Here is a 126,513-nt window from a genome sequence, read left to right as displayed (position 1 = left end):
GGAGGACCGTACTTGTTTCAGTCTATATTTCTGTCATATTTGGTTCGCATTATTCAATTTGGGTTGTAGTAACTTGTAATAATGAATAATTAGGGATATAGTAAAATTGGGAAATGGATGTACTTTGTTCTTGCATAAAGGGTAGAAAACATGCTTATAGGATCTATGTTTTCTATTCGCTGTTTTATTTAATATGTCTTATTTGTTATTTCGTGCACTAATAGAAGTCATGTCTCTAGGAATTGCACACACCTTACCTAATTTGTCTAATACTTGTACACTATCTTAAACATGCTATTAATCGCCATACTTGTGTTTAGACAGCATGCCTATAGGATGTATATGCTTTTCTAGCTCTCATGCTTATAGGACTTCAGATGGTTAATCAAATTGCTTTTATTTTTTTTGTGTAGTGTCCATCTAGAGATCATGATTATAGGACACCAATCTCTTAATCAACTGCTCCCGCCATTTTATTACGCTTCCACATAGATAGCATGCCTATAGGACTAAGTATGGTAAAAGTGAACTCAAATACCCTATTAGAAATCTCATCTACTGTTATCCACCTGGAAGGCATACCCATAAAATCAAATGTTGGTAACTCCCAGTTTCTAATAGCCTTCACCGCCCATTACGTAAACAACTTAGAAATCATGTCTATAGGTTTATAATACCTGTAACCTGCAAGCTAGTTAACTTGGAACAACGACATTACATGTGCGACACCTGAAGTCAGTCAGCTAGAAATCCTGCCTATAGGAATTTTACATTGATTGATGAGTAGTTCAAATCACATAGAAACTATGCCTATAGTTATGGAACAATTTAACATACCAAACCTGCTTATATATAACTATCCGCTTAAATAATTTGAACATCGCTAGTATAGCTATAATTGTCTGTCTAATTGACGGCGTACATTCATGTCTATATGAGGAGGTGAATTTGAGCCTTTGGTGTTGATTACGTGCAGTCCTACTTGTTTTGAATGCACAATTAGTTTTATCATTTTGAGCAACCTAGGTAAAGTCTAGAATCATCCAAATAGATGTCCAAAGCCTCCTGGACCATAGGTAAGGGACGGGTAGTGCACGCATAGGGTACAGTTTAGAATTGAATTAGAGCGCCTTTAGGCAAAGACTTCAACATAGTAATTGGGTAGCAGGAGATGATAGTCTATGCCCGCTGAATAATATGAGGAACTCCTTACCTTAAGGGAGTTTCCAAGTATTATTTATATTGCACGGGGTGATCATTTAGGTTGAAAAACTTAGGACCCCCCCTTTTCTTTATCTATTTGTTATTCGCACTTAGTCATATAACATAGATTAATATAGTTGTAACCTTGTAATCATTTGTACCGACTCTCATGTGTTATGATAAGACTTTTCGACTTCTACGTTTTCCTTTGTTTATTCTATCACATGGCCTAATCATATAATCCACATAGTTTAAAGTTTGGCTGGGACCCACAGTTGTGGACCTCAAAGAGTACCTAACACCTTCTCTTCAAGGTAATTTGAGCCCTTACCCGATCTTTGGTGACGCGGACTAGTCAAACAGAATTATTTGCAAATAGGTTCCCTAACGCACCTTAAAAAATGTTAGGTGGCGACTCTTCTCTTTTAACACCTTCTTTGAAAGAGTTGTCACATGTCGAAACCTGCTTTCTCGAGAAAACGGGGCGCGACAGCATTGGCGACTCTGCTGGGGATGAGGCTTAGTCTCTTACCATGACGAACTTGATTTGTGTGGATTACTTTTCTTGTTTGTTTTAAACTGCTATGACATACACATCCATTTTCTTATTCACCTTTATTTGTTTTAAACTACTATGACATGCACATCCCTTTCCTTATTCACCTTTATATGTTTTAAACTGCTATGACATGCACATCCCTTCCCTTATTCTCCTTTATTTTCTATGACATGTATGACATCTCTCCATCTCTTTTATCTTGCCTAAGACTGTTATATTATGACTCTCCCATCCCTATTCCCATTCCTGCTTTATTACGTTCTCGCACGTTTTCATAAGTTAAACTGACTTCTCTCTTTTGTCTTTCTTTCCTCTTCTTTTCATGTTCGCTTTTTCTATGTTATTTACTGTTACGTACCTTTATCATGCAAATACTTGACAATGTGTTATTATTCCTGTATAAAGCATGCAACGCATCATACTCCACTCGTGTCAATTATCAACATAGTGGCACTTGATGAGTGTCCGCACTTTCCTGAAATTACCCTTTTTTAAATCGGAAAGGCTTATTTGCGGCAGACTAGTCGATCAACGGTGCAGTCGACGGTCCCGTGCCTTTCCTTCTCAAGTTGTCCACTTGGGAGTACTAGTCTAGACCCTTCAAGAAATCCTACTCCAATTTTTTAAATGTACATGCATTATGCTAAACCTAGTACATGTTCAAGTGTTATTGATATAACAACCCGCTTAGATAAACCTTGTCCAATGTCTGACGGGATTTCCATAATCCCAAAGGACACAATCATGTTACATGCATTACTTGGAGAAAATATGCCAACATGCTAATCATTATTGTGTAAGTATCCAAATTTAGAGGGGGAGAAGGATTAACTTTATTTGTTTGCAGAAATGAAGCACGAAATCCCCAGGTTCGGTATGGTCCAAAACATCCCGCCTTTGCTACTTGACTGGTGGAAAGATCTCGCGCCATGTGACAAGAAACATGTGAGGAGGGTACTTGGTGACCTGCCGTCTTTGCTGAACATTCAACCAAATAGGGAATTGATCGAGGCCGCCACCATGTTCTGGGATGAGAAACGAGTAATTTTTCGATTTGAAAATATAGAAATGACTCATCTCCTAGAAGATATAGGGGGTTCGCCAAGTTACCATGGGATAGTCCAGGACTGCTAGTACCCGAGAATCGCACTCCCCACGGTTTTCTGAAAATATTGGGTTTTAAGAAGAATGATGAATTTCTCCATCTAAAGAAATCGTACATCCCTTTTGAGTTTCTTTATGAACATTGTGGTCATAGAAAATCATATCATCTTCATCATCATGAACTGGCTATTACTTCTTTGGGATGGGTGCATCGCCGGGTTTATGTTTTCATTGTCTGCTTTCTGGGGTTGTTGATCTTTCCAATGAAAGGAGAAAAGATTCATACTCTCTTAGCCATCGTCGGCAGGAACTTAATGGTGGTATCGAAGGACAAACCTATACTAGCATTCCAATGATCTTAGCTGAGATGTATCGTGCTCTAGATCGGTGCAAGCATGGGTTTGGACACTTTGAGGGTTGCAATCTATTACTACAAGTCTGGCTGCTGGAACATTTTCAGAGGGGTGAGTATCGTCAACAGCTTCTGCGAAGGCCACTAAATGACTACATAGCCAACCATCACCCAAAGAAAATGACGTTTATTCCAGACAAGTTTGCAAAGCCTTGAAATGTTGTAAGTTGGGTGCATTTCTTCAGTAATCTGACAGACGTGCAAGTGTATTGGATGTTTGAATGGTTTCCTAGTAGTGAGTTCATCATCAGATCAAAAGGAACCACTCATTTGGTACTGATCGGGTTGCAAGGCATCTACCCTTACGCTCCTATAAGAGTAATGAGACAAGTTGGAAGAAAACAAGTCATACCTCGGATTTCCAACATGGCCCAGTACAAGGCAGATTTCAAGGAAGATATCATTTCGTTCAAGTTTGAAGCGCAACTGTCACGACCCAAAATCCAACTAGCCGTGATGGTACCTAACCTCACCTGCTAGGTAAGCCAAATAATATCAATCCAATTCAATTAATATTTAACTAACTCTAATACACTCCCCAAGGACTGGTAATACAAATCATGAGCTTTTAAGATTAGAATTTACAAAGCTGGTATGAAATAACTACATCACCTGTTTGAAATGTGCATAAATAGATTTTTATAAATCTAAGGCTACCATGAACAAGAGGCAGCTACGACCGGAACACAGGTACATCTTCAAATTCAGCCCCCGTAGTCACAGCAACATCAACATCCAATATCTGTACGCAAGGTGCAAAAGTGTAGTATGAGTACAACCGACCCCGTGTACTCAATAAATAACAAACCTAACCTTATGTTGAAAGTAGTGTCGAGCTGGAACAAAGGTCAGGGTCCAACACCAATAGCCAACAACAATTCATAACAACATAATAGAAGTAATAAAAGAAGTAGCTCAGAGATAAAATGCTCAGTCCGTTCACAGTTCCAGAAAAATAGTCATGCTTTTCAAATATATCACTGAAAACCCAAATCCTTTACCGAAATAATCAATTTATGAGTAAGTTTGAAAACTGTGATTTTTCAAACCTTTCAACAAATAATTGTTTCATTTTTAAACAACATGAGGAAAATACATCTCTATACCTACATGTCAATATGTAGGAGAAGTCATGAATGACGCAATATCGTACAGCATGAGGAAAAATTATCATGACCCGAAATTTCTCACCGACGGGACCGTGATGGCGCCTAACATTTCACTTGCTAGGTAAGCCAACGTTAGAAAATTGTTAAACCAATTCCTTATTTCCATTTAGTAAATAACAATAATTAACTAAGATGAAATATAATAAGTACGGAATATTATAAAACTGTATTAATTACTACCACCCGGATCTGGAGTCACAATTCACAAGCATTCTAGAATTTACTACAAGTAATAGCTTGAAAGAAATACAACTGTCTGAATGAAAGAAAATAGTAGGATATAAAATATAGATGGGGACTTCAAGGTCTGTGAGCGCTAACAGACCAACCTTGAGTCTCCGGACAGCGGACCAATAGCAAATCTCAATCAACCTGAGCCGGTATCAAAATCTGCACAGAAAGTATAGAGTGCAGCATCAGTACAACCGACCCCATGTACTGGTAAGTGTCGAGCCTAACCTCGGCGAAGTAGTGACGAAGCTAGGACAAGACACCCACATATAACTTGAACAGTATAATCATGCTAGTGGCAACAACAATAAATAAAGCAATAACGCAGAAATAATGGGAAGGGGACATACAGTGGGGGAATACAACATAAAAAGTGAGAATAATGAAAAGACAAAATTAAATAGAAAATCCTTAAACGAATTGAGCAATTAAAACAACAAAGGAAAACTGCACGACCTCACCAAATAAATAAATAGAACGGCACAGCATCACCCTTCGTGCTTTTAAACCTCTCATAATATACACGGCATCACCCTTCGTGCTTTACACTCTTCCTCACAATATGGATAATGTATGCACGGCATTACCCTTCGTGTTTTACACTCCTCCTCACAAATCACAGGATCAATAACAACGGATAGATAGGAGTACCATAAAGAAACCAGTATTTTACCCATAATCAATAGCACAATGTAATCTCAACCTTGAATCAATATTTGAAAGTTACCAAATCTCAGTGAAACCAGATATAAGTCACCCAACATTTCAAATAACCCGCTAAGCATGGATAGTAGAATTTAAGGCTACAAAATAGACAAGAATAGAATTTCACTCGCATGATATGACTCGACAACGATGCATAGATGCTCGTCACCTAACCTATACATCGCATTTAACAACCAAACACGTAGCAAATGAACACATAATACCTATTCCCTCAAGCCAAAGTTAGACACGATACTTACCTCGCTCTGAAGGTCACTTAATTCTCAATCACGACTTTTCCTTTGGAATTCACCTCCAAACCACTCGTATCTATTCAAAAATGACTCAATAATATCAAATATTGCTAAAGGAATCAATTATATTTCATAAATTAAATTTTCCAAATTTTCCTCCAAAAAGTCAAAAAATCGACCCCAGACTCGCTTGGTCAAAATTCGAGGTTCGGACCAAAATTATTTTACCCATTCACCCCCGAACCCGAATATGTAATTAGTTTTGGAATCCGACCTCAAATAAGGGTCTAAATCCTCAAATTTATAAAATCCCTACTTTCTACCTTAATCCCTAATTCTACCATGAAAAATCTAGCTTTTAGGTTGATAATTCATAAAATGTAATGGGTAATTGAAAGAAAATATTTTAGAATCACTTACCAACACTTTGGGGAAGAAACTGACTCTTGAAAATAGCCTCTACCCGTTTGGTTCTTGAAAAATAATGAAGAAATGGCTTAAACCCGTGTTTGGAGTCTGTTTTAAGTCATTGGACAGGCCTTCATCACGTTCACGAGAGGCCTGTCACGATCGCGATGCACAGCGGCCTAAGGCCTTCGCGTTTGCGAGTCTTTCTACGCGTTCGCGTAAGGCACCTCCCCCCAAGCCTTCACGTTCGCGACCCAGTGGACGCGTTCGCGTAGAAGAACATGACCCCCCTCCCCCAGGTCCCTTAAACTATTGCGTTCGCGTGAGACAGATCGCGTTCGCGTAGGGTACCACTCCCAACTCTTCGCGTTCGCGACCAGTCCTTCACGTTCGCGAAGAAGAAAATTCCCCAGCCCCCATTTTACCTTTCGCGTTCGCGACACTACCGTAGCCTATCTGAAACTTACCCGAGCCCTCGGGGCTCCAAACCAAACATGCACATAAGTCTAAAAACATCATACGGACCTGCTCACGCGATCAAATCGCCAAAATAACACCTAGAACTATGAATTTAGCACCAAATCAAATGAAATTCTCAAGATCACTTAAAAATTTCTATTTTCTCAACTGGACGTCTGAATCACGTCAAATCAACTCCGTTTCTCATCAAATTTCAGCGACAAGTCTTAAATATCATAATGAACCTATACCGGACTCCGGAACCAAAATACGGACCCGATACTAACAATGCAAAATATCAATGAATTCTTAAAAACAAATAATTTCCAAACTTTTAATTTTCATCAAAAATTCATAACTCAAGTTAGGGACCTCCGAATTCGATTCCGGGCATACGCCCTGGTCCCATAATTCGATACGGACCTACTGGGACCATTAAAGCATGGATCCGGGCCTGTTTACCAAAAATATTGACCGAAGTCATCTAAAATCAACTTTTAAGGCAAAAATTTTTATTTTCATTAGTTTTCAACATAAAAGTTTTCCGGAAACCTGCCCGGACTACGCACGCAAATTGAGGAGGGTAAAAATGAGATTTTAGGCTTAAGAGCATAGATTTGAGTTCTAATGCATAAGATGACCTTTTGCGTTATCACATTCTCCACCTCTAAAACAACCGTTCGTACTCAAACGGACATATAAAAGTAACTGGGCTTGTGAAAAGGTGGGGATATCTACTCCGCATATCGGACTCGGACTCCAAAGTAGCTGCATCAATATGCTGATCTCTCTACTGCACTCAAACTGAAGGGTAACTCTTTGATCTCAACTAGCGAACTTGCCGGGCTAGAATTGCCACCGGCACCTCCTCGTAAGTCAAATCTTTGTCCAACTGGACACAGCCGAAATCTAACACATGGGACGGATCGCTGTGATACTTTAGAAGCATGGACACATGGAATATCGGATGAACAACTGCTAAAATAGGTGGCAACGCAAGCCTGTAAGCCACCTCTCCCACTCTCTCAAGAATCTCAAAAGGTCCGATATATCTAGGGCTCAACTTGCCCTTCTTTCCGAACCTCATTACACCCTTCATGGGTGATACCCGAAGTAACACTCTCTCTCCGACAATGAATGCAACATCACGAACTCTACGGTCGGCATAACTCTTATGCCTGGACTGAGCTGTGCGAAGTCAATCCTGAATAATCTTGACCTTATCCAAGGCATCCTATACTAAGTCTGTGCTCAACAACCGAGCCTCTCCCGGTTCGAACCACCCAACTGGCAACCGACACCGCCTACCATATAATGCCTCACAGGGAGCCATCTGAATGCTCGACTGGTAGCTGTTGTTGTAGGCGAACTCTGCAAGGGGAAAGAACTGATCCCATGATCCTCCGAAGTTTATAACACAAGCACGGAGCATATCCTCCAAGGTCTGAATAGTACACTAGGACTGCCCGTCCGTCTGAGGATGAAATGTTGTGCTCAACTCAACCTGCGTACACAACTCACGCCGAACTGCCCTCCAAAAGTGCGAGATAAACTGTGCACCTCGATCAGAAATGATAGACACGTACACACCATGAAGACGGACGATCTCATGAATGTAAATCTCTGCCAACCGCTCTGAGGAATAGGTAACTACCACAAGAATGAAATGCACTGACTTAGTGAGCCTGTCCACAATAACCCAAACTGCATCAAACTTCTTCTGAGTCCGTGGGAGTCCAACAACAAAATCCATAGTGATACGCTCCCATTTCCACTCAGGAATATCTAACCTCTGAAGTAAACCACCAGGTCTCTGATGCTCATATTTTACCTGCTGGCAACTTAGGCACCGAGCTACATAGGCAACTATGTCCTTCTTCATTCGCCTCCACCAATAATGCTGCCTCAAATCCTGATACATCTTGGCGGCGCCTGGATGAATAGAATACCGGGAACTATGGGACTCCTCAAGGATCAACTCACGAAGTCCATCCACATTAGGCACATAAATATGACCCTGCATCCTCAAAACTCCATCATCTCCAATAGTAACCTGCTTGGAACCCCCGTGCCGCACTGTGTCTCTAAGGACAAGTAAATGAGGATCGTCATCATGCCGATCTCTGATGCACTCAAACAAAGAAGACCGAGCAACTGTACAAGCTAGAACACGGCTGGGCTCAGAAACATCTAACCTCATGAATTGGTTGGACAAGGCCTGAACATCCAATGCAAGCGGTCTCTCACAAACTGGAATACATACAAGGCTACCCATACTGACTGACTTTTTACTCAAAGCGTCGGCCACCACATTGGCCTTCCCGGGATGATATAATATGGTGATATCATAGTCTTTCAATAGCTCCAGCCACCTCCTCTTCCTCAAATTGAGTTCCTTCTGCTTTGAACAAATACTGCAAGCTCCAATGATCAGTGAATACCTCACATGGCACGCCGTAAAGATAGTGCCTCCAAATCTTCAGCGCGTGAACAATGGCTGCCAGCTCTAGATCATGAACATAGTATTTTTTCTCGTGAACCTTCAACTTCCGTGAAGCATATACAATAACCTTGCCACCCTGCATCAATACCGCACCCAAACCAATACGAGATGCGTCACAATATACTGTATAAAATCCTAAACCTGTGGGTAACACCAATACCGGTGCCGTGGTCAAAGCAGTCTTGAGCTTCTGAAAGCTCGCTTCACACTCGTTTGACCATCTGAATGGGGCACCCTTATGGGTCAAGCTGGTCAATGGGGATGCTATGGATGTAAACCCTTCCACAAATCGACAGTAATAGCCTGCCAGACCCAGAAAACTACAGATCTCTGTAGCTGATGTGGGTCTAGGCTAGTTCTGGACTGCCTCAATCTTCTTTGGATACACCTGAATACCCTCTGCTGATACAACGTGACCCAAGAAAGAAACTAAACTCAACCAAAACTCGCATTTTGAGAACTTAGCATATAACTGGCTATCTTTTAGAGTCCGAAAAATGATCTGAAGGTGCTGCTCATGCTCCTCTCGACTGTGGGAGTAGATCAAGATATCATCAATAAACATAACCATAAAGGAATCCAAGTAGGGTTTGAACACCCGGTTCATCAAATCCATGAATGTTGCTGGGGCATTTGTCAGCCCAAATGACATTATTAGAAACTCATAATGCCTATACCGAGTCCGAAAAGCTGTCTTAGGAACATCTGATGCCCTAATCCTCAACCGATGGTAGCCAGATCTCAAATCAATCTTTGAAAACACCTTTGCACCCTGAAGCTGATCAAATAAATCATCAATCCTCGGCAATGGATATCTGTTCTTGATGGTGACTTTGTTCAACTGCCAATAATCTATACACATCCTTATCGATCCATCTTTCTTCATCACAAACAACACAGGTGCACCCCAGGACAAGACACTAGGTCTAATGAAGCCCTTACCAAGCAAATCTTGCAATTGCTCCTTCAATTCTTTCAACTCTGGCGGGGCCATGCGATATGGCAGAATGGATATAGGCTGAGTGCCCGGAGCCAAATCAATATCCCTGTCGGGTGGCATCCCTGACAGGTCTGCAGGAAACACCTCTGGAAACTCACAAACAACCGGCACCGAATCTATGAAAGGAACCTCCGCACTAGAATCGCGGACATAAGCCAAATAAGCTAGACACCCCTTCTCGATCATATGTCAAGCCTTCACATAAGAGATAACTCTACTGGCAGAATGACCAAGATTTTCTCTCCACTCTAATAGAGGCAACCCCTGCAAGGCTAAAGTCACCGTCTAGGCGTGACAATCTAATATAGCATGATAAGGTGACAGCCAATCCATACCCAATATGACATCAAAATCAACCATGTCAAGAAGTAGAAGATCTATACGAGTCTCAAGACTCCCAATGGTGACCACACACGAACGATAAACACGATCTACAACAATAGCATCTCCCGCTGGTGTGGACACATACACAGGACCACTCAAAGAATCACGGGGCACAACCAAATAGGAAGCAAAATAGGATGACATATAAGAGTAAGTAGATCCCGGATCAAATAGAATTGAAGCATCTCTACTGAAAACTGAAACAGTACCTGTGATACAAGCGTCAGATGACTCAGCCTCAGGCCTGGCTGGGAAAGCATAACACCGGGGCTGGGCCCCACCACCCTGAACTAAGTCCCTGGGATGGCCTTTAACTGGCTGGTCTCCACCTCTAACGGCCTGACCTCCACCTCTAACAGTCTGGCCTCTACCTCTGGCTGCCTGACCCCTGCCTCTGGCTGGCTGAGCAGGTGGTGCAGCAAATGTTGTCAGGACCATGGCACACGAACTCTGATGCTGTGAGCTGCCCGTTGCTCGAGGGAAAAATCTAGCAATGTGCCTCGGATCACCACAAGTATAAATAACTTCGGATGTTGTGACAGCTGACCCTGAAGCTGGCCTTATCGACCTGAATAATCACCCTGATAACTCTGGAGTGGAGGTGCACTAATAGGAGCTGGTGGTGCACTATAGGCTAGCTGGTCGGAATAATGCATCTGAGGGCCACGACCACCTGAGGCATCGTGGGATGCCTGGAGCACTGAATGAAACGGCCTGGGAGGATGGCCTCTACCAAAAGTACTCCTGCCTCTAGGTGAGGCACCGCTGAACTCACCGGAATGACGAGGTCTCTTGTCAGACCCCTGACCTCCCTAAGTAAGAACCAGTTCGACTCATCTGGCAACATTAACAGCCGCCTGAAAAGAAATATCACTCCCAGTCTCCTTAGCCATCTGCAATCTGATAGGCTGAGCAAGTCCATCAATAAACCTCATCACCATCTCTCTCTCTCTCTCTCTCTCTCTCTCTCTCTCTCTCTCTCTCTCTCTCTCTCTCTCTCTTTGTGGGAAGCAGAAGAATAGCATGATGGGCCAAATCCACAAAACGGGTCTCATACTGAGTAACATTCATACTGCCCTGCTGGAGACGCTCAAACTGATGGCGACGCTCCTCTCTCAATGTGATAGGCAGAAACTTCTCTATGAAGAGCTGAGAGAACTAGTACCAAGTAAGAGCGGCGACCCAGCTGGTCTGGTCAACAAGTAATATCTCCACCATTTCTTGGCGGAACCAGTCATTTGAAATGCAGCAAAATCGACCCCATTGGTCTCCACTATACCCATGTTTTGTAGAACCTCATGACAGTTGTCAAGATACTCCTGGGGATCCTCTGAAGTAGCACCACTGAAGTGAACAGGAAAGAGCTTGATAAACCTGTCCATTCTCCATAAAGCCTCAGAAGACATAGTTGGCCCATCTCCGACCTGTGCCGCAATAACCGGCTGAACTAATTCGACTGGCTGAGCTGCTGGAGCCTGATACTGGGGAGCAATCTGCTTCAAAGCAGGAGTGGTGGGAGTCTGGGCATCTCCTCCAACCTGAGAGACTGCTGGTGCCATGGGAAATGCGCCAGTCTGGACCACACTCTCCATAAATCCCACCAAACGGACCAAAGCGTCCTGAAGTACTGGGGTAGCAATGAACCCCTCCGGAACCTGAGCTGGTCCGGCAGGAACAGTCTGGGCTAGAACCTCCTCGTCAAGCTCTATCTGAGGCTCCACTGCTAGGGCTGCTGCCCGGGCTCTAGTCTGAGCCCTGCCCCTACCTCGGCCTCTGGCATGGCCTCGAACTTTGCCCCGCATAGGAGCTGTCACTGGAGGCTCTGGTTGTTTCTCAGCGGAGGAAGCGGTACGTGTTCAATCAGTATTGAGAAAGAAAAATCGCATGACAGAGAAGAATAGAAGTGAAACCTGTTCCTAAACTTCATAGCCTCTGGAAGATAAGCACAGACGTCTCCGTACCGATCCTCCAGACTCTACTAAGCTTGCTCGTTAATCGTGAGACCTAGGCAACCTAGTGCTCTCATACCAACTTATCACGACCCAAAATGTTTTACCGACGGGACCGTGATGGCGCCTAACATTTCACTTGCTAGGCAAGCCAACGTTAGAAAATCGTTAAACCAATTCCTTATTTCCATTCAGTAAATAACAACAATTAACTAAGATGAAATATAATAAGTACGGAATATTATAAAACTGTATTAATTACTACCACCCACATCTGAAGTCACAATTCACGAGTATTCTAGAATTTACTATAAGTAATAGCCTGAAAGAAATACAACTCTCTGAATGAAAGAAAACAGTAGTACATAAAAGATAGACGGGGACTTCAAGGTCTGTGAGTGCCGACAGATCTACCTTGAATCTCCGGACAGTGGACCAATAGCAAATCTCGATTAACCTGAGCCGGTATCAAAATCTGCACAGAAAGTGCAGAGTGCAGCATCAGTACAACCGACCCCATATACTGGTAAGTGTCAAGCCTAACCTCGGCGAAGTAGTGACGAGGCTAGGACAAGACACCCACATATAACATGAACAATATAATCATGCTAGTGGCAACAACAGTAAATAAAGCAATAACACAGAAATAATGGGAAGGGGACATACAGTGGGGGAATACAACATAAAGAGTGAGAATAATGAAAAGACAGTATTAAAAATAAAATCCTTAAATGAATTGAGCAATTAAAACAGCAAAGGAAAACTGCACGACATCACCCTTCGTGCTTTTACTCTCAACCTCACCAAATAAATAAATAGAACAGCACGGCATCACCCTTCGTGCTTTTACTCTCAACCTCACCCAAATAAATAAATAGAACGGCACGGCATCACCCTTCGTGCTTTTACTCTCAGCCTCACCAAATAAATAAATAGAACGGCACGACATCACTTTTCATGCTTTTAAACCTCTCATAATATACACGGCATCACCATTCGTGCTCACTCTTACTCACAATATGGATAATGCATGCACGGCATCACCCTTCGTACTTTACACTCCTCCTCACAAATCACAGGATCAATAACAACGGATAGATAGTAGTACCATAAAGAAACTAGTATTTTACCCATAATAAATAGCACAATGTAATCTCAACCTTGAATCAATATTCGATAGTTACCAAATCTCAGTGAAACCAGATATAAGTCACCCAACATTTTAAATAACCCGCTAAGCATGGATAGTAGAATTTAAGGCTACAAAATAGACAAGAATAGAATTTCACACCATTTTACCTTTTGCCTTCGCGACACTACCTACGCGAACGCGAAGAAGGGCACACCAAAACAGCTGCTGCAGCAAAAATCTCAGATTTTCTAAGTGCAAATCACCCCGTAGCCTATCCGAAACTCACCTAAGCCCTCGGGGCTCCAAACCAAACATGCACATAAGTCTAAAAACATCATACGGACCTGCTCGCGTGATCCAATCGCCAAAATAACACCTAGAACTACGAATTTAGCATCAAATCAAATCAAATTCTCAAGATCACTTTAAAATTTTTATTTTCTCAACTGGACGTCCGAATCACGCCAAATCAACTCCGTTTCTCACCAAATTTCACCGACAAGTCTTAAATATCATAATGAACCTGTACCGGGCTCCGCAACTAAAATACGGACCCGATACTAACAAAGCAAAATATCAATGAATTCTTAAAAATAAATAATTTCCAAACTTTTAATTTTCATCAAAAATTCATAACTCAAGCTAGGGACCTCCGAATTCGATTCCGGGCATACGCCCAGATCCCATAATTCGATACGAACCTATCGGGACCGTCAAAACACAGATCTAGGCCCGTTTACCAAAAATATTGACGGAAGTCAATTAAAAATTAACTTTTAAGGGAAAAATTTTTATTTTCAATAGTTTTCAACATAAAAGATTTCTGGAAACCTGCCCGGACTGCGCACGTAAATCGAGGAGGGTAAAAATGAGATTTTTAAGGCTTAAGAGCGCAGATTCGAGTTCTAAAGCATAAGATGACCTTTTGGGTCATCACAAAAATGCATCTTTATGCATGTATGTCAAGTGTGCATATCAACGCGATGCAACTTAGTAATAAAACCATATGCATACTCTTAGAGTATCATTTCACTCAGTCCTCCCAGTCACTCAGTCCTCACAGTCACTTAGTCCTCACAGTCACTCAATCCTCCCAATAGCTCGGCACTCGCACTCAGTAGGTACCTCCGCTCACTGTGATATGTACAAACTCCGGAGGGGCTCCTTCATCCCAAGCACTCACGTGCTGCACGGATAACTTACGTGCTATAGTATAAATATCTGGATCCGCACGGATAACTCACGTATTGCACGGACAACTCACATGCCATAGTATAAATATTTAGATTCGCAGGACAACTCGTGTGCTTCATGGACAACTCACGTGCTATAGTATACAAATCTGGATCCGCACGGACAACTCACATGCCATAGTATAAATAACCTCACAATCAGGCCCTCGGCCTCATTCAGTCATCAATATCTCCAGTCTCTCGGGCTCACAATGCCATGAACTAGCCCAAAATGATGATATGATGTGCCAATATATATAGCAACAAAGGCTGAGATATGATACGAAATGAATGAACATGATTGAGTATGAAATTATAATTTAAACAAATAATTCAACAACAATACGACCTCTGTGGATCTCAATAATACCGGCATATAGCCTCAGCATGATTTTTAACTCAATTTCTCTAACACATGAAAGTACATGGAAAATGCTAAGATTATTTGACTACACAATTTCACGAAATTAATTACGTCACATTTTCTATGGTGCACATACACACGCCCGTCACCTAGCATGTGTGTCACCTCCAAACTAATCACATAACACGTAATTCGGGATTTCATACCATCAACACTAAGTTTAGAAGTGTTACTTACCTCGAACAAGCCGAGTCCAATATCGAGCAAGCTAAACAATGCTCCAAAAATTCCATTCTGCGCGTATCAACTTCTGAATGGCTCGAATCTAGTCACAATTAATTTGATTCAGTCAACACAAATTATAGGAATTAATTCCGTAGTAAAATACTAATTTTTTCACAAAATCCGAATTTACACTCAAAAATCACCAGTGGGGCCCACATCGCGAAACCCGACAAAAGTTACAAAATATGAACGCCCATTCAACCACGAGTCTAACCATACCAAATTTAACAAATTCTGACAACAACTCGACCTTCAAATCCCCAAATCTCATTTTCAAATTTCTAGGCCCAAATCCTCTAATTACACCTCAAAAACATGTAATCTAGTCGGAACACTCAATGATAATTTAATATTATCGACTAACAATGATCACAAGTGACTTAGCTTAAGTTTTTCCTGTGAATTCTCTCTGAAAATCGCCCCAAAACCGTGGTTGGAATGTCTAGAATGACAAAAAAGTCAGACCCTTCTATTTTTGTAGCCTGCTCAGCGTTTTCGCTTCTGCGGAGTACTTAACCACATATGCGGTCTCGCAGATGCGAGGTCCTCCTTACTTCTGCAGCTTATTTCGCTTCTGCGGACAAGAGTCCCGATTCTACGGCCTCGCATTTGTGAAACCCAAGCCGCTTCTACGATGAGGCCCATCCCCTCTCACTTCTGCTTCTGCTTCTGCGATCAACTCATCGTAGGTACGAGTCCGCTTCTGTGGTCCTGCGTGTGCACCTGCGGGCCCTGCCCCTGCCAAGCCAGTTTTGCTTTTGCGCAACCAAGCTCGCTTCTGCGAGCGCGCACCTGCGAGCCAATATCCGCACGTGCGATTGCATCAGTAGACAATAACAAGTTTCAATTGTTCTAAGTCCGAATTTGATCCGCTAACCATCTGAAACTCACCCGAAGCCCCCGGAATATCTACCAAATACACCAACAAGTCCTAAAACATCATACGAACTTAGTCGAACCTCTAAATCACGTCAAACAACGCTAAAACTACGAATCATATCCCAATTCAAACTTAATGAATTTAAGAATTTTCAACTTCTACATTCGATGCCAGAACCTATCAAATCAAATCTGATTGACCTCAAATTTTGCACACAAGTCATAAATGACATAACTGACATATTTCAATTTTCAGAATTGGATTCCGACCCCAATATCAAAAAGTCAACTCCCCGGTTAAACTTCCAAACTTAAATTTTCATTTTAGCCAATTCAAGCCTAATTTAACTACGGACTTCCAAATAATTTTCCGGACATGCCCCTAAGTCCAAAATCACCATACATAGCTATTGGAATGATCAAAACTCTATTCTGAGGTCGTTTACATATAAGTCAACATCCGGTCAACTATTTCAACTTAAGCTTTAAATCTTGGAACTAAGTGTTCCAATTCATTCTGAAACCTCTCCGATGAGTCACATAATTATAATAGAACACGGGATAAGCAGTAAATGGGGAAATGAGGCTGTAATAGTCAAAACGACTGGCCGGGTCGTTACAGCAACACATGTGGAACCAAAAGATCATTGTGGAAGGAGAAACTATCGAGCCAGACAGGTATCACACCGGTCATATGTACTACTACCTATCATGGTTGGAAGATGACGTAGCTAGGGACGTAAAACTAGGGGTCAATCTAAAGGATAGGATCATAGACGAAGTGGCTGAGGCACAAGTAAATTACAAGAGGCTACGCAAAAGGGTGTTCGAGTCCGAAGCTAAACATCTGGAGAGGTAAACATGGAGGCAATAAAGGAATGGAAGGAGATTTCCACTAAGTTAACGGAAAGACTAGAATTCCTGGAACAAGGAATGATGGAGGTAGAAGAGAAGATGAGAAAAAGACTTTCAGATTGCCAAGGCATGGACGACGATGAAGGAGGAAAGCTGGCAAAAAGGTTACTTACTGTTGGATATGCGCGATCTGGGAAACATGATTGATGGGGTCAAAAGATCCAAGCATGGAGAAGGTCCTTCAGGGACCAAGTAGATTAGAAAATGATGTTCTTTATTGCTTTTTAGCTTAGATTAGGTTTCGATATAATAAGGCTAATTGACATTAGTAAATATATTATTGTCGATTTAGTAAAAGGTTGTTTTGGTTCACTTTCGCATTAGTGAAATAAAGCAAACGTGGGCACCAATTTTCTCCAAGTATATGTGTTACGCTTGGTAGAAGTAGAAGTACTCCGGGGCAGAACGAGTTGGTCTTACGCTTGGAGCAGAAAATTCTGGAACTACAGGGTGAGCTTGAGCAGGTCCAAAATCTGGCAAACCTTTCCCTTACTCTCAATGTTCCCGACATTAACCAGCAAAACACGACTATCCAAAACCAAACACCACCATAAAACACACAAAACCAGAACCCACCACCCATGGCTCCAAATCCTCCACACCAGTATCATAATCTCGTACCTCCCCAGAACCTTAACCTACTACCAGTGCAGATCCCTCAACAACATCACCATCATCCAACTCAATACCCGTAGACCACTATATATCACACCTCCCAAAATGCATCATAACCTACTCCTGATCCACAAAACTCGACCAATGATCACCCATATACCCAAGTTCTTGGGACTCATCAAAGCAATCTGATATATGTAGAAATCTTACCACATACCCCCACAACAAACCCCATACATACCTGAATCGTCTGAGAAGGACCTGCTCATTAGAAATATGGCAGAAGAACTCAAGAAACTCACAGGGGGGTCTAGAGTATTGAAGGTGGGAAAGACGTTGAAGGACTGAATTATGAAGATTTGTGTATTCAGCAAGATGTGGAACTGCCAGAGGGTTACAAACCTACAAAGTTCTAAATGTTTGATGACACTGGTGATCCGAAGGTGCATCTACGAACATATTGCGACAAGCTTCTAGGAGTGGGTAAGAATGAACAAATCCGCATGAAATTGTTCATGTGAATCCTTACAGGAGACGCTTTGTCTTGGTATATCTATAAAAACCCGAAGAAGTGGGCAAATTGGATAAGCATGGCATCAGACTTCATGGATAGATTTAGGTTCAACACGGAGAACGCGCCAGACGTTTTCTATATTTAGAACATCAAGAAGAAGCCGACAGAAACCTTCCGCGAGTATGCTACTCATTGGAGGTCAAAAGACGCAATGGTAAGGCCAATGCTGGAAGAAGAACAAATGAACAAGTTCTTTGTTAGAGCTCAAGATCCGCAGTATTATGAAAGGTTGATAGTCATCGAAAATCACAAGTTCTCATACATCATCAAGTTATGGGAAAGAATAGAAAAAGGAATCAAGAGTGGGATGGTAACTAATTTTGAGGTGCTACAGGCCACGAATAAAGCTTTGCAATCACGAGGTATTTCAAAGAAGAAAGAAGTGGGTGCCGTGATGGTAGCCAGGGCCCTAAGTCTCCCCTCACATACCAAACACCTCATCTACGTATCAATCCTCACCGCCCAAAATACCAATACCATGACGCCACCTACCATACCTATAACACTCAACCTGCATATTACTATTTACCTCCACCCGCTCGCCAAAGCTACCCAAAGCTACATCCAAATTTTGACCGTAGACTTCCTAGACAATACACCCCAATTGCTGAACCCATAGCCCAACTATATGAAAGACTGAAGGCAGCTGGTTACGTCACCCATATTCTTGTTTTTGTTGTAGAAAATCCTTCCCAGATCAACCCTAACAAAACATGTGCTTATCATTCAGGCATGAAGGGTCATACCATTGAGGAATGTTGCACGTTGAAAGACAAAATTTAGATGATGATCAACACTAAGGTTATATAAGCAAAGGAAGTTGTACCGAACGTCCGCAACAACCCTCCCCCAGATCACAGAGGTGAGGGAGTGAACGTGATTGAAACTTATGTAGAGTGGGATCAAGAAGGGTCCATTGGACTCATTCGAGAGGGAGATGCTTCTAAAACATCTCTGGTCACCCTCACGCCAGTTGTGGTACAAACCCAGGCGCCATTTAAAGTTAAGGTAGCTATACCCTTCACTGTAATGGTAGCTCCCACGCCATCTTACGATCCTGATGCCGTCCTGTGAGATTATGTTGCGGAAGTAAGAAGAAAGGGAAAGGCCAAAATGGAAGAAACATGTGCCGCACAAGGTATGACTAGAACTGGCAAAGTTTACACACCTGAGAATCTGGGAGGAACAAGCAAGGAAATCGCACCTAAACTGCATGTTGTTGAGACCGGCACTGACAATCTTTGGAGAAAGATACAAGCAAGAGAATACTCTGTTGACCACCTGAACAAGACCTCTGCTCAGATATACATCTTATCACTATTGCAAAACTTAGACACGCACAAGAATGCTCTGATGAAAGTGTTGAGTGAAGCCAGAATCACTAGTGGAGAGATGGCTAACATGGTCGGACAGGTATTAGAGAGCCATAAAATCACTTTCCAAAAAGATGAGTTACCACCAGAAGGACTAAGTCATAACAAGGTATTGCACAACACAGTGCAATTCGAGGATAAGTTCATTGCCAGGGTCCTGATAGATGGAGATTCGAGTATGAATATATGTCCACTGACCACTCTAAAGAGATTAGGTAAGGGCTTGTACGAGATACGAATGGGGAACATGAATGTAAAGGAGTTCGACGGATCTCAAAGAGCCACTATCGGGGAAATTAACCTTGATCTACAGATGGGTCTGACTTGGTTTGATATTGAGTTCCAAGTGTTAGATATATCTGCTACTTACAACCTATTGTTGGGACGACCGTGGATACATGCAGCTGGGGCAATGGATTCTACTCTGCACCAAGCTGTGAAGTTCGAATGGAGTCATTAGGAGGTGATAATTTATGGGGATAAAAGCAACCCTATCTACACCAACCAAATTGTTCCAGCCATCAAAACAGGAGGAAGTTGGGTGAAAATACATATCACCGCATTGAATGGGTGAACGCAATTGAAAAGGATCGATGGTGGAGCAAGACGATAGAAAGCATATTGTTGTGGACGGGATATGAACTAGGCAAGTGTCTTGGCAAAAAGCTTCAGGGGATCACTAAACATGTACAACCACAGTATCATGGTACGACCTTTGGACTCGGATATGAATACACCGTGCAAGAGCATCAAGATTGGATACCGACATGGCGCGCCCATTATTATTCGCTGGAACAACCCGTACCACATATGTACCAGCCATTCCGTCAAGTTGACATGATGTGGGGAACCGAAGAAGATGAGGTTTTAGCCGGTGTGAGGAAGTTTTTTCTGGATGAGGAAGACATGGATTGCATTGCAATTGTCGAGGAGGGGGGAGGAGGAAGACCTTACCATTCAAACAATGGAGGAGGGAGTTGTTCTCAAGAATTGAACCGTTGCACCATCCCGGATTCGCCGAGTTCCTGGGTAGCCTAGCAAATTAGCATGACTTATTTTCAAATTGTTTTGAGCATTTAAGACATTTTTCAGTATTTTGTTTTGAAATAATTACTCGAGCCATCGAGTCGTACTTGTTGACATTTAAAATTTTCCTTAATGCATTATTACTTTTCATATTTATTATTATCTTTCTACATTCTTTTCAGCATAATTATTATATATCTTGATGAACCTACGACCGTGACATGTAATGAGATGACGCAACATAAGGACAGTGATTCAACGGATCTAGAGTATGATGTAATACCTGAGGAAATTGTCAAATAAGTAAAGAATTTTGAAAACAAACCGAAGTGTAATTTGGAGGAAACCGAGGCTGTTAATTTAGGGGATTCTGAAACAGTCAACGAAACTCGCATAAGCATTCATCTATCACCGATAGAAAAGGGAGGGTATATCAAGTTTCAAAAGGAGTATGAGGACATCTTCGCATGGTCCTACGACGATATGACTGGTTTAAGCATATCCATAGTGGCTCAGAAGCTACCCACCAATCCTATGTGTCCACTGGTAAAGCAGAATCTCAAAAACTTCAAGCCAGATATGAGTTTGAAGATAAAAGAGGAGGTCACAAAGCAAATCAAAGCCAAGGTTCTCCGAGTGGTCGAATACCCGACCTGGTTAGCCAACATTGTGTAGGTTCCAAAGAAAGATGAAAAAGTTAGAGTTTGTGTTGATTACCGAGATCTGAAGAGAGCAAGTCCCAAGGATATTTTCCCGCTACCTAACATACACATACTAATTGACAATTATGCCAAGCATGAACTCTAATCCTTTGTGGATGGCTTCGCAGGATACCATCAGATTTGGATGGATGAAGAGGATGCCGAAAAGACCGCCTTTATCACACCATGGGGGATATATTGTTATAAAATGATGTCATTTGGTTTAAAGAACACTGGGGCCACCTACATGAGGGCCATGACGACTATCTTCTACGACATGATACATAAGGAAATAGAGGTGTACGTAGATGATGTTATCATCAAATCCAAAAGAAGTTCGGATCACATAGCAGACCTGAAGAAATTTTTTGATCAGTTTCAAAAATACAACTTGAAGTTAAACCCTGCAAAATGTGCCTTCGGAGTCCCTGTGGGAAAATTATTAGGTTTCATCGTCAGCCGCCGAGGTATTAAGCTAGAACCGTCAAAAATCAGAGCTATCCAGGATTTGCCACCACCAAAGAATAAGAAAGATATGATGAGTTTTCTAGGGCGCCTCAATTACATAAGCATTTATAGAACACTCAATAGTGATATGTGAGCCAATATTCAAAATGCTGAAGAAAGATGTTGCAACAAGCTGGACTGAAGAATTACAGAAGGCCTTCGACAAGATCAAGGAGTATTTGTCTAAATCACCCGTGTTGGTCCCTCCGGAACCAGGAAGACCTCTATTGCTTTATCTGTCTGTGTTGGATGGGACCTTTGGTTGCGTTCTAGGAAAACATGATGAAACTGGGAGAAAGAAACAGGCGATATATTATCGGAGCGAGAAGTTCACGCCTTACGAAGCCAGGTACTCTTTGTTGAAATGCACCTGTTGTTCTTTGACATGGATAGCCCAGAAGTTGAGACACTATTTCTGTGCGTACACTACAAATCTCATATCAAGGATGGATCCGCTAAAATATATCTTTCAGAAGCCCATGCCTACAGGTAAGTAAGCAAAGTGGCAGATATTGTTGAGTGAGTTTGACATCATCTATATAACTGAGAAGGCAGTCAAAGGGCAAGCATTGGCCGATCATTTGGCCGAAAATCCCATAGGCGGAGAATACGAACCATTGAAGACGTAGTTTCCTGAAAAAGAGGTATCTTTTATGGGAGAGGATATTACCTAGGCATACGACGATTGGAGTATGTTCTTCGACGGAGCAGCAAAACTTCAAGGTAGTAGGCATAGGAGCCATCTTAGTATCATAAATCAGTCAACATTACCCGGTATCCGCAAAACTCAGATTCCCGTGCAACAACAATATGGCAGAATACGAGATTCAGGAGCTTTTAGTAATCAGAGATTCAGATCTATTGGTACACCAGGTTCTAGGAGAATGGGCTACTAAGAATACCAAAATAGTGCCATACTTGCATTGTGTACAAGAGCTAATCAAAAGGTTCACGAAGATAGAATTCAAGCATGTCCCAAGGATTCAGAATGAATTTGTAGACACACTAGCCACCTTGTCTTCCATGATACAACATCCAAACAAGAACTTCATCGATCCTATCTCAATAGGAATTCATAAGCCGCCGGCCTATTGTGCTCATGTTGAAGAAGAATTTGACGGAAATCCGTAGTTCCATGAAGTCAAGGAATACTTAAAAAAGGGAGAATATCTAGAGAATGCTACACACACCAGAAGCGCACGCTCCGAAGATTGGCCAATCATTTTTTTCCAAAGGGGATGAATTCTATATAGAAGAACTCCCGAATTGGGATTACTGCGATGTGTCGATGCCAAGGGGGCATCTAGATTGCTTGAAGAAATATATGCCAGAACCTGCGGACCCCACATGAACGGCCTCGTTTTGGCCAAAAATATATTAAGAGCGGGATATTTTTGGATGACTATGGAAACAACTGCATCAAATATATTCAAAATCATCACCAATGCCAGATACATGCTGATATGATATGAGTACCGCCCAACGAACTCAATGCAACGAGTTCACCCTGGCCTTTCTCTGCTTGGGTCATGGATGTCATCGGACCAATCGAACCCGCTGCTTCAAACGAACATAGATTCATTTTGGTGGCTATAGACTACTTCACAAAATGGTTGGAAGTTGCGTCCTATAAGGCTGTGACTAAGAAGGTCGTAGCGGATTTCATCCGGGATCGCATCGTCTGTCGATTTGGAGTACCTGAATCAATCATCACTGACAATGCCGCTAATCTCAACAGTGATCTGATGAAATCCATGTGTGAAATATTCAAGATCAAGCATCAAAATTCCAAAGCATACCGCCCGCAAATTAATGGAGCCGTAGCAGCCGCCAATATGAACATCAAGAAAATATTGAGGAAAATGGTGGACAACTACAAACAATGGCATGAAAAGCTACCATTTGCTTTACTCGGGTATCGAACCACAATTCGTACATCAACTGGGGCAACTCCCTATTTACTGGTTTACGGTACTGAAGTCGTTAGTCCCGCCAAAGTAGAGATCCCTTCCTTAAGAATCATACAAGAAGCCGAGCTCAGCGATGCAGAATGGGTATGGAACCGGTATGAACAACTAGCTCTCATTGATGGTAAGAGAATGAACGCAGTGTGCCACAGCCAACTCTACTAGAACAGAATGGCAAGAGCTTTCAACAAGAAGGTTAGGTCAAGGTAATTCAAACCGGGGCAATTGGTACTTAAACGAATCTTCCCACATCAGGATAAAGCAAAAGGGAAATTCTCAACCAACTGGCAAGGCCCTTACATGGTTCATCGAGTACTGATAGGAGGAGCACTTCTACTTGCAGAGATGGATGGAGAGATATGGACAAAACCTATCAATTAAGACGCAGTCAAGAGATATTATGTTTAAGATTATGTTTGCAATTTCTATTTGGTGTAACCCAAACTACGCTTGACCTCATTCCCGCTTAAGAGGGGATACGTAGGCAGCCTTGTGGGTTCGGTCACATCATAATAAAATCTTCATTCCCCCTACGGTCAGAAATTGGGGCAAGACTTTGAGTTGTCAGATCTCATTGTGTCAAGGATCACCAAGAAGAGAACTACCAGAAGTAGGCATTAAATTGGGGCAGAATTTTGAGGAGGGTCCTCAAAATTCCAAGTTAAGGAGGTTGCAATGTCTCAAAACGTGTCGCAGTCTCCGATTCAAAAATTATTTGCATCATCACACACTTTGAACAAACTGCATTCTTGTATAAACAATTTATCATAAATGCATATTTTACAAAAATTCCATTTTCTGTAGTAGCCAGACGTTACCCAGGATGACTCAAACAGGACCTCGAGACGGGAACAAAAGCAAAGCAAGGAATCGAGAGAACGAACCAAGCTTTCCCCCCTCCAAACTCATAATTTTCCTTTGGATGCAGACATAATGTATATAACAGGAACATCCGCAAATATATACACACAACAAGATCACTCTCTTCACACCGACAAAGGTCGCCAAACGCAAACGCATCAAGCTAAGAAATACTTCACCCTCTTGCATTCAATCATTGCTTTTCTCGCATAGGGCTAAGAACTGCCCTTATCATCGCATAAGGCTAAACACTGCCTTTCTTGCATGATGCTGAGCACTGCCTCCATAATGCATAAGGCTAAACATTGCCTTTCTTGCACGAGACTAAAGCACTGTCTCCATTCCTTGCATGAGACTAAGCATTGTCTCTACTCCTTGCATAGGGCTAAACAGTGCCATCACCTTGCATGAGACTAAGCATTGTCTCCACCCTTTGCATGAGGCTGAGCACTGCCTCCGTACTGCATAAGGCTAAACACTGCCTTTCTTGCATGAAACTAAACACTGTCTCTGCTTTTTGCATGAGACAAAGCATTGTCTTCATTATTACATAAGGATAAGCACTGCCTTTTATTGCATGAGATGAAGCATTGTCTCCATTACTGCATAAGGCTAAGCATCGCTTTCCCTCGCATGAGACTAAACTTTGTCTCCGCTACACTGTATAAGACTAAGCATTGTCTTCCTTCTTCCCATCGGGCTAAGCACTGCCCTCATCTCACACAAGACTAAGCCTTGTCTTGTCTCATTCTCGCATATGACTAAGAATTACCTATTCCCTATATCAAATGATCAATATTTCCACATACTTGCATTTCATGGGCTGAAACGCCGCCACATTGTCTGAAGGCATCATAGTCCAAAGGCACCATCCTCATAGCCTGAAGACACTATGCCATGGTTTGAGGATCTCTCAAAATTTGTACATTATTCTTCAAAGGTGTCGTAGTCCAAAGGCAACATCCTCATGTCTCGAGGACATCATGTCATGGCCTGATAATCCCTTATCAAACGCTTCATGGCCCAGGACATCATAGTCTAAGGGCATCATCCTCATCGTCCAAAGACAACTCTTATAGTTCGAAGGGAATTTGCATCATGTTTAAATTTTTGCAATAACCCATATATATTCGCATGCATCGTGTTTTAAGTTTTGCAGGTAACTTGGAAGGTAACCGTTCCACAAACAGAAGCAATTCTCGCTCCAGTTTCCATTCACAACGTTCACACCCTTCGATCACCCGAAACGTAACCGATAATCAGCAGTTGATTACTCTTCGTTCTATGACCGTACAAATATCTGCCTTATACATCCATAACATTTAATTTGCATTTATAACCCCACCTGAAATCATCTGTTACTCACAATACTATCGCATCCAAAAGATCCTTTTCGAAACATGCGATCACTCGTACAACAACTCCATCGAATTCGTTCGCCGTTGGATCCAGAACTACACACGGCCTGATTCCCGTAACACCAGGGATATGTAGGCAAATCAAGAACCAGGGTTCGGCCCCCATTTTTTTTTAAAACACATCATCCCCTACTCATTTCGAACAAAATTGGTCATCATTTTCTTTTTCCCACAACCCTTTCATCATTCCCGGGTAAAGAGGGACAACTGTTGATATCCAATTTCACCCTCATGTTTTAATAAAAATCATATATGCTTTTAAAATATCATTCCTGCATCATCACCAATTTATAGTGGTCATATAAGAATTTTTTATAATTTTCCATAATTTTTAATGCTTTAAAATTGATTTTTTCCTGCATTTAGATTACTTAAATATGTATTAATTACCCCTTCAAATAATATTATGAGGACTCAATCATCCAAATTCATTATTTGCATCCACATATATATTTCATTATATTTTACTTTATTTTTCATATAAATATATTTGTATTTTTAAGTTATTTACATAATTTTGCAATAATAGCCTATATGTTATGCATAATTACATTTGTTTTTACATTATTTGTGCCAAATAGTATTTTTACGTTTTTATAATGTTAAGCTATTATTTTCAAATACTTTACTGCAAAAATAATATTTTACTATGTGATAATTACTTTTTATAAATTATTTTTGATAAAATTTTGTGTATTTAAATTATGGCCCTGCTTTAAAATAATTTCAGACCAAAAATAGGCCCAAAAAACATTTGGACTGCTTCATTTTGCCTTCAGCAGCCCAACCAAACTACCCTTTTTATACCCGGTCGGTACCCGTTTTATGATCCGCCCCATCTCTCTTTTAATCTTGGTCGTTGATCTCAAATGATCAACGGTCCATAAACAATCCCTCTCTTTAATTAACCAAGCTCACCCCAAACCCTAATCTCATTCACACACTACCAGCCGCCTCTATACTCTCTCGAACCTTCTTCTCTCTTCTGCAAATCCTAGCCGCCCCCACTCAAATCCCAGTCCCAATCCAATAATCACATGGAAATATTCCATGATTCCTTTCCTTTCCTTTCTTGCACACACGGAGACGCTTATCATCTCTTAAACGTTACAAGTATTTGGTACTCGATTATTTATGAAAACTGAGTCATTGGTGTTCGTTCAACTTTGATTCTCTATTATCTTCATATTTCTGACCTGATACACTCACTACCAGGCCCTATGGGTCCGATTCAGTGAGATTTTTACTATTTTTTGTTCTTCGTTTCAAATTAGGGTTTGCTTGATTCCTCTTAAATTGATTCTAATCGATTATGCATTCTATTCTTTCTTTTTTTATGTTTAATTAATTGTTTTTCCTTGTTTGTGTATTTAATTTTGCTACTGTATAAAGACCTCCCCTAATTCCCTTGGGGATTGGTCACTGAAATTTACCACTATTACTCTCTTATTCTCCCATTCTATATTATTCTGAACTTTGGCTCTTGAGAGGCTGAAAGCCAAGGCCACCGAAATTCGACTAGTTGATCATTTCTTAGTGCGAGCACTGTTCAGGGTTCATCTGAAACCCTTGGTAACTCTGACGCACTAAGATTATTTTGGGTTCCGCTGCTTTCTATTGACATTTGAAGTATCGCTGAGACTGTTCTACCTGTTTATTTGTTTGTCAATTGATAGCTGGTAAGTTTTTTGACCTTAGCAGTTCATCCTTTTTTGTTTGTGTTCATATTCAGTATATTTATGCTACTAAGACTTTTGTGAATCAATATGTTCCTATGCCATCTATGTTTGCAACCTTATTGGCTCTAAAGTTATTTTGTGACTCTGAACTTTTTTCCCGCATTTAAACTTGTCTACAATTCCCAGCTCTGACATTTGTTTATTACATGTGTTCAGTATGAATGATTTTTGACTCTCTTAAGCATGTGTACCATAATGTGTGTGTTTGAGTGCTTATTACCTACTACTCTCCCTGTGTTTATCCCCTACTGTGTTCTGCATCCTTATGATAGACCAATTCTTGTGTCTTAATGTATATGATGCTCTACTGCGACCAATTCTTAACTATGATGTCAGCCAATTGTGAGACTTACTGTGTGTTCCATGCTTAGTTCAATCCTGTATTGTTTAAATATACTCATAGGTGAAAGGCAAATATCCAGCCTTTACATGACAATCTAGTTCTTAATGTGTCTTTGCCTATTGAGAATTCTGGCTCTACTAAACATGTTTAGCCTGCTAGGTTATGCTGATCTTTATTGTCAATCTAGAGTTCGATTTCCTGCCTTGTCCTGGATTGTTATGTCAACCAAACTCATGCTCAGGGAGTAATTTAGTCCATGTTTAACTTGTTACTCTTCAGGTCCTGCTGTTTATGAGGACATGTTATTATGCATTTGTAATTCTATTATGTGTTTACTGACTTGATCAATCCTGCATTCCTTAGTACCAGTCAAGACCTTAGGAATAAATCTTACAACTGGCCTTCTTCCACTACACATGGCCAAATAGTATTACAATTAATGCTTGTTTCTCCTACTGTTGAAGTTTGATATTGTCTCTTATACTGTGATTAATATTCAGCATGATAACTTTCTCTTGTTAAGTAATTGCTCGATCATGAACCTGTGTTGTTTTCAGTAGACCTTCATGTTAAAACTTTCGTGTGAATGATATGCTCTATTTAACTCTATTAGATTTTCATGTGCCTAAAGTTCTTTAGGCTAATTCCGAATCATTTTACTTTTGAAACTCTTTGGAATAATGAACCTTTAGCTTTGTTTCTAAGAATACAAGCATGAACCTGCCTTGTAGACTTGTCAGTATTTCATGTGATCTTGCATATGTGCTTTGGCTAGAATTGTTGTTAGTTACATCTTTAGGAGTTAAGTGTGAAAAGTTATTTAAATTAATCCTGCGAGTGGTCTATCATCTGCATGGTTAGGTTTGGCATCCATTTGGCTAAGTAAGTTATTCATTAGGCCTGGTGTTGGGCCATATGTGTTGTTAGACCTGGGTACTGGATTTAGGAAGATTCTACTGTCCTTATGAGTCTGAGATTTGGGTCTGTTGGTTGGTAAGGCTGCTGAAGGCCCAGAAATTCACTGGGTTATTTTATAGTGGGCATGCACTGTTTGATGGAGGCTCGCACTTGTTTCAGTCTGTATTTCTGTCATATTTGGTTCGCATTATTCCATTTGGACTGTAATAACTTGTAATAATGAATAATTAGGGATATAGTAAAATTGGGGAATGGATGTGCTTTGTTCTTGCATAAAGGGTAGAAAACATGCCTATAGGGTCTGTGTGTTCTATTCGTTGTTTTATTTAACATGTCTTATTTGTTATTTCGTGCGCTAATAGAAGTCATGTGTCTAGGAATTGCACACACCTCACCTAATTTGTCTAATACTTGTACACTATCTTAAACATGCTATTAATCGCCATACTTGTGTTTAGACAGCATGCCTATAGGATGTATATGCTTTTCTAGCTCTCATGCCTATAGGACTTCAGATGGTTAATCAAATTGCTTTTATTTATTTTTTGTACTATTGATCTAGATATCATGATTATAGGACATTAATCTCTTAATCAATTGCTCCTGCCATTTTATTACGCTTCCACATAGATAAGATGCCTATAAGAATAAGTATGGTAAAAGTGAACTCAAATATCCTATTAGAAATCTTGTCTACTGTTATCTGCGTGGAAGGCATACCCATAAAATCAAATGCTGGTAACTCCCAGTTTCTAATAGCCTTCACCGCCCATTGCGTAAATAACTTAGAAATAATGTCTATAGGTTTGTAATACCTATAACCTGCAAGCTAGTTAACTTGGAACAGCGGCACTGCCTGTGCGACACCTGAAGTCAGTCAGCTAGAAATTCGGCCTATTGGAATTTTACATTGATTACTAAGTAGTTCAAATCACATAGAAACTATACATATAGGTCTGGAACAATTTAACATACCAAACCTGCTTATCTATAGATGTCTGTTTAAATAATTTGAACATCGCTAGTATAGGTATAATTGTCTGCCTAATTGACGGTGTGCATTCGTGTCTATATGAGGAGGTAAATTTGAGCCTTTGGTGTTGATTACGTGTAGTCCTGCTTGTTTTGAATGTGCGATTAGTTTTATCATTTTGAGCAACCTAGGTAAAGTCTAGAATCATCCAAATAGAGGTCCAAAACCTCCTGAACAACAGGTATGGGACGGGTAGTGCACGTATATGGTACGGTTTAGAATTGAATTAGAGCGCCTTTAGGTAACGACTTCAACATAGTAATTGGGTAGCAAGAGATGATAGTCTATGCCTACTGAATAATATGAGCAACTCCTTACCTTAAGGGAGTTGCGAAGTATTATTTATGTTGTACGGGGTGATCCCTTAGGCTGAAAAACTTTGGACCTCCCCCTCCTCCCCCCCTTTTCTTTATCTACTTGTTATTCGCACTTAGTCATATAACATAGATTAATGTAGTTGTAACTTTGTAATCATTTGTACCGACTCTCATGTGTTATGATAAGACTCTTCTAGTTCTACGTTTTCCTTTGTTTATTCTATCACCTAGCCTAATCATATAATCCGCATAGTTTAAAGTTCGGTCGCGACCCACAATTGTGGACCTCGAAGAGTGCCTAACACCTTCTCTTCGAGGTAATTAGAGCCCTTACCCGATCTTTAATAACGCGGACTAGTCAAACAGAATTATTTGCAAATAGGTGCCCTAACGCACCTTAAAAATCGTTAGGTGGCGACTCTTCTCTTTTAACACTTTCCTTTAAAAGAGTTGTCACATGTCGAAACCCGCTTTCGTGAGAAAACGGGGCGCGACATAATATATATAAAATATTTTCTCTAATTCATTAAATAAGCTTATACTCCTAATCTTGATATAATTATTATGATCAATATGATTTGTTTATTATTTTGATTTATCGAAAGGTACAACTCTATTCAGAGTTAGTGTATGCCTAATAGATTGGACAATAACGAATAGCATTTGTGAAATAATAATTAGTTGACAGAATCCATGACTCGATTTTAAGTTTGATGATACCCCTTTATGTAAGCTTATAAGTTTTTATGTGAAAACCTGGCCAGTAGATTTGGTATCCGTCACATGAAATAGTTTAAGCGGAATTATAAAAGATTAAATTAAATTATCAATAATTTAATTTAATTAATTAATATTTGTGATCTTAACATGGGGAGTTAAAATAAGTGTTAGTGAATTTTTAAAATTCATATTGAAGAGTTCAATTGCAGTTTTTAGTAGAATAAACTGCAATTAATTATAGTAAGAATTTATTCATGTAAATTTTTGAATTAATGCAATAATTGGTAGCCTCTTATTGTTTTTGTGATCCCTGTTATACCTAGTAAAAACCTGGACTGACTTGGGTAAAAAGTGACTTGGGAAAAAAGTCATCCTTGAGAGTTAGAGTGGGATTCTACTTGCACAAGCAGAATCCTACACGTTTTTGGAGCCTACTTTTGGCTGAAAAACGAGTCTACATAAGGAAGACGTTTTTCACCCAATAACTTACATTTAAGAGTTGTATTGTTATGGCCCACCCAAAAGCAATTTCGTCCAAAGTCTTACTAGGACCATAGCAAAAGACTGCAGTCCTGAATTCTTGCTCTGAGGAGGACTTGTGCATCGTTTTCAAGAGGCTAGCATTTCTAATCTCGTAATTATATCATTGTCTAGATTACATGTTTGCGATGCCTGATTTGTATGCTTGCTTCCGCTGCTCATGTTCTAATACAAAGTATCTCTCGTATAAATTATGGTGTTGCACATAAGTCAAGATTATTCTGATTACACTTCTTTTAATAAGAATAGTTCATGCGTGTTAGTATGATCCTCAATATAGGTTCGGAATTGGAGAAATCATCATCGTAGTCAATCCAATTAGGATGCCCTCAGTATGTCACGTTGGTTTTGCTACGAACGCCTGGCCAGTTTTCGGACTGATAATTAAAAAATCACCAGTGTTTGTAAAGTCATTGAAAAATAGCTATTGTTTTGCTGAAACCCGAAAAATTCCAGCATAATATGCTGGATTATGGAGCTCCTGCGTATAAACTTCCAGCACGGAAAATTCTAGCATATTATGGAGCTCCTCCATTTAACATTCTCGCATATTATGTTGGAATTCCAGCACATTATGAAATTCCAGCATATTATACTGGAATCTAATATGTAAAAATTCGAACTCCAGCATATTATGCTTGATTTTTTTCAAAATTTTAAGGTGTTTTTGTTCAAATTATATTTTTACATGAAAAAGTGGTTAAATTTCTATTACTTTTAAAACTGTAACTATTTTTAATTATCAGTCGTAAATCTGACTATTTCTGATTTTTTTTCTTTATAACTCACATACACCAATCTATAAATATTAGTGTTCGCTCTTCAATGTGAGTGATTAATAACGCACATAAGTATGATATATTGGGCTATGCTGCCATTGCTTCTTATTAGAATCTATTGAGCATCTTTAGTAATAATAATATATCAACCATTCAATCACTATTGCCTCAATATTTTAAAGACAGAGGCAATACATCTTCAGAGAAGCCAACGATGTGGTTAATATTTTACTTAAATATGACTATACTAATAATGTTATTACTATCTTGCTACGTTTCATTTTTCTACCTTTGTTTGTACATCACTATTATGTTAATGAACTTTCAAACCAGGTACTGAAGAAAATAATCACTTTTTATAACTACTAGTACGTTAATATGCATAAGATATATCTACTAGTTAATATACATTGAAAGGAAGTGTTGACGTAACTAGTAAAGTTATTGTCATACGATTAGGAGGTTACGGGTTCGAACCGTGGAAATAGCATCTTGCAAAAATGCATGCTAAGACTATGTACAATAGACACTTGTGGTCCGATCTTTCCCCAAATTCAGCGCATAGCAAAAAGTTAGTACACCGGGCTGCTATTTACTAGTTAATATACATATATCTTCTTCAGAAAAAGAGAAAAAAAAAAGAGAGGGAGAGGTTACCCTTAGAAATTAGTAAATAAAATCAGTATATAGCAAGGGACAAATAGACAAGACTAGAATAGAATGTAAATAGGATGGGGAACATGATAAGGATAAAATAGGACTCTTCCTATATAATCTCTTAGCTAGGGCTTTAGCAACTTCTTTTCCTATCTTCTCTTTGAGTTTGCCTCCTTTCAGTTTTTTTAACCTCAAGAATCTTGTGCCTTTTTTTCTTATCACTTTCTATTTTTATTTGGAAGAAATGAATGACTCTCATAGTGACAGGTAGGGATGACAAACGGGCAGGTCGGATCAGATATGGGCTGGTTGAAAACAGGTAATGAAAAATGGATAAATTATTTGATATGACCCATATTTTAATACGGATAAAAATGTGTTAACATGTGGATAATATGGATATCCATATTACCCATGAATTCTTGAATATGATCACTTTTGGTAGAATTCCTAATCTCTCAAACTTGAAGAACCCCCAGTTTGAAGCTTTACAAATATAAAAATTAAATTCATTACTTATCCATTGGTTATCCATTTTCTACGGATAATATGATTCTTATTTATATTTGACCCGTTTTTAAAAAGTTCATTATTCAACCTATTTTTTAATGAATAATATGAGTTGATAACTATTTTCTTTTAACCATTTTGTCACCACTTGTGACAGGACACAATATCTAATTTTGTGTTTAAGAAAAATTTTATGTTACCATTTTTCCTTTTTAAGTCTATTTGAAAAAGGATGACCACAATTTTATATTTTAAAAATTCCCTTACTTTTTTACTTTACTCTAGTGATATACTTTATTTATAGTAATAGAAACGTTATGATATATTTAAGACGCACCTGAATTCTAAATTAAAGATATATATACTTCTGCTAGGCTAAAGTTTGTGATTTTTTTTAAGATCCCGTAGAACCAGAAGAATTACAGCGAACTCAAAATAAATGAAAGAGATCCACAACTTAAACAAGGTACAAGTAATCTTTCCTATCCCTTTCTATTTAAAATTTTTTGAAAGTGAAAAAGTAAAAAGCATTTGTTACATAGAATGAAACGAGAGAGTTTAGTCAAAGGTGGAGCCAGAATTTTAACTTTGAGGGTTTTGAATTTTAGAACGATGACTTCAACTACTAATTACTGGGTTCTAAATTTAATATTTGTACATATTTAATAAATCTTTCAATACAAATACATTATTTGAAAAAAAATTATTGGGTTAGGCCGAACTCATACTTAGGCTCCTAGCTCCGCCCCGAGTATAACATAAAAATCTTTCTTGTTTATGATCAACTTAGATGTCTCAATAATGTGGTTGTAATCATGTTTAATAACCATATTATTCTTGACCTATTCTATTTATATTCGTTTTAAAAAATTAAAAGTGGCTCGTACGATGTGTCGCTTCCCTATTCGGTGTCTCTCCACCTCCAACAGCCAATCAAAAGTTGCATAGTTTTATATGTTTCTTTTTATAACATTATTCTGTCTTAGTCTTGGTATAGCTTAATTATATATGCCTAACAATTGGTCTTTCTTTTTCAACTTGGTTGTCTCCTTTTCATGAGCATATGCAATTATATATATCTCCATTATTCATTATAAAATAATATTGGAAAGTTTTGCTCTTAACTTTCTAGCCGCTTGAATCATGATAAAAACAAAAGTTCTATATTTTTTTAATGTCTTTATTTATTTTATTAGCAAATAAAATAATGAATTAAGGATCTCGTCTAAATTGGAATGTCTCTTAAGATTGTGCATGTAGGGTTCTTTTCAGAAGATATATTAGACAGAATCAAACATGAATCTCTTGAAAAAAGTAAAAGAAGGGTAAATAGGAAAATTGCAATGATGTTATCTATTAAAATAAAAGGTAAAGCCATCCTGCATAGACGTAGGGTTCTGAGAAGGGCCGTACCTCAAAGTAGGGTTGTTCAAAATCGAACCGAAACCGTTAACCGAACCAAATCAATAGTTTATTGGCTTATTGGTATCGAATTATCGGGGTAATGGATGGTGAACGGATTGAGATTTTATAATTAACGGCGCAACGGTTTGGGGGCGGATTACTCAATTTTCTTATCGGGTAAACCGTTAACCCGTTAAGAATTTTTATATTTACACTTTTATCCCTATGTATATAAAGTACTATTGAAACCCTAAATGGCTAAATCCCTAATTTCTATTTTTTAATTCTCAATTGTCTGCAGCCACCAGAGGCAGAAAAGCCGTCAGTCTCGTTTCTCTCTTAAACTGAAAACTGAGAAGTAGAAAAATCAAAATCTCAATGATTAATACGTGTATGTCTGTATTAGTAGTCTTGATGGTATTAAAATTTGGTTAATACGTGTATGACAGCATGAGTAGTCTTGAAGACTCTTCAATTAAAAAATACCGTTTGGTTAGATCTTAGATGATATTAAAAAAAAATTGGTATTGATTTGAAAATATTTGGTATTGATTGAATGATTGTTCAAAAAAATTCTATTTGGTTTAGTCGATAAGCCGTCCGATAACCGCCCGATAATTGTTAATCTGATACCAATCCGCCCGTTGTCTTATTGGATGGCTAGGAATTACTACATTTATAATCCGATAACCATTAAGGCGAACCGTTAAGCGTAATTATCCGTCTGATAAGCACCCCTGCCCCAAAGAGCGTGACGTAGACGGCCTAACCTAATGCAAGCATTAGTGACTGTTTCCACGGCTCAAACCCGTAATCTATAGATCACGAGAAGACAACTTTACCGTTGCTCCAAAATTCCTTCAATGATGTCGTCTATAAGAAAACTATAAATCAATCTTATTTCTCAGGAAAATTAGGTGTAAACTAGTGAATACATAGTATTTTGCTATTTGTATATAGTAATGCAATCAAATCAAAACCCAAAAGTCTATATTCATTCAAGAAATCAAGATGAATCAACTAAGGCTTTTATATAGACAGCTTGCATATATTAATTCTTTAAAGAAAGTATCGCAAATTAATTTTATTTGACGAGATATGAGATTGTAAATTATGGTGCTGAAAATCGGAAAATAATGTCCTCGACATTATTCCAGTTAAAGTATGAACGCAATTTAAATGATTGGCATAGACAAAAATGCCCAAATTAGGCAAAGTAGTTAACCAAAAGTAGTATCTTCTATACTATTTAAGTATGATCTTAACCTAAGCCAATTGCTAAATATGTGCCTCTTGAGCTAAGCTTATCCACAATTTTTGACATTCTATATTACAATTCATATGGTGAGTCTGGTACCTAATCCAATATATATATATATATATATATATATATATATATATATATATATATATATATATATATATATATATATATATATATATATATATATATATATATATATATATAATTTATTGGTCCGAATAATTTAAATACATGCATGCTAGACCCACAAGAGGGTCAAGAACTCCCTATCAAGGAATCCTAATTATGCTTGGTGTTATGCCATATGTAAATGCTTTTTTTTCAACTTCAATTTTAAGTATTTTTTAAAAAAATTCTAGCAAATATTATCTAAACCCTAATAAAACTCTTAAACCATTAAACTATCAAGGGAAAGGGGCCAAATTTCCCTTAAAGCAACTTCCTTCCTTTATACTTTTTATATTATTGATTTTAGGGTACGAGCGTTGCGCGTATACCCCATACTAAGAAATATAAATTTTAAGAAAATCACATAAATAATAAATATGCTTGAGTTACAAAATAAAAATAAAATAAAAATATAAGTTCATGAAACTTATGAATATTGATGTTTAATCGTAATCTTTATTTTGTGTTGTGGCGTCCAGTTTATTTTCTCTAAGTCGTAATATCACGATTATTATATATATGTAACCAAAATTAAATTCATTTTGGAGTTCAAAGACTAAATTTTGAGAGAAGATTTACATCATGGGAGACATTTTAAGAATAACTCCATGCATTTCTTCATGTTATGACCTGGTATTGCTTCTTTTTTTTAAAATATAAATATTTTCACAAATGAAAATAATACTTTTACGTATATGTTTTGAACAAGTAGTTATTCAAATTCACCTACGCACTTTTGTTAAGCCTTAGAGCGGTTTCCTTTAGAAAGTTCGAGCTCAACAGTTTATAGCGATAACGTTAAATCTTTAAAAATAATTTTGTGTGATTTTTATGGCACTAAATGTTGAGCATCTTTTCACCGATTTTCAATATCTTTGGTTGTAGCTAGCTGGCATTTCATATTAAATTACTACTATTATGTATATTTTTCTTAATTATGATTCGATAACATTAATTATTTCTTTAAGATAGGATTAGTATCACAAAATTTATCAAAGTGTGTAGAGAAAATTACTTGAGAATATTATACATTAATTTAATCCAATAATGGCTAAAAGTCATGAAGAAACAATGAATTTTCAAGAGTTAATTTACAAAACAATAAAAAAAATAATCACAACTTAAATGAGATAGAAAACTTGAATATATGCATACAGAAAAGAAAGTGTGTTACAGGAGGAGAAATAATTAATATGGAGGGCATAAGACTTGGTCTTCTTCAAATGCTCTTTGCTACTTGAAAAGTAATTCAGTACTTTTTGTTTCAGTGTTTGCTTAATCTTTACTCTCATTTTTTTTTTATTTCTCAGACCAGTTTATGAAGATTTAGCAGCGCAACTGTCAGCTTTTATCCAACTTTATGAAAGAAAAAAAAAATTAACCAACTAAAAAATATATTTTAATTTACTAATTTGCCATTTAAAAATCTTTTCATAAGAATATCAACTCAGATTATTAAATCTTGATAAATAGTAGATTGAATTGAATATTTAGTTTTTCTTTACTACGCATGCATGAACTAAATTAATTAAAGAGTTATAATTATTTCACATTATTCAAATAATAAGTAAATAATTTATATAAATAAATATTAGACACATGATCGCTAAACATAAGAAAATAATAAATTACCTCAATATACTTTCTTGTGTCAGCTTCAAAGGTTCCAAAAAATTTTAAGACCTAGATTCCGCAACCTAAAATTGGAAGGATGAAAGCACAAGGGTAAAACGATACCAAAAAATATAAAAAGAGATTAAAAACAAAAGTAAAATCACTAATAAGCAAACAAAAATATCAAACTATTTGTATGGCTATGTAAAAAGAATCCGAGACAAGACTCTTTCCCAGAAAATTGACTCTTAAAGCAATAATGAAGTCATTAAACAAGAGGCGTCGCCAGGATATAAAGTTTATGTGTTCTGAATTAGTCATCAAATTCATAACTCGTTTAGTTATTGGTTCAAGATTAAATAGTTATATATATCTAATAATTTTTTAATACAAATACAAGGTCTAAACAAAAACTATTAGGTTCATCCGAACCCAAAACTCATATTGTAGCTCTGCCCTGCATTAAACATAATTAAAATCTAAATTAAAGACAAATATGCCATAGTTTCCGTCTAATAAAACTTGTGCCGCGAGAGACAAAATTTCGTTGAATAAACAAATTCTTAATTGACTTCAAAGTCGTCTAAGAATGTTTGTGCCACGATAGACAAAAATTCTAATGAATAAACATCTTAATTGACGTCGTACATATAGTTTGGTAACATACTTTAAATAAGAAAAGAATTTTGATATAGTAAAATCTTAATACATTTTAAAGTCCTCAATTTTAGGACTTTTTACCTATTTCAGATAAGGAAAGATGTAGTAATTATATTTTTAATTGTTTGCAATGTCCTAAATATTAGAAAAAAATTATTAAATGACTATTTTGTTTAGTGAGAACTTTATTTTTAAAGGGTAAAAAAAGCGAACGATATTTCACTAAAGATTTTCGTGTTTTTAATATAATATATAGATATAGATAATAACTCTTATTGTTAGGAAACAATGTTGACTCCTAACGAAGCTCCAACTCGAAGAATTTGGGCATGTGTAGTCGTCCACTTATTTCATGTTGGCATTACATTTAAAGTAAGGACAATTACAAAGGCAATTTGATAACAATAAATGTATGAATAGACTAAAAAGAAATGAACGTCAAAATTAAACAATTCGAATAGATACATGAGCGTTTTTCTTAGGCCGAGAGTTTATCAGAAGTAACTCTTCTACTTTTACAAGGTAGAAATAAGATCTACATAGATATTACCCTCGTCAGTTTTCGCTCATGGGCACTATACCGTGTATGTTGTGGTTGAATAAGCACATGAGCAAACTTGGAACTGTTCCCATCGGCCAATAATATGTGCACACGAGAAATGCTTTCAATGCAAAAGGACATTTTTCAATGAAAAAAGCTGCAGATAAATTCTTATCAGTGACTTTAAATCCAAAAAAGAAACAATGGGACAATGGTTGGCCCAAGTCAGTTGCAGAAAATCATGTTGGTTTTAATAAGTGCTGGGATCTAGGACTTAATAGACAATCTATTTTGCTAGTAGTAGTAGTAGTTATTGCTTTTTTTTCTTCTAGACCAACCTTTTAGCTTTTGCAGATCCTTTTTGATTGTCACAAATGAATGTTTTTGCTTGGTGAGTCATTGGTGACTAATGACAAAGATCAGAAAATTCACTATTTGATTCATTAACTTTTCACTATGGTTTAAAATAAACAATTCCCAACATCATGATAATTAGTGATCTTTTCTTTCAGCCAGAAACATAATAATAACCTCATTCAATTCAAGATTTTGTTCTCTATGTTAATGAGTCTCTTTAAACCAACAAATTACTACATTACTTGGTTTCGATTATACCTACACTAACATACCCAGTATAATCTCACAAGTGGGGTTTGGGAAGAGTTGCGTGTATGCAGACCTTAGGGTTGCGTGTATGGAGATCTTACTTCTACCTTGTGAATGTAGAAAAATTATTTCTGATAGAACATCGACCCAAGAAAAGCAAGATTTAATATTGTTGGATTTTCGATTAAAGATACCAAACTATAAAGCCATAGGAGTGAAAGGCCAATCAAGATATAATGTAGTTGGGTTTTCGCAAAGTTTATTTCAGTAGAGCGTATGAAATCAATATTCCGATGTAGAACACTCAATGGATTGCAGTGGCCTCCATTTGCCTTGTTAATTAGGTTTCATGAATGGGAAATGGAAGAGGCACTTTTTGAATTGCACCTCTTCATCTCACCCTTTCATTGTCTATAAATTTAGAAATTTAGCCTCATTTTTCAAAGCAGAAAAATCTGAAAACTTCTCCCTTTTTTCCTACATTATTGCATTATTTTTTTTAAATAAACATAAGGGTCAAGTGTGATTTGCTCTGTTTGTTGAATTCGCTGAAGTTCTGTGATTTGTAGTGCCGCTATCACAGAATAGTTATTCCGTTCTATCCTGGGAGGAATTAATCCAAAACCTTGGGCAACAGTGAGGGAATTAAATTCCTTAAGGACACACAAGCAACTTATGGGCTCGAAATTATTTTCTATTTTGTTCATTGAATTAACGTTTCTTTGTTTCTCCGATTTTCTGATTTTGAACACAGATTACTGACATGCCTTACCAACCTCAAATTTTTTGAATACATGCTTAAATCGTTTGTATGGATAGAGACATTCAATAAAATTGGAACGATTAATCTCAAAAGATTAGCCCCTAATATTGCTATAACCAAACCAAATGATAGATATGCCTTTATATCATAATCTTCTTTTGTTCTGAAACATGATATAAGTAGGCTCATAATTTCAAGATTCATAAGTTGTTTCAGCTTCTTATAACATTATTTATTAGATTATAAATCAATGGGATTGTTGTGATGAACTTATATCTTATTTCAAATATTTGTCTTCTTACAGTTCGAACAATTGGAAAATTAATCTCAAACGGTACAATAAAATGTCTAGCAAGTAGCAACATAAAGATATTTTAAAGCTTTTTTCCCTTGGCTATGATTGCCATTCTAATGTCCTCTCTCTTTTTCTTTTTGTAGGGTATATACATAGTAGGGGCATTAATCTTGTATTTTATTCTTGTTTATTCAGACTTGCAGCTTAGTGTAATTCTTGCCCCCTATAAACTTTTCTGTATTAACAAGCTATTTTTCTCACCGAGGGTTTGAGCCGTGAAAGTAGTCAGGTTTGAACCGTGAAAGCAGCAACTAATATTTGTATTAGGGTAGGTTATCGACATCACACTCTTTGGGATGCGTCCGTTCCCTTGATCCTGCGTGAACACAGAATGCCTTGTGCACCGGACTACTTTTTTTTAGATTCTCGAGGGTCAAATGGTTGCACGATTTGAAATTCAATAAATAATGAACCCGCCTCTCTGTACCCTTCTCCACTTAAGTGCTATAGCTTTTGTTTGCAAGAAACCTCATATGTTACGCTCTTACCACTAAACTAGAGCGGAGAACCTTTGTGACAAGCATGATAAATTTGAGGTTTTGAAATGGAACTTTTGACAAAGAGTATATAAAGTTCTTCCTATGACTGCCTAACTTGGTTCAAGTGTGATCTTTTCTCTTTCCAAAATCACTTAATTCAGACAAGCACTTTGAAAAAGGGCATGTCACCAAAAGTACACAAATTTATGTACACACGAATAGTCACTCTTTTGGTAAGAGTCACAATACATAAAATTATTGCGTATGGTCACTCTTTTGGTGAGAAGAGTTTTACCCCTTAAAATGAAAATTTTTAGGCGAATTTAGATTAGTTGGACTCCAATATAAATACCAGACACCGATACTTTCTCTAATATTTTTTTTGATCGTTACTAAGACTATCGATTTTTTTGATGATCTTATCGAGAAGCCAAAATATCCTTACTTTTGTATAAATGTAAAACTTGTTCACAAATACGTCCAACCAAACAAAGATTACTTCGAAATGATACATATCATAATATATGTAATAATTAATGTACAACAACAACAACCCAGTAAAAATTTTATAAATGGGGTATGGAGAGAGTAGAGTATACGCAGACCTTACCCCTACCTCGGACGGATAGTGAAGTTGTTTTCGAAAGACCCTCGGCAAATATGTAATAATTAATGTGTCTTTACAAATATGAACATTATTTAAAACATATATGTACAGTTCTTAGTACATTAGTTGATCGAAGAGGCACTAAACATACATAATTATTGGTTTTCCAGAAGCCAAAGAATGGAGATTACTGGTGTAGATACAGAAGAAACAAAAGGAAATGGGGTAATAATTTCCAGAATAGTACTTTGTTTGGCAAAAGAAACAAGAATAACACCGCAAAGATTATTTTATGTAAAAGAATATGCTATTCTTGTCCCAATGCTGGGATCCAAGACCTCAAAATCCATTCAGTTGATAAGTCAGTTTTTCTTTTAGTGTTTATCCCATTCAAAATTGTCATAGGACAGTAGTTTAATTTTTATGCATCGAAAAAAAAAATAGTAACATAGTGCATATAGCATCTTGTATTCACGCAAGGTCGGGGGAAGGACCGAACCCGAAGAGGCGGTGATGTTGCCCGTTGCACAAAATATCCCGCGTTCACGCAAGTCGGAGAAAGGACCGCACCCGAAGGGGGGTGATATAGTCTGGTGCACAAAGAATCTTGTGTTCATGCAAGTCGGGGGAGGGACTGCACCCGAAAGGGGGGTGATGTAGCCCGGTGCACAAAGCATCAATGCGTTCACGCAAGTCGGGGGAAGGACCGCACTCGAAGGGGGTGATGTAGCCCGATGCTTAAAGCATCACGCGTTACGCGAGGTTGTGTGAAGGACCGCACCCAAAGAGGTGTGATGTAGGCAAAGGGGAAATCTTCATGCTAAATCTGCGATGGATTGTGCGGCCCGCGAAAGCATTATGCGGTTGCATATTGGACCGCAAAATGACCCTCCAAAATTGGCCATTTCTCTGTTGCATTCTGCGGCCGATCTGCGGTCGCACCACCCTGAGCTGACTGCGCAGGTGGTGAAGTGACTGGTACAGAAATCGTAGCCTGACCCCTCTGCTAAACTGGACCTCCCATGAAATGGGGACATACAGTACAAGGGGAAATTTCCCGAGGAACCGCCTGCCATTCTCATTCACAGTATTTTATCTTGTACTCTAACAAAGCAGGAAGGAAACAAGAAAAGAAAAATAAATCAGAAACCCTAAAAAGGAGTAAACTAGTTTATCAAGTGGTGCTTCATATTCTCTTTATTATTATTTTTCTCGCTCGATATCGATATTTGCCTCGGTCCTGACTGATAAAAATTAAGGGTTCACCAAATTATATAGAGAATCAGCTTCTCTATTAGTTCTCACAAAACACATACAATAGTTAATAATTAACACAATAGAGTTTTTTACTGAATAAGTGTAATTAACTAGTCATTAGTCATTTGATGTGTTAAGTAACTTACTTCAGTAATAATATATAACATTATGGGCGTGTTTGGTACGAAGGAAAATATTTTTCGGAAAATGTTTTCTTTTTTTTCCCAGGTTTGGTTGACTTAAACGTTTTGAAAAACATTTTCATTATGAACACATTTTCCTCCAATTGAAGGAAAATATTTTCCTTATCAAGAGAAAGAAAAACATTTTCAAAAACTCTTTCTCAACCTTTCTCACCTTCACCCACCCACCCTACACCCTCACACCTAACCCCACTCCCTCTCTCCAAAAAGGCTTTTTTTCAAATTTCAGTTTTTTTTTTCGTCACCACCAACCCTACACCCTCCCACACAAAAAAAATTATAATTTCAAAATTCTGTTTTTTCGTTTTTCTGCACCCCGCCCCACCACCCACCCCGCACAAAAAAAAGATTTTTTTTTACTTTTTTTTGTAATTTAAAAAGTTTTTTTTTTTTTTTTAAATTTCAGTTTTTTTTTCCGTCACCACCCACCATATACAAAAAAGAAATTTACTTTTTTTTGTAATTTTAAATTTCTGTTTTTTCGTTTTTCTGCACCCCCCTCCCCCCCACGCCCCCTCTCCCCTCCCCGGGAAAAAATATATTTTTTTATATATTTTCAGATTTAGTTTTTTCATCTTTCGGTTTACAGGTTCGAAATTTTACAAGTTCCAAAGTTATGAGTTCAGAGGTTTATGTGTTTGGTAGTTTACGGATTTAGAAATTATAAAGTTAAGAGTTCGAAATTTCGCAATTTTAAAAGTTTAGTGGTTCGAAATTTTATGAAATTTATGGGTTCGAACGGTTGTTGGTTCGAAAGTTTATGATTTTATCTTTATTGTATCTAAATTATTTATGAATACTCTTGAGAAGTTATTTTCCTTAATTTGCGTATCAAACACCGGAAAATAAATAAAATTACTACTTATTTTTCAAAAAAAAAAATTCTTGAAAAATATTTTCCACGAAAAACATTTTCCGTTATACCAAACACACTCTATAACATGACCATTTTCACAAGGTCCTCTATAGAATAAGTGGAAAAAAGAACATAGGGGATTAGAGAAATAAAATTGACCAGCAAAAAGTTGCCAAATTCGGCCCTTTTGTTTCTTTCTTTTTTGTTTTTTTCATTGGATATGATTCTTTTTGTTCTTTAATTTTTGAGTCTAATCCATTTTATATTACGGAAAGGCAGTTGTTGGACAAGTTTTTTCTTTTTTTTCCTGGAAAAATACCTTAAAACCCCCCTAAATTTGGCATGTATTATTGGTTACATTTTTGAACTATCTGTGATCTTAATTACCCCTATACTTGGTTATTCGATAGTTGTTACCCCCTGGACGATCTCATCCTTGAAAAGTGGCATGCACTCGCCTGCCACGTAGATTTTCCTGTCCATGTGGTATTTTTTGAAAAATAAAATATATTTTATACGTTTTTAAGTGTGTTACTTTTTTAGATAATCTTTTTCTAATAATATTTCTAATAAAACTTGGCTAGAACTATATTATTTAGGCTATTTTTTTTATTTGGATAAAATAATAAAGTTTTAGTTATTGTTTCTTGAATTTGACCTGAAAATAAAGATTTATACAGTTGAAATAAATAGTCAAGGCATCTAAAAAGATATAAAAAATACAAAGTTTGATTTTTATTATTTTGGCTATAATTTTTTATATAGCTCTAAATTATGGAGCTCTAAAATATATTTTTTACACATATTACTGGAAAAAGTAGAAATACACAGTTGAATTAAATAGTCATTGCATCAAAAAAAGAAATAAAAAGAGTGTACAATTGCAAGTTTATTATTTTGGCTATACCTTTTTATTTGGTAAAAAATAATATAGTTGTAGCCATTTTTTTTTACTGATTTGACTCGAAAATAAAAATACACATTTAAAATAAATAGACATTATATCTAAAGAAAAAAATAACAGAAAATACACAACTAGTACTCCATTATTTTTGCTAAAAAATTTTTATTTGGCTAAAATGATGGAGTTTCAACCAAAGTTTTACAAATTTGGCCAAAAAAAAGAAGAAATATGCAGCTGGAACAAATAGACATTATATCTATAGAATAAATTAAAAAGAATAAAAGTTAGAGTAAAGTACACATTATATGTTAAGATGAAGCAAGAAGAAATACATAGTTGTAAAAATTAAATCATTAAATATGACTATATGACAATTAAAAGTTAAAAAAAAAACTACTTGGGCGTTTATTTTTCAATTTTTCTTCACTTCCACGCGCTTAAAAGAGAGTGCACCGACACTCTTCGCCACATTAGCATCCAGGGAAGTAATTGCTCTCAAAAGGCCAAGTTCAGGGGGGTAATTAAGACCACAAATAGTTTAGGGGTGTAACTAATAATTTGTGTCAAGTTTAGGGTGATTTTAGGTATTCAGCTTTTTTTTTTTAATAATCGAGAAATATCATAGGCCAGTGGAGCGCAATTCGAGAACGATAGATTACTAGTTCACTGTTCGAAACTCGATGAATAATGAATTCTCTCATATATATTTTTTCACTTAAATACCAAAGTTTTGCCTACGACATAATTTTTTTTTTTTAAAAAGGGAGTGCCTCACCCAACTGACAATAGTTGTATGAGAACTCTTTTAATCTCATATATTTGTGGACCCATATCTTACACATTTGGGTTCACAAAATTCTAGGACCACAAAATTATGACACGAATAAAAAAATCTCGCACAACTAACGTTTGTTGCGTGAGGCACCTCACGCAAAATTGGACAAGCAGTCAATTCAAGCAAATGTATCTCACCGCAGAAATATTCAAAGATAAGTAAAGATAACCGATTCAAACAATTTTTTAGCTGAAAGTTTCTTTTTTCTTTTCACGTGTCATTTATCCAAATATTCCATCACAAGTCTGTTAAAAGAAGGTGAAAATCATGTATAGTACCCTTTTTCCTAAGTGACAAGCTCAGGACCACCACTAAATCTGATTCCTTTTTCTTTCTCTTGGCCATACTTATAAGACCTAACAGCAAGTAACTTAGTAGGGGCCTCCCTTCTTCAAACCCTCTATATCAAGAACTCAAATCCATCCAACAGATACCTGACATTATCAGTAGATCCCATGCAAAAGTTGAACGATTTTAACTTCTATGCACTGACGAGTAAAATATTTTTCTGACAATCATGTTATCTAAAAGATAGGGCAACCTAGTGCACTAAGCTCCCGCTACGCGCAGGGTCCAGAGAAGGGCCGGACCACAAGGTCTATTGTACGCAGCCTTACCCAGCATTTTTTGCAAAAGGTTGTTTATACGGCTCGAACCCGTGACTTCCTGATCATATGGCATCAACTTTACCGATTACGTGATGGTCCCCTTCTAGGTTACCTAAAAGATAACCACAGGAAACCATCCTTAAAAAAGTGAGATTAGCATGCCTATAAAATAAAGCAGTTACCCTTAACAACCTACTAAAACACACGGATCGTGTAATAATTCTTTACACCGTCAGTTTATATAAGTCAAATCCGAGTTGGAAAGCCATCTTGTAGACAGACAGGAAAACAAACATGCATTCACTCCCACGTGAAGTGAATATCCTCAATGGCTAAAGCCTCTTACTCATTGTGGAAGATAAACTTGTGTGGCCCTAGTAAACTTAAAGAGCCACTACAAAAGAGAGGACAACCTAGTGCACTAAACTCCGGTAATATGCAAGGTCCGAGGAAGAGTCGGACCACAAGGATCTATTGTACGCAGTTTTACCCTGCATTTCTACAAGAGTTTGTTTTCACGGTTCGAACCCGTGAACTCATGGTCACATGTCAGCAACTTTACCAGTTACGCAAGGCTCCTCTTCCCACTGCAACAAATCTTGGTGCAACCATTATGACTTTCAAATTAGGATGCACTGCATAGGATGTAAAATTTAGCACAAATCACCCAACCATGAAAAAGAAAAATGGTGTCATTGTTTCACCAAATGTGAACAGGTTGAATAAGTTGGTACAGTAGAACTCCAAAATTCTGCATATAAAATTTGCTCAAAATAGCAATCAGACATGTTAAAAATGTTATATGTGGCAGTTGAACAGGGGAAGTACAAAGTGACAGGTGAAATTTTCCACTTCAAACTCTTAACTGTTGATACAAAAAAATCAAGATTATATTTTCCATAAAAATCCACTTTCAAGTTATATAGTCCTCACATGCAGTCCAATAAACCACTTAGCGTCTATTGAAAGTGACACCTCCAATTCTCCCCCTTATATATTCTCTCTTGACCAACCTTAATTTTCTTGAGGCCATTCTACACCCCCTATTTTCACTCAAACAAAAGGCAAATATTCAAGAAATAACCAACTTTTAATTTCCTCTACACATTTAAGAAGGATGAAGTCACCACCAACTCATGTCTTCTTTAAACATAAAAGTATGCTTCTTAGGTTGCTTATATTCATACTAGGCATTTGCTCAATAAACAGAACTAACCTTTGTTGTGACCAACCTTTTGCCACCCCAATATCTTCTTCTTCTTCTACCCCTTCAAGTTTTTCAGTGATTCAATCATCATTGAAACAGTTAAATATTGAAGGGTATTTTAGTTTCAAGAATTTCGATCACGCGGCCAAAGACTTTGGCAACAGATATCACTTCTTGCCATCGGCAGTTCTGTATCCAAAATCAGTTTCTGATATATCATCTACCATAAAACATGTTTTTGACATGGGTGTTACTACAGACCTAACTGTTGCTGCTAGAGGTCATGGTCATTCTCTAGAAGGCCAAGCTCAAGCTTACCAAGGAGTAGTGATCAATATGGAATCGCTTCGAGCGCCAGCAATGCGTTTCCACACAGGGAATCAAGAACTGCCTTTTGTTGATGTCTCTGCAGGAGAACTTTGGATAAACATCCTGCATGAAAGTCTTAAACTTGGATTAACACCAAAATCTTGGACTGATTATCTTCACCTCACCGTTGGAGGGACTTTGTCGAATGCCGGAATCAGTGGTCAAGCATTCAAACATGGACCACAGATCAATAATGTTTACCAACTTGAGGTTGTCACTGGTATGTTCATGCACAACAATCTTATTATTCCCCAGTTTCCATAGTATCAAGCATTCATTAGAAAGTAGTCGTGCGGGGAGAGTTTAATCTTCCCATTTTATTTTGAGTTTAAGTTCTATACAGTGATGATAGTACAAAAAAGCGAAATTAGCAACCTGAAAAAATTAGGCAAGTTACATGTTACAATAGGTTAAAATATACATATAGTGTAAACATTCTTTACACTAGTGTATTTAAGTCAAATGATGCCTCTATTATATTCCAACTGAGTACCAAATCAACACCTAGAAGTCAGACTAATCAGTTAAAGTGTTTACATTGTGGACTTGGACTCAAGAAAGTCTACAGCGGAAGGCAATTTTGTTACAACAAGTCATCAACTTTTTTTCTTTTGATTAATCTAACTTTTGGATAATCAACTATAACTATTGGAAAATTTCACATCCCTCCATTTTGTAAGTTGGATCGCCACATATTATATTGCTTTGAGGTTATTAATAATACATTCTTGCATAGGTAAAGGAGAGGTGATTACTTGTTCAGAGGAGAAGAATGCTGACCTGTTCTATGGTGTATTAGGAGGACTAGGCCAGTTTGGTATCATCACAAGGGCTAGAATTGCTCTTGAACCAGCACCTAAAAAGGTAATTTTTCCAACTCCAAATATCAAATAAGTTAACATTAATTAGAATAAAGAGTAACCCGGTGCACTAAGCTCCCGCTATGCGCGGGGTCCGGGGAAGGGAGTATCTATTATACGCAGTGCCAGAGGCTATTTCCACGACTCGAACTCATGACCTCTTGGTCACATGGCAACAACTTTGCAAGTTACGCCAAAGCTCCGTTCACATTAATTAGAATAAGATTTTAAAAAAATAAAAAGAAAACAAGTCCAGTAATTTCTATTAAAGTTCAATTATTTACAGGTAAAGTGGATCAGAGTGCTGTATTCAGATTTCTCCACATTTTCCTATGATCAAGAACACTTGATATCATCCGAGAACTCTTTTGACTATATAGAAGGATTTGTCATTATCAATAGAACAGGATTGTTAAACAACTGGAGGTCTACTTTCAATCCTAAAGATCCACTTCTAGCCAAAGAGTTCAGTTCTGAGGGAAAAGTTCTGTACTGCCTAGAAGTTGCCAAATACTTCAATCCAGAAGAGACAACCAAAACTGATCAGGTAAGATATTTTTAAAGTCATTTTAAGCTTCTAGCTTTTGACAAAAAGGCAGGCCAGTGCACTAAGCTCCCGCTATGCGTGGGATCTGGGAAAGGACCGGACCACAAGGGTACGTAGTGTTACCTTACATTTCTGCAAGAGGTTGTTTCCACGGCTCGAACCCGTGACCTCTTGGTCATATGGTAGCTTCTAGCTTTTGACAACTTTGCAAAAATGTTCACCTAAACATGTCCATATCTTGACTCTTGTTTTTCTTAACATTACAGAATGTTGATGTTCTTTTATCAAAGTTGAATTATATCCAATCGACGCTGTTCCAATCAGAAGTATCCTACGTGGATTTCCTCAACAGAGTTCACGTATCCGAGATGAAACTTCAAGAGAAGGGGTTATGGGATATTCCTCATCCATGGCTAAACCTTCTAATTCCAAAGAGCAAGATTCATGACTTTGCACGAGAAGTTTTTGGGAAGATACTTACCGACACTAGCCACGGTCCTATACTCATCTACCCAGTCAACAAATCAAAGTACTGAAATCATCATCACTCAACTAATCTTCTTATTAAGGATATATGCATTTTCCTAACATGATCTATGATCATTTTGTGTTGCAGGTGGAGAAAAGGAACATCAGTAGTTACACCTGAAGAAGATGTTATGTATCTAATAGCATTTCTATCTTCTGCCATGCCATCTTCAACAGGAAAGGACGGCGTAGAATATATTCTAAATAAGAATAAGAAGATACTAAACTTTTGCAGAAAAGCACATATTGGAATGAAACAGTATTTGCCACACTACACAACGCAGGAAGACTGGAAAGGTCACTTTGGTCCCCAGTGGGAAACATTTAAAAGGAGGAAATCTACATATGACCCTTTGGCTATCCTAGCTCCTGGCCAGAGAATTTTTAGAAGAGCATCAGGCGTTCAACAACAATGACTTCTTCCGAAAAATAAATAGCTATATAGAGTTCTTTTACATAGATCTATGGCTATAATGCTCCTCCATAGTGTACACATGTAACAATGTTGAAGCATTGTAGCATTCTTTTCGGAACGAACTATCTTTGTACATGAATACTTGAAACTAGCAATGAATCTAATGTTTGTGCCTAGCAGAACTCATTAAAGATTCAGTAAGATTCGACCCACGATTGAAATTTTCATTTCACAAAAGAACTTTTAATATGGAATTTCTACTATGTTTCCTAGTACCATCTCAAACACAACAAGATACGTCAAATAGAGAAGTGCACAAAGGAGCAATAACAGATTGACAACTAAGCATATTAACGAAAATGTCCATCGTGATTGATCATTAATTTCATACACTAGGATAGAACTTATTGCTTGAACAAACTGTAAGACAAATTCAATGCATGTTCAGTCGAGAGCTGAGAGTCTAAGAGTGCTAGTAAAACTGGAAAACACCTCAGAAGTCCACCTTAAGTTGTAGTGTGGATAGATTTACTTCTTTGCAGGTTCTGTCCAGCCAAGGCCCGGTCGCTTAATGCTTTCACGTGGTCCTTCATAGTCCCAAGCATCACGAATAGAAGCCTCAAAGTCAGTGGTATCGGTTGCGATAGGAAGAACACTATTTAAATCGTCTCTTGCTCCTAGACCTCCGGCTCTTATAACATCATCCATAGTGATATCTGCCTCCATATTTACTTCGCCTTGAGAATTCACATGTCGTGGAGCTACATCGCCTGCGACATTCCTACCACCTTGACCTTGATTCCCTTCAGATGTCACTTCCCCTGAAGCCTTATGCAGTTTTTGATTGGATTCACTGCTTTCATTCTTAATGCTATAATCTTTCTTAATTGCTGCAGTTAAAGATCCATCATTTCAGGGCAAGACATCATGCGCATTTGCAACATTTGGAATTGATTAAGATCATAGGCAATCTATTATCATCTAATTAGACGATTGCAAAGTTTCGGAACGCCTCATACATTGTGTTAACAAGAAAAATCATGAAAAGATGATATACAGAAAAAAGTGTACACTTTCCTCAGAAACTATGCTAAAGCTTCTCTTTCCACAAAAAGAATGATCCAAGTTTTTATTTCTCCTTTCTTTTTCCAGAAAAGGTAAAAATTACTGAATTTAGGATGAACTAAGTTCTTGATACCTTCAAGGTTGGCATTTAGAAATGTTGTTAAGCCCAATATCTGGTACTTATTCTTTACTTATTGCATCTCCTTCTGAATTTCTGTCCATTGACCTTTCATCTTCAATCAAGAAAATATTGCCGTCTTCAGGCGCATGACAAATCAAGGATGTAAATTGTGATTACCAGTTTTCTTATTTGGTTAAAGAGATCCAGTCAACAAAGAATTGGAGTTCACAAGTGTTTGAGCGAAGTTTATCAAATTTACCAAGCTTTAAATCTTCCTAAGGAAAGCTCGCTCGGACAGTTTGTTGGGACAATACTTTCCAGAACTTAAAGTGAGTAACGAATTGTCCAATAACTTTATGGTTATATACTGACATAGAGATAACAATTCCAACAGCACACCGAGCAAGAGCCCTCTTCACTGTCACAGTGTTGTGCCTCAACTCTGTTTTTCCTGAGTCCTGACTAAGGAAAAAAACTTAACTAAAAAAGAGAGTGAGACACGAGTATCTTATTTCTCTTTGGAGAGAAGAAAGTAAATCAAAAACTGTTTCTTTCCGTTCTGCAGGACATTATTTACTCTTGCTGAAGTGAACATTTTGCCAGTTTCTGAACCAAGTGGATACACCGTTTCCTGCTTAATAAATAAGCAAAGGACGTTTCATAATCTTATGGATAATCATCCCAATGCCGACATGTTTTGCAAGTGCCATTTACCCTTTATATTATGATGATGGACTTCATTCTCAGAATATGTGAAGTACGTGCAAAATTTTATCGAAATCCCTTCCTCTGCTTTGATTATGTCACCTGCTCTAGAAGACTGCTACACTTAACTTTGAGTAAGATCCTACGTCTTAAATTTGTCGCGCTCCATAAAAAGTAATATCTATATACGCTTTAAGGAATGTTCAAGTTGGTTTTACGATTTTGCCTATGCAATTTTTTGGGCTCTGATGCTATGTTACTCCTTTCCACCACATTATTATGTACTTTAACTATTTTTCTGATGAACATTATGTCTTTGAATGATTTGATTATCTTTTTCCAATGATATACCTTTCACGAAAACCATTAGTTCAACAACCTCTTGCAGAAACCAAAAGACGGATACGATTCTCTGATCTGTTTTGAAACTTAAAATAGCACAAACCTATGCATAAAACTAATTTCTTTCAGCAAAACAGATATATTGTTAGGAGACAAGGCATGCACGGTAACAAGTTGAAATACCTTGAGAAGTTCCAAGATTATTGTGGTCCATTCTGCCTTAAATTAACACAGAAGATAAGATTTCCGCTAGCAAATATCTTCACCAGTTCACAACCGCTCGAGAAAACCTTCAACAACCCTGTTACAGCAAAAGCATCTATTACAATCAAAGGACAAGAAACTATGACAAACTGTACTAAACAGCCCAAGAAATGAGGAAGAGAAGAGGCAATATAATTCTCAATATTTTCCAGATCAAGACTGAAGTTGGAAAACCAAATGATTGTTGTTACTAAATTCCATTACTCACGCTTTTTATTGTCTTCACTCTCAAAAAAGACAAACAGAAGACGTAACGTGGAACCAAAAGTCTAAAATCTACTGATTACCAATTCCAGTCATTTTTTAAACAAGTCACCAAGAGTAACACATATAACTACAGAATCAAACACTACATCAAGAAACCATGTTGTATGAATCTTTCAAGATAAGTTCAACCGCTCCAAAACACTAACGATCTCTCAATCCCACCCTCCCTCCGCCCAAAAAGTAAAGCATAAACTACTAGGCAAGTCTTCAACATACAACAAACAATTACGCCTTAATACCAAATAAGTTGAGACCTGCTATATGAATCCTCACTGATCATGTTCCACATTTAACTTCATCAATCCAATATTATAAAAATAAAATAAAAAAGTACTAGTATAAGTTTTCTATATTTCATACTGACATTCGAATCTCCAATAGGGCTAAAAGACCCCCTACTACTACACCACACTACACTTGGCTCTACACATTTACAGAGCTAACCCCTGTCCAGGTGCCTGGCAGAGCGAAAGCATAGGACCTAAAGTAGACGTATTAACATGGCTAAAATATATTCCCAACTAGGCAAGTCTTCAACATAAGCTAGCAATTTAGAAAGAATTAATCCAATCTCTCATATAGCAAGACTGTGAAAACATAGCTAGAACCATCACAAGAAAACAAGTTATACATCGAGCAATGCTCACAAAATAATCAACAACAACAACAAACCTAGTGTAATCTCATAAATAAGGGTACGGGGAATATAGTGTGCACGCAACCTTATCCCACCCTTGTTGGAGTAAGGAGGTTGTTTCCGGTAGACTCTCGGCTCCAAGCAAACATGCAAATACAACAACAGTATAAAGAAGAAATACAGTAGTATAAAAGTCAGGAAAACAGTAACAACAGCGAGGAAGCAGAACAACCAACACAAGCAATCAACAAACAGTAAAAAGAAACAAATTTAAGAAGAAAAACCATTCTTGGCTATGTTAATGCACCTATTGATTTTTATAAAACAATTTAACTGTATGTTTCAAAAAGATTGAAAGGGATTAAAAGACTAACCAAGATGAAGCATAAGCAAAAGGGTGTCTCCAAATTCCAATATCAACTATTCTGCTATTCTGTGGCACTATGTTATGGAATTCTTGAGCACTGTTTTTTTTTTTTAATTATTATGCTAGAGTTGAGTTATTGAGTTGACAGTACAAAAAAATACGTGTCCTAGAGGAATAGAGGACACGTAAATTTGTCTTTATGTAATGCACTGCTAACTTTATGAATTGGATTCTGTTTGCCCCAAAGGCCAATCTTGATTTGTGCACATTGTATTGGTCCAAGTGTTAAGTGATTTATCATATCCCAACCGTTTTTTTTTCGTTTATAACTTTTTGCTCTTTTTATAAATTTTATATCAGTAAAAATAAACAACTATTTTTATAAAATGTTAATCTATGATAAACTTAAATAAAGAAATAAAATCAGTGAGTATTTATATAATTGATCCCAATTTACGGAGCCAGAGAATAGCTTATGGTTTTGGTCGAATGCGGTAGCTTTGGTTCAAACTCTGTATAATTTTATTAAATATATATAAATTATTAATTTAGAACCGTAACTTAAAACTATTAGAATCTCGAACACATAAGTTTTCTAATTTGACGTTCTCCTTATTGTTTTTTGTTTTAACCGAAGTGGAGATTTCTTTTATAAAATGGAGAATATAAGTTAAGAAATCAAGTTAATATTTCTTGCTTTTGTAAGAATAACTGTTTTGCTATTTGCTTGGTGTAGAAATTGAAAAACTTATCATATCCATTAAAGCTATTTATATTAGTCGTGTAGAAACACTTATTAAAGCTATGTTGTTATTGTTGTTGTTGTTGTGTAGCAATCTCGCGAATAAAAATGACCAAATATCATTTTTAGAAAAGCATATATTCAAGCATTAACATTTTGTGTTTTTAGAAAAATTTGATATTTATATTAGATTACTAGATGAACTAATTAAATCTTTCGAACGAAAGACTGAAAATCTGATTTTCGAAATGATGACAATCGACTTATTTCTGTCTTACAACTTAACAATCAAAGCCGTAAATGGGTATTCAAATAAAGGGGAGCACCTTACTATCATGAAAATACAATTGTTAAAAATTTGAAGAAAATAAACTTTCAAATGACTACCAAAATGTTGTTGCTTAACGTAGAAATGACTCTAGATATCCGTTTATAATAAGCTAGTTAAATTATATCTAGGTTTTAAACAATACTTAAAGGATTGACCAGTTTTAGCAAACTTTAGATTAAACTGTTCAAGTTAGGCTTTGACAAAGTTCAACTTCAAACTCGAGTGTCTAAACATGAAAACTATGATAATTTCAGCATTAAATTCGCACATTTTGTTTGGATTGTTGTATATGTCATTTCATAATGTATCGTATTATATTATATTGCATTGTATTGTATTATTTGATGAATACAACGTTTGGATAAATTGTATCGTTTGTTATCGTTTCATGATGTTATGTACCAAAAACACGAAGAATAAATTTGCAATATTAGTAAGAAAAAACATGATACATAGTAAAATTATTATATATAAAAGTAAGGTAAAGGATAAAATATGATTATTTAATAATGAGGAAGGGCAAGATAAGAGAAAAAAAGTCATCACACCAAATATGTGGTTCTATAAAGTGACTTTTTTGTCGTTACATAACGATGGTTTTAGCGATATAATAAATTTTAAGTAACAATCTGTGATGACCCAAGGGGTCATCTTGTATTTTAGGACTTTATTCCACGCTCGTTAGCCTTTAAAATCTTATATTTATCCTACTCGATTTACGTGCACAGTCCGAGCGTAATTCCGGAAAGCCTTTATGTGAAAATATAGGAGAAATAATAATTGTTGGAATTTAAAAGTGATTTTTAGTTGACTTTGGTCAACATTTTGTGTAAACGGACCCGGCCCCGTGTTCCGACAGTCCGGTGGGCCCGTAATAAAATATGGGATCTGGGCGTATGCCCGAAATCGAATTTCGAGGTCCATAGCCCGAGAAATGAATTTCTGACTAAAATTGAATTTGAGAAAATTACTGGTTTTAAAGTATATGCTTAATGCTTGATTTTGATGGTATCGGGCCCGTATTTTGGTTCCAGAGCCCGGTACAGGTCCGCTATAATATCTGAACTATGTCTGTGAAATTTGGTGAGAAACGGAGTTTAAATGACGTGATTTGGATCTTCGATTGAGAAAATACTAACTTTAAGTGTTCTTGAGAATTTCATTGATTTTGATGCTAAATCCGTAGTTTTAGGTGTTATTTTGGCGATTTGATCGCACGAACAAGTCTGTATGATTTTGTTAGACTTGTGCGCATGCTTGATTTGGAGCCTCGAGGGTTCGGGTGAGTTTCGGATAGGCTACGGGGTGATTTGCACTTAGAAAATCTGAGATTTTATTGCAGCAACTGTTCTGGTGTGCCATTTTTTCGCGTTCGTGTAGGTAGTGTCACGAACGTGAAAGGTAAAATGGGGGCAGGGGAATTTTCTTCTTCACAAACGCGAAGGACTGGTCGCAAACGCGAAGCATTGGGGGTGGTGCACTTCGCGAACGCGATCAGTCTCACGCGAACGCGATAGTTTAAGGGACCTGGGGAGGGGGGTCATGTTCTTCTACGCAAACGCGTCCATTGGGTCGCGAACGCGAAGGCTTGAGGGGAGCTGCCTTACGCGAACGCGTAGAAAGACTCGCAAACGCGAAGGCCTTAGGTCACTGTGCATCGCGATCGCGACAGGCCTCTCGCGAACGCGGTGAAAACCTCTCCAGTGTTTTAAAACAGACTTCAAAAACGAGATTTGTTCAAAATTTCACATTTTCTTTGCTTGAACTCAACCTTGGGCAATTTTTGAAGTGAGAATTCAACACCAAATCATAGGTTCATATTATTAAACTCATTCCTTTCAATTTCCATCAACACCCACTAGATTTCTAGGCCTAAATCTTGTTCTTTAAGGGTAGAAATTAGGAATTTTAGGAGAATTAGAGATTTTGTAAATTTGGGAATTTAGACCTCGATTTGGGGTCGGATTCCTGAACTAATGACATATTCGGTCTCGAGGGTGAATGGGTAAACGGAGTTTGGTCCGAACCTCGAGTTTGGACCAAGCGGCCCCAGGGGTGGTTTTTTTTTTTGAGAAAATTTTGGAAATCTGTAATTATTCATTAAAGTTGATTCCTTTAGCGATAATTGATGGTATTAAGCTATTTGTGACTAGATACGAGTGAGTTGGAGGTGAATTCTAAGGGGAAAATGGTACTTGAGCAATGAGTGGCCTGCGAATCGAGGTAAGTGTCGTGTCTAACTTTGGCTTCAGGGAATAGGTATTATGTTTTTATTTGCTACGTGTTTGGTTGTTAAATACGATGTATAGGTGAGGTGACGAGCATCTATGTGTCGTTGTCGAGTCATAACTTGCGAGTAAAATTACATTCTTGTCTGTTTTGTACCCTTAAATTCTACTATCCATGCTTAGCGGGTTATTTGAAATGTGGGGTGACTTATATCTATTTTCACTGAGATTTGGTAACTTTCGAATATTGATTCAAAGTTGAGGTTACATTGTGCTATTGATTATGGGCAAAATACTGGTTTCTTTGTGATACTCATATCTATCAGTTGTTATTGATTCTGTGATTTGTGAGGATGAGTGTAAAGCACGAAGGGTGATGCCGTGCATGTATTATTTATATTGCGAGGAAGAGTGTAAAGCACAAAGGGTGATGCCGTGTCGTGATATGTGAGTGTTAATGCACGAAAGGGTGATGTAGTGCCATGATTTGTGAGTGATAAAGTACGAAGGGTGATGCCGTGTATATTATGAGAGGTTTAATGCACGAGGGGTGATGCAGTGCCGTTCTATTTATTTATTTGGTGAGGTTGAGAGTAAAAGCACGAAGGGTGATGCCGTGTAGTTTTCCTTTGCTGTTTTATTTGCTCAATTCGTTTAAGGATTTTCGGTTTAATTATGTCTTTTCATTATTCTCACTCTTTATATTGTATTCCCTCACTATATGTCCCCTTTCCCGTTATTTTTGCATTATTTTTTTATTTACTGTTGTTGTCACTGGCATGATTATACTGTTCAGATTATATGTGGGTGTGTTATCCTAACCTCGTCACTACTTCACCGAGGTTAGGCTCGACACTTACCAGTACATGGGATCGGTTGTACTGATGCTGCACTCTGTACTTTACGTGCAGATTTTGGTACCGGCTCAGGTTGATCGAGTTTTTGCTATTGGTCCGCTGTCCGGAGACTCAAGGTAGATCTGTCGGCGTTCATAGACCTTGAAGTCCCCGTCTATCTTTTATGTCCTACTGTTTTCTTTCATTCAGACAGTTGTATTTCTTTCAAACTATTACTTGTAATAAATTATAGAATGCTCGTGAATTGTGACTCCAGATCCGTGTGGTAGTAATTAATACAATTTTATAATATTATGCACTTAATATATTTCATCTTAGTTAAATCGTGACATAATTAAAATAAATATTGTATTTAAAATCACAAACTTTAAATTTTGTAATAATTTATATTATTTCTTAAATAGGATCCTAAAAACGGCCTCCAATCCACCAACAATTTCAAACTCCAACCTAAACCCCCATACCCCGCTCTCTCTCTCTCTCTCTCTCTACAAAAACCCAGAACACTCACAACAGTCTCTTTCAACTCTCTCAAAGATTTCCCTTTTCTTCATTACCAAGCAAAAACTATTCCTGGAATTCATCCAAAAAAAATCAAAAAACCATAAATCCCCAAATTCGCGATATTCATTCGCACCTCAAAACCCTTCATCATCGTTGGATTATGTCGTCGGCCGCCGCCGATTTTCATTCTCCGATCAGTTCCTCCGTTCAATCATTTAACTCTAACGTTAATCCTAATAGCTCTAAGTTCGATGCAGGTTTTGATTGCAAACCGGGTTCGGGTCGATCAAGGCGAAAGCCGAGGCTCGTGAAGATGAGGAAACAATCGGGTACTCAAAATGTGGACCCGAAGGATTTGAAGTTTAATCGGGTTAACCCGGTTAACAATGCGAGTTTTGTATTTGGTGCTACTAGTAAGTGTGATTCTACTTTGAATACGAATTTGGATAATTTTAGTGCTGTTTATAGTGCTAATAATAGTGGTTTTGCTTCAAACTCGGGAGAAGAAATTGGCAATGAGGGTTTTGTGTTTGGTGCTGGTAAGAATTATTATTCGAATTTGGAGAATTTGGGCTTTGTTTTTGGAGCTAATAATAATATGAGTAGCTTGAAATTTAACTTCAGGAGCAAGAACGTGGATCAAATAAATAAGAATAACTTGGGGTCTAATTCGAATGTGTTGAATGAGGCACCTGCTTGTTGTGAGAGCGATAGTAATATAAAGTCGAGTTTGGAATTTGGGCAGAGGAAGTCTAGTGGCAATGTAGGGAAACCGGAAGTTGATCAGGTCAAGGTCAAGAATCTTGATAATGTCAGTTCTAGTTTTATTGTTAACGAATTTGAGTCGGCTACTGACTCAAAGCTCGAGCAAAGCGAGTCTCATAAAAGTGAGCAATCGGGTAGTTTCCACTTTGGGAAATTTGCTAATGGAAGTACATTGCAATCGGATAAATTGAAAGCTAACTTTGTGTTTGGTGCTACTAGACCTAACTTTGACTTGGGGAATGGAGCGTGTAATAAAGATGGAGCAGACAGGGGGGCAGAATCTCAGGGTCCAAAATCCACTGGCACTTTTGCTTTTGGCAATGGCATCGAAGGAAAAAACAAAGTGAGTGAAAATACAAAGCTTGCTGAAGACGTGGAGGATTTTAATAGTGAGAAAACCCAAAATCACAATGGTTTTTGGAGTGCTCAAAAAAGTAACTTGGGTGCTGATGGGAAGCTCAAGTTTGCTTCAAGTAGTAGGAATGTTGTGGACACTGATTTACCAAAAGCCCCCATATTTAAACTCTCTGATGAGATGAATTCATTGAACATTGGCCATTCAGCACAGGTTAATGGTGCTGAGAAGACCAATAACATGAATGAAAAGTCACGTGTCGACATCCAGAATGTATTTGTGTTCGGACTTAACCAAAAAACATCAAATGTTTCAACTGAAAGCACCGCGCGTAATCCTTGTGATCAGCCCAAAGATTTGAATTTGAAAGATCATGGTAGTAGCTGTGGTGTTGATAAAGCTGATACAACTGATGGCGAACCAAATGCTAAGAAAGCTTGTGCACCCGAAATTGGTGAAAGTTTTGCTAGTTCATTAAAGGAAATCAAGGACAAAAGGATGCCTGGAGAAACGGTGCATACAAATGCTAAATTTGGTCTTTCCAGTGAGCAAGTAAATTCATTTTGCTTCTCAGCAGGAACCTCTGGGAAGGAAAATCAGCCAATAAATTTTAACACTACGACCGGTACCTTGAATGAATTACTGCAGAATAGTCTAAATAGTGACATGGAGAGGGATAAGATCCCCTTTCCATTATTTACACCAGAGGTTTTTGGTTCCCAGCACAAAGTTGACACCACGGAAGCACCTCCTGGCCATCAAGATGAGAAGAAGGAAGAGTTCAGCTTTCCAAGCACACCATTTATACCTGGGACGCCCGTTTCTGATTTTAGTGCATCTAATTCTAATATATCGTTTTCTTTTACTGCTAATTTATTTTCCGGAGTAAATGATAAGTTGGGTTGTGGAACAAGTAGCAGATTGAGGGACAAAAAAGTGAAAAAGAAGAAGTCATTGAGGCAACGAACCTTGGCACAGCAGTTGGCTGGGCAGACTGATTCGTCTAACGAAGGCAGTTCTAAGCACAATAATGAGTCTCCTGGATGTTGTTCACCTATGGATTTTTCACCATATCAGGATACAAATTCTTCAACATCTGCTGAGGATGTGGTTGCTGTCAAAGAAGCACCTGTTTTCAACGAGTCTGAGAAGAAATGTGGAGATGGAAATGAGAAATTTTCTGGGTCTGATTCTGGAAAAGACTCTGATACTCGGAGAGATTCTAGTTCCTATACTTCACCCTTGGCACAAGATGGGTTATCATCCATAAGGCACCAGTATAGGAAGAAATACAAGTTGAAAGTTGATAGTGGTTCAAACAACTTAAATCATAGGAAAGTTGAGTTTTCGTCTGATGCAGTTCAACATTCTTCCTCTGGTCGCAATTGTTCAGTAGACATCCAAAGCAGAGTTAAATCTCATGTGCGGAGCAAAGGGATTCATGTGTCCAAAGCTGATGAAGATCATGGGAAGTTGGGCCTCACTGATACTGATCGGGAATCCTGTGAACAGTGGCGGATCAGGTGCTAATATCTCTGAGGCTCTCAATTGTGAATTGCTATGCATTGACAAGATTTCCTTTGAGCTTTTGCTTTTCACATTTGCTGCAGTAATTTCATCATTCTGGTTGCGTGCTGGCTTTTTCTCGAAGTATCAGATTCTGGCATTAAATAATATGAAATTGTTCTTCATACTTACAAAGATTTTATCTGTGACAGGGGAAACCAAGCTTATAAGGCTGGAAATCTTTTGCAAGCTGAGGATTTCTACACTAAGGGTATCAAATCAGTATCTGCTACAGAAATTCCAGCCTCTTGCCTGGAGCCTCTTGTGTTGTGCTACAGCAACCGAGCTGCCACGCGAATGTCACTTAGAAGGATGAGGGAAGCCATCAGTGATTGTTCATCTGCAGCTGCTTTAGATTCTAACTTTCTTAAAGTAAAACTAAGAGCAGCAAAGTAAGGGCTCTACATCTCGCAACTGATGTCTCTTAGTTCTTGATAACTCTAAGTATTTGAAGAATCTTCGCTATCTAATACTGATAGGAACGTCTTGTAAAATATGGTCATAGTCTTCTAGCTAGACAATTTTACTGTGCGATAACAACAAGTTAGACCACTCTAATTATCTATTGAATCTCTGTATACTAATTTTATGATAAATTATTTTTTGAGTGAAATTATGTGAGAAAGCTGGAATTTTGGTATATGTAGAAAATCTGGAATATGCTCTTTAGTGAGTCCTTGATCAGACATCATTTTCCCTTTGAGAATAATAAATAGTTCTCTTGTATTTGAACTAAAACTGGATGTGTTCTTCCAAATGGGGCAAAGAGATAAGTGGTGAAGAGGTCCAACTATATCCGATGTCTCATAATTCTTGATTTAAAGTTTAAGTATTTGAAGTGAATGATGCGTGTTCTTTTATAAGACCGTTATCTTTTTTTTCTTGTTGAGTGAATTATTTGTTCACGAACTTATATATTTTGACTATCTCTGGATGCCAGTTGTTATCTGGTTCTTGGTGAGGTTGAAGAAGCAATGCAGTATTACAACAATTGCTTGGAATCAAGAATTAATTTGTGCCTGGATAGGAGAATAACAATTGATGCAGCAGATGGCTTGCAAAAGGCACAGGTGACCAATTTTTGCTTTTCCCATGGAGTTGATGCTCTAACCATTTCAAATCCTTAATTATTTCTTTGTATGCGAACTCTTCTGAGTGTTAGTAATTCAAAGTAATGTGAACCAGTACTTCACTATGTGGCCTGAACTTGGCATGACTTCTTGTCATATGCAACTCTACTTTTTCACGTATGAAACACTTCTTAATCAACATGCTAGTCAAACTAGGTTAATCAAATTTGAGTGCAGAATGTATGCAGTATTGCCAATTAATTGATTTAGAATAGTAAGAATAGTCGAGGTGCGCGGCTGCGCGCAAGCTGACACCACAATTATAAAAAAAAAAAGGAAGAAAATAATAATAGTAAGATCTCTGCTTAGGACCTTTGTCCAAAATGCTTGTGGTTCAGTAAGAGATGCTAAAATAATAAGATCGGCAGCTGTTGATGATGAGTTCTATTGGGGCTGTGAAGCATGTGGTGGGTCTATAGATGTAGTTTCAGACATTCAACATTGTTGACAAGGAACTTGATTTCCTTCCTTTGTTTGACAAGAGTGGGTTGCTCTAGTGGTGAGCACCCTCCACTTCCAATCAAGAGGTTGTGAGTTCGAGGCAACCCAAGAGCAAGATGGGGAGTTCTTGGAGGGAGGGGAGCTGAGAGTCTATCGGAAACAGTCTCTCTACTTCAGGGTAGGGGTAAGGTCTGCGTACATACTACCTTCCCCAGACCCCACTAGTGGGATTATACTGGGTTGTTGTTATTGTTGTTGTTTGTAAGATGTCTCTAAGCAGAGGCGGTGCCAGGATTTGAAGGTTAGTGGTTCGGGGTTCTAATACTTTTAAGTTATTGGGTTCTAAATTAATAATTAGTACGTATTTAATGAATTTCATAAGATAAATATAAAGTGTGGACCAAAGCTACTGGGTTCGGCCGAACTGATGGCTAGCTCCGCCCCTGTCTCTAAGCTACACTGATCATTCTATACAAATTTCTGCACAGTATTGTATTTCTTGGCACAAAGTCTGCTAGTGTCACCAGCATTAGCTAGTTGATTAATAAAGCTCTGCCATTAAAATTAGCCAAGACACTAATAATATTCTTTTTTGAGGTGCCCTTCTGAGTGAAGGTAGTAAAGAGATTTTTGATGAGTACACGGCCCTGATTTCATGACACTGAAAGAAATATTACAGTGTGACAGTCATCCAATTTTGATGAACTTTACTAGTTTTTGCTAAATACTTTCGAGCATATTTGTTGGGCAAAATTATCAAGAGGGAAATGCGGAAGTCATGAAGAAATGTTAGGAATAGCTTCTTTTTTTTCCGTTAATCCTCTTTAGGTAAATCTGCTAAATGAAAATTGGCCCTACTTTATAATAACTTCTGGTTCCTTTGGAATTTTCCTACTTTATTTTTTGTTTTATAATTGTGTGAATCAACTGTCCTACTTCTGGTTCTACCGTTTCCATGCGTGAAATCAGAGCATATCTTACATGGTATCCTGGTTTATAAGCTGCACTGGATTTTGATATAATGATATGGTTTGGTGACCGTCATAGTTGCCGTATCAGGATATAACATGTATTGGGATGGCTGGGTGGATCGGATAAAAAAGAAGCATGATCAATTTAAAATACAGAAAATAAATCTGTGATAGTAGAAAACAAAAACACTTCAAAGAATAATGAAAATATATTTAAAGCCTTTGACATAGATTTATCATCCATCTTCAAGATCAATATCAACATCATTACCATGAACCAACCTGGATTTGATGCTACCCCTGTAAGTTCAGGATCGATGAACCTTGCATGTCCTACGAGAATTCTAAGATATATATTGGAACTGTAAGATACGGTTGTCTCTCACACACTGAATAAACAGTGTCATAACATATGTATTGTCAGGGCCTTGGGTTGGAGTTGCATGGTTAGGATATGTATTTTATATTGTTAAATTTGACAACTTCTCCTTCTCCTCAAGGAAGGAAAAGTAAAGAACAATTTGCAAAGCTGATAACCCTGGATTGGGTTCTGACCTCCGTGATAAAAGGAATCCGGAACTAAAATATTGTAAAGTTTGACTCAAGAGACAAAAATAGGTAGAAAAAAGTGTTGAGGACCATATTATGTATAATGCATCTAAAACATGCGCTATACCTTAACGGTCAGTTACCCCGTTAAGATATAGCGCATGTAATATATATGCTATACTCAGTATTTGCAGCCATAATAATTGACTGCACAGCGCATCAATTATATGCGCTATGTATAAACATACCCCCAACCCCACCTTCTTAATGATATACTTGTATCGAGACTAAACTTAAGGGTTGTTTTTGGTTGAACACTGGAACTATCATTTTGTTTTTTGATCTCTAATGCAGTAATATAGTCGAATTGAGTGGCTTGGAAACCTTTTTGTATTGGGCAATTAAAAATGATGACTTTCCCAAAGAACAAATGATGACCTTCTTTCTAAAAAGCAGAGTATTAGCCTAACTTTTTATACTATCGACAAGTATGTCCCCTAGAAGATAAAGTAGACTATGGCATTGAAAACTACATACCTACCTCGATCAATTTACACTTAAATATTTATACTAATTCCTAATACAGATTCTGCCAGAGAGTAAAATAAGTCAAAAATTCACAAATACATGAATATACAAAAATTCACAGAGTTACATGGGTAATTTCCAAGTTAAATTTTTAATTATACTGAAAAGATAACTCATAGACCACATTTTATGTGATTTTCTTGAAATAAAGAACATACCAGAGGATTGGGAGGAGTATGCATAGCGCATATAATTGATGCGCTATGCAGTCAATTATTATGGCTGCAAATACTGAGTATAGCGCATATATTACATGCGTTATATTTTAACGGGGTAATTGGCCGTTAAGGTATAGCACATGTTTTAGATGCATTATACATAATATGGTCCTCAACACTTTTTTTCACCTATTTTTGTCTCTTGAGTCAAAATTTACAATATTTTGGTTCCGGACTCCGATAAAAGTGGCACCGTGAACAAACGAGAAAGGAATGTGCTAAATGGGATTACTGCAATTTATTTGTTTCTTTCTTTCTTTACAATCTTATTTTTATGAACTTCTGGTTTGGTTATTTATTGGTGGCAGAAAGTATCTGAACATATGCATCGGTGTGCTGAATTTTTGCAACAAAGAACTTCAGATGCAGCAAAAAATGCACTTGGAACTATCGATGAGGCCTTGTCTATCAGCTGCTATTCAGAAAAATTACTTGAAATGAAAGGAGAGGCTTTTTGCATGGTTTGTGCTATTATAGATTTCAAATATCTTTTCTTTTTTAACTAGGTAACTTTTGAATCATTCAAACTTATAGCTACTTGGTTCTGAATTATGTGTGTCATTACTTTAATAATCTACAGCTGCAGATGTATAATGAAGTGATTGATCTTTGCGAGAATACTCTTGATATTGCTGAAAAGAATTTTACCTCTGACTTTGCAAACTTGAATGATTTCAATTGCAAAAGCTCCTCTATGAAGTTTTGGAGATGGCGCCTCATGTCCATGTCGTACTTCCATCTTGGAAAGTTTGAGGTGGCTCTTAACTTAATTGAGAAACAAGAGGAAGTGGTTTCTGTTGGGAAAAGGTAAATTCGAACTTCTAGAAGCACTTTCAACTCTCTTCCTCTTCTTGATTTCAGGGATGATATTGAGAAATTTTGCTCCTCTTTTCTGTAGATCTGGAAACATGACCCAGGAATCTTCATCTGCTCTAGCAGCCACTATCCGTGAACTTTTGCGTTGCAAGGTATGCTGATAGTAACCAGAAGTAGATAATAGAAGAAATAGAACAAAGAAGTTAATATTATTGGCAATAGTTTTGTGCAAGAATCTTAAACACAATTACACCAATAAAGTTGTCCGTAAGGAGAGGACAAGGCTCCAAATAAATTACTTTTATTTCTGATAGAACATGCCTAAATAACTAGTACTAATTACATATTTATAGAACCACATAATAAGATAAGATCAGACAACTAAAAACTAGGAATATACTAAACTGCTGGAGCAGTTCCAGGCAGGGTTGACAGTTTCATCAGATGTGCATTTCAAAAACTGCAGCAGTTGTACTTCATCAAGACTATTCAATTCTTTATCCTTTTGCTGATACTTTCTTCTAGAATATGTCTTTCGAATTGGGACTCTATCATATGCCACCTGTTATTTATGTATCTCTCGGGTATTGGGTTGACCAAAATTACTGATCATTATTTCTTCGTCAGTGTATTGTTAGAATTTAACTGGTTCTTACAGTTTGATTCTGTGTGTCAACTAATTGCTTTTCTGAAGAAGTTTATTATTTTCCTCTCCATATACAGAAAGCAGGAAATGAGGCATTTAAATCTGGAAAGTATACGGAAGCAATAGACCATTATAGTGCCGCTATAACCAGCGGCGTTGAGTCGCGTCCTTTTACAGCTATCTGTTTCTGCAATAGAGCTGCTGCTCACCAAGCTCTTGGTCAGATTGTTGATGCCATTGCAGATTGCAGTGTTGCCATTGCTCTTGATAAGAACTACACAAAGGTTTGTTTGCGCAAAGGTGTCTCCACTATTTAAACGCTGATCAACAATAAGGACGATTTATTGTGTCTCCACTATTTAAACACTGATCAACATTAACCGCACAAGAATTTTCCAAAATTTTAGTGTTTTTTCAGCTTATGTTAACATGCCCCTGTCCCTTTGTGGAAAATAACTTTGAAAGGTAAAAATAGTAGTAATACTTGCCAAAGTTGCAGTATCAGTTTAGATTGCATGTCCGCTCAGTTGTAGTTATCATGGATGCTCTACTCTTGATTCAGACACAAATTTAGTGTTGATATTTTATAGGAGGGCTGCTGCTCGAGAGACTAACATAGTTATGCTGTCCATACTGCCACAGTTGTATTAGTTATTTATCCCCGAAATTGGAGTTTTACTAATCTGATTGGTCTTCTGAATTTGGCAGGCAGTTTCAAGGAGGGCTACCTTACATGAAATGATTAGAGACTATGAGCATGCTGTAAATGATCTTGAGAGGCTCATATCCCTTCAGGAGACTCAATCACAAGAAAGGACTCGACAATCTGAGACGCTAGATAAGTCGAATGGAAGCAGTGCTAAAGAAACAAAGCGAACTCGTCGACAGCTTTCGTCAATTCAGGAGAAAACTAAAAGAGGGACTCCATTAGATCTTTATCTTATCTTGTAGGTTCAAATCTCCTAATTACTGTTGAATATCTTCATAAATATGATTTGGTCCACCAAAACACTTTCCAAGTAAATGAATTGGAGGCAGTTCGTAAAAGTGCCGAGGCTTGCCATTCTTTACTTGGTTATTGAATATTTCATCATTTCCAAGTCGAATGTCCTTGTTTCTTCACTGTCCTTGTATTACGTAACACTTCTACTAGAATCATATATTATCCCCTGTTTCTTATACTTGAAATCCTTTAATGTAACTACTTCCTTATTGTTTTTATTTCACCTTTTGAGGTCAAATTTTAGTCAAAATTTTAAGTGTAATCTTGCATTATTCATTACTCTCTCCGCCTCAATTTATGTGGCACCCTTTGACTAGGCACAGAGTTTTAGAAAGAAAGAAGACTTTTGAAACTTGTGGCCTAAAACAAGCCTTGGATATTTGTGTGGCTATAAATTATATTTAAGGGTAAAAGGGTAATTTAAAGTTAAATTATTTCTACCTATAGAAAAGTGACATTCTTTTTGGGACAAGCTAAAAAGGAAAGAATGTCACATAAATTGGGACATAGGGAGTATAATATTTGTGTCTCCACTATATTTTGAATCAAATCCCATAGAGTGGTGTCTGGAAGAAGGAAACATTGTGATAAACATTGACGGGATGATCCTAAAGATGCTATTTCATGAAGGAGCGGGCCTTTGTGACATAGAGAAAATAGATACTACCATCTTTGTATATAGTCTGTGAGAATGCTTGTTCTGCTTTATGTGGTTGGTACAGTACTTCTCTGATATAAAGTGTGCATTAACTTCTTCCATTTGATGTTGTATACTTCACAGTTTTTGAATAAGTTTCCTCTGTTAAAAACTATCACAAGTTGAGAAACCTAGTTCTACATTGACATCTACGAGATTCAAATAGTCAATGTTCTGACTTGAAGATCATCTTGCATCTGCTAGATGATACTCCGGTGTTGTAGTTAGCTGGATCTAGTGTATACCTCTTGTAACCTTTGATCCCTGAACATCTGCGAAATATTCTCTGCATTTTAGATGTTAGTGATCTTGAATTTATCTCTGGCAGGGGAATCAAGTCATCTGATACGGAATCTGACATCAAGAAGGCATATAGGAAAGCAGCCCTCAGACATCATCCTGACAAGGTCCAAGTCTTAAGCTTTTCGAAGTTTAGAGGTTGAGTTAATAGTTGCTAGTGTACTCATTTTCTATTGTTTATGTAGGCGGGTCAAATTTTGGCAAGGAATGATGCTGTGGATGATGGAGGGTTGTGGAAAGAGATCTCTGAGACTGTCCGCACGGATGCTGATAGGCTATTCAAATTGATTGGGGAGGCATATGCTGTTCTCTCAGATTCCGACAAGGTACAGTAGCACGATTAAATTTTCGTTTGTTATGTTTAACAATGATCATATGCTTCTCTGGTGCTCTGTGATTGTAATAGTTTTCTAAAGCTATATCTCATTGAGGCAAATCTGATACCTACATCCGCACCCTTATCGGATACCGCACCTTACTCCCATGTAATGTCGTTTTGAAAATAAATTCCTAGAATAGTACGGTATGATTTTGTTACTTACTAAAAAACAATAGTATGATTTTATTAAGTATGTTGAAAACATTTGTTGCAGAACCAACTAGGAAAAGACCTAATATAGCTCATATTCGTCATTCATCATTCAGAAGAAATATCGTACTACTGTTTTGGTTCAATTTAGAGATGATTGATTATGAAGTATTCTGGACATCATTCTTGGGAAAGCTCTATCTCATTAATATACAATTCCCGTTCCCTTCATTGCCAATGTGGTGTCATTCTTTTATGTGCAAGATTCCATTTTGGTCATTGTGACTTGTCTGATAGCCTGTTTGGCCAAACTTTTTTTTTTTGGCCAAAAATTGAAGTGTTTGGCCAAGCTTTTAGATGGAAAAAAGTGCTTTTGAGGAGAAGCAGAAGCAGTTTTTGAGAGAAGCAGAAAAAAGTAGCTTCTCTCCAAAAGCACTTTTCTGAGAAGCACTTTTGAGAAAAATACACTTAGAAGCAGTTTTCAAAAGCTTGGCCAAACACTAATTACTGTTCAAAAGCGCTTTTCAAATTAATTAGCCAAACACAAACTGCTTCTCACCAAAAGCACTTTTTTGAAAAGTACTTTTGAGAAAAACACTTCTCAAAATAAGCTGATTTAAAAGCGTGGCCAAACAGGCTATGATACTCCCTCCTCTCTTTTGTATGACCTATTCTTGTGCAGTTCAGGAGTTGGAAAAAAAGAACATTTGAATGAATTATACTATGATGAGAATGTTTGAATAATATTTTAATGAATTTGGTAAATATATATTAAAGTAATGGTTGAAGATGTGGAAAAGGAATAAAAATGTCACTTTAGCAGTATTATATAATAAACATTTGTTTTTTCTTGACTTTGCCATGTAAGGAAGGATATCATATTTTGGGGTCAAACGAAAAGGGAAAGTAGGTCAGATAAATTGGGAGAAAGGGTGTATTTTTTTGTTATGTGGGTAAGTAAATTTTGTATTATTTCCATGTTGCAGCGATCAAAGCATGACTTAGAAGAGGAAATGAGGGATGTTCAGAGGGACAGTACGAGAAGCAGTGATTCTTGCAGACCATCTGATTCTTACTCTTCTCCATTTGAGAGGACCAACTGGTCTAGGAGACAGTCTAACTTTTACAGTTCTCCATTTGGAAGAAGCAGTAGCAAGCGCTATGGACAGGAGTATTGGAGAACCTATGGAGAATCACATCCACGATGGTAAAAGATATGTATGCGTATGGTGCTTCTACATATCTCTAGAACTAGAGATGGTGCCTGCAGCCCTGTACAAAGATGAAGCTTTGATTAGTTCGTCTCCTGCTTGTCCAGTGGAGCTGTAAGAGCTGTATATTTATGAGTTTACTTGCGACCAAGACATGTCATTGAAGAAGTTGCTTGTGCAGTCACACATGCAATGTTGCAAGGCACATTGCAGGATGTTCAGTGACTGGTCGAGGAAGATGGAAATGCCTATTTCCTTGAACCCGTAATTTGATATAGTGGAAGCACTCGAGTTTGAGTAGATTCGTTGTGATAGAGGCCTGCAGGTATCTGTGACACGATGTATTAATAATCCTCAAATGGCAATTCAACCGCCATTTCAACTGGTTGATATTGAGAATAAAGTTCAGACCAACTTTGTAGAGCAGCTGCAAAATGTTCAGCCAAAAGAGAGAATTTTAGCGTAAATTTCAGTCACATGCATGCAGCAATTATCTCTCATGTATATTTTTATGTAATTATGCTGCTCATTCTGGTCGATGATTATTTTAGAAAATCGAATGATAGCCTTCTTTTTGTTTTAATCTTTTGGTTGCCTAAGGTCTTAAAGTTATCTTTTACAGGAGTTACTGCTGTCTGATTCTAATCCCTTATGGGAAATGGCAAACAAATTTTGGTTTAACAGTGTTTTATCTGGTTTAACTGTTGGTCCATCTATTCCTGGAATTCTTTCGCTCTATCTTACCAAGTTGCTTTTTCTCAATAAATTGGAAAGAAGATCAATCTAAAGCAGAGAGAACTCGGATGCAATCATTTTTGCAAAATGCAAATGTAGTGTTGGACCAGGGAAATGTAGTCCTCTTTCGGATTGGTAAGTTGTATTTTTTTAATGTGATTTATGTTGGCTAATGACACCTCATTCGTTATATATAATTTTTCCCACCATAATTTTAGCTTTTCTTTTGTAACTCTCGATAAAGAACATAGAATGATTTCTTTTTCAAATAAATAAATAAATAAAAGTAGGTTTCTTCTATAGAGAGGAATGAGTTACCCTTCAATGTAAATTCAATTGATAAAGGACTATTGAGTACACATATGCATTAGCGAATTTCTACATGTATCCATGAAATTGACAATCATTAATTATATTAGAGATTATCATCAGAGGAGAAGCCTTTTTGTTTTCACAAGTCATTCTCTATCGGAGAATTTTAAATGAAAAGTTAGTTTTCTAAAAAGAAAATTTATATGTAACTAACAAGGAAGTCCAAAACGAAAATCGAGAACAAGAAAAACTGGAGCGAATAGAAGAACTGCGACTTATAAATCGCAATGATCAAGGCAACTTATATGTAGCACTTATCAACTTATAAACCGCAATGGTAAATGCAACTATGCACACCAGACTTATAGATCACAATTGGTATACCACATGAAATAAAATGTAATCGTCGAATGCGACTTATAAAAGCGCATTTGAATACTAACTTATAAACGCAATTAGAGAATGCGACTTATAATCGTAATTTACGAATGCGGTTAGCGTTTTATACATAATGTTTTTCAATTGCGATTTATAATCGCAATTGCCAAGTGCGACATCCGCTGGCAATTGCCTTTATACTCATCAATCCCTTGTTAAGTTATAAGAAGGGCAAAAGAGGAAGTGCCATTAGAACCAGAAGACCAAATTACTAGAACCAATACTCAAAATTTTCTCCAATGGAAAATAAGAACACATGCACAGTATAAACTAAAACTAAATATATTCATAAGCCGGTTTAATTTGGTCTTTTCTTGTTTAATACCACTAAGTGAAACCATATACATATTGATTTGATATCTTGCTTACATTTGATTTTTCGATTTTTCTGAACTCCCCTATGTTTGATTTTCCATGAATTTTTGGTGGCTTTCATTTACCAAATCGTAGTCAAAATCTATTATTTAATTGAGCACGACGTAATATGCTAGTCGCTATCCTTAAAAAAACAAGTGAAATTTCTTGCCTAAATCCAAGTAAATGCACAAGTTAAAAATGCCAGAGTATGGAAAAAATATCCCCTATTTTTTATTGTTCATGAGGTTTTGCCTAGACAGAATTCGAACCTTTAACGCTTGCGGATTTACATATTGTCTTGTTGCGTTCTTATCACTGAACCAAAGCTCTGGTGGCAAATGGAAAAACAGTATATATCAAAATAACAAATCATAAAATTGATATTACAAAACGCTGTTTTTACTATCAAGCACTGCATAAGGCTGGCTATTACAAGAGACTGATATCTCAATCCAACCAACTAAAGATATATTACAAACTCAACAATCAGAAGCATATAGTCTCAAAAACCAGATAAAAATAACAAGTACGAGAGGAAACTAAAGGTCATATTAATAACAAACTGACCATTGCAAAGTGAAATTTACACATCTCTAAGCAATGAGGAAAGGCAAAACAGTTAGCATGAAGGAATCATAAGTGAATGTCGCTGAGCCAGAATATGTAGTATCCTTCTCCTTGAATTTCTCTGTCAATCCCTGCATATATACAGGACTTTGTTAGAACCGAGTTACTAAATACTCCTTCCATTTTACTTTATGACACTGTTTGATTGGACATAAAGTTTAAGAAAGAAATGCAGACTTTTGAAACTTAAAACAATAATATACCCAGTGTAATCCCACAAGTGGGGTCTGCGTAGGGTAGTGTGTACGCATACCTTACCCCTACATTGTGAAGGTAGAGAAGTTGTTTCTGATAGACTTTTGAAACTTATGGTCTTAAATATGTTATGACAGTTCAGTGTTTATAAAAGCATGTTCTTAAAGGTAAAATGAAAAGTTTAACGTCAAATTGTTTCCAAATATGAAAATGCGTCATTCATTTTGGAATAGACTAAAAAGGAAAGAATGTCACATAAAATGAAACAGAATGAGTATTATTGTAAAGACACGGCTCAAAGAATGTATTCGATGCCAAAGAAATGTAGCTAACCTTAACAGTGAGGCAGCACCTAAATCAAGCCCATGAAACAAAAGGAGGGACAAAAAAATTAGCAAAACATATAGAAAGCCAGAAAAATTAGATGTTAGAAAAGTGATGAAACCATTTGCATTATTGGGGAAACATACTCAATGAAGTTATCATATTCAATGGCTTTATTCTTTCCACCAGTTTTGTCAAACTTGGAAACCAGCAACTCCAGAACAGGACCATATACAGCATATCCCAAGCTATGTAAGGCCTCTCTTAATTCAGATGAATCAATTTTTCCACTCCTATCTCTGTCAAATCTCTCAAAAATTGCCTACATGCATATAAACGCGTTGAATTTGAAGGAAAAAGAGAGAGAAAGAAATACACAAAGGTGATTATGAGATATTCTACTTCAACTTACCCTCCAGTTTTGAAGACTATAGAAGACTGCAGTGAATTCTTTGGGACCTGTTTCCATACAAAAAGGTCTGATCATCAATAATAATGAAATTGAATACATTATCCAGTCTTACTAATCTTTCAAAAGAATGGCACATGTTGAAACTTGGTCAGCCAGAACAGAATGATACCTCTTGATTAACACTTAAATATTGGAAACTTTTTCTTTTTTGATAAATCTCAAGTACTGGAGACCTTGGAACATAATTATGGGAATTCTGAAACTCCTTCATTGAAGTTATAGAAATTAAGTAATCTGCTTGCTTAAAATTTTCCTACTAAGATTTTATATATATATATATATATATATATATATATATGTGTGTGTGTGTGTGTGTGCACGGACAGTTTTAAAAAAATTTCACACTATTAAGTCAAGATAACTATGGAACTAATACAACAACAATAACTATGTCTCAATCCAAATAAGGTCAGCGACATGAATCTGCACTGATTATGTTTCTCCATTTAACTACATTTCAGGCCGAAAACAAATAATCTAAAAAATTAGGCAAACAATCTGCTACAATAGGCCTTAATTACATTAATAATGTAATACCTTTTTACAATGTCAACGAGTTAAATCCGACCATGATATATGTGCAAGGTGTAAAGGAACTTTGTTTCGAAGGAAAGCCTTGGAGCAATGGTAAAATTGTCTCCGTGTTGACCTATAGGTTACGGGTTCGAGCCGCCACTAATGCTTATTAGGATAGGCTGTCTACATCAATATCCTTTGGGATGGGCCCTTCCCCGACCCTACGTGAATGCGAGATGCTTTGTGCGTTGGGTTGCTTTTTAAAAAAAAGTAACTTTGCTTAATTACAAGTTCACAATAGCATGTGAAATGATTACTGGTTTTCACTAGACATTCTTGGCACCAACTGACACCAAATCTAGGCCAAGTAAAGAAGAGAGCTTTTTATTTAATGGTTGATTTATTATTATCATAATTATATTACATCAGAAAGATATACAGGTATTTATCATTAAAAAGCATGGTTTAACTATGGAAGAAATGTCACTATAGTAAGCAGAAAGCAGTTGAATTCAAGACATTCAGATGGCCAAACAAGGATTGTGGATTAGCAAACAAAGTCTTCTTTTTCAATTCTATAAAATTATACACGCGTTTACATGATCCCACCAATGGCCAGGCTAAGTACTTATAGAAAAAACTAATTTATTATTAAATATGATAATCTTACTACCAATGCTTATCCCAAAGACACGTTCTTTAACTAGTCCATTCCAAAATCAATAAAAACAGAAGATAGTAATATTAAAATAAACACTTTAAAGTTAACAAAAAACTTCAGCAAAGCATTGTACATCCTGCAAGTTCAATTGTACACTAATATAACATTTTCAGCACACAAAAAAATACAACAAAAAAACAAACAATAAACTAGTAAAATACTCTCCTTGTCCCAATTGGTACAAGAAAAATTATTAATTTGATTTATTTTAACAAGATTATTGAGATAACAGATAAATTTTACTAAAATATACACTTCTTCCGACTCAAGAAAAAAGTTAAATTATTTTTAAATATAAAAGTTTAGATTTTTTCAGCACAACTAAAAAATAAAGTAGTATATCACATTGACTAAAGTTCACTTAGAATGTGTAAGGTGAATATAACTTACACTGATCCTCTAAAATATTTAGATTGTCACTGCATAAAACTTTCAAACTCATTTGAAAAAGCCACTAGCAAAGAAGAAAAAATGTACCAATTTTCCTGAGATTGGTATTTGTGAAGAGGTACATAAGAAGATGAACAGTTCTCAATCCAAAGCTCTGATTATACGAAGACAACGCCTTTTGCAGCTCCTTATCATCAATAAACCCACTACCATCCTGATCAGCCATTTGGAAACATGATATCACATTCGGGTCGGTTCCGGGCGGGAAAATAGATGGCGTTAGCGACGCAAACGGGTCGTTTGACCCGTAAGGACCGACCGAGTGTGGTGGTGGAGCTGGGTAACCGCTGTAAGGGGCGGAGGACGGTGGAGTATTATTTTTTGGAGGTTTATTTGGGTCGCCGTAGGGAGAGTGGCCTTGTGGTGGAGCACCGTAGGGTGGAGCTGAAGATGGCGGTGTACCGCCGTATGTAGCGGAGGAGTACGGCTGAGACGGTGGTGGTTGTTGGCCATAACCGTAGCCGGAGGGGTTGTGAGGATAACCGGACATTTTTTGATCAAATTTGTGAAGCGAATATTTTTGGAAAAAAATGGCGGAGTTCGATTTATATACTCGAGAAATAGAGAATATAGGCCCTAAAATTGGATATTATTACTAAATTACCATTACAATATTTGTTCTGAGTCTTTGTTAAAAAGGGACGAGGGGTATGTTGTAAATTTCTGCAACCTGAGTGGTATAAATATAACACTTTAATTAAATGAAGTACGGATCATATCGTGGGGTTACGCGGTTGATTACGCGCCAACTTGATGAAACGGACACATGCAAAGATGTACTACTCAAGTCAACTTTAACATTTGAGTTTTTTTTAAAAGTATTTTATATATCATATTCAACAACAACAATTGAGTCGATTTTCACAAGCGTGATGGGAGATAAATAGGATATACATAGTCACATAGAGACTATTTTCGATAAAACTTCCGCTTAAAGAAAAGATGAATTAATATTATTCAAATACTCCGTTATAAATATCCTTAAATATTAAGGACGTTATATTTTTAACATTTACAATGTACATACAAAGTTAAGGACATGATATCCTAAAGTTTAGCAACGGAAGGTGCAAATACAAGACACTTTGTCATTAATATTTACACAGCATTCATGAAGTTAAGGACACCATGTCATTAATATTTACACAACACTCATAAAGTTAAGTACATTATGTCCTTAACATTTATACTGCACACATGAAGTTAAGGACGCCATGTCCTTAACATTTACATTGCACATATGAAATTAAGGACATGTTGTCCTAAAGTGTAACAACGGAAAGTGCAAATACATGACACTTTATCCTTAATATTTACACAGCATTCATGAAGTTAAGGACACCATGTCCTTAACATATATGCAGCATCCATGTCTAGTACATGGGTATTTTCATTTCGGTGGGTAAAAATTATTAAACACTGGCTAAAAAGTAAATACATTTTAAACAGTGTGTAACAAGTAAAGACATCTCTAATTAGTGGCTAACTGTGCACTTTCCTCTCTTTCGGTTAACACTGTGCCGCTATCTTCCTCTTCTTCATCTTTTTCCGAAGCAAAATCCTCTCTTCGGAGTCACAATGGCAAGGGTGGCTCCATAAAAATAGTGGCCTAAAATCAAATTTTAATAAGATGTCTTATACTTTTTTATTAGTACATATACATACATATATGTAAAAAAAAAAAAAAAAAAAAAACTTGCCATCTTTTTCATACTTGTTGTTTATAGTATATATTCTTAAATGACATAAAGCCTTTAGCTTCACATAGTAATATTATTATTTATATTAAAAAGAGTAATTTAAATAGATGAGATGTTAGACATGTATTTGCAATATGGTTACCTTTTGATATTGTTGTAAAAAATATATTTTCTAATATGAAGATTTAAGTAGTTTAATTCAGAGTTTTAAATTTTTTTTACTGTTAAAGAGTAGACATCTTTCTTTCCTTTTTACATTTTTTTGTACTATTTTATTTTTTCTACAAATATTAATATTGTCTAATTTAAAATAAAACTATAAATCCGTTATTAAAATTTCTGGGGACTTAAATCGAGGCTTTAATAGTCTCCTAATAGAGCCATTTGCTCTCAATCAAAATTTACAGAGTTTCAATTAAGATAAGACAACAATGGCAAGAACATTAAAGGCGGTGAGTGCGTCATTTAGTTACCAAGCATGAATGAAACTAGTTGAATAGTACGTTCATGGTGGGGAGTAGTCTGTAAATAATTGTTAATCATCAATAAGGGGCGACTCAACAGAGGTGGCCTAAAACCAATATATATATATATATTAAAAAGACATGTAAAATCAATATAATATTGAGTCACAAAAAAAAAAACTACATGACTATGATCTAGTGGTAAGAGCGCAACTCATGATGTATGGGTTAGGCGCACATCATATGGTATTAAATTCTCTCCTTTAAGTAAAAATGGTAAAAGGGTGAGCCCATTATCCATTATATTTTGAACCTTGTGACATTTGTCTTGTGAAATTCTTAGTTAAAAAAGACGAGACACAAAATAACCTGTTTCATGGTGTGTGGATCAATCAAATGTGACAAAAAAGAATAGTTAATCTAGAGAATTTGAGTTAAAATTAGAAAGTAAAATCATGTGAAACATGAAAAAGACTATACTACATAAAGAAAGAAATATACAATCGATGAAAAGGTAAATATATTATTTAATTTAGCGAGATTTTTTTTTATCCTATTAACTCACTCAATTCTACCTCTATCAAATTTTAAAAATTATTAAAATTTTAAAATCTTTTATTAGATATTATATAAATATAAATTATAAAGTATATACTATATTACTCCATCCCTTTCAATTTATATAAACCTATTTCCTTTTTAGTCCGTGCCAAAAAAATGATCCCTTTCTATATTTGAAAATAATTTATATTTATATAATGATTTATAGCTACACAAAATAAATGTGTATTATTTTATACCACAAGTTCAAAAGTTTTTTTTTTATATTTTTAAAATTCGTGCTCAATTAAATAAATTCACATAAATTGAAAGGGAGGGAGTATATAATAATATAAGTAGTGCTTCATGTTTGTGGGGCCTTAAATAAATGTTTGGCCCTTTCCTTGCCTTAAATAAATATAGTAGGCCTAAGGCAAGTGAAGCTTACCCTAGAGCCGCCCTTGCACAATGGGGAAGAAGAGAAAACACACTGAAACAGAGGCTTTGGCCAACGGAAACAAAGAAGAAACTGCAATAGAAAGGCCAAAGAGAACTCTTTTAGGTTTTAAAGATGGTTCAACTGAAGAAGAAAATAAAGAAACTTCAGTGGTTACTTTTAGAAATAAAGAGAAAGTCTTGGTCACTTGTTCTCGTCGTATTAGCTTCAGGTTTGTATTCCTTTTTGCTCTTTAGTCAAAAGGGGTTGTAGTAAATGATAAAAAGATTGATTTTTTTGTTTGTTTTGGTGATTGGGGTTGTTGTAAATGGTAAAAAAATTGATTTTTTGTTTGTTTTGGTGATTGGGTTGTTGTAAATGATAAAAAGATTGATTCTTTTTTGGTTGTATTGATTTGGATATTTTCAGGTATAGACATTTAATGTTGAATTTGGTGTCACTTTTGCCACACTGTAAGAAAGATAACAAAGTGGAGTCTAAAGATGCTAAAGGTGCAACCTTGAATGAGCTTGTTGAGTTGAAGAGCTGTTCCTCTTGTTTGTTCTTTGAGGTAATTTTTGTTGTTGTTGTTTATGTTGTTTCAGTTGTCTTGTGAAAATTTGTATCTTGTTAGTTGCTTTGGTGATAATTGGGCTTGATAAAAAGAATGAGGGTTTGAAGTATTAGTATCAAATTATCTAGTATTAGTATCTAATTTTCCTAGAAGTTACTTATTCAACGCTGCATAAAAACTATTTTTCTGATTTGATCTCGAGTATAACTATTTAATCGGTGCCTTCTACCCCCCCAAGACATAAAAAATATTATAAGTTACAATATCTATCATTTAAATTAGTTGCTCGATTTCAATGAACTATTTAAAACCCTGTTATATATGGATGTGAAACAAAGTTTGATGAACATTGATAACCTAGAAATCCCCTGTGAATATATATGCCCTTGCCAAAGGAGAGCTATTTTTATTTTCAAAGTATATGAATAAACATCCAGGTACTTCATAGGAAAACTACCATTTTTTATCCTCTTAGCTACAAATAGACTGAACACGGTAGTAGGAGTGACATCTCTCAAAAATCGACTTGAAGGTGGTCATACTTATCTTACAATATAAGTGTACTACCTGCGATATCGAAAACCATGAGAGATAAAGCAGAACCGCTCAGACTTTGCATCACGATGTCGCAACATCTTTCGATGACAAATCACTTGGGGACACGAAGAAAATGAACACACATGTTTTTACTTGTCTGTCCATCCTTTAGTCAAATCCTGATATCTCTTGTTTAGAGGAAGATATACTGGGTAAGATAGACTGTGGGCTATTCCAGGTCAAGCTTACCAACTATCTACATCTGTTGGATTAGTCATATTTATCCTGTAGATGTCTATCGTTCTAGACGTCCCTAGACAAAATTAAAGTTGTAACAATAAAATGCATGGGCATTCAAAGATGGACACCCATGTGTCCGAGGAGCATTTTAAGCTCATTACCAGTTGGACATTAATTGTAAAAGATTATAATCTTCCACTGGAAACCGAATGTTCCCTTTCCTGTTTGCCTTCTCTACCCTCGTGAGATCATCCCCAAATTGCACCAAATCAGCCATGCCATGGCTCAGATTGATGGTCAAATCCCCAGCTTCTTAGTGGCCTTATCTTTTGGAATATATAACCTGGGGAAGAATAAAATCAAGCAAGTACATTTTCCCAGGTAGGAGGAGTACAGCCTCTGGAAATTAGCTCATGACTGATAGTGGAGGCTGTTTGAGTTGTTGCAGAAATAAGCAAACAGAGACTTGAGGACTATTTGTTCTAGAGGATATACTTTATATGAGGTTTCTGAAGTTCCCCTTTAACTTTTTTGGCTTGCTTACAGTGAGCCGAAATTCTGTTGAATAACATATTCGGTTTTTGTGTATTTGAAAGATACGGTTTCATCATTTCTGTGTTTCAATCATTATGCTATGTTTGCTTCTTATATATTTATATGCTTTTATTTTATTACTTTCAGTGCCGGAAGGGAAAAGATCTCTATCTATGGATGGCGAAATGCCCCAATGGTCCATCTGTGAAGTTCTTAGTCAATGCAGGTATTGAAATAGATGGTTTCATCAATCATGTTCATTTGTAATTGGAATGCGATTGCAATTGTATGTCAACTGAACATAAAACTTGTCCTCTCACTCCTCCTTATCAGAGAAAAAAACGTTTCCTCTCACTCCTGGTTTTCTCTTGAATGAGGAAAGGTCCAAATTATTCTACTTTTTTCATTTTGCTTTTGAAGTGCACACAATGGAAGAATTAAAGCTTACTGGAAATCACTTGAAGGGTTCACGTCCTATTCTGACTTTCTCTAGCAATTTCAATAAAGAACCTCACTGGAAGCTTTTGAAAGAAATGTTCATGCAGGTAATCTGACTTCTTTCAGACATTGATCTTTGTAGTACTTCTTAGCTAAAATAGTGCAGTCCATTGTTTCATACAACATTTTCGCCTTTTTGCCTGTTATGTTTTAGCTAAACTTTTAAGCAATTCTATACTGGAAGGAGTTTGAAGCAAAAACCTGTTTACTTGATGATAGTTGTTTGGTCTGTTGAAGATGCTATTTTTGTTGATACATTTTGGCTTTGTGGTCCTATACAAGCACTTCTTCTGTTTTCTGGTCCTTCTTTTACTTCGTTGAAGTTTGTTGCCTGCAGTGACTCTTCAATGGGTTTTTCTGCTATTCAAAGTAATTGGTGGTTAAAGCATTTTCTTGAAAATTCAAACTTTTGAACGTGATTTCATTAGAGGTTGAAGGTTCAAATACAATTGGTTATTTGTTTGAGTTGCGTTTCATTGTCCAGATATTTTATGTAAATCCTCTTAAAGTTGTTAGCTCTGTAGTGACATGATTTCTTGATTTACTGTGATGACATTCTTATGCGCTTTTCTCTTCTGTTTCATCAGATTTTTGGAACCCCAAAGGATCACCGGAAATCTAAACCTTTCTATGATCATGTATTTGTGTTCTCAATTCTAGATGACCACATATGGTTCCGTAATTACCAGGTTTGTTGCTATTCGTACCACGGTAAAATGTGTTTCTAGTGGAGTGTTGTGAATGTTGCTCTTTTTTGAAGAAATTTGTTATTTGTGTGGCTTATCCTTGCCCGTAGCAAAGTGTGCTTCAAGTAGTTTATTTTGGTCCCCTGGAGGGAAATTTCTTAGGGCTGCCCATAGGTTGTGCAAGGCCTCATTCTTCCGAGTTTCGACCTAGTGCAAAAACTGTGCACATGTTCCTCTCTTTCACCAAAATCATGTAGTATAAGTAACCTCAAAGTAAAAAACAGAGGAAAATTCAATGACATATTTTGTAGTCCAAAGGAAATACTCGGTCAGTATTCGGGGTTGAGATCATCTAATATTACTAGTCTTGAAATCCATGGATGGGTAAGTTTTCTGCCATTTGATGCATACTACCACTTCACATGTGTGCTGTGGAAGTGGGAGTCCATGGTCTCCCCTCGAATCAAATGCTGAATTATCGGATTTAATCTATTTCTTTAGCTGTATTGGCGAAAAAGATGTCTAATATCATTCACCTCAAAGAGTTCTGTTGTTTCTTTTTTGATTTGTAGTAGAAAGGGTTTATATCTATACCAAGTATTCTAACCCTTTTTCACATCATTCCTTGACGTTCTGGAGCAGATATCATGTCCTCATACTGGAACACAGAAAATCGACCGTGGAGACCTGGAAAAGATGACACTTGTTGAGGTTTGTAATCAAACTATCACTAGCCCAAATGATAAGAAACAGTCATGTCTGATATTGAAGTTTTGTGCCTTGTGTGTAGGTTGGCCCAAGGTTTTGCTTGAACCCGATTAAAATATTTGCTGGTAGCTTTGGTGGCCCTACGCTTTATGAGAACCCATTTTACGTTGCACCAAATCAGGTAAGATTCATCCCTTGCTCCTCGTTCTCTTGCTCGCCCAGCTGCTGTGTATGTTATGAGCAAAGAGCACATGGTTGATTTGTTCGTTTTGTATTGTGGAGAACTGACTTCTTTAGTACAGTTACTAATGTTTTTATCTCTTCACGTTGCTCCAGATCCGATCACTAGAGAAAAAACAGAAGGCTGGCAAATATGCAAAGAAAGTCAAAGCGAAGACCAGGAGAAAAATGCATCAGTTGTCTAATCCGCTGGAGGTGGATGAATTTGCAGATATGTGGAAGGAGTGATAAATCGTTGACGTACACGTGGGGACTCCAGGAGTTTGAATGCCAATGTGCCCCGTGAATTTTGTATTGCTAGAAATGTCATCCCTTTTGAACATTTAAAGTATACTATCTCCTGATTTCCAGCCTAGTTAGATTGAATGCTATGCAAAATTGTTGTAATGGCAGTGTAGGAGTGCCCCTTCTTTTATGATGCAAAGAGGGGCTATATGTCTTTGCTGCTATATATCAAGTATCTGGTATTGTACTGTTTCACAGTGTTTTAGCCTAGTGTTAAGTGATGTATGAGTTAGTCGCATGTCGGAGATTTGAACCTTGCTACGGACAAAAGCCTGATATTTAAGTGGAGATACTCGAGATCCATCCCCCAAAAAGTAAGAGGAAAAAAAGAAGAGTTTATGTTATATGCACCAGTCTGTACGAAACCTTTACATGGTTAGTGCATGTATAAGTTAAATCCATGAAAGAAAAAATAGCTTTAGCTTCCAATTTCCATATTTAGCAAGCTACTACAGGTTGATTGTTTAACTCATTTATCTTTAGTTATATATCTCTTCTATGCTATGATGGGGTCTTGAACATTTTTGAATAAAACTAGTTCTCTTCTAAAGTTTAAATAAAATAAAATGTAGAAATAGCTCATTTATCTACAGTTATCTCTTTTTTGATTTGTTTGGTAAATTTTGCTTTAACATATTTGCTTTGATTGATAATGTAGCACTTTTTATACCTTTTCCCTATTACATGTCGTTACTTTAATTTTATAGCAATTTCTATTTATATATATATATATATATATATATATATTGTTTAAACAAAATGGTACTTAATGTCGAAGTTTCTATTGCTTGATTTATCAAGCTAACTTCAAACTTAAAATATACACATTTGTTTGATATACTATATAAGTTGTCGCATGAAATAATTCTTTAATTGTATGCACTAATTTGCTTTTGAAAATCTTGTGTTTAAACTTACACTAAAGTGTTTTTTGATTAAAATTTTAATAAATGAAAGTATTTTTAATATTTTATAAATAACCGCTATTTAACATTAAACACACTCATATGAGACATACTATATACGAAACAGAAACATATCTCCATTATTTGACAGATTTCTCATGCTTTTTACTAAGGTTTTACTAGTAAAATTTAAAATTCTATGATAATGAAGGTACAATATCTCCATGGTTAGATACCTCCATCATTGGACCATATATAAACTATAAAGAGCTAGAACTTTTACACCTTTAGTTAATTTGACAACCTAATGTTTAATAATTTGTGTAATAAAATCTCTTTTTTTTCTTCTTCAAATGATGTCATTTGGGGCATGTAACTCTTATGGTTAATGAATCTATGTTTACCATCAACGGTTTGTAATAGGATATATAAGATTTCTTTACCCCTTAATCAGACGTCTCGGGTTTAAGCTCGACCCTTATAAATTAAAAAATCCTTATAGGGTACTTTCTTATTTAATTTAATTGTCCTTAGGCAGGTCGAACTCATATTAGTTAGAGCCTAAAGCGATGCCGAAAGGTGAAAAATGAAGAGTGAAAACTGAACACCTTCACAGGTTGTGGTGTATAAGATTTCTTCGTTTTTAATCAGAGGTCTCGGGGTTTAAACTCGAGCTTTATAAATTGAAAAAATCTTTATAGGGTGCTTCCCTATTTAATGGTTCTTAAACTTAACACCGTGACCTCTGATTAATATTATTAGCTTATTATTATTAATGATTAAAAAGAAAAAAAATTATTATTAGCTTAATATTATTAATGATTTAATTATTAGAAAAGAAAAGCTCCTTCCCTCCATCACAACAAACACTGAGACAGAGAAAGAAAGAGCTTGAAAATTAAAAGAGAGGTCACTATAGCGCACGTTAACCAAAGTTAACCCTCGATGGCGCACGTTAGTATATACCATCACCTCCTCTTCTCTCTTCTTTCTCGTTACACCCATCACCTTTCTCCTTATCCCTCTTTTTCTCCTTTAGGGTTAGGGTTCTCTCTTCTCTTATTCTCTTTAACTATTATTATTACAATTACAAATTCCTCTCTTCAAATTTTCCTTTTTCCGCTATTTTTATTTATTGTACACCAAATGCTTGTCCCCACTGTTGTTTTTTCAGCTCAAACAACATAATTCATGGACCCAAAGAGGCGATATTCCTACTCCAATCTCTTCAATCTTGAGGTACCTTTTATGGGTTTTGCTCTACTCTCAGAAGGGTGTCTTGTGATACTAAAATCTCGGTAGTTTGTGTTAGGATAATTTTGTGGTAAATTGGGGATTTGATGGTTAATTCTTCGAGAAAGTTATGTTTTTGCCTTTTTATAGTGATTCTTTTTTTGATATAATATGAAGTGGGTTTTGTTCTGTTCTCAAAAGGGTGTCTTGTGATATTAAAATCTTCATAGTTAATGTTAGCATAATTTTGTTACAAATTAGGGATTTGATGGTTAAATTTGCTAGAAATTTTGTTTTGTTGCATGTTTGTAGGTCTCTTTTGGGTTTTGCTCTACTCTTAAAAGGGTGTCTTGTGATGTTAAAATCTTGGTAGTTAGTTTTAGGATAATTTTGTAACAAAACTAGGGATTTGATTGTTAATATTTCACTAAAATTTAGTTTTTTGCATGTTTGGAGTGGTTTCTGATTTAATATGAACTGGTTTTTTGTTGGAATTTCATTTGGGTGTGTGGAGCTTGTGAATTTATATGGGTTTTGTTCTATGCTCAAAATGGTGTCTTGCTAAAATCCTGGTAATTAGTGTTGCTGCTAGGACAGTTTTGTTACCAATGGTGTCTTGAGGTATCTTTTGTGGGTTTTGCTCTACTCTTAAAAGGGTTTCTTGTGATGTTAAAATCTTGATAGTTAGTGTTGGGATAATTTTGTTGTAAAATTAGGGATTTGATGGTTATTTCTCATGAAAGTTTATTGTTTTGCTTGTTTGTAGTGCTTTTTGAGGTATCCTTTGTGGGTTTTGCTCTACTCTCAAAAGGGTGTCTTGTGATATAAAAATCTTAATTTTTAGTGTTAGGATAACTTTTTTTTACAAATTAGGGATTTGAGTGTTAAAACTTCTAGAAAGTTTATATTTTTGGCTAGTTTGTAGCGCTTTTGAGGTATCTTTTATGGGCTTTGCTATATTCTCAAAAAGGTGTCTTGTGATATTAAAGTCTTGGTAGTTTGTGTTGGGATAATTTTGGTAAGGTTTAGTTTTTTCTTTTGCATGTTTGTAGTGATTTATGATTTATACGAGGTTTTGTTCTATTTTCAAAATGGTGTCTTGTGATATTAAAATCTTGCTAGTTAGTGTTAGGATAATTTTGTAACAAATTAGGGAACGGTTAAGTCTTGAATATATATATATATTTTTTTTTTTGCATGTTTGTAGTGATTTTTTATTTAATACGTTGTTCTATTCTGAAAAGGGTGTCTTCTGATGTGAAAATCTTGGTACTTAGTGTTACCATTGTTTTGTTACAAATTAAGGATTTGATGGTTAATTCTTCATGAAAGTTTAGTTTTTTGCTTGTTTGTTGTGATTTTTAATTTAATATGAACTGGGTTTCTCTTGGAATTTCAGTTGGGTTCTCAAAATGGTGTCTTGCTTAATAAAATCCTGGTAATTAGTACTGGGTTGTTGTTGTAGTATTACTGTTGGGACATTTTGTGGGGGGATTTCTGTTGGTGTATTCTTCGAGAACGTCTATTTATATTTGCTTGTTTCTAGAGATTTTTGATTTATTTGAGCTGGTTTTTTCTTGGAATTTCAATTGGGTGTGCGGAACTTCTTAAGTTAGTTGAATTGTGGATCTTATTTTACTCCCTTTAACTTTTTTTTTTTTGGGATAGTCTTTGATTAACTTCCAGCTGCCCCAACTGGATGATGATTTTGATCATCATGGGAATAGTAGTCAGGATGAGAGCAGAGGTAGCCCAGGTAGACATTCTTTCTTGACATTGTTTTTTTTTCTTTTTAAATTGAATTCTTTATTATATGGGTCGATGGGCATGACCAATTAGGACTAAAATTTGTGTACTTATAAAAAAAAGTATGACCGATTAGGACTAAATTTGTGACTGATAACACATTCTTTTCACTAAAAATCATTATTACTAATATTGGTCCAAAAGAAAGAAAATCCTTGAGTTAGCAAATGCACATTCTTTATCCTATTACAATGCAAATTTGACTTTTAGGCAATGAAAAGTTAAGCTAATGCAGTGTTGTAATAATCAGCCGCATCTTATGTTGGTTGATAGGTGGAGCACACGGGAACCGGAGTAATGGTACAATGTCTGGTAGGGAGTTGAAGAAAAAGAGGCAGACTTCATATAGTAGTGACGAAGACGGGGATGGGGACAGAGGTTATAGTACCCATATTTCAGAGGAAAGGTATAGAGCAATGCTGGGAGAACACATTCAAAAGTATAAGAGGAGGCTTGGTAATTCCTCAGCAAGCCCTGCAGCTACTCGTAATGGGATGCCTGCGATGAGAAGTGGTGGAGGATCAAGAGACCAGAAATCAACAAATGATCATAGAGGAGGAGCACACAGACTTGACTCTGCATCAGATTGTTTTAACAATAGCACTCAGAAGTTAGGGAACCATATTCAGTCTGATTTTCCAGGACCATATGCTGGTGATAGGTTTGTCTCTCTGCTTTCACTTAATCATTTGAAATGAATGTAAAGATGTTTACCCAAGTTGTTTTGTACTTTAAGCCCCCAAAAGGTAAAGTGTGTCACCTAATGTTTGGAATTTTTGCAGATCTATTTATGAACCTGCTTTCTTGGATCTCGGGGAGGACATCACATACAGGATCCCTCCACCCTATGAAAAGCTGGCAACATTATTGAATTTGCCAACCATGTCAGATATTCAAGTTAATGAAATTTACCTCAAGGGTACACTTGATTTGGAGACTTTGGCTGCAATGATGGCTTCTGATAAGAGACTTGGGCCCAAACGTCAAGCAGGAATGAGTGATCCCAAGCCCCAATTTGAATCTCTTCAGGCACGACTGCGAGCCCAGCCTGCTAATAGTGCCGGTCAGAAATTCAGTCTGCAAGTCAGCGAAGCTGCATTAGAGGCATCTTCTATCCCTGAGGGGGCTGCAGGAGGTATACGGCGTTCTATATTGTCAGAGGGTGGTGTCTTACAGGTTTATTATGTGAAAGTGTTAGAGAAAGGAGACACCTACGAGGTCAGTAATTCTCCTTAGCATTGCAGTTCAGTTTATGTTTATCTCATAGCTATATGGGCATCAGTCATGTTGCTTACATATGAGTGGTCATTTGGAGCTGCAGATTATTGAACGTAGTCTACCCAAAAAGCCAAAACTGAAGAAAGATCCTTCTGTGATTGAGAAGGAAGAGATGGATAAGATTGGAAAATATTGGATAAACCTTGTCAGAAAAGAAATCCCAAAACATCATAAGACATTCATCAATTTCCACAGGAAGCAATTGACTGATGCCAAGAGGTTTTCAGAAACTTGTCAGAGAGAGGTAAGCACGGCCTTGATCTTGTTAGAACAAATTTGTGTGCGATTCTGCAAATTTCCATGCTAGTTGTCTTTTGGACGTTCTTACTTGAGTGGTGGGTTCCCTTTTTCAGGTAAAAATGAAAGTTAGCAGATCACTTAAGGTGATGAGAGGTGCTGCAATTCGTACAAGGAAACTTGCTAGGGACATGCTCGTGTTTTGGAAGAGAGTTGACAAGGAGATGGTACTTAAATTCTACCTTTTTGACATTATTTCATAGTGAACTTTTTGCTATTATGGTATGTATAAGAAGTTGCTATTCGAGAGCAACCTGAGCAGCCGGAGAGGAGGGAGGGGGGAAAGTCAGCCATGGTTAACTGCATTCTTTTTTCAAGTATGGTTAACTGCATCCTTAATTAGCCAAGATGCAGCTCTCTGTTTTGATGGTTTTAAGACTATTACCACATTGTATGTTCATCTTAGCCTGTACTATCCTGAAGAAGATAATGAAAGCTGACAAAGATATATTCACCTATTCTGGCTCCCTAGTTCTGTCCCTATTTTATATCATAACGGCATGTTAGATTGATGATATTGTTGCCGTAAGAGTTTCTTTTCAGCCAATATTTTTTTGGGTTATTTGTTGGTTTACCTACTAAAGCTTGCAATGGAGTATTGATACACTTATTAGAAAAGGAAATGTACATTTATAAGGATTACGGACTCATAAAGATGCATGTCCTTCGTTGTGTTTCCTCCAGAAGATTGAATATGCTAAAAGAACATACTTCTTCACGAGTTTCTGCTGTTGACTGTTTGACTAGAGGGCTTCCTAAGATGTAAAATTTTTAATGTTGCAGGCAGAAGTAAGGAAAAGGGAGGAAAAAGAAGCTGCAGAAGCTTTGAAGCGCGAACAGGAGCTTCGTGAAGCAAAGAGACAACAACAGAGGCTCAACTTTCTGCTATCTCAAACTGAACTTTACAGCCATTTCATGCAAAATAAATCAACTTTATCCTCTGAGGCTGTGACTTTAGGTGATGAAATGACAAATGACCAAGAAATGTTGTTAAGTTCGGGTGAAGCTAGACCTGGAGAGGAAGAGGATCCTGAAGAGGCTGAGCTGAGAAAAGAGGCTTTGAAAGCTGCACAGGATGCAGTTTCAAAGCAGAAAATGATGACAAGTGCATTTGATAGTGAATGTCTGAAGCTGCGGCAAGCTGCTGAAATTGAACCCTCCCAGCAAGATGCCGCAGCCGCTAACATAGACTTATTGCATCCGTGAGTTTTTGAGCTCCTCTGAGATATCGTCTTTGTTCTTTTGCTGAGAGATTGTAGTGGCACCAATTTTGTTGCTCCACTCTCTGACGGTACTGACTCGCTGTGTTTCGGTGTACCTTTAGGTCAACCATGCCTGTGGCATCAACAGTACAGACGCCAGAAATATTCAAGGGTACTCTTAAAGAGTATCAGTTGAAAGGCCTCCAGTGGCTTGTAAATTGTTACGAGCAGGTAGGTTGTCATTTTCCTGAATGTTGATCTTTTTGCTCAACCTCTATGGAGATTTTGTTTGGCTGGCTTATAACATTCAACTTTATCTGTCAGGGTTTAAATGGTATTCTTGCTGATGAGATGGGTCTTGGCAAAACAATCCAGGCCATGGCCTTCTTGGCTCATTTGGCAGAAGTAAGCGATCTCGTTGCTGATGTTTTATTTATGAACTGTCTTGTACTAAATTATCAAAACAAAAATCTTTCTGGCAGAGAAGTCCAGTAACTTGGCTTCATTGATCTCTACAGGACAAGAATATATGGGGTCCCTTTTTAGTTGTTGCTCCGGCATCAGTCTTGAACAACTGGGCTGATGAAATTGGTCGTTTCTGCCCTGATCTGAAAACTCTTCCATATTGGGGAGGGTTACAAGAGCGAATGGTACTTCGGAAGAATATTAACCCAAAACGTCTATATCGGCGGTAATTTCATTTGGCTTTGGTTATTACTATACATAAGACAAGAGTAGTGGAATTGCCTACACTTTTGCTTCTTTCTTGTCTCTATCATTGATCTTGAATTTGCTATTCTGTTTTTAGATGAAGTGATATCATTAATGGCATCAAGTAGATGCAAGTAGTACAAACGATAGTAAATTCAAAAGTGAGTTTGTTAGCTCCATTACAATGTGCCCTATACTAAAGATAAGGAGCTAACAAAGTCCAAAAACTTATCAGTGGAGTTTATAGGAAAGAGATTACTCCAGCTATATAGAAATAAAAGACAATTAGCCTTGAGAGTGTGATTAGGAGTTGATATTCCATCAAAATATCTTCGATTCCTTTTCGTCCAGATACACCAAAAAATACAGGCAGGAATCATTTTCCAGATCTTCCTGATGGACCTACCAACTTTCCATGAACTCCAGCATATGAAGGCATCCTTAATCCTCTCAGGCAACTGAGTCCAAAAGCTGAAAAGAACATGTTCCAGATATCATGTAATGGGAAATGACTGTTGGTTTCTATGTTCTGATGTCCTTAATCAAACATGCTTCGTAGAGTGCTATCCAGCTGAAACAAATCACTTTAGGGGGTAATTTCGTTTTCCAGATTATTTTCCATGACCAATTATCCACCATCTCATTCTGGGCACAAAGAGTTGAATATCCTGCTTTAACAGGGTATAGACAATCTGCTTTATCACCCCATCTTAGTCTGTCTGAAATCTGCTCATTGGCTGTGCATTTCCCCCATCTTTCAAGTAAGTTGCAGAGTTCTTCAAGCTCCCATTCCTGTAGGTTCCTTCTGAGTTGTGGGTTCCGTGCATTGTCTGCTCTATTTTGTGAGATGGTGGAGTCTGGATTACTGGAGATCAGGATAATCAGTTTGCAAAGCTGAATTCCCCAGCCACTTGTCTTTCCAAAATTTTATATTTGTCACTAACCAGGAACTGCAGTTCTGGTAAAATTCATCCCACCATTTGGTTATGTTCTTCCATTAGCCTACACCATGTGGAGCTCTACAGGTTTTGGTGCACCAATGGCTCTGCACACCATGCTTTGCAGCCACCACATCCTTCCAGATTTAAGAGTAGCACGTGGCTCTTCTGCTCCACAAAAAATGAGGGTATCATCTGCATAAAATCAGGTGTGAGATTGTAATAGCATTCCCTTGACCAGTGCCTACGTCAGTATCTTTTATCTATTGCAGGTCCCTTGCTTTTTCAAGCATTATGCTCAACCCTTCCATAGCCAAAATAAAGAGAAAGGGGGAGAGGGGGTCTCCTTGCCTCATACCTTTCTGTGGGGAAATAAACCCAACTGGGCTGGAGTTGACCAAGACTGAGTATTTCACAGTACTAATACAAAATTTTATCCATTTGATCCATCTATCACCAAATCCCATCTTCTTTAGCATTGTGATGAGGAATTGCCAGTTGAGTTGATCAAAGGCCTTCTCTATGTTCAACTTACGAGTTGATCAAAGGCCTTCTCTATGTTCAACTTACATAGGATGCCTGATTCCCCTCTCTTCCGTTTCCATTCAAGAACTTCGTCGGCAATTAAGGCTGCATCTGTGATTTGTCTGTCTTTGATGAAGGCATTTTGATGTCCAGAAATAAGTTTCCCAATCACTTTTTTCTATCTTTCAGCCAGTAACTTTGCAGCTATTTTATCAACACTTCCAATTAGGCTGATTGATCTATAATCCTTGAGCTGAATTTGCTGTTCTTTTCTTGTTCATTGAAATTCATTCTTGGTAAGGCACTTTTATTTTGATTATGAATATGGGAAAAGGTCCGAATTTGCCCCTATACTATGGTATATAGTTTATGTTTGTCCCCCGTTATACTTTTCGTCCAGATCCACCCCTACCGTTAACAAAATTTGCACAATTGCCCTTTGCCCTAACGTCCCTCCACCGTGGCATCTGACTCCTCTAATATTTTGTCCATATCAGCAGCCAAGTAAGCAGGTTCCACTAATTAACCCACCCTTTTTTTAATTAAAAAATTCTGATCTTCTTCTCCCTCTCTTAACTCACAGACCCACACACTCCAAAACCTCCAAAAGATCGTTCTCATCTTCTTCTCCCTCTATTAAATTTTCTCATCTGAAATGTTCTCATCTTCTTCTCCTTCTATTAAAATACTCTCAATCTTCTTTCGCTCTCTCTTAACTCCAAACCACTAGATCTTTGCAAAATTTGAATTATATATCTTCATCTCTATACCAAGAAACATGTACCTCTATACAAAAACACATCTCACAGAAATGTACATATTACCACCACTGATTTTTCGGTGAAATCGCCCTCTTCTGGCCAGAATGACCAACGCCAAAAGATTTGTCAAGTGTTGCAGCCCCCTCTTATCAAAGTATCTAACAACTTTGAATGTCCCAATTGGCAGAATCAAGTTTTGAAGAATAGGAGTAGTGTTCCGCGCCACCACCAATTGTTAACTCCAATTGTCAGGATAAAATTCAATCCCCCAAGCTCAAATTAACCATTCTCAAGCCACAAATCAGTCCAAATAGAACTCAAAATATGATCCATTGCATCACTCTCAATTGTGTTATTATAAAGCAATTTTTCAGTTGTTCTAACTTCGATTTCTTGCTAATCGGGCCAGCTAAAGTTATGTGATTTGAGGTTTTACAAATGGGGTCTTGGATAACTTGAGGTTTCATGAGATTGAAGAAATTTACTGAGAGTTTGAGAATCAGGGGATTGAGAAAGAATTTGGTTCGTTCATGAAAGTTCCAAAATGTGGTGAAAAGAAAAGAGAGGCATGAAGGAGCATATACAGTTGCCGGAGTTGGACTTTTCCGGCACGGCCATTTTCGGATCTGGCTATAACTAGAAAAAAAATGAAAAGGAAAGAATGATAATCAACAATGAAGAGTGGTCGTTGGTGTTATCCTTTAGCATTTGTAGTTTGCCGGTGGGGTTTACGGTGGTCATTGACGACGGTCACTGGTATAGAAAAATAGAGAGATAGTCAAGAAAAAATTATTCCGCATTTATTGTAGTATGAGCAACTATTATGGATCTAGGGTGGGTTAATAAGGGGGATATGCTGACTTGGCAGCTGACATGTCAGCTGCCGCGGTGTAGATCCATGTCAGCTGCCGCGGTGTAGATCTGTTAGGGTTAGGGGCAAATATTTTAAGTTCACTAACGGTAGGGGCTAGAATGGACAAATAGTATAACGGGTGGCAGAAGTAAACAATATAGTACAGTAGAGGGGCAATTTTAGACCTTTTCCCTATGAATATTGATGAGGCAAATATTGCTTCATAAAACTGATCTGCTTGAAGTATCAAAGTCAATCATAGGTTAGATGATGGTTTTTAGCTTGGGCACCTAGGAATTTAGCAATATGACAAGTATAGCAAAGAAAGGTTGGGAAGGTTTGGTGAGGGTAGGGAGGTGGAGGGTATCAAATAAATGTCAAGAAGTTAAATCCGAGTTAATTAAAATTTTTAATCGAAGTTAGTCCAAATAATGAGCAACTGCTCAACACGTGGAGGCTTGAGATCCTGATTTTGTGAAAATCCAATGGAATTTTTGGTGAACCAAGCTTATCTGGGTATTGAATTACTCAATGCAGTTGGTAATGAAGTTAATAATTATATCTTAATTTATAAAAAGCATTTCTTATGCATTGGAACTCATTGAGGTTTTTAGCATTTTGTTCCTCTTCTTGGTTATTTATCCATGCACTGAATTTTGTATTTCATTTCCTTCTCAATAAAAAGATATTGTAATTCGTCCCTTGTAAGTTTAGTGATGGAACCAAACTTTGATTTCAGGGATGCTGGATTCCATATTCTCATTACCAGTTATCAACTGCTAGTCTCTGATGAGAAATACTTCAGACGCGTCAAATGGCAATACATGGTACTGGATGAAGCTCAGGCAATCAAAAGCGCAAACAGGTCTGTCGTCCAGCCTTGAAAACCTTGTCCTACTGTTTGGTTTAACCACATTAATAAGTGTTATCATTTACTGGAATGTGGTGGAAGCTAAAGCGTCTAAGCAATCCCTTGTTGAGTACCAGGACCCTTGCTTTCTAGTTGCTAGCAAACTTATTCAAAGTATTATTCACGTTGTAAAGCTCACTAGCTACTGGGAACAACAACATTTCACTTTGATTTCCTTGTTAAGCCAAAACATGCTGAACTCTACCTTCAATTATCTGAAAAACTTCTGGTCTTGAGCTTAGAGCTGGTTTGCTAAAACTTGCACTATAAACCATTCTTTTTATAGTATATGGAGTCTTTGTGGTAATGCTTCATGCTTAAGAAAATCATATACAACAGCTTCACGTTTTCTCTTTCGCTCATATGATTCAGTGTCCGTATTAGGTGACTGCACAGGTTATAAGTTGTTCAACTTTTAATAAGATCTGAGTTCAATGTGTAATCATTACCATGCAAAAAAATATCAAAAAATAACTATACCTTTAACTAACCAAAATTACAAGCTCGGAAGCAGATATGCACATGCTATGGAACTACTGTCATTAGACCATAGTAATATTTTTTGGATCAGTTTAGGTTCTTTTTGTCTTGTCTTTTTGTTTTATAGTTTTAGAAATCTTACTGCTTGGAATTGACTTAATGAGTTTCAATTGCTTTCCATGCCTGTGGATATACAAACGTTTTGTTTTTCCATCTATAATATTGGAGCATAGATACAAGAGCTGTTTTCAGGTACTCTTTTATTGATTAGCCGTGTCAAATAAGCATTAATAAGAATCAACAGGGGATGCAAATGATGACAAGAACCTCAAATATGATTTAACTTTCATTTCTCAAATGCCACAATTTAAAACACGGGCACATTTATTTATTCATGTAAGTCTGCACATCCGCAGCATAGGCTCTTGGTGATGGACGTTGGTATTATGTTAAAGAGGAGGAAAAGGTCTACTCGAGGAAGACCGAGAATCAGGTGGGGAGCCTTAACTAAGGATAAAGCCCAAGCGTTGAAGGGGCGGTTGTCGGCTATGGGAGCTTGGAGGAGCAGTGGTGACGCGAGCACTATGTGGTCAACGACAACAGACTGTATTAGGGAGGCTGCGAGAGAGGTGTTAGGTGTCTCGACGGGCGTCTCTGGTGGGCACAAAGGAGACTGGTGGTGGAATGAAGTGGTCCAAGGTAAAGTGGAAGCAAAGAAGGCGGCGTACCTGAAGTTAGTGGGGAGCATGGGTGAGGAGGAGAGGCGAGTGTGCATGGATAGGTATAAGGCAGCTAGGAAGGAGGCTAAGCTGGTGGTCACAGAGGCTAAGACTGCGGCTTATGGTCGTATGTACGAGGAATTGGGGAAAAAAGGTGGGGAGAAGAAGTTATTCCGGCTGGCCAAGTTGAGAGAGAGGAAGGCTCGGGATTTGGACCAAGTGAGATGCATCAAGGACGAAGATGGTAGAGTGTTGATGGAAGATGCCCAGATTAAGAGGAGATGGCAGACTTACTTTCATAAACTTCTGAATGAAGAAGGGGATCGGGATATTGTGCTAGGCGAATTGGAGCATTCCGAGAGTCACCGTGACTTTGGGTACTGCAGGCGTATCGAGGTTGAGGAGGTCGTGGGAGCTATGCGTAAGATGAGTAGGGGCAGAGCGACCAGGCCAGATGAGATTTCGGTGGAATTTTGGAAGATTGTGGGGAGAGCAGGTTTGGAGTGGTTGACTAGGTTGTTTAATATTATTTTTAAGGGGAAAAGGATGCCGGATGAGTGGAGGTGGAGTACGGTGGTTCCATTGTATAAGAACAAAGGTGATATCCAGAGTTGTAACAATTATAGCGGTATCAAATTACTGAGTCATACCATGAAAGTGTGGGAGAGGGTGGTTGAAGCGAGGGTGAGGATGACAATGTCTGTATCCGACAACCAGTTCGGGTTCATGCCGGGTCGTTCGACTACAGAAGCTATACACCTTGTTAGAAGGTTGGTGGAACTATACAGAGAGAGGAAGAAGGATATGCACATGGTGTTTATTGACCTAGAGAAAGCGTATGACAAGGTTCCTAGAGAAATTCTCTGGAGATGCCTGGAGGCAAAAGGTGTGTCGGTTCCCTACATTATGGCGATTAACGACATGTATGATGGGGCTAAGACTCGGGTTAGGACAGTAGGAGGTGACTCTGAGCATTTTCCGGTTGTAATGGGGTTACACCAAGGTTCTGTGCTCAGTTCGTTCTTATTCTCCCTGGTGATGGACGCGTTAACAAACCATATTCAAGGGGATGTGCCATGGTGCATGCTATTCGCCGATGACATAGTTCCGATTGATGAGTCGCGAGCCGGTGTTAACGAGGGGCTGGAGGTTTGGAGACAAGCTCTTGAGTCTAAGGGTTTCAAGCTGAGCAGGACGAAGACGGAATACTTGGAGTGTAAGTTCAGCGCTGAGCCAGGGTAAGTGGGCGTGGATGTGAGGCTTGATTCGCAGGTCATCCCGAGTAGAGGCAGCTTCAAGTACCTTGGTTCGGTTATCCAGGGGGAGGGGAGATCGACGAGGATGTGACACACCGTATTGGGGTAGGATGGATGAAGTGGAGGTTAGCATCTGGAGTCCTGTGTGACAAGAGAGTGCCACCGATACTCAAAGGTAAGTTTTATAAAGCGGTGGTTAGACCGGCCATGATGTATGGGGCTAAGTGTTGGCCCGTTAAGAACTCACATATCCAGAAGATGAAAGTAGCAGAAATGAGGATGTTGCGGTGGATGTGCGGGCACACTAGGATAGATAAGATTAGGAATGATGATATTCGGGAGAAGGTGCATGTGGCTCCCATCGATGACAAGATGCGGGAAGCGAGGCTTAGATGGTTCAGACATGTTCAGAGGAGAAGCCCAGATGCTCCGGTGACAGAGGTGTGAGCAACTGGTTACGGAGGGCACGAGAAGAGGTAGAAGGCGACCTAAAAAGTATTGGAAGAGGTGATCAGGCAGGATATGTCGAGGCTCCAGATTTCCGAGGACATGACACTTGATAGGAAGATGTGGAGGTCGAGTATTAGGGTTGTAGGTTAGGAGGTAGTTGAGTCGTGCCTTACTTCGTAACATGGTAGGACTAGCCATGTAGGGTTTTTGTCTAAGATAACTAGTGGGAATGTTGTGGCTTACTAGTTCGCTTTTCAGTGCAGGTCCTATTTACTAGCTATCGTTTTTGCTTTATATCTTTCTTCTAGATTTCATGGTGTTCCTATTTTTCTTATGACTGTTGTGGTGATACTAATATTGTCTCTTCTTACTTTGCATCTTTCTTCTGGATTCCATGGTGTTCCTATTTATCCTATGATTGTTGTTGTGATACTAATATTGTCTCCCTTTTTGCCCTTTTGCCTTTTTATTTTTTTGAGCCGAGGTTCTTTCGGAAACAGCCTCTCTATTCCTTCGGGGTAGGGGTAAGGTCTGCGTACACACTACCCTCCCAAGACCCCATTAGTGGGATTTTACTGGGTTGTTGTTGTTGTTGTTGTTAAGTCTGCACATCCATGTATCTTGTTTTACCTGTTGAATAATCTGAATAAGGCAACAAGTTGTTAATCATAACTTCTCACTCTCATTCTATCTTGTTGTGCTCTGGTTGGCAGTATAAGATGGAAGACATTGTTGAGTTTCAATTGTCGAAACCGTTTGCTTCTGACTGGTACTCCCGTTCAAAATAACATGGCTGAGCTCTGGGCGCTCCTCCACTTTATTATGCCTACTTTATTTGATAGCCACGAACAATTCAACGAATGGTTTTCAAAAGGGTATGTATGTTTCAGTGTAAGGTGTTTCTTGCTTTAATGTATCAGTTGTCCATCCTGGTGATAATTCGTTGTGCTTTCTGATCAGAATTGAGAACCACGCAGAGCATGGTGGGACGTTGAACGAGCACCAGCTCAGCCGACTGGTGAGGGATCTTTGCTTTGTAGTTGTTTATGACAATCCAATATCCTAAGATACAGCTGCCTTATGACCTACAACAATTCAATTTCTTTCTGAGGAATATTTCCTATCATTTTGACTTAACTAAAAATAGACATGTAGTACACATTGTCATTGTTTATATTTTAGTTTGTCAAGAACACTCCATGAACTCTTTTATAAGTTTCTTCTATTTGCATATTCTCATCTTGTATATTTCTGGTGTCAGGAACACTCACTCTAGTATTTAGTTAGAAACATCCTTGTTATGTGGTTATTGTTGCTATTCATGGATGTCAATCTTATCTGGAATTTTTTGGATGGTAATTCATCAAATCCTGTAATAATATCTCCATCTTTATTCTCTCTGTTAGTCTGAATATTATTAGTATATCATCTTAGGTAAAGTCTAATATCTCCTTAGGTAACTAGACTTTCCATTTTGATGGATTTCTCTTTTCTGAATCTTCTGAACAGCATGCCATTTTAAAACCCTTCATGCTCCGACGGGTTAAAAAGGATGTGGTTTCTGAGTTGACTGGGAAAACTGAAATCACAGTGCACTGTAAGTTGAGTTCTCGTCAGCAGGCATTTTATCGAGCAATAAGAGACAAGATATCCCTTGCTGAGTTGTTTGATAGCAGCCGTGGGCATCTCAATGAGAAGAAAATTCTAAACCTGATGAATATTGTTATCCAGCTAAGGAAGGTGATTGATCTCTTTCTTTACTGCTCTTTCGTGTTGCATCACCTGATAATTTTATGGGGGACCTTCCATACTAGTTTTATTTTTTCCATAGTTTTTTTTCACCAAGTGCTTTTATTTCTCTTGTTGGAAAATGCCAGGTGTGCAACCATCCAGAGCTGTTTGAGAGAAATGAAGGAACTTCTTACTTCTATTTTGGAGAGGTTCCAAACTCACTTCTACCTCCTCCCTTCGGGGAACTGGAGGATGTATTCTATTCTGGCGGTCGAAGTGCTGTTACATACCAGGTACTCCTTAGATCTCTTTATGCTTCTTGTTTGGTATTATTATTGTTTATAATGTACACAGAAAACTGCCTGATTCAATGCAGTCATTTAATGGCATAGTGCATAGACAGCCCCTTGAACTTGTCAAAAATTTTGATTAGACACCTCAAGTGTGACCCTATTGAACACTTAACCTATGTGCAAAATGTACCTATCGAACACAATACTAACAGTCTCCAGGCACGTGAAACTCAAACGTAGATGACATGGAAATTAAACAAATAAGACGATGACAAGTGGAATTGAGACCAAATAATAATCCAAAAAAGGGGAACTATCCTAGCTGGATTGTTTACCCCAATAAAAAACCTTTCAGATTGCTACAACCTCCCCCCTGTCCTTCATCCACCATCATGCCGACACTACGGTTCCTACTTCACCATCGGTCTACCACCTGGAACCTCACTCCGGCGGTATCAACATGTTGAGAGAGCTGCTTGGAACACAATATTTTCTGCAGATAATTTGATAAGACATATCAGCTGGTGTTTTTTATGTGAAGGAGTGGTGAAGATGGTTAATCATTACTCATTTCACTATAACGTAGCAACACAGCTATGGACTTTTTGAGATTCTCTTTGGTGCTAACAATACAATGTCTAGGACTGTTGTTTAACTCTTCAATGCTGGAAGTAGAAGGGCAGAGGTTAAAATGTAATCCCATAGGCTGTTATGCGGACAATGTGGAGAGAACCAAATCGAAGGCCATGTGATGGAATACGAAATTACTTGATCAGATTTATGCTATTGTGCTTTTTGTACACTTCTGGATTACACTAGAGATAATGCATAGGTGGCTGGTTGGATTATGTAGATTGGAGCGTCAGTCTACAGCTCTATTTACCTCTTTTCTACTCCCTATTCGCTTACTGTCAATAAAAATTACTTATCTACAGAAAATAGAAGATTATGTAGAAACTATCATAAAAGAACGCGAAGAACAAGTTATTGTTTACTCTGGAGCTCAATTTTACTAGAACATGTCAAGTAAATCCAATTTTATGAATTGAATCAACTAGAGCCAGTTCAGCAAGATGATTCTTGCTGATATTCCTGAATATATGCATGTGGAAACTGTGAAATGTTGGCTAAGTAGGACTTCTTAATACTCAGGAAATTTTATGCGTATTGAACTTACTCTTCTCATAAATCCCTTTCAGATTCCAAAGTTGGTATACCGGGAAGCTCTCAGATCGAGCATGCTTCACTCAACTCTGGCCCAAGGTGTAAGAAAAGAATTATTTGATAAGTACTTTAACATATATTCTCCGGAGAATATTCACCGCTCGATCCTGCAAGAAGTACACAAGTCAGATGTTGGCTATATACGGAGCGGAACATTTGGTTTTACTCGGTTGATTGATATGTCACCTATGGAGGTTTCATTTTCGGCAACTGGTTCTTTTTTGGAAAAATTGTTATTCTCAATTGTGAGAAGCAAGCGACAGTTTTCAGATGAAATTTTGGACTTGCTGATGGAGTCTAAGGATGATGATCTCTATTTTAGGCACCTTGGGCGGGACAAAGTAAGAGCGGTGACGCGAATGTTATTGCTTCCATCTAAGACAGGAACAGATTTATTAAGAACAAGACTTGCCACAGGTCCTGGTGATGCACCATTTGAAGCTTTGGTCATGGAACATCAGGATAGGCTTTTATCTAATGTTAATCTCTTACATTCCATATACTCCTTCATTCCTAGAACAAGAGCACCCCCTGTAAGTGGTAGTACATTGTTGCTCTTACTTTGTGCTCTCCATGCATAAGCAAATGGTTACTAACTACCAGATTTATTTTGTAGATAAATGCTCATTGCTCGGATAGAAATTTTGCTTACAAAATGCTCGAGGAACTACACCATCCATGGATTAAGAGGTTGTTGGTTGGGTTTGCACGCACATCGGAATATAATGGTCCTAGGAAGCCAGGTGTCACACACCATTTAATACAAGAGATAGACTCTGAATTACCTGTCTCACAACCTGCTCTTCAGCTTACATACAAAATATTTGGATCATGTCCACCCGTGCAACCATTTGACCCTGCAAAGATGCTAACAGTATGTTATCTTTTCCATTGATGTATTCCTTCTCTTTTCCTTTCCTCTTTAATACATCTATGTGCCTTTAAGCACATACAATATCTAAATGTCCTATGTAATTACAGGACTCAGGGAAGCTTCAAACACTTGACATATTATTAAAGCGCTTGCGGGCAGGGAATCACCGTGTTCTTCTCTTTGCACAAATGACAAAAATGTTGGATATTATAGAGGTATTTGAATCTTTCTGCTGCTCCTTGGTGGTTTAGATTTGTCTTTTTGTAATGCTATGATGCTAGTAGCAGTGGCAGTTTCTCTGCCTATGCAACTGTATGTTTGTATTTGGTTTTAGCTTTGGAGAGTTGAAAAGAGACCGAGGGAAAGCAAGTTTACTGGTAGTCTCAGCCATGCTTTGGTTCACTAACCATAGCTGGTGTAAATGCAAAATGCAGCTTGCGTGTAAAACTTTTGTGAAGCTATCAAATTGATCGAGGGTCTTTCGGAAACAGCCTCTCTACTCCTTCGGGGTAGGGGTAAGGTCTGCGTACACACTACCCTCCCCAGACCCCATTAGTGGGATTTTACTGGGTTGTTGTTGTTGTTGTTATCAAATTGATCGAAAATAACCATGTGTTGCTAAATTAAGCACTGCTATAATGTTTGTCATGTAGTACCTTTTCCCGTGTTTTGGTTATAGTACAGGTTCTCTTCCCCCATCAATGCGTGGGAGAGGTTTGTAGCTCATCTTGGAATAACTGTTTGATAACAGATACTTACCCGCCTATGCATAAACAATGAGTTCTGAGTGTCGCTTTCTTTTGACGTCCTAACTCCTACCAAGCTTAGGTTAGATTGAATCATGGAGTAGTTTCTTGAGCATACTATGTGAAGCTAAGCATACAACAATAATAACAACATTACCAACTATGCTTTATGCTTCATAGTTCTTACTGTATGAAGCTAAGCCTTAAAGAAGAAGTTATACGAAGCTGTTGTTGAGACTCTTGTATTGGTTTCTCTATTTGCTTCATTCATCTTATAATGGACTCAGTTTTGCGAAGACCAGAGTATGTTTTCTACTGCAACATAACCCCCATGACTAGGAAAGTTTTCATTTGTAATGGATCTAAAATTGCAAGGATAAAGAAACTCTTCACTTGTGAGATTGCTAATATTTTCACTTGTTTTGCAGGACTACATGCACTACAGGAAATATAAGTACTTGAGGCTTGATGGATCTTCCACTATAATGGATAGACGAGACATGGTCAAAGATTTCCAGCATCGGTATGTTTTGAATTCGAAGGAACTTATAATCCGTTTTTTTATATTTTACTGACTAATGTTGATTTCCTCGTAGGAGCGACATTTTTGTGTTCTTGCTGAGTACAAGAGCAGGGGGCCTTGGTATCAACTTGACTGCTGCTGACACTGTCATCTTCTATGAGAGTGACTGGAATCCAACTTTAGATTTACAGGCGATGGATAGAGCTCATAGGCTGGGTCAAACTAAGGATGTAGGTTTTCCACTTCTACATTTTCTTTTTTTGACCATGAAGCTCTACTTCTAAAGATAACGATATCTTGTCATCTTTTCCTGGTCGTTGCTGCTTTTAGAAGAGATCGTAAAGGATGATTAAGAACTTGCTTGCATCTAAGATAATCCAGTTTAGCTAATCAGTTAGTTTATGCAGAAAAGTTCCGGTAGTGGATGCACCGGCATTTCTTTTATCAGACGTTAAAATGAGCAATAAAAAAGTTCCACCTATCATTATCTTCAGAGGTCACTTTCGTGCCAATAGTGTTTCTCTTAAACCTTTTCCATGAATTCGTTATTCCTTCTTTTTCTCTGATTGTTGTATCACATTCTTCTGGTGAAAACGACACTAATATTTGCAAATGGCCCCTCTCGTCTTGTGATCATTTTTCCCTATGTAAAGAGGTGTTATTTCACTTGCAGGTTACTGTTTATCGCTTAATCTGTAAAGAGACGGTTGAAGAGAAAATTCTCCAGAGAGCCAGTCAGAAGAACACCGTGCAACAGCTTGTCATGACAGGAGGACATGTTCAGGGTGACCTTTTGGCTCCAGAAGATGTCGTCTCTTTGCTGATTGATGATAAACAATTGGAGCAGAAACTGAAGGAAATTCCTCTTCAGGTGGGAATTAAGAATAGCGCTCGGAATCTCCTAATGATAATTAGTTCTCCTACTTCCCTTCCTCCCCTCCCCCCCTTTTCAGCTTATTTCTTGTTTCTAGTTGAGCAATATGGTGTTGGATCATTAGCAGGCTAAAGAAAGACAAAAGAGGAAAGGTGGCACCAAAGGCATACGAATTGGTGCGGATGGTGATGCATCATTAGAAGATCTTACAAACGGTGAGTCTGTTGGGAATGTGGATGACACTCTTGATCCGGGGAAAGCAAAATCAAGTAGTAAAAAGGTGACTACTTCTCAGATGCAAATATTGTTTCTGATATTGACTTTTTCACGAACTTAGGTTTATAGTAGCTGCATATACTTGGCTTAAGTTATACTTGTATACACTCATTTCAAAATAATTGCCTTAGCTTCTTCTTGTTGCACAATGAACAAGCTCAACTGTATAGTAAAATTTTCAATTTGTCGTGATTCATAATCTTATATGTGCAGAGGAAAGGTTCCACCGACAAGCAAACCCCAAAATCGAGGCCTCAAAAGAATCCAAAAAATCTTGAATCATTATCACCAAACTCACTGATGGAAGATGATATAGATGTCTCCCCACAAAACATTGACATGCAACAACGGCCAAAAAGGCTGAAGAGGCCAACTAAGAGCGTCAACGAGAACCTTGAACCAGCATTTACTGCCAGCCCTCCTATGAACCGAGAGGGGAACCATAACTATTCTTTGTCGGATATCAGCACCAGTGGTGGGAGAGGAGGAGCTGAGGAAGAAGCATTAAGACATAATAATCTGTTAGCTGGCTGATAGTATGACAAATGCATTATTATGTCTTCTTTTTGTTGAGCTACTGAGTCTTTTCTTCCCTGAGGGATTCAAGTGCAGGCTTGGACAAGCAAAAACCCGTTCTGCTGGAAAAACGCAGTAGCAGAATGAGGAGGAAGTGCAGAATTGTATATTGGTTGTACAGAATATTCATAGGACTCCGAGCACGAGACTTCTTGGCTACTATACTTGAAGCATGGTGATGTACAGTAGGCACTCATTTGTACTTTTTTGTTAAATAGTAAAAGTTAATGTAATCAGCCAATAGTTGGCAAAATTTTCTCCTGGAGGAGATATTTTTGTTGACAATGTAATCACAAGAAATGATCTTATAGAGCCATTAAAAGATGTTCATAGGGTTATAGTTGTAACCATTAGTCCGTTTGCTTCTTTAAGATGACATTGATCATCTGTTGCATACTCATGCTTCTCATATGCGCTGTGGTCATTATCATCACATTACTCCAATTACTTAACATTAAAAGCCAATGCTTTAACAATTTGTAACTCGAGCTACAAACGGTTGTTCCAGCTTGCTTTGAACTCCTTGAAGTAGGACGCTCATTTTTATCGTGCAAATTTTTTCTTTTTGTGTCAACATCCAGTGTTCGGACCTGGATCATTCACGAAATTACCCAGTAACAATATAGATTGAGCATTCAATCTATTTCTTCTCTGCCACTTTCATCACGATTCTTGATTTTCATAAACAGATCAGATTTACCATTAATAAACTGGTTTCGTGGTGTAGTTGGTTGAAAAACCCATCCTCAAGAACAAAGATTATTGAATCAACATTGCGATCGTCGGATTACTTTTATTATAAACTCTTTAATTATCTTTTTTTGGAGAATATCAAGAAACAAAGATTATTTCTGGTAATACTTGGTTCCCAAGTGGTTCGCCTCTCTCGCCGGTTTCTGACGTCATCACCGTCTTCCGGTCACCGGATTTCCTTGAAATTGCTGGGAGGTTTAGAAGGTTTTATAATTTGTTTAATCTGAAATTAAGGGTGCTTGTTTAACATCACAAAATCAAAAAAGACTGCCATTTTCTTCATCATCTTGAAGAGGACAAGAATCACTCTACGATTGGATAACACCACTCCTTGCTGGCTTGCTGCAATCTAGGTTCTATTGTTCCTCTCTTGTATTGATATTTTAATAGTTTGATATTTTAGCGTAACTGTATCCCCTTGCCTGCCTATTTTGTTCTTGAATCTTTAGTTGGTGACTTAGTATTTGCCATAACATTATCAATTTAATTGTATTAGTGATAGCTTTGACTACTTGTTTATATTGTTATCTACTTCTTTACATCTTTATTTTGAATCTTTATTTCATATATCCTTGGGACCTTTAGTTTTAGATTATAGCCCCCTTTAGTTCTTGTATTGTATTTCTTCACCTATTTTTCTATCATTTAGCTGTAGATTATAATTCCTTTAGCCCCATTGTTTTATTTCTTCACCTGTTTGTCTAACCTTTAGTTGTAGATTATAGTTTCCTTTAGTTCCTTTATTTTATTTCTTCACATGTTTTGCGACCTTTAGTGGTAGATTATTTTTCAGTAATTCATTTTATTTTTGTCGCTTGTTTTCGGGATAATGCTTGCATAGTGACTTGTAGATTATAGTGGCTTTGGTGAACGACGGTAGGGTAAAGTCTTGTCCTTGGGGGTGCCAGCCCGGGGGAGGGGGTGCAGGGTAAGGGGATAAGAGGGCTAAGGGAGATACTAGGCTGAGAGTGGGGTCTTGGAACATAGGAGCTTTGACTAGAAAATCTATAGAGTTAGTGAAGATTCTTGAGAAAAGGAAGATTAATATAGCTTGTGTACAAGAGACTAGGTGGGTAGGAGATAAGGCGCGAGATGTGGGCAGTTTCAAACTTTGGTATTCTGGAAAGGTGGGGGGCAGGAACGGGGTAGGTATCTTGGTTGATAAGGACCTCCGTGAACTAGTGGTGAAGGTTAGGAGGGTGAATGACAGGCTGGTGACTATTAAGCTAGTTGTTGGAGGTTTTACTTTGAACATAATCAGTGCGTACGCACCCAAGCAGGCTTGGATGAGGAAGTCAAGAGGCGTTTCTGGGAGGATTTGGATGAGATGGTACATGGTATCCCGCATACCGAGAAGATTTTCATAGGAGGAGATTTCAACGACCACATTGGAGCGACGTCTTGGGGGGTATGATGATATGCATGGTGGTTTTGGTTTTGGAGATAGAAACGGAGGAGGACCATCTTTGCTGGACTTTGCTAGAGCATTTGATTTGGTGATAGCAAACTCGAGTTTCCCGAAGAAGAGGGAGCACTTGGTCACCTTCCGGAGTTCGGTAGCCGAGACTCAGATTGATTATTTACTCTGCAGAAAGTCCGATAGAGGTCTTTGCACGGACTGCAAGGTCATCCCGAGTGAGAACCTCTCAACCCTTCATAGGCTCCTGGTCATGGACCTCGAGATCACGATGAAGAGGAGGAAGATGGCGATGTATAGCCAACATAAGATCAAGTGGGAGCCTTGACAGAAGCTAAAGCGCAAGAGTTGGGGGTCAAGTTGGTGACCATGAGGGCTTGGAGGAGTAATGGGGACATAAGCGCTATGTGGATCACGACTGCGCAGTGCATTAGGAAAGTCGCGAGAGAGGTATTAGGGGTTTCAAAGGGGTACTCTGGTAGTCACAAGGGAGACTGGTGGTGGAATGGAGAGCTGCAAGGAAAAGTGAAAACCAAGAAAGCAACGTATCTGAAGCTAGTGAAAAGTATAGAAGAGGAGGAGAAGAGGGCGAGCATTATAAGTTGGCTAAGAAAGAGGCAAAGTTAGCAGTTACGACGGCCAAGACTGCAGCTTTTAGTCATTTGTATGAGGAACTCGAGGGCTGAGGTGGGGATAAGAGGTTGTTCAGGTTAGCCAAGGCGCGAGAAAGGAAGGCGCGAGACTTGGACCAAGTGAAGTGCATTGAGGACGAAGAAGGTAGAGTTTTATTGGACGAGGGGCTTATATGTCGGAGATGACAGACTTACTTCCATAGTCTCTTGAAAGAGGAAGGGGGAATGAGTATTGTCCTGGGTGATATAGAACTCTCCGGGAGTCGTTGTGACTTTGGATATTGTAGGCAGATTAGAGTTGATGAAGTTGAGGGGGCTATGCGTAAGATGAGTAGGGGCAAAGCAACCAGGCCAGATGAAATATCAGTGGAGTTTTGGAAGAGTGCGGGCCAGGCAGGCTTGGTGGAGCACGATGGTTCCTGTATACAAGAACAGGGGTGATATCCAAAATTGCAATAATTATCGGGGTATCAAGCTGTTTAGCCATACTATGAAAGTCTAGGAGAGAGTGCTAGAGCTAAGGGTGAGGAGGAGTGTGTCTATTTCTGAGAACCAGTTTGGGTTTATGTCGGGGCGTTCGACTATAGAAGCCATCCACCTTGTTAGGAGATTGATGGAGTAGTATATGGAGAGAAAGGACTTGCATATGGTATTCATCGATTTGGAAAAGGCGTACGATAAAGTTTCGAGGAAGGTTTATGGAGATGTTTGGAGGCTATAGGTGTACTTGTTGCCTACGTTAGGTTGATTAAGGACATATATGATAGAGTAAAGACCCGAGTGAGGACGGTGGTGGGGACTCGGACTATTTTTCGGTGATGATGGGGTTGCATCAGGGGTCGACACTCAGCCCTTTTTTGTTTGCTCTAGTGATGGATGTACTGACACGCCACATCTAAGGGGAGGTGTCGTGGTACATGCTATTTGCAGATGATATTGTATTGATTGACGAGACACGAGACGGTGTGAACGCACAATTAGAGTTATGGAGACAGACCCTGGAATCTAAAGGTTTCAAGTTGCGCAGAACCAAGAAAGAATACTTGGAGTGTAAGTTCAGTGGCGAGACTCAAGGAGGGGAAGGGGAGGTGACGCTGGACTCACAGATCATCCCTATGAGAGGGAGTTTTAAGTACCTTGGGTCTATTATTCAGGGGGATGGGGAGATTGATGAAGATGTCACACATCGTATTGGGGCGGGATGGATGAAATGGAGACTCGCTTTCGGTGTTTTGTATGACAAGAAGGTGCCTCCGAAACTTAAGGGTAAGTTCTACATAGTGGTAGTCAGACCAACGATGTTGTATGGGGTTGAGTGTTGGCCAGTCAAGATCGTTCATGTCCAGAAGATGAAGGTAGCAAAGATGAGGATGTTGAGATGGATGTGCGGGCACACCAGGTTAGATAGAATCAGAAATGAGATTATTCGCGACAAGGTAGGTGTGACCCCTATTGAGGACAAGATGCGGGAAGCGCGACTTATGTGGTTTGGTCATGTGAGGAGGAGCACAGACGCCCCGATAAGGAGGTGTGAGAGGTTGACATTGGAGGGCCTACAGAGAGGTAGAGGTAGGTCAAAGAAGAGGTGGGAAGAGGTGATTAGGCAAGACATGGGGCAACTTCAGCTGATCGAGGACATGACCCTTGATAAGAAGGTATGGAGGTCGAGGATTAGAGTAGTAGAGTAGGTAGTCTAGAGTGTTCATAACAGTAGTATTGGCACGCAGTCTCGCTTTCTGTTGGTAGTACGTTTTTATGACTAACCGTTGTTTTCTTTCATTGTCGATCACCTTACTATCTGGTTATTTTTATTCTGCTTTTATATGGCTTCTTAGTACTGTCCCTTCTTTGTCTATATTTTCATTAATGTGGTGCTTATGCTTTCCTAAGCCGAGAGTCTATTGAAAACAGCCTCTCTATCCTCACAAGGTAGGGGTAAGGACTGCGTACACACTACCCTCCTCAAACACCACAGTGTGGGATATTACTGGGTATGTTGTTATATCCGTGTTCGGACCTCACTACCCGGCTAATTTGAGTTTGCACCATGGAAGCCTACTATAGGGGGTTTCCAAAATATGATTTCAGTCCCGTGACTCACATTCGAGATTTCTAGTTAAAAGAAAGCTTTTACCATTTCATAACACCATTTAGTGGTGTTAGTAAATGCTTACTCCTAAAGTCCATGTTAGATTGAAGTGATTCAAAATGTTATACAATTTTGGTTGTAATAATTGCTAGAAAAAAATGTATCCATATTTTGACAAGCTGAACATAAAATTTCGCAGCAACATCTTAACATAAAACTAAGGAAAATTGAATCATAATAGACAGTAAGATCGAAAAAGATCTTATTCATACTCATTAGGTTGTTGTCGCTTTTGCTAAAACTCTGAGCAGTTTCTTGAAACACACACTTCAGATGGACTTTATGACTGAATCTTCAGGAGAGTGGATGTTCTTGGACCACACCAATGTTTTAAAGCTTTAAGAGGAAGCTTATTGTCATGTTTCATTGATCTTGATGATGGATTTGCACTATTTGCTAAACTTGATAGACTTATACTACATCCTTAACTCTACTACATCATCCCACTGATGAGTCATAGCAAATGAAAAAACTGTAAAAGAGTAACAGGAAAGACAGACATAGAATGTGATAGGAGATTCACACTTTTATTTGATAGTACAACTCTCATTAATACCTCAACATACTTCCTACCACACGAGCTTGCTTAAGTCGTCCCTCATTACATTTCCAGAAAATCTTCAACAGAGGTAGAAGCTAACCAAATCAAAGATTAAGGGCCTGGGCATGATGACGAATGTGATCATCAATGAAAGTGGCAATGAAATAGTAAGAGTGATCATAACCAGGTTGCAGCCGCACCAGCAAAGGAACGCCAACCTTTCTGCACACCTCCTCAAATTTATGTGGGAGCAATTGATCTTTTAAGAATTTGTCATCCTCTCCCTACAATATAAAACAATCAGAAGTTCAAATAAATTGTGAAGTATGTTAGGTCATATCTTCATAGGAAATATAGGACGTTCAACGAGCTATCTAGGAATCATTCTATTCTACATTTGCAAGCAGAGGGTAGATTATAACACATCAAATGGTGTCTTTTTATTTCCCCTTCAGCAGTTCAAAATACAATGCTTTTCTTGGTGGAAGCAGCTAAAGTTGAAGTTTGATAGCACACACAGTTCCTCGTCATAAGTTCCCAACAATCAATTCTAATTCAATATATACGAAATTGTGAAACTATACTTTTCTCCAATTTCCTCCACAAAGCAAATAGCTAAATATGTGTGGCAGAATGAATTAGTTATATCACCTCCAGACTTAGTAGTTCCATCTCTTATAGTCATTGGGATTTTAAGGACCAAAAAGTGTTGGTGTGATAGGTGTCAGGATGTATCTCCTTAGCCTAAGCAGCTTTGGTGAGAGGACACCGTTAGAAACCTGAAAAGACATAACTTCGAAATTGTCCTCTTAACTGTATCATATTATCACTAGCTGATAAATTTCACACTGGTCAAATGAGCATCCACTTTTATCCAACACCATCAAGCTTCATCTATGGCCAAATCTAAGCTCTCAAATTGTCACTATCTTAGCTGTTTTTATAATAACAAGGACGAGCTACCAAGGGCTCTGTTTCTTCCAGTTTAAAGGCAACGATCCGATTAAAGCAAGAGAAGGAGCAGCTACATAGACGTGGGAGACCTGCCTTTTTCAATAGACTTGTAAAGGTGGAAGACTTCTACGCAACAGAATTGAGCAAGATGCTATTCTCAGTTGTACTCATTAAAGCCTATGACCAACTGAAGCTCATGTCTAATAATTTTGTAAATAGAAGATAGAGAGACATTTTAACAACAAACTACTCAAAGGCTCAATTCGAGAAAATCATCCGTTATATTAGAGATTTAGCCGTACCTGATCAATAAGAATGGTAGCAGAGACATTGTTAAACTTTGATATAAGGCAGGTAGCATCATATTCCTGCATATTCATAATTTAACATCCCAATAAGAAGAAGACACATCAAGAATGTCTAGTTTTATGCAGAAAAACTTGAAGACCGTACCTCCCAATCAGCTTTATTTTCACCCAAGTAGTTTGTGAAAGCCTTCAGGCCCCAGGGGCAGTTAATAGGATTTGCAATAGGAGCAAAGGCAGATACTGACTGGAAAGAAAACAAGCAAAATGATGTGTGTGAATGCCGCATGAATTCATATGGAAATTAAAGGTCTTAAGGAGCTTTAAAACAGATGATAACACATCAATGTTCAAAATTTCAAACATTTGGATTCAGAACCAAATAAAATCAGTCAGTTGCTGGCTAAAATTCAGTTCATGTGTAGAGACATAAATTCCACAGAGAACTACCTTATATTTATCCAGGTTTTTCAGGTAGACTGTCAGTGCTCCATGCCCACCCATAGAGTGACCGAAGATAGATGCGCGTGATGTATCAAGTTCTGGAAAGTTTTCAAGAAGAAGTGCCGGCAATTCTTTGACCACATAGTCATACATCCTCCAGTTCTTCCATTTCTCTTGTGTAGCATTTAGATAGAAACCAGCACCTATTCCAAAAAATAAATTTGAACTTTCTCATACATTGCCAATTCAGCTTATGAAAACTCAGACAAAGCATCTCAGCTAAGAGTTATCATAAACTTAGATGGCACTGCAAATAACCCATTCCTTCTGAAAAAGTAATTCAAGTGTAAGAGAAATTAAGGGATAGTATGGTTGATCATATTTCCTGAATGGAGCATAACAGAAGTTTAAAAGGAAATGTGAGGCACTTTTTCTCTGAAGAACTTAGAATCCTTTATTCCCAGTGTTACACATATCTTTAGTAAGTTAAGCTTCTTCTGGCTGCAAATGTCCAGTTCATATCGGGAAAAAAAGGACATCAGGAAAGACAGCCATTCTTGTTAGTTTCTAGTAGTATGTCTTTTTTTTTTTTTTTTTTTTTTTTGCTTTTTTTTTCCTTGAACTTTGGGAATGAGGGGGAAAGATACAGGATATGGAAGCATATAAATCATATTGGTGGGAGTTCTAATGTATGCGAGCGAATCAAATTGTCCATATAACTATCCCCATCACTGATTCATCAATGGAAAACATGTAGAGCAGACATGAAGAAACATATCATAAGGTAAGCCTTGAAACTCCCACATGGTCCGTGTGGTCGTCAGATGTCAAACTCTTTATAAGTATACTCCCTGTCAATCATTTATATATATCGATAAGGACACATATTTTTCACATACCTACACCGAAGTCCCAGCTGTCTGACTCTCCTTCCACATTCAGGCTTCCTGTAATAATAACAGGCAATACCCAGTTACATTTATAGCCCATATGTACAAAAGTAAAAAATAAGAATAGCTTGATTAAAAAACATTACCATCACATAAGCAGGCTAAGTTTCAGTTACACATACACATGCATATATGAGAGCTTTTAGCCTCATCACTTAACTCAAGATTTGCCTAGTTAAGGTTTAAATTGCAACAGGACTACATCCACTGCTCTGAGATTACATTACATAGTCTGCTGCTCAGGACAGTAAAACTCCGGCACATATGACTACATGGTGTATACTCAACAATCTATCCCTTGGGCCCCACCATCTAAACCAGGACGGTATAATCCCATTCCTCACAGATGTAATTTCTTAACTAGCAGAAAACGTAGGTCTCAAAGATCCAAATTTACATTACACCAATAGATTTTATCTGACTAAACATACTAAAACACAAGATAAAACGGTTTCCTCAATAGGATATGATTCCCTGTTGACCTGTTCATCTAACAGCTTAGATGCAACAAGCAACAAATCTGGTCAAAGCACTACATCATTCTTAGGCATAAGCTCAGAACATCCATACAACAACAACAACAACCCAGTATAATCCCACTAGTGGGGTCTGGGGAGGGTAGTGTGTACGCAGACCTTACCCCTACCCTGGGGTAGAGAGGCTGTTTCCGATAGACCCTCGGCTCCCTCCTTCCAAGAACTCCCCACCTTGCTCTTGGGGTGACTCGAACTCATAATCTCTTGGTTGGAAGTGGAGGGTGCTCACCACTAGAGCAACCCACTCTTGTCGCTCAGAACATCCATACTTAGACAAATATTTGTTCAACAATATCCAAGATTCTTTTTTTTAAAAGAAATATGGGGAAGAGAAATAAACGCTTCTTTATGTCGTAAAACCCCAAGTCCTCCTAGTTTATGTGGAAGTTTAACTACAATGTTTTACGATAATCAAAAGTGAAAAGCCCAAAAAAAAAGGCAGCCCAATGGGAATTAAGCAAAGAACGGGAGATGGAGCACACACTTCTTCTAGGTCAAGTGCAGCTTATTGATGCTCCACTATGAACTTTAACATAACAAAAGTCAATTTTAATAGCAGAATAAAGGCATTACATTTAATAGACGTAATGCTTCTGTTTTCTTTGAGTATTTATTTATAGTCAAATTCTGTATTACCTTGAAAAGCTTCAAGACATGTAATAACCAGGTAACAACTTTAAATTTGTACTCATTGACGATGACAAATAAAAGTATAGCATCTTCTAAAAGATACTAGTGTTAGAAAATGAATGACCTCTATCATATAGTGATTTACACGGAGTCTTAAGTAGTTTTGAGTCAAAAGCATGTACAACATAAAATTGACAGCCAAAGCCTCTTCCAATCTAAATGAGTTCTTTACATATTTCTCAGATCAAATAAGGAAGTTATGCAAAAACTGATATGGCTAGAATAAACTTGAAATACTCGCAACATCTCTAATGAATGGACATTCACCATACAGGCACAAAGGATTTACAGTCAACATCATGAAAGAAGCTCACTTGGAGATGTATCAGGAACAATCAGCGCAACACCCTCACTTGAAGCAGCACGTTGAGCACCAGATTTAGCTATAAAGTTCTCGTCCGTGCAAGTTAAGCCAGAGAGCCAGTAAAGCACCTAAAAATTGGTGCAGCCATACAGCATCAGTAAACATAGCTAACCAGTAAGATTACACTCATAACCAACATAAAACAGGTCCATCAATGAAACAAAATCAATGTGGCATCAGTTAACATAGCACCACATAAAATAATTGTAAATACACTCCTACCAGTTAACAAATGGAGAAAAACAAACATCAGACTGATTCAATTGAATGGATCAAGAACACATGTCAGTCATATAAATCATTTTATAATCATTCCTTTCTATTTAAGCCCATTTGGCCCATTTCAGTCCAATTCTGAGCTAAATAACACACTAGCAAAAACCTTACTCCCTATGTCCCAATTTATGCAACACACTTTCCTTCTTAGTCTATCCCAAAAGGAATGACACATTTCCATATTGAGAAACAATTTAACTTCAAAATTCACATTTTACAATTAATAAGATGATTTATAACAACACAACTGTCTATAGCTTTTTTACACTACAAGTTTCAAAAATCTTTCTTTTTTTCTTAAACTCCATATCCTGTAAAAAAAACCGTCACAAAACTTTGGACGAAGCACAAAAAACAAGAAAAAAGAACACACTAACAAAAGAATTCACTTGATAAGGTAACAAGAAGAGATCAATCAAAGACATTGACTTGAGCAACAAAGCAACAAAAAGACTAAGAATATAAAATTAAGAGCAATGAATTTTTGCAAGTAAAACCCATAAATCCTAGCTGATAATTAATCAATGGGTAGTTAAAAGATGATTCTATTCAGCAAGAGTTATCCTAGAGGTCAGTCACATAAATCATTTACTATCATACTGTTCAATCCAGGCACATTTGGCCCATCTTACTCCAATATTGAGCTAAAAAAATGAAACTTTGCAGCTAAAACCCATAAATCCAACAGGGTTGTTAATAAATGGGTAGTTTATAGATAATTTTAAAATGGGTTATTGAAAAAGGTGGAAAACTTACAGGGAGCTTGTGAGAAGGGGAAGTTGAAGGAGGGAAAAAGATGTGGAAATTCATAAAACAACCAAGTGTTGGGCTGAAGTGTTTGTATCTCTTGTTGTAACCTCCAAACATCTTGGAACTGCTGATTTCCGTAGGCTTAGTTTCCATTTTTACGGTTTGAGGATACTCAAATCACTGAAGATGTTTGTTGAAGACGAGCAAAACAAGTACGGAACGTGTTACTATTATCATAGAAGAATTCTCTAGGGTTGTACTATATTAATTAATAATAATAATTGAGACACACAGTCGTTATCTTTTTTTCAAAAAACAAAAAAATTAAATTTGCGTCGTTTGAAAAATTTGAAGGGAAATAAATAAGAATGTTATAATAAAAATCAAATTATGGTGGAGGTATGTTTCTTCCATGATCACGTTGATGTCTACTCTTCCTCCATTATCTTTATCTCAAATAATTAATAACATATTTTTCTTCACTTTTCATGCATATATAAAGACCTTGTAATAGATACGAAAATAAACACAATTGAAAAAGGAAATCTCTTCGTTCTCTCTATCTCTATTTTTTATTCATATTTTACTAAATTATTTTTATTTCATAACACGTTATCAACACGAAATCTCTAACCTCAAGGTTAAATTCTACTTCTGGTAAGGTATATCTCGATGATCTATTTGTCAAAATTATCAAGCCTAACAATCCTTTTAGATTTTGATATCAGATATACATATGAGTATATTCCGCCGAATGAAAGTTGGTTCCTTTATTTTTGTTTTGTTGTGATATTTCATCGTAATATAAACTTGAGCATCTTGTTCATGAATATAGTATTGTTAAATTTTCATGAACTAAATAATAGGTGGCATGCGGTAGACTAAATAATCTACAAAATTAAAATTATACTTTATTATGTATGCTTATGGTTTTACCTTATAATACGATTTTAGTATGCTTAGTATAGTGATTATATATTAGTTTACTATCAAATATAATATAATAATAATAATAATACTCGTAACTATTTAATTTAATAAGATAAAATATTAGTACAAGAGGCATGCACTACACCAAATTTTTCATTGATGATAGTTGTTATCAAATTAACATGTTGAATCATTTCTATATGGAAAGTATATAGTAGTAGATAGAGATTTGTCCACTATTTTTTTTTATTCCCTGATTGACTTAAAGGTTCTGCTTTATCTCTTTGTTTTTCTAGAGAGCATAATACTTAGTTTTCACAAAAATGCATAGTAACTAGTAACACTATTATTCTATTTGATACATCATTTTTCTTAATGTCCTGGTCATATCACTTTCATCTTATAGTAGGCTTATTGCAGCAAAGACCACATATGAATTTTCAATATTATTTTGTATTTTCATATATCTGTTTGACATAAAAAACTTAGCTGATTTGAGTAAACAAAGGTTTATTGTTGAGAATTATATCCAAATGACATCATGAAGAGTTTAACTCAAGAGGTAAGCACTTCCTTCGTATTTGAAATTGTTTTTGTCTTTTGCTATTAATGATATCAATTTCAATGAGTTCAAGTCGCAATGCACCAGAAGGGTAAGACATTGGGATCAAGTCCTGATGTTCCATGATGATAAGAGTTGGGTTTGAGTCTCAGTTTATTATGGCCTAACATGTCTTTATATTGGTAAGACATTAGGTTTGAGTCTCACTGTACCATATTGATGATATAATGATGACTAAAGAAAAATAATATATTTTTCATGAAAAAGCATGAAGATTGTCCCACTTGATTTGCTCCATTCTTGAAGTGAATTTGGTAGCGGCACATAATAAGTCTAAATGAAAATAAGTGGTTGAACAATAAATGTGGGCGTTCCAAAGATCAAAAGAATAATAATCATCACTATGATTATAAAAGGAGAATAATAAGGGTTCTCAAAATAGTACTTCAAAATGTGAAGGCAATGTTTACCATCAAATTGGTATATAAAATAATAAAGCACGCCGCTGATTATGATCCATTCGTTGAAGAGAATGTGACTTGTGATAAGCATTGAGAATGCAGACTCATTCTTAAAGGTGAATGTGACAATATGTGATAAAAGTAATGAATAAAGACATGCAATGCATGATTGGATGAATATCACACAACTCACCTCCAAGGGAGGTTTGAGTGAAATAAAGAGAATAAATATTATTGTATGGTTACATGAATATGTCATTGGTCGCGTACATGTGGTACGCCAAAAAATATTTTGTCATGCCTTATAAAAAATTATTAAAGGCAAAATTAAAGCAAGAAATGATTTTGCTTATGATAATTTTGACCATGACAATTTAGTGGGCATTTGGACATAAGAATTGTAAAATTCTAAAATAGGAGAAAAACAAATTTCAAGTGAAAATGGTATTTGAAATTTAGAGTTGTGTTTGGACATGAATATAATTTTGGGTTGTTTTTGAAGTTTTGTGAATGATTTGAGTGAAAATTTTGAAAAACAGTTTTTTGGAGTTTTTCAAATTTTCGAAAATTTCCAAAATGTATCTTCAAGTGAAAAATAAAAATTTTATGAACAAACGCTGATTTAAAAAAAAAGTAATTTTTTTTGGAAAAAAGGAAAATATTTCTTATGTCCAAGCGGGCTCTTATTATGATATAATTCTCTCAGTGAAAGAGACATTTACCATATGAATGGTGTGACAAAAGATCTTGTAATACAAAAGTTGTTAAGAGCTCCGGAAAAATTAATTTGTTACTACCCGGATGAATAAAATTATTCACAACATTGATATTGTAAAGTCTCAAAAGAAACTTTTTGAATTTTTAATGTATAAGTCAACGTGGTTGGCATATTGCGACTAAAAATGAAAAGAATATTGAATATCTTCATATTTCTATAATCATAACGGGTTAATATGAAAGGTTACCCGATTTTCTTTCTATTTGTTCTACACAAATATAAGCATGATAATGGAATCATATGTCACAAGTAAACTAGAGGTTTTCTGAAATAAATATTAGTTAGCATGACCGGCTGACCATCCCGGTTCAATTATGATGCGAAAAATTAATTGAGAATTACATTGACATATATTGAAGAAATAAAAGATTCTTCAAGAATTCTCTTGTGCTGCTTATTCTCATGACATACCAGTTAAGGTTGGGATTGAATCCCTTGATTTCTCGAACGAATAAAAGGTGATAAATATATGGGCTCAGTCACCTGCCATGTGGGCCGTTTACTATTATATGATTTTAATAGATGCATCTATTCTATGACCACATGTGCATTTGTTATCAACTTGCAGTTTGACTTTTGCAAGATTGATTCCTCAAATTATTAGAGCACAGTTTTAGAATATAAATTATGATGATTTATCTTGATAATGATGGTTTAAATCCAAGTTGGTTTAGCAGAAATTGTATGCCTCTAATTATAGCTAAACCATTGGTTATGAGAATAAAACTGGCAAAATAAAATTTGGTATGTGATATATTATTTAATATACAGCAACACGTGTCCGCATCTAGCCAAGTTATGATAAGTTTTCCCTATCACAATCGGTTCAGGGCCGAGAACAAAATAATTTCTATCTATAAATATGAATGTGCTATATGATTTAATTGTTCCACCACAATGCAGAAAGATGGATGCCCAAATAAGGCTAGGGATATGTGTTGGTGATCCCAACAATAGGGGGAGAAAATGGGCAGATGAAAAAGTAATACATGTAATGAATTATTATGAGTACATTTAGATCCTCGTACGAGAAAATGTGAATTTGAAGTTCAAGTGATAATTCATTTGCAAAATATTGCCAGGCGTATTTGCTGACCTAAAGCTAAATGTCATATTCCAGCTGCTAATGCTCTAAATAAAATAAAGCTCATAATGAATAGAGTCTATGGCATGCATGAAGCATAATAGACTAATCGGTTCCAAAGATAAAACTCCTTGAAGAAGGGGATGAGCAAATATTCAAGATGGTCATAATAAGGAGGCAAGTGCTCTAGAAGAGGACCACGACATAACACTTCATAAGACCTCATGGGAGAGGCTCAGGTACCTGAAAATAATGAGATAAAGAGATATCAATAAGTTATGTCTTTATTGGGTAACAATAGAACTGATATAAAATGATCATCGACGATATTGTTAATATAATGTAGCGCTCAATATTATTAATATCAACGAGGATCTTGAGCTCAAATATATCATGAAATTTGGACAGATAAATGATTGGCAATGAAAAATACGCAATGAAAATTGATTTCACCTGAAAAATATAAAATTGGATGGATAGTCCCAACACCTGAAAGTACAAAATCAGTGGAGGTATAAATGTGTTCTTGTGCGAAAAACAAAAGAGTCAAGTCGATAGACATAAAGGAGACTTGTGTCACAAGAAGATTTGTAAATATCCTGGCATTTATTATATAGAGACATGTTCTCCTGTGGTGGATGTTGTCATTTCAGGTTTTAATCTGGCAATACATGAAAAACTTGATATGCGTATAATGAAAATCATTGAAAGATTTAAATTGTTCTGAAGCATATTCAGGTTTCCAAGAAATTTATTATATAAAGCTTCAAAAATCCTTATACAGATTGAAGCAATCAGGGCGCATGTGGTATAACCGCATGAGTGAGTACCTGTTGAAAGAATGGTACAAGAATAATTCAATTTGTCCTTGGGTCTTTATAAAAAGATCTGGATATGAATTTGTTATAATCGCCGTGTATGTTGATGATTTAAATATCATTGGAACTCTTGGGGGCTTCCTAAAGCAGTAGACTGTTTAAAGAAAGAATTTGAAATGAAAGATCTTGGAAAGACAAAATTTTGTCTTGGTCTACAAATTGAGTATATGAAAGATGAAATTTTTTTCCATCAATCAGCATACACTAAAAAGATTTTAAAGCGATTCTATATGGATAAAGCACATCCATTGAGTACCCCGATGGTTGTGACATCACTCGATATAAATAAAGATCTATTCCGACCTCATGAAAATAATGAAGAGCTTCTTGGTCCTGAAGTACCATATCTTAGTGCAATTGGTGCACTAATGTATGTTGCTAACACTACAAGTCTTGCCATAAATTTTCCAGTTAATATCTTATCAAGATATAGCTATGCTCATACAAGGAGACATTGGAATAGAATCAAACACATATTGCGGTATCTAAAAGGGACTACCGACATGAGCTTATTTTATGGCAATGATTGCAATACCGATCTTGTTGGTTATGCCGATGCTGAGTATTTATCTGACCCACACAAGGCTCGATCTCAAACAAGCTATGTGTTTACATGTGGAGGCACTGTCATATCTTGATGATCGACTAAGCAATCAATCGTGGCTACCTCATCTAATCATGCTGAGATAATTGCTATTCATGAAGCAAGTCGAGCATGTATATGGTTGAGGTCTATAATACATTTTATTCGAGACAAATGTGGTTTGAAGTATGACAAACTACCCACAATTTTGTATGAAGACAATGCAACATGCATAGCCCAATTGAAGGGAGGATTCATAAAAGGAAATATGACAAAGCACATTTTACCAAAGTTATTTTTCACAAATGATCTTCAAAAGAATGGTGATATCAATGTGCAACAAATTCGTTCAAGTGATAATATGGCTGATTTGTTCACCAAATCTCTACCGATGTAAACTTCAAGAAACTAGTGTACAAGATTGGGATGCGAAGGCTCAAGGATGTGAATTGATGCTCTCATCAAAGGGAGTTAATACGCGTTGTACTCTTTTTCCATTACAAGATTTTGTCCCACTGGGTTTTTCTTATAAGATTTTTAACGAGGCAACCAAAAGGCGTATTTATAAATATGTGTACTCTTTTTCCTTTACTAGGATTATTTTAGAGGTTTTTTCCTAATAAGGTTTTAACGAGGCACATTATCTATGGATATCCAAGGGGGAGTGTTATAAAAAAAATCAAATTATGGTGGATGTCTATTCTTCTTTTATGATCGTATGAATGTCTACTCTTCCTCTATTATCTTTATCTCAAATGCTTAATGACATATTCAATGACATATTTTTCTTCACTTTTCATGCCTATATAAAGGCCTTGTAAGAGATAGGAAAATACACACAATTGAAGAAGAAAATCTCTTCCTTCTCTCTATCTCTATTTCTTGTTCATATTTTACTAAATTGCTAACAAATAAAATGTTATAAATCTTGAATTATGGTGGATGTCCATAACCACCAAAGGAGTAATGATCACTACTCTTCTTCATTATCTCCATAACCTCCCCCATAATCTTCCTCCATAATCTTCCTCTCTTGCCTCTCGACGCGGCCTCCAAATGCTCAGAATCTATTCACAATCAGTACAATACCATCAATATACGCTAATGGAATAAATTCCACAAGAAAAACTATCAAATTAGCCCAAAACTCGAAATTGGCTCAAACCCGGTCCTACGTCTCGAAATCCGATAAAATTTACAAAACTAGAAAGCCCATTCACTCACGAGTCCAGACATACAAAATTTATCCAAATCCGACATCATTTGGTCCCTTAAATCCTTAAATTAAACTCTTAAAAATTCCAAGCCCTAACCCCCTACTTTCACTCCAAAATCCTACTAATTAATGATGAACAAGGCCATAGATTCACGAAATTTATACCATTATGGGTTAGAATAATTTACCCCAACGTTGCTCCTTGAAAACCTTCGAAAAATTGCCTCTCCTCCGAGTTTCTCAAATCCAAAAATGGAAAATGAAGACAAAACACACGAGCTGGGGCTTTTCTACCCAACACAATCGCACCTGCGGCCATATGTCCGCTCCTGCGAGAAACACTTAAGCCCTCAATTCTGCACTTACGACCCAGGTTCCGCACCTGCGGGCGCGCACCTGCGTAACACTTCCGCTTCTGCGGAACCAGGCCAACTCTTCCTTTTCACATCTGCGCTCAAGGCCTCGCACCTGCGAGCTCGCAGATGCGGCAAATTCTTCGCACCTGCATCCCCCACCTTGGCCTTCCATTTCCGCATCTGCGGCTTCCTCAAACGCACCAGCGACCTCGCACCTACGACTCTTCCTTCGGCAGGTGCGGAAATAGCAGAAGCAGCAGCTTCAGCTGCATTTTTCCAACTTCGACAAATTCGCTAACCACCCGGAATCACTCCGAGGCCGTCGGGACCTCAACCAAAAATACCAACAAGTAATATATCAACATACAAACTTAGTCGAACCTTTGAATCACTCATAACAACATCAAAACACCCAAATTACCCTCTGATTCAAGCCTAAGAACTTCTAAATTTCCAAATTCGGCAACCGATGCCGAAACCAACCAAACCACGTCCGAATGACCTCAAATTTTGCACACATGTCACAAATGACACTACGAAACTACTCCAACTTCCGAAATTCCATTCCGACCCCGATATCAAATTTTCTACTGCCGACCGAAATCGCCAAATGTCCAACTTTCGCCAATTCAAGCCTAATTCCACTCCGAACCTCCAAATCACATTCCGGACGCGCTCCTAAGTCCAAAATCACCTAACAAAACTAATGGAGCCATCAGAATTCAAATCCGAGATTGTTTACACATAAGTCAACATCCTATTGACTTTTCCAACTTAAGATTATGAATAGGAGACTACATGTCTCATTCCACTCCGAAACCACTCCAGACCTGAACCAACCAACCCGATACAACACAATACGGCAAAATAACACATAAAAAAACAAAAAATAGGGGAAACAGGGCTATGACTCTCGAAACGACCGGTCGGGTCGTTACATCCTCCCCCTCTTAAACAACTGTTCATCCTCGAACGAGTCTAGAAATATATTTAGAGTCTCGAATAGGCGTGGATATCTGCTCTGCATCTCCTGCTCGGTCTCCCAGGTGGCCTCTTCCACAGGCTGACCTCTCCACTGCACCTTCATTGAAGCTATATCCTTTGACCCCAACCTTCAAACCTGCCGATCCAAAATAGCCACCGGCTCCACATCATAAGTCATATTACCCTCCAACTGAACCGTGCTGAAGTCCAAAATATGGGACGAAACTCCAATATACTTCTGGAGCATGGAAACATGAAACACTGGGTGCACACTCGACAAGCTGGGTGTCAAGGCAAGCTTATAAGCCATATCCCCAATCCTCTGAAGCACCTCAAAAGGCCCAATGAACCGGGGGCTCAACTTGCCCCTCTTCCCAAACCTCATAACACCCTTCATGGGTGATACCCTCAGCAAAACCTTCTCCCCAACCATGAAAGATACATCACGGACCTTCCTATCCGCATAACTCTTCTACCTAAATTGCGCCGTTCGAAGCCGCTCCTGAATCAATTTCACCCTATCTAATGCATCCTGGACCAAGTCTGTACCCAAGAGCCTTGCCTCACTCGGCTCAGACCATCCAACCAGAGATCTACACCTCCTCCCATATAAAGTTTTGTACGGAGCCATCTGAATACTCGACTGATAACTGTTGTTATATGCAAACTTCGCAAGTGGAAGAAACTGGTCCCATGAACCCCCAAAGTCAATGACATAACGGATGAAAAGATGTGCTCAACTCAACCTGAGTACCCAACTCTCGCTGCGTGACCCTCCAAAGCTGCAAAGTGAACAGAATACCCCTATCTGAAATGATAGAAACTGAGACACCATGCAGGCGAACAATCTCTCGGATATAAATCTCAGCCAACCGCTCTGAAGAGTAAGTAGTACCATCTGGAATGAAGTGCGCGGACTTGGTCAGCCGATCCACAATAACCCAAATAGCATCGAACTTCCTCGAAGTCCGTGGGAGCCCAACTATAAAGTCCATGGTAATCCGCTCCCACTTCCACTCTGGAATGTCTAATCTATGAAGCAAGCCACCCGATCTCTAATGCTTATACTTAACCTGCTGATAGTCGAGACACCGAGCTACAAACCCAACTATGTCCTTCTTCATACGCCTCCACCAATAGCGCTATCTCAAATCTCGGTACATCTTCGCGGCACCCGGATGGATGGAATACCGCGAGCTGTGGGCCTCCTCAAGAATCAACTCTCGAAGCACATCTACATTAGGCACACATATCCGGCCCTGCATTCTCAACACACCGTCATCACCAATAGTCGCATCCCTAGCATCACCTCTCCGAACCATATCCTGAAGAATGAGCAAGTAAGGGTTATCATACTGACGCTCCCTGATACAGTCATAAAGAGAAGACCTGGAGACCACACAAGCCAATACCCGACTAGGCTCCGAAATATACAATCTGACAAGATGGCCCGCTAAGGCCTGAACATCCAATGCCAAAGGTCTCTCTGCTGCTGGAAGATATGCTAAACTCCCCAAACTCTCCACCCGGCGACTCAAAGCATTGGCCACCACATTAGCCTTCCCTGGATGGTACAAGATAGTGATATCATAGTCTTTAAGAAGCTCCAACCATCTCCGCTGACGAAAATTAAGATCCTTCTACTTGAATAAATGTTGCAGACTCCGGTGATTAGTATAGATCTCACAATGAACCCCATACAAATAATGACGCCAAATCTTCAAGGCGTGAACAATGGTTGCTAACTCAAGATCATGGACAAGATAGTTCTTCTCATGGGTCTTCAACTGGCGCGAGGCATAGGCAATTACCCTACCCTCTTGCATCAAAACACAACCAATGCCTATCCTCGAGGCATCACAATACACAGTGTAAGAACCTGAAGCTGATGGCAGAACTAACACTGGAGTTGTGGTCAAAGCAGTCTTGAGCTTCTGAAAGCTCCCCTCACACTCATCCGACCACCTGAATGGAGCACCATTTTGGGTCAATATGGTCAAGGGCGAAGCAATATACGAGAAACCCTGAACGAACCGACGGTAATAACCGGCCAAACTGAGAAAGCTCCGAATCTCTGTAGTTGAGGACGGTCTGGGCCAACTCTGAACCACCTCTATCTTCTTCAGATCAACGTGAATACCCTCACTGGACACCATGTGTCCCAAGAATGCTACTGAACTGAGCCAAAACTCACACTTGGAGAACTTTGCATAAAACTTCTCCTCCCTCAATCTCTGTAATACGATCCTCAAATGCTGAGCATGCTCCTCCTGGCTATGAGAGTACATCGGGATGTCATCAATGAATACAATAACGAATGAGTCCAAATAGGGCTGGAATACATTGTTTATCAAATGCATGAACGCTGCTGGGGCATTGGTCAACCCAAAAGACATCACTAAGAACTCATAATGGCCATATCGGATCCTGAAAGCTGTCTTAAGAATATCTGAATCCCGAATCTTCAGCTGGTGATAACCGGACCTCAAATCAATCTTGGAGAACACCCTCGCTCCCTGAAGCTGGTCGAATAAATCATCGATACGAGGCAAAGGATATTTGTTCTTGATTGTGACCTTGTTCAACTGCCTATAATCAATACACATTCTCATGGAACCATCCTTCTTCTTCACAAATAGAACCGGTGCACCCCAAGGTGACACACTAGGCCGAATAAACTCCTTATCAAGGAGTTCCTGAAGCTATTCTTTTAATTCCTTCAAATTTGCCGGTGCCATACGATACGGTGGAATAGAATTGGGCTGAGTGCCCGGCACCAAATCAATACCTAAGTCAATATCCCTGTCAGGCGGCATGCCCGGTAGGTCTGCAGGAAACACATCCGAAAAATCGCGTACCACCGAAACAGAATCAATGACA

The 126,513-nt window shown here is 37.5% G+C and overlaps 8 protein-coding genes across 14 annotated transcripts; 5 read left to right on the top strand and 3 right to left on the bottom strand.

The window, feature by feature from the left end:
* The first annotated feature begins 22,050 nt into the window (after positions 1-22,050).
* On the top strand, positions 22,051-23,074 carry LOC138909170 (uncharacterized). Its single transcript, XM_070200353.1, has 2 exons — positions 22,051-22,292; positions 22,735-23,074. Exons 1-2 carry the CDS (start codon positions 22,051-22,053, stop codon positions 23,072-23,074), a joined length of 582 nt encoding a protein of 193 aa, XP_070056454.1.
* A 23,342-nt stretch (positions 23,075-46,416) lies between these two features.
* Positions 46,417-51,022, top strand: LOC104103263 (cytokinin dehydrogenase 1). Its single transcript, XM_009611148.3, has 5 exons — positions 46,417-48,665; positions 49,182-49,309; positions 49,592-49,852; positions 50,119-50,381; positions 50,469-51,022. The coding sequence occupies exons 1-5, from the start codon at positions 47,987-47,989 to the stop codon at positions 50,794-50,796; spliced, it is 1,659 nt and encodes a 552-aa protein (XP_009609443.1). The 5' UTR covers positions 46,417-47,986; the 3' UTR covers positions 50,797-51,022.
* A 123-nt stretch (positions 51,023-51,145) lies between these two features.
* On the bottom strand, positions 51,146-54,728 carry LOC104103265 (uncharacterized). Of its 3 annotated transcripts, none has more exons than XM_009611154.4 (4): positions 54,571-54,726; positions 54,232-54,331; positions 53,212-53,329; positions 51,146-51,685 (listed from the first exon to the last, which is right to left on the bottom strand). In XM_009611154.4, exons 3-4 carry the CDS (start codon positions 53,240-53,242, stop codon positions 51,324-51,326), a joined length of 393 nt encoding a protein of 130 aa, XP_009609449.1. In that variant the 5' UTR covers positions 53,243-53,329; positions 54,232-54,331; positions 54,571-54,726; the 3' UTR covers positions 51,146-51,323. The 3 variants fall into 3 exon arrangements, with proteins under 3 accessions (XP_009609449.1, XP_009609447.1, XP_009609444.1); XM_009611152.4 differs by having other exon boundaries at positions 54,282-54,331; XM_009611149.4 differs by lacking the exon at positions 54,232-54,331 and having other exon boundaries at positions 54,571-54,728.
* A 4,426-nt stretch (positions 54,729-59,154) lies between these two features.
* LOC104103266 (uncharacterized) lies at positions 59,155-71,711 on the top strand. Its single transcript, XM_070199480.1, has 11 exons — positions 59,155-61,868; positions 62,064-62,303; positions 62,852-62,981; positions 66,117-66,269; positions 66,389-66,615; positions 66,707-66,776; positions 67,348-67,554; positions 67,979-68,217; positions 69,299-69,377; positions 69,456-69,596; positions 70,786-71,711. Exons 1-11 carry the CDS (start codon positions 59,386-59,388, stop codon positions 71,008-71,010), a joined length of 4,194 nt encoding a protein of 1,397 aa, XP_070055581.1. The 5' UTR covers positions 59,155-59,385; the 3' UTR covers positions 71,011-71,711.
* Positions 71,712-73,206: 1,495 nt separating this feature from the next.
* On the bottom strand, positions 73,207-76,686 carry LOC104103267 (calcium-binding protein CBP-like). Its single transcript, XM_009611156.4, has 5 exons — positions 76,185-76,686; positions 74,411-74,457; positions 74,145-74,320; positions 74,008-74,026; positions 73,207-73,550 (listed from the first exon to the last, which is right to left on the bottom strand). Exons 1-5 carry the CDS (start codon positions 76,645-76,647, stop codon positions 73,446-73,448), a joined length of 810 nt encoding a protein of 269 aa, XP_009609451.1. The 5' UTR covers positions 76,648-76,686; the 3' UTR covers positions 73,207-73,445.
* A 2,606-nt stretch (positions 76,687-79,292) lies between these two features.
* LOC104103268 (ribosome biogenesis protein BRX1 homolog 2-like) lies at positions 79,293-84,028 on the top strand. Its single transcript, XM_009611157.4, has 8 exons — positions 79,293-79,529; positions 79,727-79,868; positions 81,330-81,408; positions 81,603-81,727; positions 82,268-82,369; positions 83,009-83,077; positions 83,157-83,255; positions 83,411-84,028. The coding sequence occupies exons 1-8, from the start codon at positions 79,330-79,332 to the stop codon at positions 83,540-83,542; spliced, it is 948 nt and encodes a 315-aa protein (XP_009609452.1). The 5' UTR covers positions 79,293-79,329; the 3' UTR covers positions 83,543-84,028.
* Positions 84,029-85,422: 1,394 nt separating this feature from the next.
* Positions 85,423-105,387, top strand: LOC104103914 (chromatin-remodeling ATPase INO80). 5 transcript variants are annotated; one of them, XM_070199475.1, is made up of 24 exons: positions 85,423-85,544; positions 85,679-85,743; positions 87,406-87,493; positions 87,817-88,204; positions 88,326-88,761; positions 88,865-89,065; positions 89,175-89,285; positions 89,902-90,320; positions 90,443-90,551; positions 90,645-90,725; positions 90,839-91,011; positions 94,848-94,973; positions 98,637-98,798; positions 98,884-98,941; positions 99,433-99,663; positions 99,801-99,947; positions 101,147-101,704; positions 101,788-102,045; positions 102,153-102,260; positions 103,220-103,314; positions 103,388-103,544; positions 103,988-104,185; positions 104,313-104,468; positions 104,678-105,387. In XM_070199475.1, the coding sequence occupies exons 2-24, from the start codon at positions 85,696-85,698 to the stop codon at positions 104,996-104,998; spliced, it is 4,629 nt and encodes a 1,542-aa protein (XP_070055576.1). In that variant the 5' UTR covers positions 85,423-85,544; positions 85,679-85,695; the 3' UTR covers positions 104,999-105,387. The 5 variants fall into 5 exon arrangements, with proteins under 5 accessions (XP_070055576.1, XP_070055577.1, XP_070055578.1 ...); XM_070199476.1 differs by having other exon boundaries at positions 85,440-85,458; XM_070199477.1 differs by having other exon boundaries at positions 85,465-85,743; positions 104,316-104,468.
* Positions 105,388-110,328: 4,941 nt separating this feature from the next.
* Positions 110,329-116,046, bottom strand: LOC104103915 (S-formylglutathione hydrolase). The gene is made up of 7 exons (XM_009611876.3): positions 115,808-116,046; positions 114,726-114,843; positions 113,135-113,182; positions 112,242-112,438; positions 111,940-112,038; positions 111,789-111,854; positions 110,329-110,816 (listed from the first exon to the last, which is right to left on the bottom strand). The coding sequence occupies exons 1-7, from the start codon at positions 115,952-115,954 to the stop codon at positions 110,637-110,639; spliced, it is 855 nt and encodes a 284-aa protein (XP_009610171.1). The 5' UTR covers positions 115,955-116,046; the 3' UTR covers positions 110,329-110,636.
* Between the last annotated feature and the right edge of the window lie 10,467 nt (positions 116,047-126,513).

The sequence above is a fragment of the Nicotiana tomentosiformis genome, chromosome 4 (assembly GCF_000390325.3).
Source record: "Nicotiana tomentosiformis chromosome 4, ASM39032v3, whole genome shotgun sequence".
Classification (NCBI taxonomy): Eukaryota; Viridiplantae; Streptophyta; class Magnoliopsida; order Solanales; family Solanaceae; genus Nicotiana; species Nicotiana tomentosiformis.
Note: the sequence above shows the minus strand (reverse complement) of the source record. Positions and strands in the feature narration are given on the sequence as shown.

Excerpts from the sequence above, each read along its gene's own strand:
- LOC138909170 (XM_070200353.1), top strand. The coding sequence starts at position 22,051 with ATGCTGAAGAAAGATGTTGCAACAAGCTGGACTGAAGAATTACAGAAG. Across the intron at positions 22,293-22,734 it reads TTCACGCCTTACGAAGCCAG|ATTCCCGTGCAACAACAATA; the intron begins GTACTCTTTGTT and ends CGCAAAACTCAG.
- LOC104103263 (XM_009611148.3), top strand. The coding sequence starts at position 47,987 with ATGAAGTCACCACCAACTCATGTCTTCTTTAAACATAAAAGTATGCTT. Across the intron at positions 48,666-49,181 it reads CCAACTTGAGGTTGTCACTG|GTAAAGGAGAGGTGATTACT; the intron begins GTATGTTCATGC and ends ATTCTTGCATAG. Across the intron at positions 49,310-49,591 it reads TTGAACCAGCACCTAAAAAG|GTAAAGTGGATCAGAGTGCT; the intron begins GTAATTTTTCCA and ends AATTATTTACAG.
- LOC104103265 (XM_009611149.4), bottom strand. The coding sequence starts at position 53,242 with ATGGACCACAATAATCTTGGAACTTCTCAAG. Across the intron at positions 51,686-53,211 it reads TAATCTTGGAACTTCTCAAG|CAATTAAGAAAGATTATAGC; the intron begins GTATTTCAACTT and ends CTTTAACTGCAG.
- LOC104103266 (XM_070199480.1), top strand. The coding sequence starts at position 59,386 with ATGTCGTCGGCCGCCGCCGATTTTCATTCTCCGATCAGTTCCTCCGTT. Across the intron at positions 61,869-62,063 it reads TGTGAACAGTGGCGGATCAG|GGGAAACCAAGCTTATAAGG; the intron begins GTGCTAATATCT and ends TATCTGTGACAG. Across the intron at positions 62,982-66,116 it reads ATGGCTTGCAAAAGGCACAG|AAAGTATCTGAACATATGCA; the intron begins GTGACCAATTTT and ends TATTGGTGGCAG.
- LOC104103267 (XM_009611156.4), bottom strand. The coding sequence starts at position 76,647 with ATGTCCGGTTATCCTCACAACCCCTCCGGCTACGGTTATGGCCAACAA. Across the intron at positions 74,458-76,184 it reads TACCAATCTCAGGAAAATTG|GTCCCAAAGAATTCACTGCA; the intron begins GTACATTTTTTC and ends GTATGGAAACAG. Across the intron at positions 74,321-74,410 it reads ATAGTCTTCAAAACTGGAGG|GCAATTTTTGAGAGATTTGA; the intron begins GTAAGTTGAAGT and ends ATATGCATGTAG.
- LOC104103268 (XM_009611157.4), top strand. The coding sequence starts at position 79,330 with ATGGGGAAGAAGAGAAAACACACTGAAACAGAGGCTTTGGCCAACGGA. Across the intron at positions 82,370-83,008 it reads TATGGTTCCGTAATTACCAG|ATATCATGTCCTCATACTGG; the intron begins GTTTGTTGCTAT and ends GTTCTGGAGCAG. Across the intron at positions 83,078-83,156 it reads AAAAGATGACACTTGTTGAG|GTTGGCCCAAGGTTTTGCTT; the intron begins GTTTGTAATCAA and ends CCTTGTGTGTAG.
- LOC104103914 (XM_070199475.1), top strand. The coding sequence starts at position 85,696 with ATGGACCCAAAGAGGCGATATTCCTACTCCAATCTCTTCAATCTTGAG. Across the intron at positions 88,205-88,325 it reads GGACCATATGCTGGTGATAG|ATCTATTTATGAACCTGCTT; the intron begins GTTTGTCTCTCT and ends GAATTTTTGCAG. Across the intron at positions 101,705-101,787 it reads CTAGAACAAGAGCACCCCCT|ATAAATGCTCATTGCTCGGA; the intron begins GTAAGTGGTAGT and ends TTTATTTTGTAG.
- LOC104103915 (XM_009611876.3), bottom strand. The coding sequence starts at position 115,954 with ATGGAAACTAAGCCTACGGAAATCAGCAGTTCCAAGATGTTTGGAGGT. Across the intron at positions 112,439-113,134 it reads CAGCTGGGACTTCGGTGTAG|GTGCTGGTTTCTATCTAAAT; the intron begins GTATGTGAAAAA and ends TTTTTGGAATAG. Across the intron at positions 112,039-112,241 it reads AAAACCTGGATAAATATAAG|TCAGTATCTGCCTTTGCTCC; the intron begins GTAGTTCTCTGT and ends TTTTCTTTCCAG.